At 40.9% G+C, this 142,010-nt stretch overlaps 11 protein-coding genes across 18 annotated transcripts; 2 read left to right on the forward strand and 9 right to left on the reverse strand.

Annotated features, from left to right (window-relative positions):
- Window positions 1-1,673: 1,673 nt before the first annotated feature.
- Window positions 1,674-10,497, reverse strand: gata2b (GATA binding protein 2b). 2 transcript variants are annotated; one of them, XM_027278769.1, is made up of 6 exons: window positions 10,317-10,497; window positions 9,655-10,066; window positions 8,498-9,064; window positions 6,758-6,903; window positions 4,446-4,571; window positions 1,674-3,722 (listed from the first exon to the last, which is right to left on the reverse strand). In XM_027278769.1, exons 2-6 carry the CDS (start codon window positions 9,878-9,880, stop codon window positions 3,438-3,440), a joined length of 1,350 nt encoding a protein of 449 aa, XP_027134570.1. In that variant the 5' UTR covers window positions 9,881-10,066; window positions 10,317-10,497; the 3' UTR covers window positions 1,674-3,437. The 2 variants fall into 2 exon arrangements, with proteins under 2 accessions (XP_027134570.1, XP_027134569.1); XM_027278768.1 differs by having other exon boundaries at window positions 1,675-3,722; window positions 8,477-9,064.
- Window positions 10,498-24,016: 13,519 nt separating this feature from the next.
- On the reverse strand, window positions 24,017-27,770 carry si:ch211-157b11.8 (fibroleukin). Its single transcript, XM_010748485.3, has 6 exons — window positions 27,115-27,770; window positions 26,301-26,496; window positions 25,895-25,972; window positions 25,699-25,811; window positions 25,306-25,568; window positions 24,017-24,720 (listed from the first exon to the last, which is right to left on the reverse strand). Exons 1-6 carry the CDS (start codon window positions 27,391-27,393, stop codon window positions 24,378-24,380), a joined length of 1,272 nt encoding a protein of 423 aa, XP_010746787.2. The 5' UTR covers window positions 27,394-27,770; the 3' UTR covers window positions 24,017-24,377.
- A 5,150-nt stretch (window positions 27,771-32,920) lies between these two features.
- LOC104933106 (ras-related protein rab7) lies at window positions 32,921-40,667 on the forward strand. Of its 2 annotated transcripts, none has more exons than XM_010748476.3 (6): window positions 32,921-33,305; window positions 37,083-37,145; window positions 38,067-38,193; window positions 38,355-38,573; window positions 39,001-39,129; window positions 39,223-40,667. In XM_010748476.3, the coding sequence occupies exons 2-6, from the start codon at window positions 37,093-37,095 to the stop codon at window positions 39,316-39,318; spliced, it is 624 nt and encodes a 207-aa protein (XP_010746778.1). In that variant the 5' UTR covers window positions 32,921-33,305; window positions 37,083-37,092; the 3' UTR covers window positions 39,319-40,667. The 2 variants fall into 2 exon arrangements, with proteins under 2 accessions (XP_010746778.1, XP_010746779.1); XM_010748477.3 differs by having other exon boundaries at window positions 32,921-33,044.
- A 3,058-nt stretch (window positions 40,668-43,725) lies between these two features.
- On the forward strand, window positions 43,726-46,794 carry arpc4 (actin related protein 2/3 complex, subunit 4). Its single transcript, XM_027279361.1, has 6 exons — window positions 43,726-43,832; window positions 45,167-45,285; window positions 45,380-45,491; window positions 45,632-45,727; window positions 45,963-46,133; window positions 46,300-46,794. The coding sequence occupies exons 1-6, from the start codon at window positions 43,830-43,832 to the stop codon at window positions 46,303-46,305; spliced, it is 507 nt and encodes a 168-aa protein (XP_027135162.1). The 5' UTR covers window positions 43,726-43,829; the 3' UTR covers window positions 46,306-46,794.
- A 569-nt stretch (window positions 46,795-47,363) lies between these two features.
- pfkfb4b (6-phosphofructo-2-kinase/fructose-2,6-biphosphatase 4b) lies at window positions 47,364-63,492 on the reverse strand. Of its 6 annotated transcripts, none has more exons than XM_027279355.1 (14): window positions 54,022-54,230; window positions 52,598-52,714; window positions 52,407-52,503; window positions 51,852-51,918; window positions 51,687-51,761; window positions 51,542-51,598; window positions 51,096-51,217; window positions 50,805-51,012; window positions 50,574-50,720; window positions 50,383-50,487; window positions 50,158-50,287; window positions 49,984-50,046; window positions 49,792-49,856; window positions 47,364-47,968 (listed from the first exon to the last, which is right to left on the reverse strand). In XM_027279355.1, exons 1-14 carry the CDS (start codon window positions 54,131-54,133, stop codon window positions 47,909-47,911), a joined length of 1,425 nt encoding a protein of 474 aa, XP_027135156.1. In that variant the 5' UTR covers window positions 54,134-54,230; the 3' UTR covers window positions 47,364-47,908. The 6 variants fall into 6 exon arrangements, with proteins under 6 accessions (XP_027135156.1, XP_027135160.1, XP_027135161.1 ...); XM_027279359.1 differs by lacking the exon at window positions 54,022-54,230 and adding an exon at window positions 63,355-63,492 and having other exon boundaries at window positions 47,909-47,968; XM_027279360.1 differs by lacking the exon at window positions 54,022-54,230 and adding an exon at window positions 53,629-53,681 and having other exon boundaries at window positions 47,909-47,968.
- Window positions 63,493-65,003: 1,511 nt separating this feature from the next.
- LOC113745919 (wiskott-Aldrich syndrome protein) lies at window positions 65,004-68,517 on the reverse strand. Its single transcript, XM_027279654.1, has 9 exons — window positions 68,023-68,517; window positions 66,702-66,848; window positions 66,323-66,409; window positions 66,155-66,239; window positions 65,983-66,058; window positions 65,818-65,890; window positions 65,569-65,719; window positions 65,260-65,477; window positions 65,004-65,166 (listed from the first exon to the last, which is right to left on the reverse strand). The coding sequence occupies exons 1-9, from the start codon at window positions 68,119-68,121 to the stop codon at window positions 65,065-65,067; spliced, it is 1,038 nt and encodes a 345-aa protein (XP_027135455.1). The 5' UTR covers window positions 68,122-68,517; the 3' UTR covers window positions 65,004-65,064.
- Window positions 68,518-69,414: 897 nt separating this feature from the next.
- LOC113745928 (MAP kinase-activated protein kinase 2-like) lies at window positions 69,415-76,883 on the reverse strand. Its single transcript, XM_027279728.1, has 10 exons — window positions 76,131-76,883; window positions 74,929-75,068; window positions 73,741-73,805; window positions 73,578-73,657; window positions 73,351-73,477; window positions 71,269-71,344; window positions 71,010-71,134; window positions 70,141-70,226; window positions 69,895-69,975; window positions 69,415-69,793 (listed from the first exon to the last, which is right to left on the reverse strand). The coding sequence occupies exons 1-10, from the start codon at window positions 76,392-76,394 to the stop codon at window positions 69,671-69,673; spliced, it is 1,167 nt and encodes a 388-aa protein (XP_027135529.1). The 5' UTR covers window positions 76,395-76,883; the 3' UTR covers window positions 69,415-69,670.
- Window positions 76,884-78,169: 1,286 nt separating this feature from the next.
- uroc1 (urocanate hydratase 1) lies at window positions 78,170-85,599 on the reverse strand. The gene is made up of 19 exons (XM_027279726.1): window positions 85,360-85,599; window positions 82,919-83,049; window positions 82,684-82,777; window positions 82,531-82,590; window positions 82,316-82,444; window positions 82,157-82,218; window positions 81,985-82,051; window positions 81,494-81,637; window positions 81,301-81,389; window positions 80,783-80,845; window positions 80,497-80,676; window positions 80,304-80,401; window positions 80,136-80,208; window positions 79,847-80,036; window positions 79,626-79,724; window positions 79,433-79,532; window positions 78,977-79,058; window positions 78,798-78,897; window positions 78,170-78,708 (listed from the first exon to the last, which is right to left on the reverse strand). Exons 1-19 carry the CDS (start codon window positions 85,483-85,485, stop codon window positions 78,568-78,570), a joined length of 2,028 nt encoding a protein of 675 aa, XP_027135527.1. The 5' UTR covers window positions 85,486-85,599; the 3' UTR covers window positions 78,170-78,567.
- A 1,739-nt stretch (window positions 85,600-87,338) lies between these two features.
- Window positions 87,339-90,727, reverse strand: chchd4b (coiled-coil-helix-coiled-coil-helix domain containing 4b). The gene is made up of 3 exons (XM_027278793.1): window positions 90,546-90,727; window positions 88,997-89,095; window positions 87,339-88,916 (listed from the first exon to the last, which is right to left on the reverse strand). Exons 1-3 carry the CDS (start codon window positions 90,580-90,582, stop codon window positions 88,555-88,557), a joined length of 498 nt encoding a protein of 165 aa, XP_027134594.1. The 5' UTR covers window positions 90,583-90,727; the 3' UTR covers window positions 87,339-88,554.
- Window positions 90,728-92,649: 1,922 nt separating this feature from the next.
- On the reverse strand, window positions 92,650-98,578 carry sec61a1a (SEC61 translocon subunit alpha 1a). Its single transcript, XM_019266017.2, has 12 exons — window positions 98,429-98,578; window positions 97,783-97,850; window positions 97,616-97,681; window positions 96,500-96,578; window positions 96,281-96,412; window positions 96,088-96,197; window positions 95,661-95,814; window positions 95,402-95,562; window positions 95,111-95,308; window positions 94,813-95,004; window positions 94,649-94,725; window positions 92,650-93,884 (listed from the first exon to the last, which is right to left on the reverse strand). The coding sequence occupies exons 1-12, from the start codon at window positions 98,433-98,435 to the stop codon at window positions 93,698-93,700; spliced, it is 1,431 nt and encodes a 476-aa protein (XP_019121562.1). The 5' UTR covers window positions 98,436-98,578; the 3' UTR covers window positions 92,650-93,697.
- Window positions 98,579-110,988: 12,410 nt separating this feature from the next.
- Window positions 110,989-116,408, reverse strand: ip6k2b (inositol hexakisphosphate kinase 2b). The gene is made up of 5 exons (XM_010745293.3): window positions 115,794-116,408; window positions 113,438-113,669; window positions 113,168-113,334; window positions 112,853-113,028; window positions 110,989-112,765 (listed from the first exon to the last, which is right to left on the reverse strand). The coding sequence occupies exons 1-5, from the start codon at window positions 116,005-116,007 to the stop codon at window positions 112,163-112,165; spliced, it is 1,392 nt and encodes a 463-aa protein (XP_010743595.1). The 5' UTR covers window positions 116,008-116,408; the 3' UTR covers window positions 110,989-112,162.
- Between the last annotated feature and the right edge of the window lie 25,602 nt (window positions 116,409-142,010).

Consider the following 142,010-nt stretch of genomic DNA (forward strand, 5'->3'; position numbering starts at 1 on the left):
GACAGCTGATAATGATCAGACAGCTATTTAATAATCATTTCTCTAGACAGCGCTGCAGAGTTTGTAACAATAGTCTTATAAATATTGTTTGTATATTTTGGTGTTGCATGCTTTGACTTCAGTTTGTATACAGCTAAAATGTTTCCTAACTTGCGTTCAATCTTGTTTTCACCACTTCCTGTCTTTTAGTTTAGCAGAACGTCTTTTGGCGTTCGTGACCTTAACTTTGACCTCCTAGGATCAGGACGTAATGTGGATGAGTTGTTTTCTCCCGCTTTAAGTAGGCACCCCATCCCGTCTGCATTATTAGAGCTTTAAACTGGATAAAACTCTGCTCCTTCCTCCTTTCATCTCCTTTATCACTATTTCTCTGCTTCACGTGCTCCTCTGAAGTCACTTCTGCCCTTGTTTTTGAATCCATTAATTGAGTTTGTTGGAAAAACAAATGCTCTAAGAAGGTGGGATCTATAAATCTCACTAGATGAACTGATTTAGGATGCCCACCCAGTCTCCAAACTCCTCCTCCACAAAGATCCTCAGAGAGGTTTACCACGAAAAGACTTGGCTGCTTTTTATCTCCTCTTTACGGGGGAAAGCCTCGTTCTTTTGCTCATATTTTCGGTGAAGACGTGGCATTTTAAAAGGGCTCTTGGAATAAGTCTAAGTGCAGTGTAGGAGGGCCTGGAGGAATGACAGAGTAAGTGCTTCCAGGGTGAGAGGTCAGGGTAATCCTGAGAGTAGGCTGCATGCCGCACTTGAGTTGACCTTTAACTGTGTGTCATCTCAAGGCTTACTGCTGTAGCCTCGGGCCACGAACAGCACACTGCCTTCTGAGGAGCTCAAATGTGCATCACGAGACAAATCCGTCACTCTCTGAGATTGTTTCTGTATCTTTTTATTACTTATTTACTGTATGATTTACATTACTGCTGCTTTATAATATGCGTTTCAACCCAACATTGACAGGCTTTAATGAACCCGAATGTAGGACTGAGTGCAGTTGCTGATGGCAACCCCCTCGCCTCTACCTCTCTTTTCTAGCATGAAGAAGAAACTATGGGTTACTGTAGAAACATGGTGGACTGCTGTCAATAGAGAGCCTTAAATCTTACACATTGCACCTTTAAACCAGCATTTCACAGTGAATGAGTCGGATCAGATGAGACGTTAACTGTGATTTATTACTTATTTCATTTAGTTTCTAGGCTTATATTTATAATATGGAACAATTTAAAGTCTAAAACATATAAAACATGGATAGCGGTTATGTAAAAATCTACATCATTCGTAGTAAAAGGGTTCATGTGTAAAAGGAAATGTCTTATGTCACCCTAATAATAGTGTCATGTAACACACTGATAGCACGAAGGCCAATTTCATAAGAGTATTATCCAATGAGCAGATGCAACTGGTTAAGTAAGTGTGGGGACATATGGCTGAGCCTGCTCAGTTTCTGTCATCAACACTAATCTCCACTGCTCGGTGAAGTAACCTGTTTATTAGAAAGTGGAGGTCCGTGTCAACAAGGGTTAGAGGGGTGACTTGAATGATTGATACTTTACTACGGAGAATTAGTGCAAAGATTGTCCTGAAAGCTCCCTGGCAAGACAACAAACACGATTATCTGATAGCTTGATAAATACTAATTACTATGATTAGGGGTTCGGGCTATTATTGTTCTTCGAGTTTGTAGATTTCAAAAGGGAAATAATCTTTCTGAGTCATCACTGCTAGGTTTATATAGTTTCTTTATTATCAACAGGTTTTCATCTTTTTGTGACAGGTAAGCTCTCTGACGCTTGGCAGGATGTTAGACGTGCTGATCAAAAGTTACAATGTAGAGGCTAATAAAAAAAAGATGTACAGTACATAGTGTTTATCCTGCTCGTACAGCTGTAAAGATGTTCCTCACTGTGGAGCAGGTTTGTGACACCCCCCGAAAAACTGTTAAAGGACTAGTCCAATATTTTGAAAAACACACTTTGATTCTTTCTTTGCTGAGATTTCGATGAAACGACTGGTACCACTCTCATGTACGTATGGTCAGCATGAAACTTAGTCAGCTTAGCACAATGAATATCTGCTGTTCCACACAAATAAGGTGTAAAAATGACACATTGTTGTTTTACAGTGGTTTATGTGTCAGGTTATTTCTTGGCCTGGTGCAGTAACTTCTAGGACTCCAGGAAAATAGTGCAAGGAAGTTATCGGTTAGATTTTCTAACCTTCGGACAGAGCCAGTCTAAGCTTTCACTGTCTTCATGCGAAGCTAAGTTACCCATCTGCTGGTTGTAGCTTCAGATTTATCGTACAGATGTGGGAGTGGTATCAAAGTATTTTCATTTAACTCTCTGCAAGAATAAGCGTATTTCTAAAAAAAGGTTGAACTATTCCTTTAATCTGTCACTCCAAAACATTCAATGCTCAGAAGATAAACTTAAGATAGTGACTGTAATGATACAAAGAAACAAGTAGGTGTTACTGATACCGTAGCTTTTAATCGTATTAATCAAACGTCTAATAGTGCGTTCATGAAACGGGACATTTGTGTCTGTGATGTACACTCTGAAGTTTCAACGTGGTACCTTGTCCCTGTATGGCCTCATTGGACAGCACAGTTAGCCATATGAATTCATGTATCTGTTCTTATAATGAAGGCTTAAATATTGAATATTGAATAGAAGGAGCAGATGGGATAATGAACTTGATCTCTTTATTTCTTACGAGTATAAATGTTGACCAGCTCAAAGAAAGCGCTTCAGCTAAAAATATATTCATAACTGGGATAACAGTATCCATATTATGATTCAGGTGATATAGTAAAAGAAAAACAAGGCAGTGAAAATAAATTATCTGAATAACAATAATAATTATAATAACAATAATTATAATAAACAGTGTCAAATTAGGATTCATAAAACCTTTTCTTGTTGTTGTTTCGCTTGTTTCTTTTGTGAAAAATTTCTTTAAAATTGTCCACGAGCAAAAAAAAAAAAAAATCCAGCATATTTTCATTTAATGTTTGTGAAGAGGATTGCTCTGTCTGGGACGTCCCCTTCAGTCTCACACATTTACAATATTCACAGTTACTACAAACCTGCACATACTGAACCACACTGCAGTCAGCCAGGCTGTCAGTGGGGATAAAACTATGAGGTGCAATGACATTTTTGTGTTTACGTGTGTGTGCCTGGCAGACGGGAAGCTAAATATCTTCCCTCAACAAAATAGGTACCTATAGATAAGGAGTAAAAAAAAAAAAAAAAAGTCCTTTACCTCCCATGATACATCTGTTCTCCAACATACCGTTGGAATAATCAATCAAGAGACAATCAAAGACGAAGACACACTGCGTGTCTGTAACATTGTACACACTGTCCTCTAGTGGGACCCTCATCCCCGCTCATACAACCATCTCAGGTTTCCTCACAGTGTTCCTAGCCCATGGCCGTCACCATGTTGGAGTGGTGCGGGTGCCCAAATGAAGGGTGTATCGGGGTGGGCGTGGGAAGCATGTGTCCAGCGTGGCTGAAAGGCGGCAAGTGGCCCATGGACACGTGTCCGGCCAGAGAGGCGGCGCAGAATGGGGAGCTCTTGTCGTGCAGGTTTTTGGAAAACTCCTCGTAGCTATCGCTGCACCGCTTGCTCTTTTTGGACTTGTTGGACATTTTTCGGTTGCGTGTCTGTATTCCCTCCTTTTTCATGGTCAGGGGTCGGTTCACCTGTGTAGAGGGAGAAACAAGGAGGTGAGTGAAGGTCCTCAAAGGAAAGAAAGACCAAAATCAGGTGTGCATTAGTCTGTCTGTCCCCTTTCTCTTGTGGCACTCAGACCCAACCCAACAAGTGGAAGCACACTTTAGACATTTGTTGGTGACTATCCAGTTTAATATTTGGTGCTCCAGTGAGGAACAGTATATGTGTGCCTCAGTGATGTGTTTTTAATAGTTTTTGGACAACAATGGAGCTCTGTGGCACAGAGTAATAATCTGTGTCAGGCTTTGGCTGCACAGACGATACTTGTTAGGGCTAAATACATTGCTGAGTTTCATCTTTTCACAGGATTTGTTGACAATACGACAAACATAGAATATCATCTGATTCATCCTTTAAAAATATACATCTCTGTGTTAGAGCCTCCAGTTAATTCTATTCAGAAGGAGAATGACCTTATGGCAGTCCCACTCAACAACAGTCCCACCATTGTGACTCTCAAGGGGATTACGCCTACCATGGAAACAATAAAGCACAAAGAAAGAAAACACCAACGAGCCCAACAGTGTCTGAGAGTAAAATAACTTTCTCTCTCTCTCTCTCTCTCTCCCTCTCTCTTTCTGCCTCTCTTATCCCTCAACAATCAGTGTAACCTGCCTGCCTACTTCCCGTCTACTTGACCCTGCCGGCTTTGTACGCGGCCCAACCGGGCGATCAAGCAGTCAAAGACTTACGTTATGCAGTTTATAGTAGAGGCCGCAGGCGTTGCACACTGGGTCTCCATTTGCATTGCGCCGCCAGAGTGTGGTGGTGGTCGTCTGACAGTTAGCACAACAGGTGCCTGCTCGTCTGGCAGCAGACTGTGGAAAAATATGAAGCTTTGATTAGAGCTCAGCAGACAGACAGACACAGCACAGGACACAGTTAAGCATATATTTCTGTGTATGTATTTAAACAGTTTCATGACATTAAAAAAAATACAGATTGTTTTCTCAATTAATAGATTAATATATGGATCATAAATTGCACGTCATGTGTTTCCAGGAGCCTTTGTGACATTTTGAAATGTCTTTTTTTTTTTTTTTGCACCCCAAAATATTCAGACAAACAGAATATTTATATTAGAGATGCTGGAACCAGTAAACCTTTATCATTTTTTGATAGAAATATATAATATATTGTTTCTGTGCCATATTTGGAGACATTCAATTAATGTGAGTTACCTCCTCAAAGATAATTTATGTCAAATAAATATTTGTAGACATGCTTTCTTCAGACCTGAAGAGTTCATGCTTTTTATCTGCTGCTTTACTTCCACCACAGGAAATTCATATTTTGATCTGCATCCTCCAACAAAGTGTTTTATCTAACTACACATATTTAGTTTAGTCATTTTTTTTTCCTATTAATTCTCAGCTGCCTCCATCCTCCAACATCACAACTTTTTTTTTTTTAAATCTTGACTAAGAGCTTGACCACTCTGAAATGAGGTCCTATAGTTAGAAGGCCGCTGGAGGAAACAGGCGCTGGTCTCGCTGCTTTATCTGGACCGGTCAGATATCCGGATAGGAAACAACTGGAAAGCTGCTGCTGCCTCTTGAACACAAGGCGCTCTGGAGCGCAGCGAGCTCCGGCCGAGCCCCGCGGAAACCAGGCCTGATATACGGCTGTATATGCAGAAATAAATATTCGTGTATATTGTGTGAGGCAGACAGGTGTTTGCATGCGTGGTCAGCACCGGATAGATGTAGAGATATTTGTCGCAATATTTTCTGAAACTCATCACGATATGCGCAAAGTAATGTCTTCTAGGATGAAGTGTTATAGTGAGCTCAGCGTTAGCCTTTTTCTAAATTGACGTTTTATTCCTTCACTGAGTGTGAATGTTGTTGCTGGTTTGCATATTAGATTGACTAATGATGCTTTCATTAAAGCAATCCTTCAAAATAAAACAATTTAAAATAATTCCCATCAGTCAGTGGTTTAAAAGTCTGATGGCCCACTGTTTCACACTGTGAATTAGGCTGCTGCTGATTTAATGAGTCTGTTGACTCTGCAAATACTGTCTTCATTCAGCCGCATCACATAGTGCATGGACTGACTGATGTTATTTGAAACTAGTGAGACAATTATCAAATTCACAGGGATAATTGTTTAATTTCACTCATAATTTAGGCCGTGCAGTTCACTTTTTAAAGGAGTTTATAGCAAATTTAATGCTTTAATTAAGAGTTCATAATTTAAAGTTGTGACTCACCTAACCTGGTGTTGCACTGACTTTTGGCTGATGTGTTTATGTGTTTTAAAACTTCTTTGTAGGATGTGTGTGACATGACCTACTCCCAGCAGCACTGATGTTTAAAGCAGGTCATTTCTACACTTACACAGACTCTCACTGTCCTTTGAAAAAAACATGTTATCCCCCCTGTAAATGTCAGCTTTTCATGAGAATACAGCCCTGTTTCCATCTTTGTGACAAGTTATAGTCCAATTGCTTTTTTTTTTCTTTTTTTTTTACTTGGATTATTTTAGTTTAAGAAGAAGGAGACTATTCTCAACTCAAAAAGGAACACTCAATCCTTCAGTTTATTTGAAAAATTTAGATTGAGTCAGCTTGGAGACACATGGTTCTCGCTTGAAGAAACAAACCTACAGTTTCTTCTTTCTTTCTTTTTTTTTTAAATAGCATCATGAGCTGTAAACTGTGGGTAAGCGAGGCTCGGTGTTGTTATGAGGGATGAGGTTGTGGTCCTGCTATCAATGACAGTATCAGAAGTAGCAGTAATAATGATAACAGAAACAACACGGATAGTCCCACTCTGCTAACAGCCCGAGCTGAAGGAGCAAGAGGTGAGCGAGAAACACAATTCCTGGAAACTGATTGAGAAAATATAACTTTCCTGGAATTGTGCCTCCTCCTCCTCCTCCTCTCTCTCCACCTTACAATCATTTTATTTACTGCCACCTCCACACTCACACTCATTCACCACCACCATCCCCCTCTCTCTCTCTCTCCCTCTGTTATATATACACTGATGGGACTCACCAGTCTGCGTTTGGGTTTGATAAGTGGTCTGTTCTGGCCGTTCATCTTGTGGTAGAGCCCGCAGGCGTTGCACAGGTAGTGTCCGGTGCTGTCACGTCTCCACAGAGGCGTTGAGGTGGCTCCACAGTTTACACACTCACGGCCCTCTGATGAAAAACACACAGTGACATTCATCAAACGTCATATCCAGTACAAATCTCCCGGTAAAAGCTTGTGTGTATGATCACCAAAATGCTAAATTTGATGTTTTCTGAATTTGTTTGTGCATTGCTGTGGACAAATCTGATAAAAGGAATACATTTCCACAAACAACACTTTAAATTGCAGATTTAAATATTAAGTTTTTACCTGCTGACTCTTTATTTGTGAGAGTAAAGAGACAGAAACAGTGTCTGCATGTATACTAGAATATAAAGTGTTTTTTTGTTTGTTTGTTTTTTGCAGTTGTGCATGAGCAGAAACACAATCGGGTAAAAGCTGGAGAAGTTTTTGCTGTAAAATCAGTGAATTTTTAAAAAATAAAATTTTACTTCATAAAAAACAGTGTAATTTAATCACAGTTTGCAAAATAAATTAGTAGATTTGCATTGAACCTTTCAAACTTGTGAGCAGCAACCATGAAAGAACATTTAGGTCAACATTATATTTAAAAATATATTTTTTTTTATTTATTTTTTTACTTAATAACAACAGCCAGTGTCATACAGGCCTAACCTAGATTATAGTTAATTCATAAGAATATATTTGCCAGCTCTTATTTCATAAAAACAACCGTATCCCTGTTAATAAACGGGTTGAACACAATCAGGCTTAAGATGGGAGTCTCCTGCTCTGTAATCAAATAACAATCAGGACAATGTATTAATGTCTTATGTAACAGAGAAGCGACTCCTAGCCTAAATACTGAGGTTTTTGGCTCCGTGCGCCTGCGGATCTTCCTTTCACACCTCTGGGCTGGATCCAGTTCACTGTGCTGCTGCAGCCAGATCAGGCGTAATTACAGAGTCACGGTTAACAAAAGAGGATTATCAAAGTCGGTCTGTTGTTGGAGGACTGACGAGGATGCATGCTCAGGCCTCTAAAAGCATTCATTGAAAAAAAAAGGAAATATCATTCTGAATTATTAAAAGGAGGTTGATGCTCAAATCACAGCAGCGTTTAAAAATCATACAGAGGAAATTAAAAGGCTTTATAAAAGGCGTTACAATTAATGGATTTTATAGGTTGTTATCATTTTTGTTAATTTGTTAATACTGCATTTGTCAAAAAAATGTTTTATCAGTAAATGTTTGTCCCTTTAATTCATTAAAATGATATTTGCTTGAATTATTTTAGCCTCATTTAGAGGTGTGTGATAATAATCTTAATCATCTCCGGATAAGATGACTTCGATCTTCATAATGTGCATGTTTATTTAGTTTTAATAATCCTCTTATATGAATATTAACAGGAGTTATAAACGTGGCATTTAAAAATGCGATGCAAATACGATGCAAATCTGCACTATAAGCTGAATAAACTACTGTTTGCACCGCAGGTACACAAATATGATCTGCAGCAGAGTGTAAAAAGGTCACTTTGTAATTTCCTGAGACTCACAGTCTTTAGTTTTAGTTTTAAGATAAGATTAACTCACACACAGTCCACGTAAGTCTAAATACCGTCTGAATATTTATTTCATTATATCTATGGTCTCTGGTGCGTTTCCAAGAGACTCACCGGTGCAGGACCGTGTCTTGCCTTTGTTCTTGTGGGTGAAGCTGGATGATGCTCCCAGCAGGCTGCCTGGGTGAAACAGACTGCTGCCGTACTCGTGCGCCGCTGGGAGAGAGTAGGTGGGATACGTCGGTATGGGATGGTGTGTGGATGGGGTCTGCGCGCTCATGGAGGCCAGGCTGCTCCTCAGCGGACTGCAGCCCTCCATCTTCATCCCCTCCGGTAACGACACTTGGTATTTGGTAGATTCCTTCTCGTCCATTCTGGTGGCGGAGGGAGACGCGGCCCCCGGGTCCGGCGATACGTCCTTTGGTGGCGTTGGTGGGAAAGTGTACAGATGAGGGCTGGAGTGGGACGGCGGTGTTAACGAGGATGCGGAGACCGTGTTTGAGTTGCTGCTGCACGGGTAGACTGCGGAGAGGCCGCCGGGGGACGCGGAGCCGTGGTGGTGCAGGCTGGACTTGCTGAAGGGGCTGACGGCCCAGGCGTTGTGGTGGTGAGCCGACAGGGCTGCTTTCCCCCCGTCCAGCCATGATATCCCCGGGCTGTGCAAGAGATGAGGCCGGCAGACCTGACTCCCAGTCAGACGAGCTATGAAACAACATAAATGCAAATTATTTATAGAGAGCTGTTGACAGGCATTTATTCAAACTGTGGTGTTTTCTATGGCACGTAAGTTTGGAGACAAAAATAAACCTGACTTGTTGATTCATTGGACACACTGGCCTGATTTAAACGTGTAAACAAAGCAGCATGAATTTACAAAAATAGACAAATTAAAAACAGTATTTCCTGAACTGAAATATGTGTGTAAAACATCCACTTCCTGCGTTATCATTATTTTAATCTCCATATTTATTTATTTATTTTTACTTGCATTTCCTCACATTTAAAATCACACATATGTAATGTGGCAGGGTAACAGAAATGTTTATTACACTCATATGGCAGCACTGCATTTCTGCATGAAGCCGGAAAATAATTCACATTTTTAATTAACATTTGAAACAGCAGGAAAAAAAATGCACATTTGGTGTTAACATATGAAATGACCTGATATGTTCTCAGGAGAAAAACAACATCTAAACCATGTGAGCATTTATATATCCCACTTTACTTCAACTATAAAGTCAGTGATGAGTTTCTGTCCTGTGTGCTTTTTGTTAGTAGCTCCATCTTACCGTGCGCTTGGCTGTAGGACACTCTGGCCCTGGCTGAGTTGTGGTAGTACGGGTTTCCCTGTGAGTCCAGGTGATTAAAGAAAACATCCACCTCATCTGGGGGCAGGAGCTGCGCCGTAGGCTCCATGTAGTTGTGCCCCAGGCCGGGATGGTGTGAGTCCGGGTGTTGTCCGTTGAGCATGGCGTGGTGATGCATCCAGCGGGGCTGATCAGCAGCCACATCCATCTCTGTGTCTCCTCTGTAGCGCGCTTTATAGAGTCAATCCAAGGAAGAGGGACACGGTCTGAAAAGTACTTGTCCTTTACGAGATATTCACTGTGTCCATTTACAGTAGAGGACTAATTTGTTTTTGCTCCTCTGACTTAAATCCCCTCTCCTCTTCTCCTCGAGATCGAGTTTGACACAGGAAACCTGCAACAAACAAACAGATATTAATATTTTAGAGCTGTTGTGGTGTTTGTAAACACGTCTCCAAAACGCAGAAGCTTGCGTAGTACATGATGCAACTATTTAAAAAAAAAAGAAATCATCTCCTCCCACCATATTTACTACCACATCACTCTGCTTACTACTCATCCAAAGCCCAGTACGCATTTTCACTCATATCACTCAATAAAATGCTCCACTCAACGTGACAGTAAGAGAGAAAAACACGTCGTACCTCTGCAAATATTATTTCATCCACAGCGTCCGATCAGCTCGAGTCTCTTTGGAAAACTGTCCCCCCCTTGTCACCCTGTTTTTTTTTTTTTTTTTAAAGCTGCTTGCAGGTCCTCTCCAGTTTTCGGCTGCTGTTTGTCAGAGTAAACTCCGTCCACCGGGACTTAAAGCAACACGTATGTGGCTGACAGCGCGGGGCCAGGCTTGACAAGCTCATAGGCGGAGTCTCCAAATAAAGCTTTGACTCAGCCAATTGCACAGCACCTCCACAAGACCTCAGAGGCGGTTCTCCATACCAGAAATTCACTGAGATCTTTCTATAATATTCACATGGAGAGGTTTATATTATGACTTTGTTGTGCTTTGGAGAATTTAATGTTTCCTTCCCTGTAACATGTTTACAGCTTGTTTTCCTGTTTCCTGTGACTATTAGACTATTTTTCATCAGGGCACAACATGCAAGAATAATATTCATATCAGGTACCATTTGATTTTAGATGCTTACTGACACACCAGCTAGATCTACATGTCAGTGTCAGTGTGCATCTTTTTTTTTTTAGTCTGTATGGAGACATGATCACAGTTATATACTCACTGTTCACCTCATGCTCACAGGGAACTTTGAGCAGTGAGATAAGAAGATGAATAAAATAAAACACTCAGGTTTAAGAGATGAAGAGAATAAGGATTGAATACATATTGTGTTCAGGCACATGCACCAATGATTACTGACTAATTTTTGTATATTAATTTAACAAAGCAGATCTTTTTTTGTGGTCATTTGTTTTTGGCCTGTTATTGGTCGTTTAATGGATGAAAGTTCAGGCTACTCTCTCTCTCTCTCTCTCTCTCTCTCTCTTCCTCGCGCGCATGATTGACAGACAATAATTCGAGAGGGAGCGCGTGCAGCCCCGGCCGCCTGCTTGACGCCGTTTCCTGACGTCACTGCATCTTAGTGAAGGACCAGGACATGAACTTTTTCTAACACACACACACACACAGAGAGGGAGGTGGAGGAGGTGGAGGGGGGTGTAGTGATGGGGGTTGCCCGGAGTCTGCTGCAGTCCCAGCGGATGAACTCGAGGAAGGACACTGCAACTGATATTTACACTGTGGCAGCATTAATAATAAATCAAGTACATCCTCCTGACCCTGCCGTGATTTCGAAGAACAGGCCAACAAGCAAGCGAGCTCTGCATGGCTAAACTATCGAGCCAAGGTGGACTGGACAGATTAGATTATATGTTTTGATTGGGTTCAATTAGATGACGTCATATCTCCAATAAGGAGATTCTTTGCGCAGAAACAAAAACAGCGGCAGAAATTTTCGTTTGCTCAACCGTCGAGAAAAAAAAAAGTGTAATCTCGGTTATAGTCTGCAGTCAATGCAGTAGATGTAAGAGCAATGCGAGGAAACAAGGAGCTTGCTGTGCACGTTGTGCGCTGGATTTTGTGTGAGTATGGAAATCAAACAGGTGCAGGAATTTTTATGAACTTTGCATTGATTTAGTTTATTTAAACGTCTTTCTTTCTCTCGTTAATGTTGCCATCTTCATACAAATTATGATTAACAATGATGCCCAAAATCTTAAAAATGTGTCTGTGTGTAATGTGTAATCTCCCAACATCTTAATATGAACGGTGTTCATTTATTATATAATAATTATGATAATGAACTTTATTTATACAGCAAACCACAGTCACAAAGTGTCTTACAGTGAGGCAGAACACAATGCAACAATACACAATAAAGCATTAAATCAATACAATTTTTATTTATTTTTTATCTATCTATCTATCTATCTATCTATCTATCTATCTATCTATCTATCTATCTATCTATCTATCTATCTACACTCATAAACAGGTTTATTGTCTTAACATAACAAACATTAAGTAGAAAAAATAAGGAAGATACAAAATCATCACTAGAAGATATAAATATAAATAAAATATATGTATAATATGATTTTAAAATGGAAAGAGCTGTAGAGTTGTATGCAGATCTATCTATCTATCTATCTATCTATCTATCTATCTATCTATCTATCTATCTATCTATCTATCTATCTATCTATCTATCTATCTATCTCTTATATTTATATTTTTATTTCATAACTCTACTTTAAGTCCACGATGAAGAGCAACTTTAAATTTAAAATAAATAAATAAATAAAAAAAATCATTCTGCAGCATGAAGTCCTGAATGTGATTATTTATCCAGAGACAACGATTCTTTTGAGGCAGCATTAAGAGGAAATCCAGCGTATAGACTGAAGAAAGCAGAAACATACCGGAGGGACAAGTGTGGCAGTATTAGAGCTCATCAGCATGATAATGTGGAAATACACATGCTTTGAGTGTGAGCCCTTTTGATCTGGCGTGGCGATAAAACCTTATCGGCGGCGAACATCCACTTCCATTTTAGGATTTGACATTAATTCAATCCGCCTTTTTTTTTTTTTTTTTTTTTTTTACTGCTCTTTTTCTCACACGAGCTCAGGAGAAAGAGGTCGCAGCTCTGAGAATCTCATTAGAGGACTAACCGAGTGGGTTTTTACCTCATAATAAAGATAAACAACAATGAGATGTCACTGCAGCGCAAACATAAATAATATAGATGTTTGTGATTTGGTGTTAACGTTAATTAAAAGTCCAATTAATTTGACGTATGATTTGTTATTATTTGTCGTTGTAATACTTATTTATTTTTTGCAGCTGAATTTTAACACATTCAAACAATTATTTCTCCTTATATTGACGTGTGTGTGTGTGTGTGTGTGTGTGTGTGTGTGTGTGTGTGTGTGTGTGTGTGTGTTTAGATTGAAAGAGACAGAAAGAGAAATCCAATGCTGCTCGGATCCTTGGGTCCCACTGATTATAACCCATCCCGGGGTAATTTTTCATCGGTGCTGGCTAATCTTTGTTCTTTGTGAAGATAATAAATAGCCTAATCGTTATCAGCGAGCTGCTGGAGGTGTCTGGGAGAATGGGGGGCTGATCGGCCCGGGAAATAGGCTCCAAAGTGCCGCGGAATAAATGGCATTTCTTATCTCTCTCTCCCAGATTATCGCCGCCTTTTCAAACTCGCACAACAAATACATCTAATGCAGGGAATGCATCATTTACTGGACCAGATCTGTGTAAATGATAGATAGATAGATAGAAGGAGGAGGAGGAGGGAGGGGGGCTGCATGGGGTGCAAAGCGTGGTGTTGGCTATTATTTACAAGTTTAATGTTGTGCATGTGCAAAGTCTTTATTCGCTATAAATACAGCTCGATTTTCCATTATTTTTAGGTTATCTGCAGGAGCCATCTGAGGTTCCGGTTCTTTGTTGTGGTATCTTATTTCTTTCATGTTGGATTTTACTGGATAAGAGTTAAACAGACGCAGTCAGGAAAATATATTGAAATAATGTTTTCATGCGTTTTGCAAAAAGAAAAAAAAACAAAAAAGTGGTATTAAGCCAGCACGGGTATAAAACCGTCTCCTCACAAACAGCCCATGTTATTTTTTCTTGATATTTGAAACTCATCATAGGCCAGAAGTTTTTATTTTGTTTTATTTTATTATCATAGCTTAAATCTTACAGTACTTTATGTGGCTGTTTAGTTGGTATCCTGAAGCATTGTGTTCCTTTAAATCCTAATAAAAACAGTGAGGATGATTTGATTAGGCCATTGTCCAGAGACAAATTAAACTCAAATCTTATCATAACCACATAAACTATCTTTTATTTTGACAAACTATTTAATAATTTCCTCAAAAAACATCTATAAACCAAATTTAAAACGGGAAAGATAACAGTTTATTCCCAATTTCCGATTTGTCTTGAATGAAGATGACATAAATTAAAAAGTGAACCATTGCATGCCTCACACAAAGATTTAAAAACATGCATGACACAGAGAATAAAGAGGAGCCTATTTATTGTAGTGTTAAAGCATTGTGCATGAGTGTGTGGCGAGTGACCAGTTATGGCAGAAAAGGTATTTTTCCATTATATACAAACTGGATGCTTAATAACTTGGCAGCTGCAGCAGCCCTGGGTGCTGCTGATGGTCTCCAGGGTAACACAGATAACAGTGCAGTCATTTTCCATATCTTACAGTCTATTATATTCAAGGATTAGTTCTCCTTCCCGAAAAGGTCAAACATAAAGTCAAGCCAACCAGGAGTGCTCCTCCTCCTCCTCCTCCTCTTCTTCCTCCTCCACCTTCTCCTCTTCCTCCTCTTCCCCCTACAGTGACAGAGCATTTCCCATTTTTCATAGTTAAACCAGTGTGGTGACCTTTGCTGACATGCTTTGATAGATGCACACCTCCCACAGCAGACAACAAACTTCCCTGAATTTCCCATTAATATTCTCTTAAGGTCCTGTGTGTTTGTGGGCAGCAGTGATTTTCTGTGGTTAACCTTCACTACACACTAATATTATATTTTTCTCGTACACTTGTGTCCATCTAAACTCACTTTATTCGGTGTGAGTCAGACATTATTGTCCTGACTTAATGGGGGAACAAACTACCATTCTGGGTTCGGGAGGCAGACATGGTCAACGCCTTTAAGAGTAGACTTAAGACTTTCCTTTTTGATAGAGCTTATAGTTAGAGCTGGCTCAGGTCATCCCTTAGTTATGCTGCCATAGGACTAGACTGCTGGGGGACACCCCCCCTCTGTCTCTGTCTCTGTCTGTCTCTGTCTCTTTCAGGGTTATGCCTAGTCAGGCACGGTATTGGTTAAAGATGCAGTCACATCTCCCTCTCTCTCTCTCTCTCTCCCTCCATCACCATTACCACCACCATCTGTAAACATACATGCATACATACAATGCATGTTACTAACTAAACTTCTTCCCTGGAGTTTCTGTGCTCTCTTGTCCAGCAGGTTCTCATGGATCGTACGACATCCACTACATATATTATTATTACTGTCATTATTGCTACCGTATCTCCATTACTGTTTATAGTTAGTTGATGATTTGCTGCTGCTGTGCATCTGTGTCTCTCTATCTCTATCACAGGTTCCACTGCTACTGTAATCATTTTATCAGTCATTGTCATTTTATCATTCATTGTCATTGTACAATATGTTTGTGTTGATTTGTCCTGTACACATGACATCCATTGCACGTCTGTCCGTCCTGGGAGAGGGATCCCTCCTCTGTGGCTCTTCCTGAGGTTTCTTCCACCTTTTTTCCCTGTTAAAGTTTTTTGTAGGCAAGTTTTTCCTCACTCGAACCGAGGGTCTAAGGACAGATGGTGTCACTTCCTTTACAGATTGTAAAGCCCTCCGAGGCAAATGTACTGTTCTTTGATTTGATTTGATTTGACTTAAGAGACAAAAACAACGATAAAATGATATAACACCTCATCTATGGTATGCAGGAATGTGCAGTGATCCTTCCTGTATAATGTTTGAGAATATCTGAGGTAGCAGTCTATGCAGCCATGCACAAAACATCCAAACACTAAAAGGAGCTCCTAACTTGCTGGAGAAGTCTCGAGTCTGGAGAAAGTGTATAAAAATGTGATTCCTACTGTAGGTGCTTTGGTCCAAGAGTAATTTAGTATCTTAGCTGTAAAAGTAGCTCCTACATCTGAGAGAAGACTGTAATGTGCCATGTCGTGTCAGTGTTGAAGAAAAATACAACAAAAAACATATTTTTAATGACTGGTGAGTTAATAATAATCAAATCACCAGAGATTCGCAAAACTCTCCACTGTTTAGACATTTTAAAAATGTAGTTTTCAGTGCTCACGATCTTGAAACTCCGATATTTATATTTATTTATTCCTTAAACCAAAAACTTGCACCTCAGATCCACGTTTGTCTGACATTTCATTGCAGAGTCAATATAATCACAGAATGAGTTGAATAAATAAAGTTGATGACCTGCAGAACAAGTGTTTAAACTTGGTTTAATTCAATTTGAAATTCTGTTTGATAAAAAATGTTATTTAATTGGATTTAAAAAAAAAATCTAATTACATATTTTAGCTTTTGAAATACTGAAGTTTGATTTAATTAATACTTTTAATATAATGTATTATTTATTGAGTAAATTCATGCAGAAACATGATATCAACAGATTTATGAAAATCTCACAAAAGGAAGCTCTTTGCTGGGAACTTCAAGCACCATTCAGAAGGAGGACTCTCATGGTCAGATCCCTTTGTGACTGCTGCATGTTGGAATAATCAGGCGGACAGTGACACCTAGAGGAGAGGAGCTGGTCTCTTCATCCTCACTCACTAATGTGGAAGAAGCAGCTGCCTCCTCACTTTATTTATCCTGAAATGTCTCATCTAAAACAACATAAGTGTTTTGCCTACCTGTGCCTACATTTTTTGCTCCAGAATACAGACAGATAGCTGAACAGGTGACAGATGAACATTAAAATGCAGATTCTTTTAGGATACAAACGTAAACTGAAGAGGATGATGATGAATATATATTTAGGAACTGATCAGTTTATTTGGTCTGCTTCCTATCCATGTGGTTAGGGTTTCCATATCTGCTTTTTAATACGTCTACTCCACTATATCACTTGACGTATTAGATACTACTGTTACTTTGCAGATTCTGATTAATATTAAAAACTATACTCACTATAATTTATTTATTTTAAAGGAACAGCCTCTTAGCTGTACCATAGTCAGCTACAAGCTCAGTTACATCTGTCTGCCTTACACAAGTTATTATTGGTTACGATAAGACTGATATTCACAAGCTAAATAAGTATAAAGGTATATAAAGTAAGTTAAAATTAATGCTCCACGTTCTCTAGTTGCGATTTGAGTATAGTGGCGTACACATTAATGCATAAGTGATTACAATCCAGTAATATAATAGAAATTGTTCTAAAATGATTAAGCTGATGTGATTCTGCATGGTGAGTGCTTTACTTTTGGTAATTTAATTATGTTTTGATGCTAATACTGTTGTACTTTTACATAAGTATGATATTGAATGCAGGATTTTTACTTTACTTTGTGTTTCTACACTTTGGTGTTCCCACTTTTACTTGAGTAAAATATCTGAGAGCTTCTTGGGATTCATTTTAAATCCAGTCACAGAGAGAGAGAAGTTGGTCCACACTGTGTTACAAATACCATGTTTACTCTTTATATAGCATGATTACTAAAGGTTACATTCAATGACACAGTATTTATAAATTCTTCTAAACTGTATATCACTCAGCACACCCTGTTACAGTTCGTTTACACGCAACTCGATGAAAGTTTAAAAGACCGCCTCCGCTTTCTCAAATGTCCCTGCTTGATCTGCCACTTCACCGTGTGTAGTCCTGAGAAGGGTCTTTACCAAGTCATTAGAGGTCAGAGGTTCACTACTTCACTTCCTGCCCGGAGAGCAGCAGGAAGTGAAAGTTTACAACACCTTGTCACTGACAACCTGTCAATCAATCTCTGATTCACTGGAGCTGTCCGGGGAGTTGTAGAATTCAAAACACCGTCTCAACCTGTGAGCGTTCGTCCATTTCAGACATGATGCCTTTATTTTGTCTTTACGTGGATCCAGTTCCTGTGGGAATGTGTGTGTGTGTGTGTGTGTGTGTGTGTGTGTGTGTGTGTGTGCTGGTGAGCATATTCATGTGTGTGTAAGAGAGAGAGAGAGAGTTTTCAGTAAAGGGAGATGTGACTGCATCTTCAACCAATACCGTGCCTGACTAGGCATAACCCTGAAAACATGCTGATGTTAAACAAGTATGAAGTTTACTTTGTTTACGCTCTTAGTTTAGTACGGTGCAGGTATTTGGTCATAAACCAACGTTTTGGAGGTGGTGGTGTCAGGGGGTGATGAAAGTTATTGAATGTCTGGGAGGCTGTGGCTCAGGAGAAAGAGCAGCTCGTCCACTAATCAAATGACTGTGGTTTGATCTTCTGCTCCTCGAGTCTGCCTGTCGCAGTTTCTCTAAATTTGTCTTAAAGGCTGCACTGTGTATAAATGTTTAGCTCCCAAAAACTGATGAGCAGCTGGCACCTTGCAACGCTATCAGTGTGTGAATGAGATATGTGACATAAAAGTGCCTTGAATGGACGGACAGATTGAAAGGTGCTATATAAGTACAGTCCGTTTGCATTTGTACCAAATGGCAATCCATCCATAAGTTGTTGAGACATTTTACTTAAGACCATAAATGTCACCTCATGGTTGAGCTAGAGGAAATGTCAGGGGATCACTGAAGTCAATAGGATTCATCCTCTGGAGACCATGACCATGACCACTGAGTAATTCAGTATAGATGAATGTGGTTGATCGACCAACCGACTGACTGACTGACTGACATAGAGTCATTTAGTTAGCACGGCTAGAAGAGAAAGCAGACTCAGACAGACCAGTAATGACTCCTTTGACGCTTTTCACCATGTTTTCTCTCAGCCTGACAATTTTAGTCCCAAACTGTGTGACCAGCTTTGACCTCCAGCTGATGGAAAGTGACGTGTCCACACCTTCAGAGACTTCACATCAGTATATAAGAGCATCCGTGTGCTTCATGTGGTCTAAAGGTTGAGTTCCCGTGCACAAACATACTTAGATACACACTTTTGTTTCATGTTATTGTGTGAATCTCTCCGTTCGTTCTGTGTCTGATCCTCGATGATTGTGAGTCTATAAATCTCCTGACTTTCCTCCTCCCCCTTTTGAAGAAGAATTTCTATTGCTTTGCTTAAGCTGATTCTACCGAGCTATAACCCATACTGTCTGTCTCACACACGCCACACACAAACAGACACACATACGCGTATTACACACCCATTACTTCAGTGTTCTACCTTTGAACAGCAGTAAAGGGCACAGTGAATTTCTCTAAATGTGAAGAGATGTGTGTGTTGCATGTGCCTGTGCCTGTGCCTGTGCCTGTGTGTGTGTGTGTGTGTGTGTGTGTGTGTGTGTGTGTGTGTGTGTGTGTGTGTGTGTGTGTGTGTGTGTGTGTGTGTGTGCGCGTGGACGGTAGTAAAGGTTAACTGAAGTTACATTAGGGACAGGGGAACACAGAGCAATGGAAGAGATGGATCATATCTTGTTTCTTTGCTGTGTGTGTGTGTGTGTGTGTGCGCCTGTGTGTGCGTTTGCGTGTCTGTGTGTGTTGTCATTCTGCCACAACTCTCTGCAGGTGCAAGAGAGAACGCAACAGAGAGAAGAAGAGAAACACAGCTGACCATTAACCATTATGCTGCTTTACCACATCCTTTATACTGTACATCACTTCTTCCCACAACACACACACACACACACACAAACACACACACCCATTCGCACACACACACACACACGCTGTTCATGCTTCATAATTTTATGACAAACACAGCGTGCATCTTTGTTGGTTTATTAATTGTCAGACGTTTTCCTGGTATATTTGATGTGGATTATGTTGAGCTGCTTCTGACGTCCTGGTGGTTTCGTTTCATGTGTGTTTGTGTCAGTCTGCATTATCAGATTAGATAATCCTTTGATTTCAGAAATACAGTCTGCCTGATCAGCATCTCTTCACCTTTCCTCTCGCTATAGTGTTTTTGGATTATTGTGGAAGCGCCAGAAAAACTGTGACTAAAGAGGGAAACTGATGTGAAGCATATTTTCTTGGCTATGAAGATTTTAATCAGCGTTTCTAGAAACAAGCATATATGTTTATTTCTTTTGCTTTATGTGATCTGTCTTTAATATAAAAATATTTATCATAGCAGCTTTAAGGAATCATGAGAGTGAAGCCCTCTTGTTATTCCTACACTCACTAGGAGACAAAATTAATCAACTCCACCATGCTTTTTAGTAAAGCTATGAGAATTATGTGATTACATAAAATCTAAATGACATAATTAGATAATCTGAATGTGTGATTGTGCAAATGGAGTTGTGCCATGAAGTGCTCAAAGCCTTGTGAGGTCTCTTTACTCCTGAGACATTTATCACAAAATAGTTTCAAACTCTTCACTATTCAAATGTTGTCATCTTTATACAATTCTTTAGACACGCAGTCATGTGTGAGGACTCACAACACGCTGCTGTAATCTTATTATTATTTTTTTTTACTGATTTCTCATCACTCACAGCACAGATCATTTGTGTAATCCAACTTTGCCACATGTTCTTCTATTTACGACCTAAGTCAGCATATGAGCATAAACGACAAGCATGTGCTGAAGTGTTAATGACATAAATATTTTAATTCATTAAAGTGTGACTCAATGTTACAAATCTACACACAACACAGCCTCTGGTGTCTAGTTCCCCTCTCTGAAAAAAAAACAACAAAAAAAAACTTTTTCACCTTGTGTGCACATCAAGAAAAGACAAGAGATGGAGTGAGGCCTGCCACATGGCGCCCTGTGTGTCCTCCCCTCCCTCCTCTCCCCTCCTCACCCCCAGCTCCTCACCACATCAGGATACACTTGTTCTGGTGAATTCCGGTTTCAAACGGAACGCTGCCTTACTCTGGTTTTCTGCAGGACCAGTATTAAAAGCAGGCACATACTGTCTCTCAGTAGCCCTGTGGTCAGGGAGGGGTAAGCCTCTAACGGCCTGTTATACTCACACACCTTTGAAACCTCACCCGCTCCTGCTTCCTCCCCCTGAGCCTTCCTCCCCTCGCAGCCCACATGCACACTCTTATCACCATGAGACCAGATTAAAGAATGAAAAGTTGCTTCCACTGCAGGCCCCGCTGCAGTTCATCACGTCCTCCTCATTCATGCTGTCACATCACTGATTCCTTCTCTACTGCAGACACAGTGACGTTGAGCCTGTGTGGTAAATAATCAGCATATTCCACATATAAAAACTATATTTTAGACTCATAACAAAGTTTTTAGATTACAACTCTAATTGTTGGTTTTGTCCTTTGACCTCCAGGTCTTAGTTATGGTGCCTCTAGTGTTAAAAAGATGCAATGCAAAGACTTTGTTTGTTTGAAAAACCGAGTTTTAACATTTTGCATGTCAAATCTCTTGTAGTTATGCAGCTATTCTGTGACATGACATCAATCTGAGACATCAGAACCACTGATTTATATCTAAAATGTGTAGCTTTAAAACATATATGACATCATTTACATTCTCACCCAGCAGCTTTTCCCATGAACACATTGTGTTTGACGCAGTCATTGTTTTTGACTGTTTATTTTCCATATACGGCACAATATGTATTGTTCTGTATTTTCTATTCACAGAATGCCTCTTTGTGTTTAGGACGGTGTTGCAGGTTCCCATGTGAGAGCACCAACGAAACAAGAGGGAAAATCATTTTCCAGATTTCCTTTGTGCTAAGCAATATTGCCACCTGGTGTTAAACAGAGACAGACTGGCATGCCTTTACGGGCTCAGTCAACAAGGAGCCAAGATGAGAGCTGATGGGCTTCAAACAGTTGATCTATACAAGTATGTAGGATGTGTTCTTGCTCTGTATGTAATACCTGACTATCCTTTTGGTCAGTTTTTGGTCTTTGCAGGTCATTTCAGTGACGGGACAACATTTGAGAAAGGACCAGAACTTCTTCTTCTTCTTCTTCTTCTTCTTCTTCTTCTTCTTTAAGTGTTTATTGAAGTCAAACATGATATGGTCACTATTTTCCCACAATGAGACTGATTATTGGTTGATCGGTAAAGCTGATCATCATTAAAGTTGTTTGGATGGATATCGTTTGTATGATTTGATGATTTGACCCACAAACTAAAACTAAATTTCTTGCAGTGTCTTATCCAACGTATCTTTTACGTTTCTGTGACTGTCATGACTCTTCAAACACGTTCATCCATCAAGTGATGAGACATCTTGTCAACTTCTGCCCATAGTGTGCGTTTTCAGAATATTCTTTAAGGGTCAACAACACGGTATAAAGATGAGTTAGTCTTCTTGTTTTCTATCTGACGCCTTCCTGTGGCACACAGTTATGAATGACATCGGTCACAGAGGAACTTCCCTCAGAGGAGCACAGTGTTTCTCAGAGGGATGTGCTAGCTAACCGCTGCCCAGGCTGGGCTTCCGGCCCTGGGGCAGCAGAGCCTGCCGGTAACCCTCATACCCTGCATGCACCACCCCTATCACCAAACCCCAGACACTGTGCCAGGATACTGTGGTGACACAACCCTGGGCCTCTGTTCCTCCCTTGTCAACAAGACTGATGGATGCAGAGAGGAGGAGAGGAGGGAAGAGGACAGAGGACAAGATGACTCATTTATATTTAAAAGCTAGTGCAGTGTGAGGAGTGAATCGTGTGTGTGATTATTATCTAACGCCTTTTAAGAGTTTTTCCTCAAAGACAGAAACCTTTTAGACCAGCAGGAGAAACTATTTAGACCCACGGGACTGAGTGCGTTAAACATTTTTCACCTCTAACGTGACCCTGTGCAGATTTTACCAACCACCTTCAGCGAAAATGAAGCTTTTCTCTGGCCCGCCAATTTGATGAGAGGCCACCAGGGGGCAGAACATGGAGCCTTTCACCTTTCAACCTTGCATTGTTTTCTCCAGTAATTCAAGAGAAACACAGAGAAAACCAAATGAGAAAGCTGATATGTATAATAGCTTATATGGATGATTGATCTTGATTACTGATGGTTAACTGTCTGCTGTGTGTGTGTCTGTCTCTGTGTGTGTGTGTGTGTGTGTGTGTGTGTCTGTGTGTGTGTGTGTGTGTGTCTGTGTGTAAGCATATCCGTAAGACAACTGGTGGCTACATAACAATAATTAAGGCGGCATGATCAAACTGTCGTCAGTGGAAGCTATTTTATTTCTTATGTGCACTTGTTTTAATGAAGTCAAGCACATCATGCACCTCTTTGTCTGCTGAGAGAACCACTGAGTCTCCAGTGTGTGTGTGTGTGTGTGTGTGTGTGTGTGAGAGAGAGATACAAGCATGTTCCAGTGTGCAAGTGTGTGTAAGTGGTGTATGTGAAATACCGAGTCTGCCCGCGGTGTATCTGTGTGTTTTCACCCCCCTCTCTGGTTAATATTAGACACTCTGCTTGTTGGAGAGACTGACAGCTCATCGTGAACGCTGCTAAAATAGATTTAGCCAGTTACACAAACAGTGACACACACACACACACACACTCATTGACCACACACACACACACAGAGGCAAGCATCACACGTGCACGACCAAACTCACCGCTCACACATCAACTCTAAACTCCCAGAAAAGCCTTTGTGAAGCACAGCCAGAGAGGGTGCCGCCCGCCTGACGCCAACTACAAAAAGCAGGTGAGGCTGAGTGTGTGTGTTTGACTTGAAAGCAGTGGGCAGAGGGACGTTTGGTGGTATGACGACAGGGTAAAGCTCCTAATGGTCAGCATCAGTGTGTCAGGCTTAGACCTGGGAAAGTATGAGCAAGGTAAGGTGAGAAAAATGACTTCTCCAAAACTGGGCTTTTGTCTGTTTGGTGTCAAACCATGAGTTTTGGGCCTGTATTAATACAGTTAAAGGCCCCGTGGTTACAGAAATGGGTTTTAACATCTCAAGTTTGAATTTGAGTATCTGTGTAGCCCCCTGCAGAGTCAGGATGACCTCTCAGCTTCAGTAAATTAGACATTTTCTGACCTAAAATACGAGTGAGCTGTTTCAGACAGCTTACATTGTGATAGGTGGCAGAGCCTGGACAAGTGTGGGCACATAAAAACTCTGAGGGTTAATCCAGGCATTCTTGTACGATCACTTTTATGAACAGTTTGGGTTGCAATAAAACCATCCATTATGTGTAAACGATGACTGCATGCAGAGACGTGCCGCACCAAACCAACCCCAGTGATTAATCAAAGTATTTTTTCCAATGTGTCTTTGTTTCACTGTTGTGGAGTAACAGTATACATGTGTTTTAAAGAGAGAAGCCCCTTAAATAAACAAAACAATATTGTAATATGGAGTGCTAGTGAATTTGTATATTTATTTCTATTAGCTGCCATCTGCATTTAAGTGATAAGTGACATGAAAGCTGCTCTAAGTAGAGTGACGTCCACACAGAAAGCCAATGCAAAACTGTGGCTGACATGATTATCATTGTACTATAGCACATGTTCCCATGAGAGTTGTCGTCATTATCTTTAGGATGTTCCGAGGAAATTCCTGGGTCTTGTCTTCATCTCCACCCTCTTGAAGGAGTAGCGTTCTCCAGTTTGTCCATCTGTCAGGATGTACCACGTACCCCAGTAGATACCGTTGGTCACCCCACTGTACCGCCCACGGTAATACCGTCCATTCAGGTTTGCTGCCAGGCAGGCATCAAACCACCAGCCTGCACCGTAGTACTGACCACAGTTCCCAGCTGCATAGCGGTCGTGGTCTCGGTCAGTGGTGCTGAAGGATCTGCCATCGTGGTTGTAACGTTTACTGTAGCTCAGTGCGTTGCCTGCATCGCCAGAGTATTCCCGTGCTGTTAGACGGTATCTGGAAGAAAACGTGGCACATTTGTTGTCTTTAGGAGTGTAATACAGTGTACTAGTATAATACTGCAACCAACCCAGTTAGGGCTAAAGTTCCTGTGTGATTTTTGGTTGCTCAATGGATCCTAACAATGCAGAAGCTAGTGTTCTTATTGCTAAATGAATACAGCAGAAAAGCTTGAGGGTAGAAGAGTGCATCTTCATTTTGTTAAGTGAAGCTTCAAACTGTTTTTCCAATTTCCTGTCTGCTTTCATTTAATGCCACAGAAAACATGTTTTTTCAATCCATTTCTCAGCGATGGGCTCCTGCAACAACACGGTATTTTCTGCCAAAGTCACAAAAGTTTGTTGGGTTTTTTCTGCTTGAAGTTGGCGATATTCAGTTAAAATGGACAAATATACATACTTCTATGCAGCAATGAGAGTTTAGTAACATTTAAATCAAAATGTAACGATGGTGTTGGTGTATGATCAAACTTTGAGTGTTTGTAGTCATGACTGTTCTAGAGAAAGACACTTAAAGTTTCCAGGGGATAGATATTAATAGCTGTTGCAGAGTGAATGTGTTTGTGCCTCTACAGTTTTTCACCTCTGTGCCTCTGAGGCCACTTTGAAGTTGTTGTAGGTAGCATGACGCTTCTGCTGGTGCCAGTCCTCCAGCTCAATGCGGAGTTGGTGTTGGCCAGTGGCGGTGAGAGCATGCAGCGCGGCGTTCCCAAGCCAGTGCTCTCCCTGCGGACTGCCAAAGCCCTCCCGGTATTCCTGCCATGTCCCGTTGAAGTCAAGTGAGCCATCCTGCCGATTCTGGATCACTGTCCACCCACCACCCGCCGTCTCCATGTCACATTTAGCCTGAGCCAAAACAAAGACTTTGATATCATAATGCCTAGATTTTAAGTGATCCGCAGCTTCTCTAAAAGAAGAAGAGAATGGCGGGGGGGGTCCGCCTGTGTGTTTTACGAGTGTGGTGAATGTGAAATACCTCCAATGCCGGCCTGTGCGGGTCAGGCTGGATGGTGTAGATGCCGTTCTCTTTGATCCCGATCTTGTAAATCTCTGCACAGTCCTGAGGATGTAACCTCTCCAAGGGGGAAACTGTGAACCACACACAATGCGTTTTCATTCAATTTATTATTAATCGACAACTGTATCATGTGATCACCCCCTATGCCCCTCACCTGTGGGTGGGTATTGTGTGATGCTCTTGAGGAAAAGCAGCAGGTCTTTTTCCCCCTCTCTTCCCACGGCTGCACTTTCTGTCAAGATTAGGTTATCAGTAAGACACATCGCGCTGTCATGAGGGGTTGAAAATAGAAGCTTTGTCTTTACTTCACAGAGAGTTTGTATGACGACGCTTTGGAGCTTCTTCACATCAGGGGCTGTACAGTGTCTGTGTGTGCATGTGCACACTGGGTTTTTCTCATCCTTCTCTGTGCAGTTAAATTCCTATGCACTCACCTATGACCGACACTTAGCAGACCTCATTGAGGTTCTGTTTACTATGTGTGGGGGAGTGACTGCGCTGGCATTTGTATGTGTGTGTGTGTGTTGTAGAAGTGGGGGATATATATGTGTACTACTCACCCAGTCGTTTGGCCATCGCCCCAAGGGCCTGGCTGTGACAGTGGAGGTCACACTCTGTCAGTACAGCTGCCATTAGTGCCAGGATGGCCCCTAGAGAGTTGCTCTCCTGGCCCCCTTGACTTAAAGGGCCCCCTGTTTCCTGGAGAGAGCGCATGCAGCGCTGCAGCTGAACAAGACGCTCTTTAACGCCTCCAGTCTGCAAAGACAGTGCTCATGGGTGCATCTTGATAAGACATTGTATCACACATTAAAGTCAGCAATCAACCAATCGTGAGTCAACGCTGCCGAATCCTCACAGAAATGTCATATCTATAAATGTTGGTGGGTGGAAATGGTGCCAAAGAAAATGAAGCTGTGCATCCTTCGGTTTCGAGGATGCTAATCCACACACACAACTCACAGCTCGGTGGTATGTTTGATGTTTTGTGTCACGCTCAATCAGTCTCTTACACTTACATCAGCCATTGTAATCACGTCCCTCACACACCTGTTGCCGCATGAGCTCATCACAACCATATGATGAGGACATTTTTAAAGTAGATCTAATTTTATCCCTTCTTTGATTGCTGACTGTCATTGCTCCATGGCTGTTAGGTGGTGCCAAGTTTAGTGTGCCCACTGTCCCATGAGAAAGGACCTGCTGGCCTGCACACAGCTCAGCCTCCGTGGCACGGACCCTCAGTCAGTACAGCTGAGAAATATCTGATTATACATGTAATATCTGACTTTTCTTAGCACAACATTTTAGATGTGTAAGTTCAATTTAAGTCTCATTCGTGTGACTTCCCGTGACACTATAAGCAATGTCACTTACCTTAGCCTGAACCTGGGGGAAATCGTGCCTGTGCTCCACCTTTCGAGGAACTTCTGAGATCACTGGGAGTGAGACCCCCTTCCTGCAGGCTGTTGTCCCGGTTTGACCCTCACAGGCCACTTTGCCCACTCCTGCTCCCATGCCAGACTGCATGGGTGAAGCCACCAGGTTGTCCCTGCAGGGAGGGTGTGAGCAGGCTGGAGATGCATCTGAGGACAGCAGCGCTCCCACATACAGTGACAGCAGAGGGAGCAAACCGAGAGAACCGAATAGAATCATGGGAAAATGCAGAAATGCAAGCTTGTCCTGACCTTTGCCTGAAACTCTTGAGCAGTGGTACGAAATCCTCCTTCCTCCGAGCTCTGAGTTGTTGTTTTTACGTAATTTCCCTTTATACCTCAATAACTGCCTCTTCAGGTGGAAAGTGTTTGCTAACCTGTCTGTTTTCTGTTTAGATATTTCTACTCTTGTCCTTGTTTGTCTTGTTTTCTAACTCTTTGTTCTTCTTTCATCCTCCTCTTCTTCTTCTTCTTCTTTCTTTTTTACCCTCCTCAGTTCATCTCAATCCTGGTGTTCCTCTTTCTCCTGCTCTCTGTCTGTTAGTGAGGTTGCTTTGGCTCAGATTCCTAGATAACTGCGGCACTCTTTGCTGTCTGACACGGACTAATGCACCCACCCCCTGATGCACACACACACACACACACACACACACACACACACACACACACACACACACACACACACACACACACAATCTGTCCATCTCCTTAACTCATCTCATTCTCTCTCTCTTAGACTCCCACAGAGCCACACACAGAGGTGCATGTTTACACACACCAGAACATGAACAGAAATGCTGCTCTGTCTTGAACACATGTGCAGTGTGTCATCATGCACATATAAACCAGCCCTGCACTGATTAATTCTCTTTTTTTAATGTTGTGGATGAACCTCACACCTGCCTCTGTGGTTATCACACTCCCACCAAGTTTTTATTTATTCCAGACTTTGACCTCCTCTTACTTTTATGCATCGACGTGGCAATGTTTGCAGGGATGGAAATGCAGCAGATGCTTAAAGTATGCGGCTCCTTCCCCTCCTGTGTGTGCCATTTTGTCACTCGCGTCTTTTTGTGTCCGAGTGTTTGTGTTTACAAACTGAGTTCCAAAGAAGCCATAAAGACTCTTCATTCAATAGGAGCGAGAAGGCAGGAATTCCTCTATAAACACCAGTCATCAGGAGGCTGCAGAGGCACACTCCCGCTAACAAGGAGCACAAACACACACACAATGAATGAAATGAAAATTAAGATCTCTGTGAGGCTCATCCAGGAAAAATAATGCCAATGACAGATCTGTGTTCTTTATGTTAAAGGAGACATAAAAGAGATTCTAGATTTGGGATCCTAATTTTATGTTTATATTAAAATTAACATACTCTTCTCTTGGTACGTGGATATTTAAAGATTCTGTCGGTGATCAGTCGGATCAAATGATCAATGAAACGCTGAGAATATGGTAACAACCAATACCACAGGTCAACATTTCTTCAATAACAGTTTCAGATTTTATTTAAATATTTTAATTACTGGTCAAGATATTCAAAAAATACCCTGAAAAAAGAATAAAACAGAATATGCAGTACACATCCACAGATAAATGATGCCGCAGTGAGGCAAATACAAATCTATATGTGAGCTATGTAAGATCATTCAGATCTGTTTGATTTAATGTCATATAGTTATATGTTATATCAATACAACACACAAGCTTTATCAATATAAAGTTAATTTTAAAATCTTAAAATCTTTATCTGCCACATGCAAGCCAGTATTCTGGGCATGCAAAATCTGAGCATGCAGCATGGGAGTCATATTGGGAATAATGGGAATACATATTCAAAGATTTTGGGGAGATTCGTGTCTGTAATGGTCCGGGAACAAATCTTTCACATATCAAACTAAATAAATCTACATCTACAATCAGCAAACATCTTCCATAAAGGAAAAACAGCCTCAGTCTTCACCACAGCAGCCCAGGTGTGAATCTACATGCCATGTCATCCCCGCTCTTTCCTGCCTCTCTCTACTGTCACTACCCAAAATAAAAATTATATATATTCTGTACATATGTCTGATATATCTATATAATCTGTCGGGGCTCCACCAACTTGAGTGGGCATAATGTGCCCCCCACACACATGCACATACAGAGCAGAGATCTGTCATGGGCTAACAGTCTGCAGACAGGCTGTTAAGGTTGACCTGCATTTTCATCTTAGCATGACTCTGCAACACTGTGTTTTTGTGTTCGGGGGACAAAGACAGTCTTTGAAGTGTCACAGGAGCAGATCACTCACCTATCTTTGACCTTTCTCAGCACATTGTCAGCACCACAGAGTGCTACATCGCTCTACAGAGGTCCAAAATATAAATGTGGGCTTAAGACGAGGGGGGACGCCAGTTCACTTGGTTCATTCATTCAAAGTGAAATGACACTGTCCTCTAGTGGTGGATCATCACAGCTCTCCACACTGAACCATTATATCTCTAACATGATTTATTGATTATATGAGAGTGAGGGAGTGATTAAAGTAAGAGGATGAAGCTGTATCCACATCCCAAGGATCAGGAGTAGTAGAGTAATCATAACACTGCTGACGTATGAATGCTGAAAGCTCCAGAAAGGTTACTAAATGGACCTTGGGACTGTTTTCCCAACTGGCAAACAATCTCAGACACCCCTGATCAAATGTTGAGGTGGCGTTTTGGTGACATGATGTGGCAAAGTTTGTATACACGTCTTCTGTTCACAGGTTGCATGAGAGAAATATCCTGTATCTTGTTGCCAGGCAGACTTGTCCCTTTGTTTTTTTGTCCTAACTAGTTTTTGTTTCAGTTGTGACTCACAGGTCACGCAGGCTTACCTCAGGCTTGGCAGCTTGGGCTAAAGACATAAAATTGATCAGAAATAATGTGTTTTAATGTGGAACCATCTGGAACAGTCTGCATGTTGACCTGAAGGACTGCACCTCTGTAGACATTTAAAAAGAGACAACTCTTTCTATCCTGGCTTTTATTTAAGGTGTCTCACCATTCACTACCAAACTTTTCCTATTTCTTTTAAGTCCTGATCACCTTTTCTTTTACTTTTTAATCCCCTGTGCTTATTTACCGTATAGGTTTTATTAATTGTTGTCTATTTCAGTTTTTTATTTGCTCCGTGAAGCACTATGTTTATATACATATGCAATTCTATACCAATATGTAATATTAAGAACATATAGATCTCTTGACATGGGCTCCTCTTTCACATTGCATTGATGACAAACCCCTGAAAACTGCAGCTTTTAACCATTGTTATTATTTGTAATATTTCTTCTGTATATATACATGTGTGTGTGTTTTATTTATTTATATAGCACCTTTCATGCAAACATTCAGGTCAAAGTGCTTCACAGAGCAAATAAAAGACAGAAATAAACAGCAATGAGTTGAAACTAGCAAAATATAAAATATATAAATCAAATTAGGCCATGCAATTGCAAACATGCATCTTAACATGGGCCATTTTTTGTCTCTCTCTCCCCCAGTTGTCAGTGATGCAGAAAGACTGTGCCTTCACCAGACAAGGCTCACTTGTCCCAGGAATGGGTGGATCGAAGAACAAGTTCCCAGCTCCATTATTTTTTTTGTTAGGAAATTTCTCATTAAGGATTACCAAATTTTAAAATAATTTTGCTGACTTTTTAAAGGGTCCCCCATGGTACCTTTTTTAAAATTTTATTTTATGTGATATTGTATATTTGGAAATTAAAGAAGAGTAATACAGTTTGGCATACAGTGTTGTACTCAGGGGCGCCACCAGGAATTTTGGGCCCCATTACAAAAAAATCAAATCGGGCCCCCTCCTCTGCACAGCTGTTGTCCCCACATCTCCAGGACCTAACTATCCTATCAAAAGCTTTACATAACTCTCATCAAAGGCTTGCAACTGTTTTGTTCAATACTAGTACTAGCACAATATTTACTGCTGGTGATTTGTACATGCATGCAAGTCTGCATACAGTATGCAGTGCAGTTCACTATTTGATGCGAGATTAAAAGCCACCATAAAAATGTGCTAAAGGACATTTTTTATTTAACTTTTACTGCCCAAAACACGTAAAAACAAATAGATAATTAATTTCATTATTATATTTGATATATATATGTAACGGTGTAGATATATGCCTGTTAAATTATGGCAGAAAAAGGTGCAACACCGCCTTTTACTGGCGCAGTGGTTTGGTGTAGGTAGTGCACAGGAAAGAGGACTCCACTGTGGTGTTATTATCCTGAGACTGTGATGCTTTTCCTCACCACTGTGGTGCTGTATGCTGTGTTGCAGGAAAGAGCTGTAATAAAACACCCCATAATCCACCTGGTCGTCGTCTGTAGCGTGGAGCTGCATCTCACAGATAGCTGTGGCCCGTCACATATATATATTATATATATATAATATATATCTATATATATATATTATATATATATATATATATATATATATATATATATATTATACTAATTTAGCTCAAAAGGCACATAATTTCACTTAGAACAAGTGCAGTTAGTTGACATTCGTTCAAGTGGTGGAAAAAAAACAGTAAAGCAAGTCCTCGGCTGTGTGTAGTTTCTGTACAGTTCAGAGTGACAAGCGTACTTTCTTTGTTCAGTCAACAATAAATACCTTTAGTATCACAGCTTTCCGGCAGACTGAAAAGGAAGTGGATGTTAATGTTATATTCATTACTTATTTGATATATTAGAGACATTCAGATACTTTTTCTCATGGCACGGTGATTTTAAGTACAAGAGTATTAGTTTAAAGATTTCAAACAAATTTTTGTTGTGTTGTTCGTCTATAGCCCGATAATATATTGTGAGGCCTACACGTATATATGTATACATATTATTATTAATTATATATATAATATTATATATATATATATATATATATATAATTATTATATTATATATATCAGTGGTTCTTAACCAATCGAACCCTAGGGGTTCGGTGAGTCGGTCTCAGGGGTTCGGTGGAATTTTTTATACCATTTGTTACAACATTCTTTGTGAGCATCGTTTTCGAGGATGCTGGACATAAAAACTAAGAAAAGGAAACAGACTTTGCTGTGAAAATGACATGAGACTGGCACTTGCCAAGGTGAAGCCACGCCAATCTGAACTGGTCTCTCAAAGGCCACAGCAGAAGTCACACTGGTAAGTTGTTGAGTTCATGCACTGTGTTGGTTTTGTTTTTGAACAAGGTGATGTAATGCACGGTTCATTTTGTGCACCAGTAAAAAAAATCATATTTTATTTTTTATAAAGAAGGGTTCGGTGAGAGCGATATGAAACTGGTGGGGTTCGGTACCTCCAACAAGGTTAAGAACCACTGATATATATTATATAATATATATATATATATATATATATATATATATACTCAATGATGATGGTTTAATAATTTTATATTGGTGTTTACCTATTTTTTGGGGCCCCTGTCAGTCGTGGGCCCTTGGAATTGTCCTAACTTTATTATTCATAACCATACGGCGCCTCTGGTTGTACTTTTACATAAATTAATGAAAACTGTATTTTATTATATCGGGTAAAATATACCTGACGTTAGTGATGGTTAATGTTAGTGTTCCTGGGTTAAATGAAAATATAATAAAATGCTGACCATTAAATTAATCACGAGCGGGCAGGGCTCATTAGTCATGCGTTGTGACGCGGCGTGTGACGTAGCACGCAGGCGTCGTCTCGGAGGAGGAAGTGAAAGGGGAACAGAGGAGCAGTAGCAGTCAGTTAGCCGCTGTCAGGCGAAGCGTTTCAGAGCAAAGTGCCAAATTTACGGAGCGAAGCTGCGGGAAATCCGCCTCGGCAGGTCAGGACACGGGTTTATAAGTGTTTACGGAAAAGGGCTGGCGTGTTTTTTATTTAAAAAAACAAAGCAAAGAGCTGTTGCCAAATTAAAAACTCGAAAACCGACGACTAACGTAACGCCTTTACCGTTAGCCACCGAGGCTAACCGTCCTGAACAATAACAGCTCGGCTCGGCTCGGCTCGGTTCCCCCCGCCAAGAAGAAGAAGAAGAAGAAGCAGCCTCCTCTCCGGTGTGCGTGTGTGTGTGTGTTACAAGTTGAAAGTAAGTACTGAGTGTCACTGTTCGTCTGTAAGAGGCTAAACGCTGCTGCTGCTGCTGGTGGTGCAATGTTTTTTTGTTTTTTTCTCGAGAGGCTGGGTTGGCAAAAACAAGGCCGGCCTGTGGCTCCTCTGGGTCCGCTCCAAAGGGGAAGGGGAACCGGGGAGAGAGAGAGAGGGAGAGGACAAAGCATCGTAAAAATATATATATTGATTTCTTTATAATATATACTCAGATTTTTTTTTTGTGTGTGTGTGAGACATATCCCTGCATGTCTGTCCTTGTGTTGCCAGGCAGACTTCTTGTCCCCCTTTTTTCTTTCTTTCTTTCTTTTTTTTAAGTTTGTTTTTCCATCTTGACTAGTTTTTGTTTCGGTTGTGACTCACAGGTCAAGTGCTTTGTTTAATAATCTTGATGTGGGTACAACAACAACAACGCCCTGCGATCACCTGTGCCAGAAGAGAAACCTGAAACCAGTTTGGTACAATCCAAACTTAACAGCCTTTTCTTTGATTATTTTTTAAGTGCAAAGTTTGACATCTTAAACTTTTGAAGACGTGTGATTTTGTGTTTCCAGCAGCAGCAGCAGCTCGTCTCAGGTTACTCGATACCTGCCTTGTAGTTGGGATCAGCTTTAATTTGAACTTCTCCCATGAGTTGGCACGAATCGCTCGCTTCTTGGTTTAAACAAACCTGTCTCCGTGTGGCTTTGTCGTGGTTAAAATGCCTGGAGTTTTTCTTCTTCTTCCTAACACAGCTGCATCTAATTTTACGCTGCACAGTCTGTGCTGGAGTAGTGTGTTTAGATTTGCCTGCAGGCTCCTGTGGATAACAATATTGTGTCTTCCTAACATTTGTTTTTGAAGGATAAAGGTTAAAAAACATATCGCTGTGCAAGTGTTGGGAACATATTCCATTATTTCTAATGTTGTGCCGTCGTGATTTAATTAAACATTTAGAAAAAATGGTTGATTTTTAACCATACCGACCCACTGGGTCATCTGTTTATGAACCATGACAGTGCTAACCAGGAAACATGGGAGGCGTGTCGCCGGGGTTTGAGCATTGAGAAACATCTGAACTCCCGTCTTCTAAATTTATATTTAGTCCTCAGACTGTTTGTGTCTGTGGGCGTGCATGCATAATCCATATCGGACGTGATCTGTGAATTCCAGCTGCTTGTGCCTGTGACTTAGCAGCAGACAGGAAAATGTGACGAGACTTGTGAGTTCAGTCCAACACACGACGGTTTTGAACGTTTCTCCGAGTCATTATACACGGATATCAGCTTGTTGTAGTGATGGTCTGTTGTAATTCTTGGTGTTTTCATGATGTTAATGAACGGTACCTGTCCAGTCAGACTCCTTAAAATAGTGTAAATAAAAAGAAACAAAAAGTCAGGTCAGCTTTGGACATACAGAGAATTTAAATGTAGTTTTCCTGGTGCAAAATGAAGCAACAAACATGAAAATATTAAATATATGAAAGTAAATGAATCTAAAAAATATAGCAAATATAACAGTAATTCAGCAGTTTGACTGTATAGTGCAACAGACAAAAGACTTTTAAGTTGTATACTATCAAATGTAAAAAAAAAAATCTAAACCAAGAAAGAAAACAATATATTTGAGCTCTGTATCAGACTCATAATAGTAAACAGGATATGAAATATTACCTGACAGAGCCAGATCAAATTTACTTTAATGCAGGAGAGGGAAAAAAACAAACTACATTTTAGTGCCGGTACTCCGTCCAACACTGCTCGTGACTTTAAAACAGCAGCACTCTATTATTTTAAACATCAATCCAAACACAGCTAATTATTTCATATGCATAAATCATTCATAATTACACTTACACCTGTGTGTTTTCATTTCACTCTCTTCGTGCTGTTAATCCCTTTCGTGCTCCACACTGTTATTTATATATCCATATACATCTGCACTTTACTGCTTTTTGCACTCCCGGTCAGTACTTGTACTTTGTGCAGTGACAGTAAAGTTGAATCTAAAACGGTGTGAGTGCTGTATCATCACGTATTTCCACAGACACTTTATTTCCATATCAAGATTCATGCAGTTTGTCACAAAATGCTCAAACTTTTGTAAAATCTGTCAGGTAACGTTGGTGTATTTGTGCATTTCTTGCATTGTGTTTAAATACTGACAGACCGTTGGAGGTGTTCACCTGATTTTTTTATTTATTTTTAAATCCAGACCTTTCCGTCAGAGGTGATCTTCAGCATTTAGCAATCAGTGTCTAACGCTGTGCTGCTTGTCAGAGGTTAAAGATCTGGGTGTAATCATGTGACTGTGGTCTGACCATGCCTGCACTTCAGTGATGAGCTGTCGCTCATGCTTCTGTCAGCTACGCCGCGCTTCCCGGTACGGCAGTCACTCGAGTGCCGCGCTCCATTGAGAAAGAACCTAAGAGTACTTTACGGCTGCCGACGGGAACTCGAGTGTTTGTGTTTTAAATTTATTTGAATCTTCAGTGTGTAAAAATTTGAAGTGGTGCTCATGTTCTGTTATTGTTACAGCAGAAACCTGTGTGGGTTGATGGATCGGCATGTCTAAAATGTCTTTTGTGCTTTGTGCATGAAGTATGTTGACTTACATGAAGACCTAACGGAAAATATTATTTGTTTTCTGTGGAAGTGTTGCCTAAAATATGAAAGATCATTCACCGTGACAAGGAAACACTATCAGACAGCGACTAACGCTATCATTCTGTGTGTGCACCTACAGTAGACTTTTTAAGTTGCATTGTCCTACGCTGTTTACTCGGCTCGGATAAGACAAACGTGTTCAAAGAAGATAAAGCAGCCTCTTACGAAATCAAGGTTTATTTTCATCTGTTCTGCCTGTTTGCGCATGGATGTGGTTTAAAGATAAACTCTGTGCGTCTGGAACGTAGCCATTTCCCTCTGATCATTTTTGTGATTCAAGTTCCTTCCAAGAAAAGTTAACTCATTATGAAATCCTGGAAAGTAGACAGGAAGGACTAAAAGATGAGCCTCTATCGCGTCTCATCGTAAACGGTCAGGATCGTACGTTTCGGTAAAGAATCGATTGATTCCAGCTTTGTGTGGATCGCCGTGCTTGACCTGATGTCATGATATCTTAAACAGCTGATTGGTTTTATAATGCATCTCGTTAAATGATGTGCGAAATGACGCGTATCCCCTAGCTACAACTTTGAAAATAAATAAATAATGTGCGTACTCACTCACGTGTTGGGTAATATCTCGGACCTTCTTCTTTACACACATTGCTTAATAGTGCGTCGTGCCTGACGCACAGGGGCCGGGTTTATTGTTGCTTTGCTGGGGACACCAGAATTTCTGCGAATGCGTGTGCCTCGCTCTTGAAATTACATTTAAAGAGTACTGAGGACAGCTTAGTGACAGCGATATCAGCAAAAAAAAAAAAAAGAAGTGCTGTGTCACTTAGTTTGGACTTATGGAGAAGGAGTCACTCCTCACGGAGGTACCTTCCTGTGGTGCGTAAGAGAGAGAGAGTGATGTGTTCCTCGTGACTTGCCCAACAGCTTAGAAAGCACATGACTGGAATGAATGGTATTCAAACCTGATTGGTCCAGAGCCGAGAACCTCTACACATAAATTTGTAGACTAATGTTGTCCAAAGGGCCCGTCTGCATACAAACAGATCTGTATTGATCGTTGGTCTAATAGAATATTGGTGATTGGGGTCATGAAGGCATTGTTGAGATTTCTCGCTGTATTGTTAAACTTCTTTCTTTCTGTTTGTCTCTCTGCAGCTGTGGCAAAATGACATCCAGGAAGAAAGTGCTCTTGAAAGTCATCATCCTGGGAGATTCTGGGTGAGTCATATCATGGAATATTTCCGATCAGCATGACAAAACCAGTAACGCAGGGCTGGAAATCATCACCAGGTCCGTTCTGAAAATAATCTGATGGGGGGGAAAAAACCTAAATACCAAGGGTGGTATCTTTGGTTTGCACCGAAGAGGGAAGATGTTTGTGTTATTTCCTTGTTGTTACGCAGCTGTCTCCGGGCAGAGCTCTGGGTCTCTTCTTTCCATCCATGCTTTTCATCTGACTTAATAAGACTTAGTTGTTAATTTCATGCTAAGGGCTGTCTGTGAGATTAATTGCATCATGCGCTGTTTTAAGGGCTTGAAGTGTCACAGCCTTTCTTAAAAAGTCTAAGATTAAACATTGTGTTAATACAGGCCAGAGCTGGGTAATCTTGGACAATTAATGACATATAAAATTTGAAAGTATGTGGTCATTCCTCACACTATCAACCCCCCTTTTACACTTGTGTCTCACATGTAGATAAAAGTCCGATACGATTATCCACATATGTGGGTCTCTGTTGACCTCATCATTAGTCTTTGTTTGCAAATCAGAGTCCACAGTGTGTGTAGTAACTACGATTTAAAAAGTCTGAATGAAAATACAGTATGCACTTTGAGTATACACAAACACGTGGATGATTTACATGAGTTCACGACCGCTGAGACAAATGGTCTCCGTGTCTCCCTTGCCCATACAGATCAATACTCTCTCACAGTGCTTGCACTGATTAGACATCACATTGGGTTAGCTATGGGTTCGTATGAAGTGGTATAAAGTCTAATTGCGCCCAACTCTAGATGAATGTAATTACATATTTCATACATGCCATCAGTCAACCTGTACCACCTTTTTTTTATTTTTGCTCTCGGCCTCCCGTCACCGTATCTGTTCTCCTGCTTTCTGTTGTTTTCTGCTCTCAGTGTTGGAAAGACCTCCCTAATGAACCAGTATGTGAACAAGAAGTTTAGTAACCAGTACAAAGCTACAATAGGAGCAGACTTCCTGACCAAGGAGGTGATGGTGGACGACCGGCTTGTTACAATGCAGGTACAGCACAAGTACAACTGGAACAACTACATCTTAAGGGACTCGGCTGTAAATTTTAAAGCATGCTGTTATTTGAAACTAGATCCATACGAGCGCTGTGCATCATCTCCACGGTAATGTTGTGCGTTCACTAAACGTTTCATGTCCTTGTGATTGTCTAGATCTGGGACACAGCTGGCCAGGAGAGGTTCCAGTCTTTGGGTGTTGCATTCTACCGTGGAGCAGACTGCTGCGTGCTGGTGTTTGACGTGACTGCGCCCAATACCTTCAAGACACTCGACAGCTGGAGGGATGAGTTCCTGATCCAGGCCAGCCCTCGAGATCCTGAGAACTTCCCCTTCGTGGTGCTAGGCAACAAGATTGACTTGGAGAATAGACAGGTCGGCATAAATGGATAATACCTCTATGATTAAGGACTATTTCTAGCGTCCGCCCCCAGCAGACTGTCTAGACTGGACGTGTTTCAGCTGCATTTATCTGTCAAGTATACGTGAGCTCAAAAACATGTCACTTTACCTGAGCAAAGTCAAAGGTATGTAGGTTAATAAAGCTTAGTGTTAGTCTAACTCTCTGTGGCTTTATAACATATTATTAGTGTTTGATCGAAGCCGTGCATACAGATGTTTTTATTTTAGAGTGACAGCAGAGACACAGAAAGAAAATAGAGACACAATAAAAGTCACTGACCAAAAAAACGAAACGATGGTTTGCATCTTAACCACTAGATGCCACATCACCATGTTTGAGAGTTCATAAGGATTGACACTGGAACATGTTGACCTTGTGTCTGATGAATCTCTTCCACAGGTAACCACCAAAAGGGCCCAGGCTTGGTGTCAGAGTAAGAACAACATCCCCTACTTTGAGACCAGCGCCAAAGAAGCCATAAACGTAGAACAGGCATTCCAGACAATTGCACGTAACGCCCTCAAACAAGTGAGTTACAGTTGACAGCCTTCATGTCTTTGAGTTTGTCCGTTGTCTTTTTTTTCTCTGATGCTGATTGTTTTTCCCTCTTGATATCTCCAGGAGACAGAGGTGGAGTTGTATAATGAATTCCCAGAGCCCATAAAACTGGATAGGAATGACAGAGCTAAACCTTCAGCAGAAAGCTGCAGCTGCTAAGGGACAACAACTTGGACCATCTTCTCTCTTGGCTTTCTGAAACACCCTGTCACCAGATACATCACCCGCACCTCGCTCCCAGGGATTGGACGTCCCTACTGGTCTTCCTCCTTCATGCCACCGTTTCATTCCATCAACACGACCCCCTCCCCATCACGCAGTACGCTGCACACGGATGTACCCACCCCCGCACGTACACACAAATTAATACAGTAAGCGTACTGTTAGAAAAAGAAATACGCCGACAAATCAAGTGCCCAAAGATCGCACAAGAGAAGAACGACACCCCGTCTTAACCTCACAATCCCCCCTGACTCCTCGATAGCGAGTGACCTCTGCCCCCCTGCCCACACATTTTTCTGACTGGCCCTCACTCTCACACTGAGGGGGCAAGATGGAGCCATGTTCAAAGAGTGCTATTAGGAACTCTAGATGGACTGGCTGATGCTCTGTAATGTGAGATAATGTTGGCTAACGTCAGCATCCCAAGTATCTTATTCTCTTTCTGTTTTGTGTTTGCTTTCTTTTGCATATATATATTATATATATACTTTAATATATATGCTAATCTTATTTGTTAAGCCAATCTGAAACACTTGTTTTTGTTTTTGTTTTGTTTTTTGCACTTTGTTATGTTTTTGCCTTTAAATGTTTTAGAGGGATGACTGATTTTGGGCAACATCTGCCCCCCCCTCTCCCACCCCACCACCCGCACGCCTTTTGGGTGAGCTTCAAATTAACACCTCGTCACTTGTCAGTCACCCGCCCTCTGAGAATCTGTCGAACACTTTGGTGATTGTACTGCCTTTTCCCTGAAGGATTCTGTGTAAATTGGTTTCTAACTGCGTCACACTGCAGAAGAAATGTTCCTAAGTAGTCATTAAGAAAAAGCTGATAACAGTCACAGTGTAAAACATTGATTAATTCCTTTACATATTAATATTTGCCTTTTATGTAACATTACTTGTACTGCTACTATTACTGCTGTATGTGTTACGTCCTCCATCAGACATCTTTCAACGCTATGGAATTACAATATGTGTCACTTACACGGCATACACCTGTCTTCTGTCACGTCTTTGTTATTGCTGTTCTCTATCTGCTTGTAGCTCAGGTTGGCAAGTACTTAATATTTTTAACGGATTGTGCATTACGGTGTATAGATGGTAAAGGTAAATGGCTGATGGGTTGAACTGAAATGGATGGTCTGTCTTTCCATTTGAGAAAAGATCCAACTTGTTGCCCTGGTATTACTCTTTCTCCTTATAGAAAAAAAAAATCACTGCGATGCCAATGATGTTGTCAAAGAAAATTGGAACGTCAAATAATAAAACTCTTGAATATATTAATGGTCTACCGTTATGTGTCTCAGTTCCTGTTTTATTGGTTTGGCTTATTGTTGTTACAGTGTCTTAAGGAAGTGTTTCTCAATCTTTTTTTGCACCACGTACCACGTCATCACAAATACAGCAGTGTAGACCGACCCTGTTCAACTATCACGTCACACAGGAGGCAGGTTTATACGATTATTTGTTGACCGTTGTTGAAACCTCGATGAAACCGGTTCAAGAACCAAAGAAGGGTCCTCCTGATCTGCACTTCTCATAATTGTTTCCTGTTTGGAGTCTTTTGTAACATTTTATCTCCTCTGACTATCTGTCACATTTTAACTGATCACAGATGTATGTTAGCACTATGTGCAAGAACACGACGACATATCGGGCTGATATTGCAACAGGAAATGCAAAACTTATTTTTAATTACATTCGTGGCACCTGATTGTTTTAATTTCATTCAAACTACAGGAAGGTCATGTATCACCCATAGTACTCATGCCACAGTTTGAGAATCAGTGTTTTAAGGCCTCACTTGTATTATTTTTTCTTTCCAATGAATGTAGTTGCACCTTCAGCTGTCCTTTCAATTGTATTGAATCACCTCAGCTAACACGCTCCTTATTCATTTATTAAATATATTGTCATAGAAAAAGCATGTCGAATGACATTAACAAGAGAGTATACCCTGAAACTAAAGCAGCTAAATGGGATTAATCCATCACTGATACAGTTTACAACTGTGCTGTTCATACTGTAAGATATCTGCTGTGGCAAAGGCGTGTGGGTCTTTTTCATTGCTGACTTTCTGGATTATCTTAGCAGTAAAATGACTGCATTCCTAGGTGAGCTAGTTCCAGGTCACTGGGTTTGTGTATGCGGTTGCTCTGGAACACTGAGGCAACATTAATGTTACACCTGTGAGTTCCCCGTTATGACAAATCAAAAATGTCTACCATGAAAAAAGTTTGTTCAAGCTAATAAAGTTCAGTAGCCATGATCCAGTGTAGAGCCTTTTCCTGTTGTCGTTTCTTAGCTATAGAAAGAAGTAAGCTATAATATTATAATTGCAATACTGAGGCAATGTTGTCATTAGTCTACTTGAAAATGATCCGACAAGCCACTTACAAAACTTAGTTATACTTTGTGTAAGTTTGATCTCTTTCCATTATGGCCTTAAAAAAACCCTGCACAGTCATGTATGCCTCAGTGGAGATGGAAGATAAAGAATCCATTTTTATTTAGTTTATATTAGTGGCATCTTTAAAATAAAGAAAAATTACAAAGGAGACCTCTGTGTCCCCCAATGGTGTAATAAATAATTTCTGTGGGCCCAAACACATAAATTGCATTTGCGGCACGTTCACACACACACAGAAAATAAATGAAAACTCGAGACTAAAACTCACACAGACAAATAAAATAAGCTGTTCAACAAATATTTGATTAAGCAGATAGACTGGGAGAACATGTTTTGTCCATAATGAGCTTGTTATTCTGTGGTAAGAGGACAAAAACAGCTTTTTTCTTTAATTATAGTATTACTGAAATACACACGGTGTAAGTAAGTGTATAGTACTTTTTTAATATTTACTCTAATAACTGTACGCAACTTTGTTTAAGGTGTTCTATAGTGATGTGTTACTTTTTGGCTTTTTTTAGTTTTTGTTTTCTTCACTCCTGCCCTCTCTAACAAGGTTGTTTTTAGAGTTTTTGTGCTTTTGTCGTGTTTTAGTGCATTCATTGGGCGGTTTCAGAGAGTTACAAGGGCCTGTAAATGCAAAGAAAACAATTGGCTACAGTAATTTATTGATATTAGAAAATGTATTTTTTTAAACTTTTGAATACATCAGTACAAATGATGTATTGAATATATACATGATATATGTGTACACATACAAATAAGTCATGAAGAATGAATGCACTGGCTTGCATGTAGAACCACTCTGCTACACAAAGCAGATAGAAACACCTATAAAAGCTTTTTAAAAAGGACAGCTATTGACTGTTGGATGCACAGTTCTCATGTGTCTGTAAAGGTTGTTTGTAGACCCTGCTCAATGCGACAGCTTGGCTTTTCAAAATTCTGCATTGTGCATATAGTAGTATATTTCTTTTTCTACTATCACTCAATAGCTCACTTGACGGAGCCAGCTCCCGTTGTTTACTTGAAAGAGCCAGCTCTTTGAACCAGCTCGATCACGACCAACACATCACTATAGAACACCGTAAAGCAACCACAGGTTTGAACCAGAAGGAGAAATAAAGCAAAAAATAAAACAAAGTTGCGTACAGTTATTACAGTAAATATTATAAAAGTACTATACACTTACTTACATTGTGTGTATTTCAGTAATACTATAATTAAAGAAAAAAGCTGTTTTTGTCCTCTTACCACAGAATAACAAGCTCATTATGGACAAAACATGCTCCACCAGTCAAAACAGCGCTAAATTTGGCTGAATTATGAAAGCTATAAGTTTGGGAGCTGAAATTCTGAGTCAAATGATCCAACTCCCTAAAAAGAACCGAACTTCCCATCACTAGCGCACAGGCTCAGAAGCAGAACATTGATTTCCGGCATGTGCATGCATGTACACATACAAATCATGAGTCAAAACAGCGCTAAATTTGGCTGAATTATGAAAGGTATAAGTTTGGGAGCTGAAATTCTGAGTCAAATGATCCGACCCCCTAAAAAATAAACAACTTCCCATCACTAACACACTAGCTAGGAAGCAGAGCGTTGACTTCTGGTATGTGCATTCATGTACACATACAAATCATGAGTCAAAACAGCGCTAAATTTGGCTGAATTATGAAAGGTATAAGTTTGGGAGCTGAAATTCGGAGTCAAATAATCCGACTCCCTAAAAAAACGAACTTCCCACCGCTAGCCACAGGCTCGGAAGCAGAGCGTTGATTTCCGGTATATGCATTCATGTACACATACAAATCATGAGTCAAAACAGCGCTAAATCTGGCTGAATTATGAAAGGTATAAATTTGGGAGCTGAAATTCTGAGTCAAATGATCCGACTCCCTAAAAAAAACGAACTTCCCACCACTAGCGCACAGGCTCGGAAGCAGAGCGTTGACTTCCGGTGTGTGCATGCGGAAAAGCCCTGTCAGGTGTAGCTGCTTCCGCCTCTTAGCCGCCTCTCATCACTCAGAGAAATGGTAAGACCAACATTTAAGAGCCGCATATATCAGACCCGGTGGATTATAAGTCGTTGCAGCTGTTACTGCATGCAGAAAGCAAGGCGGAAGTCCCGTTTGTAGTTTTTGTAGTCCTACTGTTTAGGGGCTTGGCTAACAAGCTAACAGGCTAACGTTAGCTGGTCGGTCAACATCAGGTTTCACCGACTGCAGCTGCTTTGTCTCTCTGATAGAAAGAAACTCGTGTTGTTTAATTAATATCTGTGTTTATGGGTCATGACAATGTGCGTCAGTGTCTCCTGCCACCTGAGGAGTTAGCAGCTGTTCAGATGATGATGATGAGTTTGTTTATATGTGGCTCATCCTCTTTTTTATTTTATTTCCATTGGTATTAAAAAACAAAAATGAGAAAGACTTTAATGAAGTCATGCTGGTTGTTAAAGGGTCTGACAGCTGTTGGTAGATCTCCTTCTTTACATGGTGGGAGTAGCAGTCTGTTGGCTGAAGGAGGTGTTACAAGGCCTCCACAGTCTGATGAAGGAGGTGAGAGTCTGTAAGTCTTGTGGGCGGTTCAGGACCGAGCTGGCCCTCTTGACCTGTCTCCATGTCTCCGTGCATCTCTGTCCCCGGCAGACAGCTGCATAGAATATAGTAAATGCCACCACAGGGTCATAGAGTTGCATTTTTGACAGCTGTGATGGTCAAATAACATTTGAGTGTGAGAACAATATTAATAATTTAGTTTCTGTGCCCAAAAATTAAGAAAAAAATGTGTGTATTTTTGTATTTGTGTGGCTTTGCTTGCAGCCAATCACTGCATTTGATTTGTAGTGCGACGTTGTGTGCCATCAATCATGTTGTGGCTATACTTACACACCTGTGGTGTCTGATTAAAAATAAATGCATAAAATGCATTTCCTGGGGAAAAAAACAAACTGTGGACAGCTGCACCACAAGGCAAAAGGAGAAGAAGAAAAGCCTTCAAATGAAGTGCTCTGTCAGTATTATTTAGTTTTATTAAGGGTACTGGTAACTGGTGTTAGTACTGGTATCATAATTCTTTTTCAAATTTTCTAAAATGTGGCAAAGAGTGAAAGATACAAAGAATTTTATAAGATATTTAATGTAGTAGAGAATGATGTTGATGTGTTATGTATTTCTAGATTGGCTGTTGATTTACCAGTCTAGCTCAGGACATACTGCTCATTGTGTACTGTTCTCTGTGTATACTGTGTTTGGGAGTGTCTGAAACGTGTTGATCTTTCACAACTCAGTCTCAGTTGCACCTCCCTTGAGATTCATATTCATATGGCAATCATCTAATCATCTTTCTTTCTTGCTCTTCTCTCTCTCAGACGGCAACCTTACGCCCATATCTCAATGCGGTGCGTGCTACTCTGCAGGCCGCCCTCTGCCTGGAGAATTTCTCCTCGCAAGTTGTGGAGAGACACAACAAACCAGAGGTGGAAGTACGGTGAGTCTGTCGCCACGACTTTTGAGCGTGACTTCGGAGCGGTGCATGCGTGCTCACGAGAAATGAACGGTGTGTGTTTCTCCCACTTTTTTAGGAGTAGTAAAGAGTTGCTCCTGCAACCTGTGATCATCAGCCGTAACGACAAGGAGAAAGTTCTCATTGAGGGATCCATCAACTCTGTCAGAGTCAGCATCGCTGTCAAGCAGGTCAGTCCGGCTGCTGTTAACCAGCTGATACGAAAAACAGATGGTTGCTTGGCAATTAGAGATTAAATATGACTAATGTAAAGATCAGAACTGCATCTTCTAATCCTGACTCTTCCTTTTTAAATAACGTGCTGCTGCAGGCGGATGAGATCGAGAAGATTCTGTGCCATAAATTCATGCGTTTCATGATGATGAGAGCAGAGAATTTCTTCATCCTGAGGAGGAAACCGGTGGAGGTGGGTGGCCGTTTGGAAAATGTGTCAGTTACATGGTTCACTGAGAAGCAGTGAATTGTCCTGTTTAACCTTGATGTGGAACAAAAAGTGAAAATGTTGTCAAGGACATGAACTCCGGTTGTGTTTGACCAACAAATAATCAGGAAGTTCTGCAAATACAGTGTCGGTTGACTGTTTACCGTGCGACTTCTGGATTGTTAACTCTTATCTGTTGTCATCCATCCTCATTTCGCAGGGCTATGACATCAGTTTCCTCATCACCAACTTCCACACAGAGCAGATGTACAAACATAAACTGGTGGACTTTGTCATTCATTTCATGGAGGAAATTGACAAAGAGATCAGTGAAATGAAGCTGTCTGTCAACGCCCGGGCTCGTATCGTCGCAGAGGAGTTCCTCAAAAATGTGAGTTGTGTTTTTTGTTTTGTTTTTTCTATAATTTTGTCGATTCTCACATTGATGAGGCAAAAGTTTTGCATTATTTGTACAATGCCTGAGTTTTCTATGTTTGATGTACTTATAGTAATACAACTCTCCGTAGCTTAGACTTGTTTTTGTTTTATTCTTACAGTTCTGAGAGAGAAAGAGCTCAGGAGTACATTCCTTTTGCAATCTTGGCCGTCACTGTGGAGCGCTGACGTCACAAAGCAGAGAGAGGAGACGAAACATAAGATGTACGGACCAGAGGGGATTTACCCTTTAACCTTAAAATGACCCTTTGCTCAAGAATATTGACGTTTGTACATTAAGACATTCATTTCTGCCATTAGAACATCAGAAAAAGTCATTTAAAAAAAAAAAGATATTTGTTATCAATATTAATGAGCACAGGGTATTATGGATTTTTAAAAAAATATTTAAATGTTTGTTTTTTTAATATATATATTATATGCACATGAATTTAATTTTTCCGTTTTTTGTCATGACAGACTTAAAAACCACGAGGGCAATCAATTGGCGTATATTTCTTGTCACAAGTACACAGAGTGAACCCTATTGTAAATGGAAATAATGAAAATAAATATACTTGCTGTCAGTGAAGATGAATTAAAAACATTATCCTTTGTATTTTAGTGATTTCTTTTTTTCTTCTGTGAAGTTTATGAAGCACAAAACAGCGGCTCTGTTTTTTTTTTTTACCCCAAACATCGAAGGTTTACTTTAAAATGACAGCTGAAAACAAAACAAGGCATTTGGAATCATCTTTTCAGTACAGTAATGATATCAAACGTATATTATTACAGAAAGAAAATGACCGTATGATCTTTATAATACATGTTGATTTATACACACAAAGCTCACATCAAACAAACATGCGTGTAGAGTTTGCACGGTACCTTTTTTTTTATACTCGTATGACCGGGCATAAAAGTCGAACACTGACAGACGTACAGCTGAAGATTTGTCATAGCGTTTCATTTTACGTCTTTAAAAACTGAAAAAGCCCATCGAGTGAATGACTGTCATAATAAATATAGAGGAACGGCATCATATGATGATGTTTGATGACACACATCTTTGCATTTGTAATGCTATTTTCATTCTTTGTGGTGTAAGAATTTGATCTTCACCGCTGGAATGTGTAAGATAAGATTTGAATTAATCTTTGAGTACACACCGAGCACAATGGCTGCCTTTTTTTTTTTTTAAATACAATTCAGCAGCTAGCAAAGAAAAACAGCATAAAAAAGTTCAGATTAAGGATTTGATCAACAGAAATGGTTACAGTCTTCTCACATTTTTTTCTTTTTTGGGGGGTGGTGGCTTATGTTACTGGTTATTTATACAATAAAAACATCTTCAGAAACACCGGAAGCATATGGCAGTATACACAGTACACACTGTAATGTACAGTAATCATGGAAAAAGATGTTGAAAGTTAAGGGAATATTACGATTTCAACAACAACAACAGTAGATTCACATATCAAAAATATTGGCATTTTCTTCCATTAGTTTTTTCTCACTGGGAGTGGAGCTACAGTAGCGGTAAAGTATAGTTCACAACAGAACGGATGTATAAAAATGGATAACATTTAGTGAAAGTGCTTTACAGTCCCGAGTCTTGGAAAATGTATCTGTTATCAGTGAAGAAGCTCTGCCCACGACGGGCAGTTGAGCAGCACCGTTTCTGACAGGACGTCGGACGAGGTCTCGGCTGGAGCAGGAAGTGCAGGACATTTAGAAGTGAAGTGGGACTGTTTGCAGAGCGTCGTCTGTGGTGCGCTGCACGTTCACATTCTGCAACAGTGATGAGAAGAAAGGATTGAGTTATAATCCTTCATTACTTATCTAATAAACTGACTTATAGTTCGTTGAATAAATCGCTTCATATTCTTGATTAACACTGAAATGACTGAGTTTAATGAAAGCAGAATTCATGTTTTCATCTGAGAGTCTATCAGTGGTTGCTCTAATGGTTATGGTGGATTTCAGAAGACGTTGAAACATGCTCATGATCCAGATTCTGTCTGGATCAGAATCTGGAGCTGTCTGATTTTCAGTCAGCGTTATTTAATGTCCCGACCTACACCACCATGTGACCTTTGACCTTAACTGAACACTAAACCAGACACATGATCGCTGATGTTTACACCAGAAAAAAGTAACAGGAGAAAGAGAATGAGGTTTTTTTTTTCAATTCAGATTTTTATATTGACAAACACACAAAAATATTATAAAGAAAAAGGTTACATTTGATGAAATCATTTAAAAACGAGCGTCATCCATCCAACAGCTGGTTAATATTATTAGTGATGCTTTTATAGTGTACATTTTGATTTGAGTGGAAATCTACTGATCAAGACAGGATTGTTTTGTTCTGGTGGGCACTACAGATGAACCCTTCACATTTCAACAGTCAGCATGGAGACAAAGTTTATTTTAGAAAGAAAAATAATACTGTAGTTATTTGATGTGCAGCACAAATATATGTTGAGGTGAAATGTTTTTGTCATGTGTCATTTGTATACAATGCGCATATTAAAAAAAAAAAAGGTTTATAATGTAAATAGCTTTATGTTCATACAAAACAATCAGAGTAACATTCATTAATAAAAAATGCCCAATGTGCAATTCTACATATTTAAACACAATTATGAAATGTGCCTGCTATATTCACACACACACACACACACACACACACACACACACACACACACACACACACACACACACACACACACACACACACACACACACACACACACACACACACACACACACACACACAGCTGAATGATCTGTCCTGAAACTGGATTCCAGTCTTGTATTAATACAAAGATGTAAAACTGAGGAGAATCCGGCGACCCTAAAAGTTCAACACACTGCAAACATCTTTACCAATCTGACTGAACGTGTGTGCGACACTGAGGAGGAAAAGTGAGAAAACGAAATGCTGCAAGTCGTACAGAACACAACAGAAAATATTGTTTCCAGGGTACGCATCGAAAATAAACGTTCTGTTGGGATGATTCAGATATTTGCCGTTAATCTCGTGCTTACCAATTCAATTCTGAATCATGCAATCAGAATGTTTACATACATCAGTGTACCAGTAACTATTTTTTGTTGTTTTCTGTGAGACTTGCAACTGTTCTGCACTCGCTTCCTGTATCGCACTCTTAGGGCCGCCATAAGAACAGAACTGAGAGAAAATCACAGCATGATTCTGCTCGACAGAGACAAAAATAAAATGAGAAACGTCATTAAAAAAAAAAAAGATTGCTGATAGGACGGAGGTAGGCTCGGGTGTCAGTGCTATATGATGTCACAGTTGTCTTGGTTGCTGTCAGGGATCACTGGTGGACGGAGACTGAACACGGCTTCGTGTGAAAGATTTACTTTCTCTGTGCAATAAGAAGAGAGGGAAGGATCAGCACCGACTGCTAGACCTGCTGAGAGGAGATGCAGACTAAAAAAAACGCTGGAAGAATCACACACAGCAGGTAAAGTGTTCACTGCGAGACATCCTCCAAAATGAGGCCCGGTCACAGATGAGTAAGTGAAGTGGAAGCTCAAGTTGTCTGCTCAGAGACATTTTGTGTACTGCCTCAGATACCTACCTCTGGTCTCTCTCTGTGTGTGTTCACAGAGTCCACGCCTAAGTAGATAGATTCAACTTTACATCCTGAGTGAGAGCAAACAGAACAAGAACAGGGATCATTAATGGACTGAGTACAAGTAAGCTGTCAAGTCATCTTTGGTTGTCTGGACAACAAATAAGACTAAAAACACGCCTAAATGACTAAACTCACCATAAGCCATGGGGGTTAACTTCAACACTGTGTGCAAAGGGCACTTAAGATAAGGCAACTCATCTGTGGAGGCAGAGACAAAAATGTGTTAAATATGTTGCAATTCAGCCCCAAAAAAGGGGAAAAATAGACGGATTAATATCAGAAATCAGCGTTTCATTTCATCCTACACACCTGCTGTCTTGTCCAGGAAATATGCGAGAAGACAGCGCATGACGGCCTGGTGACAGACGACCAGAATGTTCTCCTGTCTCTCCAGCTCCATGATCACGGGCTCCAGGCGCTGCACCAAGTCTTCATAAGACTGATGGAGAATCACAGAGCCGTCAAAAAAACACTTTTCATAACACACACAAGTCCATCCAATCTCTAAAAAAAAATAAAAGAAGCAGCACTCACCTCTCCTTTAGGGTAGCGGTAGCGGTACTTGTCTTGATCTCTCAGTGCAAACTCCAGAGGGTAATGCTCCTGGATCTCCTCGTACATCATTTCCTCACACACACCCTTTGTAAGAAAAGAAAAAGTGTTTAGTTTCAATACACAACAGCTTGTAAGAGCGTTCTTTCAGATGAATGCAGGACTCGACTTACAGCATCTATTTCGTTGAGAGATTTCCACTGTTCGTACGGCACTCCCAGGCACTCGGCTGTCTGGATCGTTCTCTTCATCTGGCTGGTCCACACTTTAAGATCTTTAATGTTCTGCTCCTGGATGAACTTCCTCAGACTTTTGGCAAACTACAAAGTAAGAGAAGAAATAATGATTTCTCCGACTGATGCATCGTTTTAAAACTATATTTAAACCCGTTGAAAAACACGCACCTCTTTTCCTCTGCCAGACAAGCCAGAGTCTCCTCCAATCCGACCCTTGATGTTGAGGTCGCTCTCACCGTGACGACACAGGTAGATGGAGCGTGGTGTGATGTGGATGTTCATCAAGTAGTAGACGATTCGGCTCTGGATGTGGTCGAGGACGCGGTTGACCAGGTAACGGCGGCCTACGTCCATGATCTTAATGTAGGACAGATCCCTGAAGCAAGAGAGTCAAGTCAACTGCCTGCGATGTCGAGGAGGTGGTTTAGTCTGACGTAAGTCGTTCTGTGTATCCCTCACCTGTCCAGAACTTCATCCAGAGGCTGGTAGGAGGACTCGTAACACTTGATCCTCTCCATGAAGTCCTCAACGGCCTCCTCTGTGTTGCAGTGGATGTAGTCTGGGCTGTCCAGCTTAACTCGCTGCAAAGAAAGGAAACACGAAGAGAGGATGTGAGCAGAGATAAGAGGAAGTCGGCTGCTTGAGTCTGCATAAGACACGGCAGGTTTGTTGTTTAAACTTGAACCAAAGCCTAAGAAGTCTTCTGGATCAACAATTTAGGTCTAACAAAGCCTTCATATTACCAGAATTTAAAAGTAAAATATACAAACACACTTAAAAAATAAAAATAAACATTGCAATGTCGCTGTATCATGTGAGAAAGAATGATTTGTCTGCACCAATTATCACTTGTGTCAATTTATTTATAACAGATATAATAAAAAGGAGACAGGAGGAGAGCTTACCACTATATTTTGTGCAATGACATCTGGGTCTTCACACACAGACTCCACAAAAAACACCTGGATTGACAAAACAATATAGGAAACTTGAACTATAGGAGGCCATCACATGGTGTCATGGTGACTGACTGAATTTGTTTTGACATACCTTGAATCCATTTTGCTCAGCGAACTTGACGATCGTCCCTCTTCGTTCTCTTGTTGTATTTGTGGCATCAAAGACCTGAAACGGAAAAAAGCACTTTTTATAGAATATGTAATGATATTATGATCATTTCACATGGACACCCTAGGGACAGCATCAAAGACTCACCGCCACCTGTCCTCCTTCGACACTCAGGTACTGCCGAACGTCATTAAGAGCTGCCATCGCACACTGGCTGTGGAAAGGCAGCAGATGCACAGTGTCAGTGTGCTGCAAAAGGTTTGTGACGCAGTGTTTGTTAACAAAGCAGCTACACTGACTGCTGGGTTTTCATTTTGGAGGAAGAAATTTGTTGCATCATATTTGAGAAAACCTGAATTAACGATTAACATAAATTATAACACCGAAAAATGAAACGGTTAGTTTGTTTTAAAGATAAAGACATCTTGCACCAATTGGCTTTCACTGACAGAAAATGACAAATAACGTTCCGATAATAATTTATTTAAAAATCTGGCAGAACAAGAAGTTAAACCAGAAAGTAACTCTGATCTCTCAGAAGCCTCGTTCATTAATGTTTTCATTTCCAGTAGTAGAAGTCGCTTTAATCAGTGGGTGGAGTATTTGCAGACTAGTCTAGTCTAGCTGCATGATATAGACTGACAGCTACTGAACTTACCGTCTGATTTTTAAACCCTATAGACTGACAGCTACTGAACTTACCGTCTGATTTTTAAACCCTCTTCATTATCTGGACGGAAAAACTCGAAGGACTTGTAGATCTTCAGACACTCTCTCCTGTACTGGCCAACATTGAACTCTGTAACAGATGAACAATTTGTATTTTTATTAAAGATAAACCAGTGTGGCAGCTTTTTACAGTAAAGTCCTATGTAAATATATGTGGCTGGTACCTTTCGTTGGCACGCCTATCCAGTTCAAGTAGCGTGTGAGCTTCTTTGAAATGTAAGTCTTCCCTCTGGCTGGAAGTCCGACTGTCACAATAAGCGTTGGGCAGTTTGTCATACAGACTGTGAGAGAAAGAGACAAACACAGACTTTTAATGGGTTTAACTTACACATTTGATTTGCTGAGCAATGCTTGTTCCACACAGCAAGAGGTTAACCGGTCTTGAAGGACGCTCATAATTACTGTACACAAGATGTTGGAAAGATTTCAGCTCACGCTGTGTGACAGTGACACAGATTACTACAGAGAATCCCCACCAGAGAGCAGGGATAGCATTACAACAACAACTGAAAGTGTGAACTGACTGAGAAACAAGCTGAAACTAGTCCTGTCGGCATTTTGGATTTCTTGGATTTACACCAGCTTTAAAGAAGGAGGAATGACAAATGAACAAACTACTGAAAGTCAGCATGTGCATGTTGACAGCAGAAGGTCAAATCTTCATTTTCACATATTCTGAGAGAGCTGGATGGAGACACATGCTCGTAAATTTACGACACCGAGTTGTGGAACAGGAAGGGTCAGGTTTGATCTCTGCAGTCTGATGCAATACACTATAGTTCAGTAAATTTTCTTCTGTCGTCTCTGTCATTTTTTAAAATATTCTTACCAAAATCACGAGGCTCTTTCTGGATTTACAACATTTTAGATTCTGTAGCCTCAAATTATTTGACCTAATTCTGTTTTTATTGTTAATGTTCACATTGTTTTATAATAAAACTATTATTTTTAATAAACTAGTTGAAAAGTATTGGCTCAGCATCAAGACACTCCCTCATGTCATGGACTAGATGGGACAAAGGGTTGTGGACTCTACAGAGACTCTCACAGTTTGAGTTATTGTATACTAAGCACAAAATATTGAGGAGACTGCAGCCTGTCCAAAAAACAAAGAAAAAAAACAGCAGCTTGACTCAGCAAAAACAAGCCAACCTGCAGAGAGCAAACCAGACTGAAAGAAACTGTCTAACATCACCAGACATGTTGGCTTCAGAGCTGTGGTCCTTGGCGAATTGATGCAATTTGTGTCATGCGTTGGTCATATGCTCAAATTCACCTGAAGCCAATTTGCAATTATCCTCACAGGCGCGATTCAAATCTACCTCCGTGCAACGTGAAGGAGTAAAAAAGCTGAGCATGATGCAACACTGCCAGGAGGCACAAAAAGACGAGGACGGCCACACTTTATTAGTGCGAAACATCTCAAACAGCCGCGCGCAAATGTCAAATAATGAAACATCTACATGAGCAAGACGAAGAAAAAATGTGTCTATGATAAAAAAAATAATCTGACAGATTTCGATAGATGCCCCGCATCACCTCCCAGTCATCATCCTTTGCGGCGCTTGCCGGTCCAGCTGCATCTTACCACGTCTCTGCGCAATGTGCCCGTTTCTGCACGGCATCCAGATCTTCCTGAGCGGGTTCTGGGTGAGCTCCCGCGGGGAAGTCTCCAGCATGAACTCTTCGTTGTCTAACATCCTGGATGTTGGATCGGTTAGCCTCCTACGGACAAACTGAGGCGGTGGGCTCTAGCCCTGGTAGTCTGATCCAGCAGCAGGAGGAGGAGGAGGTGGAGGGAGGAGGTGGAGGGGTTCACTTATCAGCTGAGAAACAGCAGTTTCTCATTACCGTAACGACTGGAGACGGAGCGCAAACACATTGAAGGAGCAAAACAAAAGAAGGTACAGGATGTAACTTTGCTTAACCAGCATTTCAGTCCTGTTATTTGCATAGGTTACTGTGCTATTCCAGTAACTTATCAAAGACATGGTACCAATTTAATTTATCAGCACAAAATGTGCGAATATTTAAAGAGATATTTAAGACTAAAAACACCTGTGATATCAGTAATCACATGTTTATTCACATAAATATGACTAAAATAAACCTAACTCAAGGTATATTTAGTAGCTTTTCCAGACATATAATATATAAATATAATGCAAATTACTAAATCTAACCGAGACACAAAGATTGCCCTATTATAAATAAATGATTCCTCACTTTTATGAATTTTAAGTTTATCTATCTAAAAAAATAAAATAAAAACAATCACTTGTCACTTTGTGTAATGCTGCTGGTGCACTATAATTTCCCAGCTTGGGATAAATAAAGTATATCTACGACTGGAGACGGAGCGCAAACACATTGAAGGAGCAAAACAAAAGAAGGTACAGGATGTAACTTTGCTTAACCAGCATTTCAGTCCTGTTATTTGCATAGGTTACTGTGCTATTCCAGTAACTTATCAAAGACATGGTACCAATTTAATTTATCAGCACAAAATATACGAATATTTAAAGAGATATTTAAGACTAAAAACACCTGTGATATCAGTAATCACATGTTTATTTACAAGATAAATATGACTAAAATAAACCTAACTTAAGGTATATTTAGTAGCTTTTCCAGACATAATATATAAATATAATGCAAGTTACTAAATCTAACCGAGACACAAAGATTGCCCTATCATAAATAAATGATTCCTCACTTTTATGAATTTTTATATAACCTAATTATTCACAGAAAGATGCTTATTCTCTAAAGGAGGTTTGTTTCTAATGCACATTTTGTGTTTGTTGTTTGTTTAGTTAGTCTTGTCACAGGTAAACACAGTGACCACAGCTCCTAAAATCCTCTTCACAAATATTTACACAAATATTTCCAGATCATAAAAAAAACACAGCCAACAACACTTCTGTAACCGTAATAACATGAGTACTGCGCAGGGGGAAGAGCAGATGGACGGTACAGAAAGAGAAAAACAAGCTGCTCGCATGCAGCACACATGGGCAGTGAATGCAACTGCGACCTCAGCCAATCAGAGAAGAGGCCAAGAGGCGCAGCAGCCAATAGGAGAGGCGCAGCGGGGATGGAGGAGGGCGTGCTGTCATCAACATCAGCACGAAAAACACAGTATCTGTATTTTTACACGAGCCTGTCACGGGCCCCGCACGGACTGCGTGATCAACAAGTGAAACACTGTTTACACAATGCAGGATATCCTTAACGTGACATGTGGATATTTTATGATTCTGTTACACACAGTCAAACTGTTAAATCTATTGAAAAATGTAAAATAATAATCAATTTAGTGCAGAAACTAATGATTATTTATAATTAATTCATCTGCGTACTATTTTTCGGTTTTAATGATTCATCTAAACAGGATAAACAGTTTATCTCCATACTCTATATACATATACATACGTGATGGACATAAAATTGCTGCATAAACCATATTAAGTCTTGCAGCCTTTGCACTCTATCATCATATTCTTATGTATTTATTTATTTATATACATCTGTACACAGTAGTTTAATGTTTATGTCCTTGCTTTCAGCTGTATTTATGTCTATAGCTGTGCATGCAAAGGTATGTATGTGTGCACATACCTCTGATAATGAATACAATGTATCTAAAGGATTAGTTGACTACCAAGCTCTCAACAGAATATTAATTGACAATTACATGTATAAAATATTTTTCAAATGTGACATTTTCTACCTTTCTCTGTTGAATATTGGAAATTTGAATATTTTTGTGTATTTGGGGGAAAATGTGGATTAATCCATAGTCGTTAGTCGCCACATTTGTCAGCTCAAAACCCAAATTACAGAATTATGGACTACTTTAGTTGAATAAATTACTCAAACAATGAATCTATTATTAAGATTAACTTGACTTATCGTTTTAGTATTAGACTAATTTGTTCTGCAGTAAGTCATGAGGTCTCCAGTTCAGCTACAGTATAAATGCCACAGTCTGAGTTCATGTTTTTAACACTTGGACGACCAAAATAAACACACGTGAACGTGAGAAAAGACTGCTGACACTACAGCAGGTGCAGTTTAGGTTTTATTTTCAAGTAATGAATCATGCCTCAAGTCTACAAACACTCTGACTTGTAATGAATCTGAATTGTGAGGTTATCTAAATGTTTGTAATTTAAATGTAGTATTAACCTGGTGACACCAGGTGGCGCTGTGTGCTCACTTTTAAAAAGGGCCACAGTGAGGTAAACAATGTTGAGACAAAGCTGTATCTTTACTGGCGACAGGAAACACATGCAGGGGTCAGAGGGCACTGCTGTCAGGGATGGTCAGCATGTTAGCAGGACTAATCCCATCAGCAACACACCACACACCTCAGAGCTAATAATAATCCCACACAAAACAAACACACAAATCCTCAACTTTCACTACCCCTTAATATGCCTCTTTTAAGCCTAAAACAACATTAATATTAACATAAACTTATATAACTGAGGTAACTGGGGCTGTTAACATGTGTAAAACAGAGTATCTAGTTTATAGTGTATAATATTTTTGAGTTCTTGTCGCCTGTGTTGAATGTTATTAAAAGGGTTGACATTACTGAGAGTAAGCCACTTCCTGTCTCCCTGCCTGCGCTGCTTGCCACAATATGTTATTTTATTCTCCATGACCCTGAAAAATATTCACACGACCCCCACGGTTGACGAACCACTGCACTACAGCGCACTTGAGTACAGGACAGGATGGAGAGAGGCTGTCAGCACAATGCACAGCACAATGTAAATAGACAATAAAACATCCAGTAATAAGCACACAAACACAAGTCTTTTAGCTTTAACTATTCAAATCTATAAAAATGCATACTAAAAACTAACGAACAAATTCCTTCAGCCGTGATTAAAATATATCTCCGTCTAATGTGGGCCAGAGGTCAACAACAAAATTACACAAACAAACAAATGACTAATGACTTATATATATATATATATATAATCGTCGCTGCTTTAAAAACATGCAGCAGGTGTAGCAAGAGGTGTCACATTAGGCAGAGTGCCAAATTGCAGCATTTATCAACCTCCTGCTTCTGACCTAAAAGCTGCATTGCAGTATGTACAGTATTAGGTCACGTTATGTTGTGCATGTAACAGAGGAAACATGATGTTGAGTCTATAATCTACACTACTAAGTCAACATTGCACCAATGTGTGATTAATATTTGCATAACTAGTATGAATAATATTTGCCTTTAGTAGCTCCTCGCTGTTTTTGTTGCTATAAACAGACTCTTGAGAAGGAATGAGACAAAAATGTTAAAATCTGACTGCAGGGATCTGGCAGATACTGATGTCTCTGGCACACTAAGGTTTTGGCTGGCACTCAACCTAAAGTTCATGGATCGGGTTGAGAACTCTGCGTGCAGACCAGTCAAGTTCCTCTAAATCAAAACTTAGCAAAACATTTTTATGGACTTTGTTTTGGTAACGGTTTAGGGAAGAAGTAGTGATCACGAGATGAGAACGGCCCTCTACACAAAGACAGAAGCACACTGTGTGTCTAAAATACACACTGGATGCTGCACCATTAAAATGTTTCATTATAATTAAGGGGTCCAAAAAAAAGATCAGGACTCGGATCAGGGCAGGAGTGTTCACGTACTTATACCATCAGTTTCTGTGCTCTGCTTCAGCCTATTGATTTGTATTACATAATACAGTGGTGGTCAAAAGTTTACATACACTTGTAAAGAACATAATGTCATGGCTGTCTTGAGTTTCCAGTTATTTCTACAACTCTGATTTTTCTCTGATATAGTGATTGGAACAGATCCTTCTTTGTCACAAAAAACATTCATGAAGCTTGGTTCTTTTATGACTTTATTATGGGTAAACTGAAAATGTGACAAAATCAGCTGGGTCAAAAATATACATACAGCAACATGAATGAGCAATTTCGGAGACTTAGAAAGTTGTGTCAATGACATGAGCTTCATAGCATGACCTCTTAACTTCCTGTGAGTGATCATGAGTGACTACAGCTGGTGACTTCTCTGAGGCCATTTAAAAAGGGCTCATTGGATAAAAACACCCACAAACGCTACAATGGGAAAGTCAAAGGAGCTCAGCACAGATCTGAAAAAGAGAATCATTGACTTGAACAAGTCAGGAAAGTCACTTGGAGCCATTTCAAAGCAGCTGCAGGTTCCAAGAGCAACAGTGCAAACAATTGTTTGTAAGTATAAAGTGCATCGCACTGTTTTGTCACTGCCACGATCAGGAAGAAAACGCAAGCTGTCACCTGCTGCTGAGAGAAAACTGGTCAGGAGGGTGAAGAGTCAACCCAGGAGCACCAAAAAGCAGATCTGCCAAGAATTAGACGCTGCTGGAACACAGGTGTCAGTGTCCACAGTCAAGCGTGTTTTGCATCGCCATGGACTGAGAGGCTGCCGTGCAAGAAGGAAGCCCTTGCTCCAAAAGCGGCACCTTAAGGCTCGACTAAAGTTTGCTGCTGATCACATGGACAAAGATAAGACCTTCTGGAGGAAAGTTATGTGGTCAGATGAAACAAAAATGGAGCTGTTTGGCCACAATGCTCAGCAATATGTTCGGAGGAGAAAAGGTGAGGCCTTTAACCCCAAGAACACCATGCCTACCATCAAGCACGGTGGTGGTAGTATTATGCTGTGGGCCTGTTTTGCTGCCAATGGAACTGGTGCTTTACAGAGAGTCAATGGGACAATGAAGAAGGAGGATTACCTTCAAATTCTTCAAGAAAACCTAAAGTCATCAGCCCGAAGGTTGGGTCTTGGGCGCAGTTGGGTGTTCCAACAGGACAATGACCCCAAACACACATCAAAAGTGGTAATGGAATGGCTAAATCAGGCTAGAATTAAGGTTTTAGAATGGCCTTCCCAAAGTCCTGACTTAAACCCCATTGAGAACATGTGGATAATGCTGAAGAAACAAGTCCATGCCAGAAAGCCAACAAATTTAACTGAACTGCACCAATTCTGTCAAGAGGAGTGGTCAAAGATTCAACCAGAAACTTGCCAGAAGCTTGTGGATGGCTACCAAAAGCGCCTAATTGAAATAAAAATGGCCAAGGGACATGTAACCAAATATTAGCATTGCTGTATGTATATTTTTGACCCAGCTGATTTTGTCACATTTTCAGTTTACCCATAATAAAGTCATAAAAGAACCAAGCTTCATGAATGTTTTTTGTGACAAAGAAGGATCTGTTCCAATCACTATATCAGAGAAAAATCAGAGTTGTAGAAAAAACTGGAAACTCAAGACAGCCATGACATTATGTTCTTTACAAGTGTATGTAAACTTTTGACCACCACTGTATATACGTTATTTTTTTCCAATACTTTATCCCCACATACCTGCAAACACATATCAGTGAACAGAGCTCCATGTGCACAGCCAGTAGTAGCAGCAGCCAGGAGCTGGTAAGCTGCATATACATACATATAAAAAGGTGAGGATCAAAACAAACCATTGCACACTTGACTTTACTAAGAGCGAACAATGCGTTTCGCCTGACGCTTCTTCAGGTGTTCTTTGCCAAATTACCTGAGCACTCACATCTGTGTCACATGACTAATCATCAGAGCAACTGAGATGAGAATGTCTTAAACAGTTACCTGATTATCAAACATGCTGTGAATGAATTTAGTGTCGATCAACAAGGATTAATAGACTAATCCTTTCAGCGCTAATTTGTATCAAGTGTAATCCAGAACTGGTCCATAGACTCCTATTGTGTTGGGTGTGCCAGTTTTCCTCTGAGCCTGAACAACCAAGAGTACTGTTGTACACAAACGCTGCTACATTCACAAGCACAAACACACAAAAATAACACTAACAATCCTGAATGCAGCCCAGATGCAAAACATCTGCTAGATGAGTACCCTGAGCAGGCAATACAAGGACCGCATAGGCGGTACACACATAGACATGTAGGCTACAGCTCTGCTGCCTGAAGCCTATAATGAGATTCTGAGTGAGCGGGTGAACTTTCCCCCAGATAGAGAGCAGACACGGGGAGGGAGGGAGCTGCAGAGAGCGAGGGAGCGAGTCAGTGAACAAGGAGGAGAGGGACTGATATATTGTGATTGTTCAGTGCAGGGAGATAAAACCAGAAAAGGTGGAAACAGAGGGCAAGAGAAGGCAGATCTACTGCAGCATGTGAGGCATGTAAATAAATATCCTGTGTGTTATATAACCAGCATGAGTGGAGTGCACGTAGGGATATAATCGGGGTTGGGTCTGCTGCACCCGGTGAACAATATTTCTATCTGGCTGCAGCTCTAAACGTATATAGGGCATGTGGGCACTCTTGAGATGAAGCTAACTCGATCAGCCTCATGTTTATATCACCACAAGGGCAGCTCAGTATGCACAACAAAAGGTTAACGCCGTGCTGGTCATTCCAAGTCGATGTTATTGTTTTTAATAAACAGACCAAAGTATGCCACTTTCCATGCTTTGTACCATGTTTTTCCTGTTTTTCTGCTTAACCCCACCTCTTTCTCTGCGTTGGCAGACCGCCAGCCAGCGCAGCACATCTCCTACTCACCAGTTTCAGCCAGAGCTCTGTTCATCCCTTGTATATCTGACACAACAGCTCGGCCTGCACGTATTTAAAACCACAGTGACCATAACTGTGTAAAAAGAGAGAGACTTTTGACAACCACGGGGCCAAAATTAGCACCATTCACCAGCCGAATGCTGATGAAACATGCGAGAAGCTGCTAGATTTGCTTCAGTAACCCTGTTGTCAACACAAGAGCACGGTAACATACATTCACAACAGATGACCAACAGATTAACAGTCTATATTTATAAAAAATGAGTATAAGTGAGTCACTGGATTATATAGGCCGATGTATTAGATGCTATTTGTGTGCATATACTCATCAAGCAACCTCAACAAGAGGACAAATATAGTAGGGAGGGTTTGATGGCATGCAAAAGTAAACACAGAGAGAGAGAAGTGAAATATTTAAAGTATTATTCACACTGAAACCTCTTTCCCTTCCGTCTCCACTGCTAGACACGCTGTGATGAGAGGAAGCAAACTTAATAACCCAAATAATAAAACCCAGACAATAAAAGACGACCGTTTAAACGTCCACATCAGAAAACAAAACTGTTGTGAACTCTGAAGGTTCTCAGTCATCCAGGTCATCTTAAAAAGGTTAAGTCTGGACAACTGGACTGGTTTTTAGTTTTTTGTTTTTAGATCTAAAGACGTTTCGCTTCTCATCCAAGAAGCTTCTTCAGAATTTTTCAGAATTTTTTAAGGCTGGGTTAAGTCAAATGAGCCTGTTTTACTCGTTTCCTAAGTATCATCTTTATAGGAGCAGTCCCGTGTCAATAATAATAATATTTACACAGATTGGTGGACACAACACTCAAGCTTCTTCAGAATGTTTTAAGCCTGGGTTAAGTCAAACAAGGTCACAAGTTTTACTCTGGTGTTTCCTCTGTATCATCTTTATAGGAGCAGTCCCATGTCAATAAGTAACTATAAAGACAGTCAGACAGTCCAAACTTTGACAGATTGGTGGACACAACATTCAAACTTCTCCAGAATTTAAAAACAGATCTAAAAACCAGTCCAGTTGCCCCAGACGTAACCTTTTGGATGCTCTGGGATGTGTTTGCAGACCTGAAGGGAGACCAAATGAGCCTGGAGGTAATCTGATTACAAGTTTTACTACTGGTGTTTCCTAATTATCATGTTTATATGAGCAATAAGTAACAATAAAATCCTCAAACAGTCCAAACTTGCACAGATTGGTGGACACAACATTCAAGCTTCTCCAGAATTTTTCAAGCATGGGTTAAGTCAAATGAGGTCACAAGTTTTACTCTGGTGTTTCCTCTGTATCATCTTTATAGGAGCAGTCCTGTGTCAATAAGTAACTATGAAGACAGTCAGACAGTCCAAACTTAGACAGATTGGTGGACACAACATTCAAACTTCTCCAGAATTGAAGAACGGATCTAAAAACCAGTCCAGTTCCAGACTTAACCTTTTGGATGCTCTGGGATGTGTTTGCAGACCTGAAGGGAGACCAAATGAGCCTGGAGGTAATCTGATTACAAGTTTTACTACTGGTGTTTCCTAATTATCATGTTTATATGAGCAATAAGTAACAATAAAATCCTCAAACAGTCCAAACTTGCACAGATTGGTGGACACAACATTCAAGCGTCTCCAGAATTTTTTAAGCCTGGGTTAAGTCAAATGAGGTCAATGAGGTATTCCTCTGTATCATCTTTATAGGAGCAGTCCTGTGTCAATAAGTAACTATAAAGACAGTCAGACAGTCCAAACTTTGACAGATTGGTGGACACAACATTCAAGCTTCTCCAGAATTGATAAACCGATCCAAAAACCAGTCCAGTTCCAGACTTAACCTTTTGGATGCTCTGGGATGTGTCTGCAGACCTGAAGGGAGACCAAATGAGCCTGGAGGTAATCTGATTACAAGTTTTACTACTGGTGTTTCCTAATTATCATGTTTTATATGAGCAATAAGTAACTATAAAGAAGATTGGTGGACACAGCATTCAAACAGTCAGTGTTTACTTCTCAGCCATAGCTTCCTGGATAGCTGGCCATTGCCTTTGCAGCTTATCAGCAGAAAGTAACGCACAGTCTCTCTGCTGCGTGAAACCTTAAACACCAAAGCGTTGTTCGCATTTTTTTTTTTTTTTTTAAAAACTGTGTGTCGCAGTCTTGACCCGCCTCTGAAGCGTGCCTACGTGACAGAGGCTTGTTTACCTCATCCGCTCGCGAGCACAGCTGCTCACACACACACACACACTGTCGACTGACAAAACAGTGTAAAAACACACAACAAACACACACAGTGAGCAGTCAGCTGCAGTCTGCACCCTACCTGCTCTGTCCCGCATGTTTCTCGGGCGGCAGGAGACCCTCATGGTCCCGGTTTAAAGCCTCTGTTTTTCCCAGCGTGCTGAGGAGGAGTGCGAGTCCCTCCAGCAGCACGAGCGCCAATGAATGAAGCGAGCGAGCCCGCCCGCTTGCGCGCGCGCTCATTGTCGCGTCCACAACACACCACACGCACGTGCACACGTCCCGCTTATTGTTGTTGTTGTTTAGCTGTACTCATGTGGTGACCCCCCATACACACCTCTGCACCTGTTTTTGTTTGACACCTACCTGCCCCTGCACCATAAAGGACCATGTGTCATATCAAGGTGAATCCTGCCTTAACATATATTTTTTAAAATGTTCACAGATAAGTTCAATGCAAATATATTAAATAACATTTTAAAGGTCCAGTGTGTAACATTTAATGGTGTCCACTGACAGAAATGCAACATAATATTCAAAACTATGTGTATTTATCACCTGAAAATAAGAATTTGTTACGTTTAAAGGTCCAGTGTGTAACATTTAATGGTGTCCACTGACAGAAATGCAACATAGTATTCAAAACTATGTGTATTTATCACCTGAAAATAAGAATTTGTTACGTTTAAAGGTCCAGTGTGTAACTTTTTATGGTGTCCACTGACAGAAATGCAACATAATATTCAAAACTATCTGTATTTATCACCTGAAAATAAGAATTTGTTGCGTTTAAAGGTCCAGTGTGTAACATTTAATGGTGTCCACTGACAGATTTAAAGGTCCAGTGTGTAACATTTAATGGTGTCCACTGACAGAAATTCAACATAATATTCAAAACTATATGTATTTATCACCTGAAAATAAAAATGTGTTATGTTTAAAGGTCCAGTGTGTAACATTTAATGATGTCCACTGACAGAAATGAACCATAATATTCAAAACTATGTGTATTTATCACCTGAAAATAAGAAATTGTTACGTTTAAAGGTCCAGTGTGTAACATTTAATGGTGTCCACTGACAGAAATGCAACATAATATTCAAAACTATGTGTATTTATCACCTGAAAATAAAAAATTGTTACGTTTAAAGGTCCAGTGTGTAGAATTTAGTGGCATCTAATGGTGAAGTTTCAAATTGCAACCCGACTGAAAACCCGTCACCTCACACGTTTGTCCCTTCTGGGCTGCTGTAGAAAACATAGTGGTTCAACGCGGCCCCCTCTGTAGATATAAGAGTCTGATTCTAAGAGAACATAATTCTTATTTTCAGGTGATTTTACACAGATGAAAACACAGTTATGAATATGATATTTCTGTCAATAGATCCCCTTAAATGTTACACACTGGACCCTTAAGTCCAGTGTGTCCTCTACATAGGACCTTTCACATTTTTCACGAGTTTCCAGCTGAAACTTTTGACCAAGGGCTTCATTGCAGATTAATCCGTTGCTTTTGACATTTCTCTATGGTATTTAGAGTTCTAATGTTAGTTTTTCCACCTTCAGTCAGTTGGGGTTTTGAGGAAAAGGGGAGTTTTAAGAGTTATCGCTGCAGGAGTCTGAGACAACGCTGCTTTCACATGCTCACCTAAGCTGGAAGTCATTGCAGATTAATCTGTCCACGGCCGTCTGGGGCAATCAGAGACAAAAAGCAGCATCTCAGATGCATCATATATTTTTTAATGAAGGTATCAAACAGCACAGATAAAACCAAAGTTTGTTTACACGCACATCACTGCATGTCACTGTCCCTGTTGGCTCTCATCTGCAGCTGCTTTTTTCTGAATACTTCTTCCAGCGCAGTCAGGGTAAGATCACCTTTTGGGGAGCCCACCTAACACCGCAAAGAAAAGTTAAGATGATTCATCCCACACAGATTTTACATATTTAAATGGACATTATTATATAGACCTCTTAGTCCTCTTACATAATTGAAACTTGCACTTCTTCTGATCCCATCTGGGACAACTGGAGCAGGAGTTGTTGGAGGAGGAGGAATACAAAGGACGTCTGGTGTCTTGTCAGCTGTGTATGTGTCTGTGGTGGCGTGGACTTTAACGGAGGGAACTGGAGGTAAAGGCCCTTTCTTCAGAACAAGAGAAATCGACGCCCCTGTAGTTCTCGGCAGTGTCTGGGACACGGAGCCTGTCAAATATGTTGCAGCGCTTAAAAGAGGATGAATCACTTTTAAATATTTACTTTCAAAACACAAGATAAACGACATATAATGACATACCTCTGCTCCTTAGCTCTTTCTGCACAGTCTTTAGCCCTAACCTGTCGATGATACAGTCGACAGCTTCAGAAACGTCTTTGTTCTTCAGGTCTTCCTCTGTGATTTTCGCCTGCATCAACAGCCTCCTCATCGTGGGGTCCAGATCTTTAAACTTCATCGAGCAGATACAGCAGCGATTGAGCTGATTTCCAAACAGACATGGTGTCATGGTGTTTATTTGGCTCATGTCGGCTGTATGATCTGACTTACTAAACTGGTGGTTGGCGATGGTGCTCCCATGGATAAATGTTGCTCCTCGTAGGGATTGTCTGTTGGATTAATTCTATAGAGAGCAAAGACAAAGTGTAAACCATCACTTTAATTCTCTGCAGTCTTTTCCTCTTTATGTCCATAAAGTCATAACATGTTTGTCACCCTGAATCAGGTGGATCACTCGTTGAGCTGTCCTCTCTTTCAGCATTTGTAATTTCAGCCTTGCCAATTGTCTTTTCTGCAAAAACAGAAGATGTAATATGAGAGACTGATCTGAATAGAGCAAACACATCTTTGAAAGGTGTTGATACATCGGATTAATTATTATTCTAACCTTGGATTCTTTGGACAGCCATCACTGAAAGATGAAATTCCTCTGCCTCAGTCTGATCTGCAAAGTTGAGGCCTACCTGGTGGTCCTGTGCAAACACAATAAATCCACCTTAAACCAACTGCAAACTAATACTCAGATGAGGATGCAGACACCAACAGGATCACTTACATCTGCAGGGAAAGTGTGGAAGAACGGGCGAGTTGCAGTGTACTTGAACGGGATGTACAGCTCTTGCTTCCACAGTAACTTTGCACGCTGTGTTTAAGGAAAGATAAAGGAAGGCAAAAGGGAACTGAAGAAAGGCAAAGAGGTATGAACAGCCATTACAGTAGTTATGAAGAAAAGTACAGACATACCCATTAAGATAAATATCCCTATTGATTCTAAAGGAAGTTGCAAATTAGAGGAAACACTACAAGCTGTCCTCTGTGTGCAACTGTACTCATACACACAAAAGGAAGCTGAAATATCACTTTATTGAGGGAAGTGATGTGATGGTGACATGAGTGGGTGGAGTATCTATAACCATTTCTGCAGTTCCTCTTACCTTGACACAGTACAGCTGCAGGAAGTAGGACTGAATTAATTCATCCTCAATGAGACAAATTGCGCCACAACCCAAACAACTCCAACCCGGACTCCCACTGTGGGTCTCTTTGGCGACAAGCAGTTGTGCTACTGTAGTTTTGATCAGCTGAAATACACCAGAGTCATACAAATTACAACAATGGATAAACTTTGTGTATAAATCAAGAAAACTACTCGAGTTAGCAACCCCAGATGTTTAAATATAGGACAAAAATGTGAGAAAAACTTACTGTGATTCTACTGTGTGTGTCAGTGTTTCACATTTTTTCATTAGTACAGTTTTTTCCCCTTTCGTTTGAACGTTCTTCTTCTGTGACTTTGAGTAACCTTTGAGACATTCTGGTTTAGTTTAGCAGAGAGGCAGCTCCTCTGAGAGACACTGACCTCTTTTTAGAGGATGATGATGCCGGGAAATGATCCATTTAACTTCTTTTATATCTTGGGTGAGCTTCTGGAGATCAAACCACTTTATTACATCCTGCCCTGACACAATGTGTAGGTGTATCACTACTCTTTAGGTAGGTACTGACAGCAGCTACCTATTTTGTCTTGATCCAGGGTCCAGACCATCCGTTAATAACATTTATTCATTTACATGGTTTGAGCCAAGATAAAGTTATTTTGATAAAGTAACTTTTTTGCCACCAATAAAAGAATATGCAGCAAGTAAGCTGTACTCTTTTCCATCATCATGTATTATTATAACATAATACAGTGGGTCTAAATGTAAATTAAAATCTCATCCCAGTATGATTTCAATTTTGGACAAAGCCAAAACTCTGTGTGTGATCTCCCGTCTGTTTATTTAATTTGACCTATGTCATATTTTAATATAATAATAATAATAATAATATAATTTTAAATACTTCAATCTTACAGTTGAAGTCTTTCAGTAGTCGACTGTCAGTTAATTCCTTTCATTCATTCATTTTTGTTGTTGTTGTTCTTCTATTTTTAAATGTGTGTCACACAGAAAAAGATTATTATTGTACATGTTCAACATGTTGGAGCACCTGCTCTGGTGTGCCAGCTTACACAAACAGCAGATAATGTAAACAAAGCAACCCTCATAAAAAAGTCCATTTATCCACCAGGCCTCCTCTGATAACATGAAAACAAGCCCAGAGCATAAAACGTTCAATTCAGCCAGTGGAAATAAAAAGTAATTTTGCACCCTTGTTTTGAAATATTGTACCTTCATAACACACGTTCACTTCCATTAGTTTCACTACACTGTTTCACATGTTTATAGATAAACTAGTTCAATGAACTGTACTGACCTTACAATGAGGTTCGAGCAGAGTGAAGAGGACACCTTTTTCACGGATAGTCAAGAGATCACTCATTACAAGACATCCAGGAATCAGACTCGAAGCCATCGCAGGACTCTTGTTTTCGCCTCCTGCCACTGTCACTAACTTATTCTTTCATTCTTTCTGATCCATTAAACACACTCAGCCTGCATACAGTCAGTCCTGACCCTTAGCGTAACTGCTTTGAATGGCATACCGTGGCACATTTCCATTGCGGCTGGAACCCATGCAAATATATTTGACTTGGTGTACTCTATATTCACACTGTGGCTTTTCTTTCCCAACTGAATCTTTATTCAGAAGCAAATATAAAAGGTAAATGTCATGGAGTGTTTAGTTTCTCTGGCATCCCTCAAGAGATGTAAATAAAGTAGTTGTGTTTTAATCCGATAGTCACCAGTCACTGTTTGGTCCCAGTGTGAATCTCTTATACAACCAATAGTGGGAAGTACATTTACTCAAGTATTGTACTCAGCTTTAACATGTACTTACTGTATTTCTATTTTATAATATTTATACTTATATTTCAGAGGGAGTTGTTTAGATTGTTTATGTCTAACAAACAAATAATATAATGACTTCATAAAAGATAATACAATGTTGTAAATTAATTACTTAACAGCAAGTAAAAATTTGAATTTTATTCATGTAATAGATGACTATTGATGGAGACTGTGTCAGAAGAGTAACTTTTATTAGAGATTTACGCATACTATTTAAATGATTTATAGTCACTGCACACAAATCTAAAAACACAAAGTAAAATTTAATCTACAAGTATAGCGTGTGTTTGAATCCTTTGGACAGACAGGAATCCCGCGATTTTCAGCAAATCAACACAAACGAAAACAGAAAAACCACAGGACGGATCTTGCCCACCAGGCTTTGTCAACTTGCTCAAAATTTGTCGGTTTCCTTGGTTTAGCTGCTGTAAAAAATATAACTTGCAATGTAAATATAATTATCCTCACAGAAGTTCAGTAGTAAGTACTTGCAACTGGCAACTTGATATGTACTTATATGTACATATTGCAGCAGTAATATTTACTAATATTTACTTAAAAAATGATTTGAGGATTAGGTTAATCTTACAAGTTGTTTTTTTCAGTAGATATATTTTTTTATAATGATTTTTATGCCTAATAAATGTGTTTTATGATTTCCCCATACAGTCTCTCTTTGTTTACGGTAAGAAGAACCACTTTCTCGCACTGCCACAACATCTTTGGTTTCAACTCACTCTCTAATTTTCACCCGACAGCATCAATGATATCAGTCGCCAGGTTTTTGTGATTCTCTCAGGATCATACAAACCGTGTAAAATTAGGTCTCCTGTAAAAAAGGGACACGACACACTTGTAAAACATAAAAAACAAAACTTTATTTCACATATTAAGTAGTAGTAACGATTGAAATAAATGACATTTATTAGACTTTCGAGTGCAGTGATATAAAAAGTGAGTAAAATAGAAGAAGTGACATTAAGATGGGAAAATATTGCTCACCCTGACTTTCATAGATTAATACTACTTTTTTTTGTCAAATAATAATTTCCCCATGCTCTTCAGAAAATGTTTCTTCTCTGTCACTATTACACACCTCCTCCTGTGTCGGGTCATTCAGGCATGGGCCTCTTTCGCCTCTTGTTGAGCAGAGGGTTGCTGGACATGTCCAAGTCTTTGATCTTCACCTGGTCATAGTCAACGCGCATGGTGGCCAGGGCACTGGTCATCTCCTCCTGTTGGAGGAAGACAGAAACAATTTGTGCTGTAAATCTGTTCCTTCACTGCCACCTTGTGGTCTTATTCTGGAAATAAATAGATCTGGACAGAGCCCCACCTTCACATCATCCCACAGCTCCTTGTCCTCTGTCAAAACACGAGAGGTGTGGAGCGGTGTTGGAGGCACCACCATTGACTGCTGCAGTATTTTAAAAAAATTTAAAAATCATATAAATTCCCATTTCTATTCAGTGTAAAAATGTTTTATCCTTGTCAATACAATTGATTCTGATTCTGATTCTGGAATAACAAGGAGAATAACATACAGACATATGGGCACAGGGCTTAGAAAGTGATGACTTACACTAATCCAAGGATGGTTCACAAACTGTCCGATGGTCATCCTCTCATTGGGCTCTGTCTTCAGTAACTGAATGATGAGCTGTTTGGCTACAGATGACATAAAGGTTAAACAACATTAAGCATTCAATTCAAAAGTATTTAGTGCAATAGGGACCTATAATGGTGTTTACAATTTTGTGTTAACTGGAGATATTGTGCAGGTTATTCAGATATTTTTAATAACGTTTGGATCAGCCCTTCTTGCCACAAAACTTTCCACATTCTGGACTAATATTTTTGACACTTTCATAAAGATCTTAAAATAGTTTGTCTCAAACCTCTATGTGTGTATTTTTTTTGGCATTATACCATGCTGGAACAGTCTCCACCTAGCTTTACAAGTAAGAAATTAAATACACATTCAGAGGAAATACACAATGATTCATGAAGATCTGGACCTTTTTAAAATATTATGACTGCTGACATTTTGTAATGTAAAAAATCAACAAAGAACTTGTAAAACTAAACAAAATGTTACTGTTGTAGCATGCTACATTTAAGTCTACATGATTTTTATACATTTTTTTGCCACTCATGGGCAGCAGAAACAAGCTGGAAACCAGAAAAACCAAAACAATGAGCTCAAAGTCACTAAAACACTCTGTAAGCCTGGGGAAACTGCAGTCAAGTGACAATTTGTGGGACTGTCACCACGATCAACACTGTTCACATTACACATACAGCCATTTGCTGCATTGTTACTGTCATTACTATAGCAACATTAACTGTGAATATTATTTATTCCTTCATCACACATCGTTGTGCTGAGTTTCATACAAAGCAAGGAGGTGTTATAGTTTAAATTTATGATTTTTACGTCCAAAGCCTGACCTTCCTCAGACACATCAGCCCACTCAGGATTAGGAAACTCATACTGGCCCAATCTGATCCTCTGCTTCATGCCCGGAGAGATGGCCTGACCTGTGTTTGAGTAGAAAGGAGGAAAACCACACAGACTAGAAACAAAAGAGAGAGAGAGAGAGGAGAACAGACTAGTTCACTTTGCTGTCTTCTTTGAACGTTAACACACCAGAATGGCTATAAATGCGTCTATAAATTTGAATCGGTTGCAGACACACATGATACTCACAGAATGTACATGATTACGCCTAAAGACCACATGTCACATGACTTGTCATATTTCTCTGGCCCAAGCACCTCTGGGGCTGAACAGACAAATAGATACAGGAAAAAAACCAAACACATTTGGAGTGAACAATGACAGACACACTGGCATAAAAGCAGATCAATATACAGAGACACATGAACAACATGAGAACGAATGACAGCAAACGTATCGAAAAACTTATAGCATAACTAATAGCATTTTTATAACTAGAGACAACTCTTAATGTCAGTTGACAGTTTTTTTGTTGTTATATAATACAGATAAATAATATATTGGAGTCACAACAAAGTTTATCCAGCAGAGTGCGCTGCGATGTACAATACTGTGGCAAGCAGGAGAAAGTAAGAGAGAAGAAGTGGCTCAGCAATGTCAACTTGAATTAGTTGATGTTTAATTATTTAACAAGTTAATAAAGTTATTTGTTTAAGAAATACGTCTGTGCACAGTCCACATAGAGAAGCTTGATTTTCATTCCAGCTCATAAATCTGCAACCTAATCAGTTAATCCGTTATCAGGTTTGCACGGGCTGGAGTCTATCCCAGCTGGCATTGGTTCGAGAAGTCGCCACTTCATCACACAGACAGCTCACATTCACACCTACGGGCATTTACAGTCACCAGTTAACCTATTAAGTTGGACTGTGGGAGAAAGCAGTGGCGGCTAGTGAAAAATATTCTAGGTGGAGCTGTGCCATATTCCTATCCCGATACAATTTAACACAGTATCCTGCTATTCTGTGAAATAATAACAGGGTTTATGCAGGAATCCTGAGGTTTTATCATTTAATACCTTCTAAAACCTCAGTGTAACTTGCCTCTAGTCCTGTAGCAAAAACAGGTTGATAAATGGGAGGGCACGCTCACTGTTACTGCCAATCCCTTAGTTATTTACATTTAGTTATTTTCCAAAGCGACTTTCAGAGAAGATGCGATGTCTGCAGTGGAAGTTTGACTGGTGGTGGGAGCAGTGTACTGGGCATACAAGCAGCACAGAAATTTTATATTTGATATTAAGTCAACTGAACACTGTAGATAGATCCAACTACATGAGCGGTGTCCAAACTTTTCTTTAAAGAGGGCCGGATTTGACAATGTGAAAATGCCCGGGGGGCCAAACTAATGTTACCAACAAAGGTTACATACAAATGTTTGGTAACAATTGTATTTGTCACAATTACAGTTGTTATGGTAACCATGATGCCCACTGCAAAGTGACTAAGCAGTCGGATGAATTATCGCTCGAGGACTAATAAAACACAATTTGCTTTCATTCGACATAGATTGAGAAAGTAAAACGCACATTTCTCGCCTAGAAATGTCCTCAAACAATGCCAGATATATCTTGAAATGTTGTTTTTACGGCCAGAAAGCTGAATAAATATAACATTCAATACAACATTGCCACCTAGTGGTGAAGAGGGCGGGCCATTTGTGGATCACGAATATTTGTTTGTGGATCTGTTGGATCTCGACTAGAACGTCTCAGAAATACGTCACTGAGGAAAGAGATGTGTGTGTGTGAATGGTGATCCACAAATGCTGAATCAGGCTTCACAAGCAGAATTTTCAGTTTTACAAATGGCTTTTTTTGTTTTTACAAATGGAAAATGATATATTTACAAATACCCAATATATTTACAAATACACGTGTATTTGTAAAAACCAAAAAACAAGTTACAAATTAGAAATTTGTATTTGTGGATAGCAAAACACGTGTGCAAATCAAGGAACATTTGTAGATCACTCTCTGTGCGTTTACAGATATATTTGAGACAAAAATAACTCCATATCTATTGGCCAGCCACCACTGGGAGAGGGACAGGGTACCTGGAGGGAGCTGCCTGTGTCTGCAGGGAGAACATGCAAACTCCAGCCGGTGTTTGAACCAGGAGCTTCTTGCTGTGAGGTGACAGTGCTAACCACTGCACCACCATGATCAGATCAACTTTTCAACTTTTAATGAAATCCCATGTTAGTCTGGCTCTATTCATAATACTGGTTAAAAAGTGTACCTGCTGATTTCAGTGTACAGCAAACACTTACCAACATAGTATGGAGTGTAACAGGGAGTTTGGAGGGAGTTGTGCAGCGTCGTCTCCTTAGCAAAGCCAAAGTCAGTCAGTTTGAGCGTGGCGTTACTCTCCTTGGTGGTATAGAGCAGGTTTTCAGGCTGTAGTGTGCACAACAATGAGAGATTCAGAACAAATGTTTTATAGCTAGAAACTCTTTCTTACATTCTCTGGGAATAATAGTTTGGACAGCAGCAGTACCTTTACATCCCTATGAGCAATGTCCATGAGGTGGAGGTACTCTATGGCCGTGCCGATGTCATGCATGATCTCTGACGCCTCTAAAGGACAGACATGACATAGCTGTAATGTGTGGGACACGATATATATGAATTTAAAGTGCTTAACGTGAACTCTGACCCACCTCTCTCCGTGAAGGCCTGGTCTCCTCTGGCCTGAATGCGACTGAACAGCTCTCCTCCCTTCATACTGAGACAAGTTTAACAAAGAGATCAGAACTGGGGCAGCGAGGGGACTCTTGGCAAACAGTTCTCCACCGCAATCATGGTTTGACAACAAAGCGAGTCATTGTGCCACACAATTTACTGTTCAGATGAGTCCAGTCTTCTGAGCCACGGCAGACTCAGATGACTCGAGCCGTAAGGACGCATTAAAGGGAAAAGCCACCCAGTAAACAAACATTAATTTGACATTATAAGATGTTAATTATAATAACATGTAACACTTGATTCAAAGTTTGTTTTTGTAAGACATCACATATCCACATGAGCAGCTTATAATGTATCCGTGCATCGGAAAGTGTTTCCATATTCCAGTAAAGCTCACGTCTGTCAAAGGTTAACTCACTAAGCGTTACAGTATGGGAATGAAATTCAAGGCACATCAACATGCGGCCAGTGACTCAGATAAATCCCGTCAAGTCTATTCTGTGGTGAACAAAGAGGAAAACAACATTCACAAGCAGTGCGTATTGGATCATCACCATCCATGTCTCACTTTTGTTTTTCACCGTGAGCCGGAGTTTAATTATTTGCACAGGTTCAATTTGAACACAGGACAAAATTCAGACTGCCATATACGGACAGGAAGGAATATAAAATATAAAAATCTTTAAAAGAGGTCTGTCTCTCTTTTTTGTTAATAACGTGGGGTACGTACTGTAGGGAGGTGTCATTTTGAAAAGAGCTGAACAATGTTAAGTTCTAAGGTGACTTATCCAGGATGCAAACAAGAGCAGAAACAGAAAGTCTAGCAGAGCACAGATTTGTAATCCTTTTCTGTTTAACAGTGTAGATTTCCCAGAACGATGAAATGCAAGCCAGGTGTGAGCTGGAATCAAGCTCAGCCGGATCCAGATGCCATGCAGACATTCCTAAATACAAGATACTAGTTTTGAAGTGGGCATCATAGGAGTTGGTACATTATTCACATATGAAGCTTCTTTAGTGTGTATGGCTTCGGTTTAAAGAGAGAACGCATAACTGTGCTGCATTATACACAAAACACAAATCTACTTTAGCCTTCATTTCTACTCAAAGGCCTAAAATAAATATATATACTGTATATATAAGGAAGAGCTGGAAATGCTCACCACTCCATTATGATGAGGAGACATTTCTTCCCCTGGTGCATGTTCTCATACAGGCTGAGTATTGGCACAATGTGGGGACCTCCGGAAACTCTCCAATGCAGCTCAACCTCCCGTCTGGCTTTAGGTGTATCATACAGGATCTGCTCCGCATCACACACACACAATGAAATGTTTATGTGCACAAAAATACATTTATGTTTGCAGATCCAATAATAAAAGCTTGATTTTTTTTTAATATTAGTCTCTTGACAAGAAATCAATGAACACACACACACACACACAGACAAACATGTGACCTACTGCGAAGACACTCACGGTTTTAATGGCCATTAATAAAACCATTCATCTGTAGCCGTTTGCTTGAGAGAACATTAAGAGCGAATACTTTTAAGAGTACATTTAGACACAGTGTTCAAGCTGTGGTATCAGACAGAGGAAGAAGAGGAGGATATCCTAGGTTCCCTAGACATGCAGACCACAGCCCAAATCTCTGTGGGCTCTGATATGAATGTTTATGAACGCCTCTCTGCACAAATCACAGCACCATTCTTCACAGAACACATGAGTATTATCACAATCTGTGCTGGCTCTTCACATTTCATCATATCTTTCCGGGTACCAAAGGTATTCCAAAGAAAACATGTGGAGGAACTCATGGGGACGTATATCCTGTTTGTATTTTCTTTGCTGCAAACCTACAGCTGTTTATTGACTTACCAGCTCTGAATAACTCATATTTCCCCAGGTGGCTTAAAAAAAAATCACTGGAAATGTTTAATAAGCGGAACACTTTATGTTGAGAGGAGTAAAAGACAAATCTGCCTTTTTACTTTTGTTAAATGTCAGTGGCTCAGATGACGAGGTTAATATCGACAGAGCAGATCATTGTCCACACAACAATCATGGAAACTGTGTCAAAGCATCCCAGACAGCACATCACTGTCTGACAGACACATGCACTGTCTGGGTGGCTCGGTGGCTGAATTTGCTTTCAGATTACTGCTACATACACCAATTATTGAATTAATATTTCATCTGCGTCACATAAAAACCTACCCAACAACACAAAGCGTCACAAGAATCACACATCTGGACACATTTCCAGTATCATTAAATGATGGGGATCATAGAGGAGATGTGAATTATTGATGTGAGCATCACACAGGGTTTTTTTATTTTTAAAAAAGCAGACAAACACAAACCTTGAGGGCACATTTCTCTCCTGTTTTCTTGCAATAACATTCCAGTACTTTGCCATTGATTCCCAAACCCAGAACCTGAGCTGTGACTTTATAATCATCTGTCACTGCATTTTTCTTGAACTCCAATTTAGAGTAAGCAGGTGGTTGGAGGTCATTGAGGCCACAGACTAAGCTGGTCCCCAGGCTGTTGGAGTCACTGTGGTGCGCCGTCCCGTGCTGCGCAGTAATTGGATTTACCGACTGCTCCTCCTGGTTATGGTGCATTTTTTTTTTCCTTTCCAACCAAACAGTGATGCTGAGAAAATCACATCAGTCTCAAGCCACAGAAAATATCCGGGGTCATTCTAGTTCATCCGCGTACGTCCAGACTTTCGTACTTCCCGACAGAACATCTCGACCCTCTTTAGGAGCAAAAGAAATGAGGGATGAAATCCGTGAGAGTTCAGGAAAAAAGGGCGGAGGTCTGAAATCGGCACCGCTGTGCTGGCGCAAAAACTCAAAGGAATCCAGCTTATCTCTGGATTTGTGGGTTACAAAAAAAAAAAGGTGAAACTACGTCAAATGGCTGAGAGGACAGAAATCCGGTACCCCTGCCTGGTCCTCATCACGGTTATCTGCCTCTTCCTGCAGGGTACAGCCTCTCCAATTCCCTTACGTCAGCGCGGAGGGGCTCAAATTCATTTTCTTCTTAAAGACGCACGGCAGGGTACCAGTGCACACTGGACAGAGAGCATCAGACCAAGAGCCATGATCAGAAATCAGTGTAATAAGGGCATAGTTCAGAATGAGGGTTAGGAATGGAAAATGAACATAGCTGTGTCCTTCCAGCTGTGGGGAGGGAGTATCATCACCACATCTGCCCATTATCAAAGTTATTAACCAACATGAGGACGCATCTTAGTTAACTAAATGTGTATTAAAATAACTACATTAAAATACATTAAATAAACAGGGAACCTCTTTAATTTAAAATGTGTCTACATGATATTTGTCCATCATTAGTTTATTACCTTTGTCTTCACAAAGTGTTTGTAGTGTCACACCTATTCTGAATCTTCCTGCCCCTGACTAATAGCCATATATAATAATAAAAACACAAACAAACTGATACTGAAACTTAACATTACAAACAATAAGAACTAAACTGAAAGGAGACGCTCAGTCTGGAAACTAATGAAACTGAAATGAAAATACACAAACTATAATAACTCTGCTTATTATTAATGTAAAGTGTGCCCTAGAATATCAATAAAGATAATAACTGAGCAATCAAGATGATATTTAGAGGTTGGAAGTGTGAGAATTCACAAAGCGTGCCAAGAAATCATTCAAATCTGATATACATTTTTGTCTTGTATGGCTGTGCTTTTCTCTTTCTCTATGGGACTTAATATTAGAGAGAGAGACTGAGCAAAAGGCTGCCGGACAAGAATAAATCTCAGGCTGACTTTTAGTTGTTGGCGAGAGCTTCCTGAAATAAAAGGCTGAGCTGGGGTTCTCACTGTTGGACTAATAAATAACATTAGCTGGCTGCTATGTCTTGTGTTGTTGCACTTGCTTGATGTACAGCTGGCAGCTCTCTGAAACTGGCGGGGCGCTAAATCACAAAAAGACTATGTATGGTCTTTCACAAGTTAGAAAGAGGTCGTGAAAACAGACACCCAGTTTTGTGTGATTGTGTCAGTAATCCGTCTGTGACTACCTGCCAAGGTGCTTAATGACAAGCTTCATTTATCAGCATCAGAACCTGTTTGCGCAGGCTTTAACATGGAAAATATGCGCAGGAGGAGACAGAAACAGACATGTTGCTGTGTGACAAAAATACGCCTTCGGGGGCCACAGAAGTTCACTCCTTGTCTAAAGGTTTTATGTGTAGTTTCACATTTTTCTGCCTTTTTTCACAATACAAAACAAACAGAACACTTTATAATAAGGATAGAAATCATACACTTTAAGTTTATGATTGTATTATAAAGTGTTGTCAAATAAATAACTACATTCCCCTGCCATTGACATAAAAATGACTCACATTGGCTTCATTTTTTTTTTTATACAGACTTGTAATTTAATTTTTTAGCACAGAAAAACAAGCGTGAATGTAACCACCTACATGCCTGCATCCATGCGTTAAAGCATTCACACACAACCTTACAAAACGAATACCATGGCTGTCAATGGGTGGCCGTCAGAGCAGGCTATAGAGATCAAGGTTGCAGAATATATTCCTTCCAGATCAAACGATTAAACCAGCATCAGCATGTGTAACATTGCCACTGATTCATGACCTAATTCTGACTAAACGTTTTAAAGCTTTTGACTGAGAAGCTTTAAAAAGTAGAATTTCAGCAGCTCGATAAAACCTGATTTAGAAATACTGAAGTTGTTACAGCAGCAGGTTTCCTTCGCAGGGTGGCTGTATGTACGCTTTAGGTGTTAGTTAGCCCTGCAGGGCCCGGTCCAGCACACACTCATCCTGCACAGGAAAAGGCATGGTGACACGCAGCTGCCTGTTCTCCTCCATGGTGCGTTGGATTGTCTCATAAGCGTTGGAGTTTCCAGACCAGCAGCGACGAGCCACCTGTGTCACGCAGAAACAGATTAAAGCCACCCAGAAATGATCTTGGGCACATTGTAGTTGGGTCTGGAAGCTATCATGCACACTCTCACCCCATTGGAGACGTCCCAGTTGAGCATCGTACTGGCGCGCTTTGCTGCTTCGTCTGAGCCGTCCAACATCAAACCGAACCCTCCATTCATTACCTCGCCCCTGTGTAATAAACTATTCATTAAATCGATGTCTTATAATAATGCCTCACACAGATTTCTTGATGATGAACCAGGCTTACCAGCCAACGCCACCGCCGTTATGCAGGGATACCCACGTGGCTCCCCTGAATGCATCACCAACAAAGTTTTGGACCGCCATGTCTGTAAGGAGGAGACATTGTGAGCTGTTATTTTGTGTTTTTTAAAGTTATTCCTGCAGTGTTACTTGTTTGTATGAATGAATAAGAGACGAGAAAAGCTGAGCAAAGAGACAGAGCCACTCGCACAGCTACCGCTTTTGTACGTCAGAGGTAAACGATGCTGTGATCATCGGTCACAATGTCTCCACTTTCACTGCCATTCAGTCATTGTCCACACAACAAAGCATGAAACTGAGAACACATAATGAATGTTACGGTGTCTTTGTCCTGCGTATCACCTGAACCATTGTTGCAGCATTATATGAGTATAGACGAAAACTAGACCTTAATGAGGATATGTAACACAACCTGTCATAGAAGGTTCAACAAACATACCTGCACAGAAAGCAGATCCATCATAAACATTCGAGGTTTCTCTGAAGGGGCTGTCTGTGCCACTGACGTCGTGATGGTCTCTGCTGATAACTACGGGAGCCTGAACAACAGAAGTAACACAAGACACACTGTTAAGAGTGCAGACCGCAGTAAACACAAAATAATCTCCTTGGCAGACACTTTATAGTCTTACTGAGACTCTTCCATCAGCGATGGCCTGGTTGATAGCCAAAGCGATGGAGATCCTTCCTTTCTGGTCAGAGTAGAGGATTCTGGCTTGAGATCCCACAACCTGAAGAAAGGCATCACACAGAGGTAATCAGCTTACTGCAGTTAAGTGTCTCTTCATCAGATTTGCATTGGGATAGCAAATCCGCTAAAATGCAGGTTTTGATTTCCCAGGAAGTTACAGACCATTTTGTGCTTTCCAGCCTCTTTGATCCAGCGGATGTTGTCGTTGTACTGCTGTCTGATAAGATCAGACGCGTCGGCACAAATTTCCTCCAAGACGGATGCGGCAATGTCGTCGGTTACGGTAAGATCTTGAGGGTTGCCAGATGTGCACACCCAGCGAAAAGGGCCAAAGCCCAAAGAGAAAATGTCCCTGTGGCAGAGACAGAAGTAGGAGAGCTCACAAACAATCACAGTTTATAAAACCAGTACAGGATTAATGATTGATTAAATAATTAAGAAAACCTCTCACCCCATAATGTGCTGGACATAAGAAGGATAGCGAAATTCAGTCGCTCCTCCACCGACCTTCTCTACTTCTGCTCCTATAAAACAAGAAACAAAAGCCTCTTTATTGGTCTGACACGGACTGAATAATAATTATGATATATCTTGATATGGTGAGTGTTAAATTACTGACCAGCTCTCTGGGCCTCCAGGAGAAATGCATTGCCATAGTCCCAGAAAAACATACCAGCCTCAGACAGCTTGTTGATGGCCTTAATTTGTCTTCGAAGGCTGTGATCAAACAGATTTTATTCACTCTTAAAAAACTCATATATATATTGCAAGAAATATACCTCAGCAAAGCCCTTCTGTGTGATTCATGTTACCTTTCTTGTACCAGGGTTCGGAAACGATTAGGATCAGTCGACATGAGCTGATTGGCCTGGCGGAAGCTGAGCTGGACCGGGTAGTAGCCTCCATTAAACGGATTGTGAAGGGAGGTCTGATCTGAGCCCAAATCCACCAAGAGCTCCCCTGTCCTCTCGAACTCCAGCAGCAGCCGCTCCCTGATTAGAAAGTTAGAAAACGAGGACAAAGATTTTAAGAGTATGTAGCTGCGGGCCTGTGTTGGCGTTGTGTCGGGGTAGAAGAAAGTTTTCACCTCTCACTTACCACAAGTCTACAACATTGCCATGGTAACCAAGACTGAGGGGGGACTTGGAGCGCTTGGCCTCTCTGAAAAAAAAAATAAGATTTTACGTCTTACAGTGTTTTTCGTGGTTTCATGCTGAACATATAATACATAATAATGCAGCAGTGCTGATACGTAAAGTACATTCACTCAAGTATTTAACATTTATTTGACATACTGTAAATTTGAATCTACAGCCAGAAGCTGGTTAGCTTAGCTTAGCATAAAGACTGGAAATAGGGGGAAACAGCTAGCCTGGCTCTGTCAGAGGATAACAAACACCTCCTGGAGCTCAGAAAGTTAAAGGCTTGGCTCCCATAAAACTGCACGATGTTATTTTTTACACTTTTTGTATGGATCAAACATTTGAAAACAGGGTTACTAATTAATACTGCACATGAATGATGGATGAAAAATACACACACACACACATTGTGACCATTAGTAACACTAACAAGTGTGTAACACTGATTGATTAATTGATTTTTCTCTTTGTTACCTGATGCATTTAATGCAGTGCTCTATGCTGCTGGTGACCTCCATCAGCCAGCCCTGCTCATGTCTCTTTCTGAGAGGAGCCTCATCCACCTACACAGAGATCAAAGTCACACATTGACATACAGTATGTACTTTATTCCCGCTCAGTCAGCAGGAAGTATTGACGGGGGGGAAATGATGGGATACCAGCTGACCTCAGCAATCACGCCAATACAACCGGCAATGACGGCAGCTTTAGCCTGAGCTCCACTCATGCCTCCCAGGCCAGATGTCACTAAGACACGGCCCCTCAAGTCACTGGAGCCCAGGTACCTCCGGCCGGCGTTCAGCACAGTCAACTTCACATAAAAACACAAGGACACTGTTTAAAAACTGGAACTTCATCATACACTGTACACTAAATTATATGATTTAAAGCAGTGGCTCCCAAACTTTTTGACATGTGACCATATAAAAAAAATGTCTTCATGTGACACATCTTATCAAAATCACTGATGAGTGACTTTGCCTCCTCAGATGGTTTTATTTAAATAATCTTTAGAAGTGTAAAGACATGAAACTATTCAGTATTTATATAATTTTATATGAAAATTTAGTTTGGGGGATTCTGGCCCTCAGTTTGGGAACCGCTGATTAAAAGTAATCCATGTTTTGCATGACAACATGCTTTTAAAACTTAACAAACCATAGTGCCATGAACAATCCCTTGAGGTCCAATGTAGCAGTAGCTGCCTGCTGTCATTTGACCGTACCTGAACACGGACAAACAAAGTAACTCATTACAATAAGACATATAAGATACAATTCTTACTGATGAAAATGTAATGAAAAACACTAATGACACATGAAAAACTTACATTGACACACCAAGGGCAAACATCTTTTCATACTGATCTCTGGAGGAGTAATTTGGAATAACCTGAGTGGTGCAGAAAGAGTGAGTATGTCAGCACACAGGGATTCAATGTGGACACAAAGTGTTGGCTCATTAAATCAGATGCGTGTTGAGCGGTTACCATGCCGTTGGTGATGATGGCGCGAGGTGAGGAAGGCAGGCTGGGGAACAGGCCCATGGGATGACCGCTGTACATGACCAGAGTTTGTTCCTCTGTCATCTCGCTCAGGTAATGCATCACCAGGCGAAACTGAACCCAGACACACATAAATCACTGATATTCATTTATTCAAACACTATCAATACTTAAGAACCAGAAGCTTACTCAGGGCTTACCTGAGCCCAGTTACTAAACACCTGCCCGTTCCCTCCGTAGGTGACGAGCTCCTGGGGGAACTGAAGTGTAAAGAAGAATGAAGCCGTCATCGAGACTTTAAATCAAACTGAATATAGTGAGCTTTGTTTATACAGTCTGTGTTAGGGACTCACCTGAGCGACTGCTGGGTCCAGGTTGTTCATGATCATTAGCATTATGGAGGCCGCTTGACGTGTGCGGCATGGGTACTGATCGATGGGGTAAGCTCTGAGGAAACAGGGAAACTCACATCAGCATTATGGTGAAATGTAGAGTATTATCTGAACATAGGACTATAAAAACTACTTGTTGATGGTTCTGAAAAATCCTGCATCATTTGGGCTCTCATCAGGTGTCAGGTCGCCTCACCTCATGCGTAACGTGGGGCAGAAGCGGTACATGTAGATGTGCCCGTGCTGCCACAGCTCTTGAGCAAATTCAGGTGCGAGCGTTACATGGTGGGAGGGGGGGAAATAACGCAACGCATTCCTCAGTGCCAACTAGAGGGAGGACACATATTTACAGCAGATTAGTGAGCACACACAGACACAGCACAGTGCAAATCAATCTTTTGAAAAAGTCAGATATGAGTAGATTTGGCTCCTATAATATGACAGGTGTATACTTTAAAGGTGCAATATGTATATAAGATATTTACTGTATTAAATCTTAAAAGGAATATGCTGTGTCATCAGAGATTAAGGAACCATGTTCTTCTTCTCACTTTGTTTGCCATGGAAGCAAAAAAAGTGGATTAACGGAGTGAACGTTAGATTCAGTGGCTCTTACTGCCCGAGAAGGAGACTGCTTTCCCCCGGGATAAGTGAGCCGTAGAGTCCGTTGGGAGGACTGATCGGGTCACCGTGACTTTTGGCTCAATATTTGCTAAAATAATAGTTGTGTGGGATGTTTCTGTTACCAAGGTATACTGCTGTCGCTCTCTCTCTACCAATCCATAATTAAACCAAATTAAACTTCTTGTTGTCATTATTTTGCAGCACAGACTGAAGCCAGACGCAAACAAAGAAGCTACTTCATTAAGTAAACCACGTTGCGCCCAGTGGTTAAATTGGCTTTTGTAAGGAGGGAGAGCCCTTCATACAATAATATATCTAAATGTCTATAAAAATAGACATTTAGTCAAGTCAAGTCAACTTTATTGTCAATGCTGTTATATGTACAGGACATACAGACAGGGGCGCCGCATAGGGGGAAAAAGTTAGGACAATTCCAAGAAAATAAATGTGGTGACAACAGCTGCGCAGAGGGGGCCCAATTTGATTTTTTTGTCATGGGGCCCAAAATTCCTGGCGGCGCCCCTGCATACAGAGTATTGAAATTTCGTTTCCCTCTTATCTCAAACAGTATAAACATGAAATATAAAATATAAGTCTGCTTCTTTTCCTTTCGGCTTTTCCCTTCAGGGGTCGCCACAGCGAATCAGTTGCCTCCATCTAACCCTGTCTTCTGTGTCCTCTTCTCTCACACCAACTACCTTTATGTCCTCTTTCACTGCATCCATAAACCTCCTCTTTGGTCCTTTCCTCTAGGCCTCCTGTCTGGCAGTTCAAAACTCAGCATCCTTCTACCAATACATTCACTATCTCTCCTCTGGAGATGTCCGAACCATCTCAGTCTGGCCTCTCTGACTTTATCTCCAAAACCTCTAACATGTGCTGTCCCTCTGATGTACTCATCCCGAAGTAAAAGATGTAAAAAATATAAAATAAAAATATACAAATCTAAAAATATACACAAGCTAAAAGACATCCGTGTGGCAATATGGCACAGTGTAGACAGAGTTATTAGTACAAATATAAATATAAGTATGGGAGTATGGACAGGATCTACAGGATTTACAGTATACATGTACAATCAAAAATAAAATATGTAAACAGTTGGCTGTTTTTGAGTCTGTAAAGTAGCAGTTTAGTTTAGTTTCAGTAAGTTAACGATGACCTAAACATTTTGTTGTGACAGTAGCAGCACCGTGTGTGTTTGTACGCGCGGTATGCGAGAAGGTGCGCGTATGAGTGAAAGTATGAACTAGAGTTTCATTAATCAGGTTTTATATCAATAAACAAGCGGAACGGATTCAATAATGAGCGATTTTTGACATGGTCAGAGTGGAGGTCCAAACTAATGATTTTAAAAAGTCATGTAACAGTAGCTACGCCCATGATTATGATAAACACCTCGGCAGAGGGAGCTCAGAAGTTTAATCTCTGCCAGTTTTGCCGGTTCAGTGTCTTCAACTGAGTTTCAGTCTGTGTTGGGTTGGGGTGGGGACGACTCTCTCAGTGTTTTGAATTTGTCAATTTTTAACCACCAGAGATCACTGTTACAAACAAAGTCGCATATTGTACCTTTAATTATTGACTGAAGCCTTTGCTCTGGCTTTGGGCAATCAGTTTAAGGACCTTAGAAAATAATCTGTTTTTTTTTTTTTAAGGTGGAGCAACGAGCCAGCGGTGGTGATGCAATAAGGCAGAGAACACAGCATGGCAAAACTGACACATTCCTAGTAATGAATGTAACCTCCTAGAAGTAGCTCATTTTCTCCTTTTAATAGTCGTTATAATAGGTGGTAGTTGGTAGTATAATAATAGTATCATTTATTCAGCGCTTACAGAAATTATTTTAACTTATTATAAGCGGAAAGGCACAGGGGTATGACATTAATGCTCTTATTAATTAATTTAAGGAGTCGAAATCTCCATTGTGAGGTTCTGTGCTTAAAATAAAGTACACATGTGCTGTCGTGCGCAGAAACATTATAATACATTTAAACTGTCTGCATGTGTACTCACCCGCTCCTCCTCTGATGTAAGGTTGGGGGTCCGCGTAGGTGCATGTGGCACATTGGGATCTCTACCCCGGTTAGGGGGCAGTGGATCCAGGGGTAAACCGCTGCATATGTCCTTTAAAGAAGACATCCTGTCACACACACACTTGGTGATAGTCCTCAGCGGAGAGAAAGCGTTGAAGATTCACTCTTCACTTTATTGTCTCACCGGTCGTCTTTGCCCCTTCACAATCCACCAATGGTGTAACACGGATGGGAAAAAGAAAAAAAGTGTTTGGTAATTATTGATCACCAAACAAGTGTCACATGCTCCAGTGGACAAACACTGCCACAGATCTCTGACCCCTGTTACCCAAGCACAGGAGCCCTGTTCAGCCCTCACTACACTAACAAAGATCAGCCTGACTGCTGCATCCTGAAATCAGGATTTCTAATCCTAAATGTATGCTGTGAACTTGGCAAGGTGACTTGTCTAACTGGTTTTTATCCTAAAGACCTCCCCTCTACCTATAGCACCTACAGTGACCTCATTTTAAGGATACTCTATGGAAATACTTTCGTTAAGTACATACACACCTTTTATAGAGCTAGAATTGCTAGAAGGTATTTGAGCTGCTGATGTGCTGCTTTAATATGTGAACCTGACTTAACCTGATGTGTATGCGTATCATAAAAGTTATGCAATTATAATTCACCATCTAAAAAGGAGAAAACAAGACAGCCTGGGGTTGCTGTAACATGTCATTAGAGGATTATATAATTGCATAATACCTATCCTGTGTGTTTCAGTTTAACCAAAACAATGTGGATGATTTCTTCAGGGGCAGACAGTGATAGGGAGAGAGAGAGAGAACTGCAGGATGTTTTATTACTGTTTTATTACTATTTCTGTTTTTTTTTACTTTAGGTCTATTTTAATACTCTTTATTGCTGATGAGTGGAAGTGTGGTTGTTGTTTTTGTGAGCTAAGTTGAATCTATCTGTCTATCAACCAAATAGGAATTAATAGACAAGTAGCCTATAGCATAAGAAGGTTAAATGACCTGAACAGGATATGTCCACAATGTCAAGAAAGGCAGCAGGATGTCTTTAAAATTGATCACATTTAAATAAGTATTAAAAAGTTCAGTTGATGTTGTATCGACATTTTGAGTAACTAATACAACATTTCCCAGGAACTTTGCACAATGATGAGGTTGAGGGCCCATCATCTGCAATTCAGCATTCTGCAGGCAGGCATTAAATATTTAAGTCATAATAGATAACCCTAAGCAATTAAATAAAAATAGTGTGTTTAAAAAACTTCTTGATGTAATAACTGAATATTTATTTGTGTGATCAGACACTTCCCCTAGTGATCAGTTGGATCACGAAGATGCAAGGCAACAGGAGTCTCATAGTCGAAGTTGCAGGCCATGCTTGATACCCCACACCATCCCACCAACTGGGTATTTGAACGCTTCGTCCATCAACACCAAAACAGGCGTGTTCAGCTGTCATAATCCTGTAAATAATATACACAAACTGTCTCACATTAATGGCACATGTACAGGCAGACTAGTGCTTTGGTGTATAGTGAGACAGATTTGTTTAAGTGTATTTGTATTATTTGTGTTTAAGATCAAGACCAAAGGATCAGATAATCTATAGTTTTTATGTTGTTAGAGTTGCAATAAAGTCATTCATAACTACACACAACTGGTGGTTTCTGTCTCTGTGAGTTAACAAAGAGGTAGGCTTAGATAGCAATGAAACACATACCTCAGCCTACTGTTTATTATGATCTAAGACTGTGGGGCATTCAAGGAAACATTTCTTATGACAATTTTTCATGTTATAATTTATTGTTCTAATAAATTAAGTTTAAAAGCCAGGATGTGTGGTGCTGTTTTATTGTGTGAGGCACTGTTACACTTCATACACATAAATCGATAAGGGTTCACAACAAGAATATCTAGAAGAACCAAAGGTGTATTTTTATTATTTTTTATTATAAAACTTTTTAACAACATTCACTTCAAGTCACTTCATTCAGTCATGTGCGTCACACAAATTGTTCTGTTGAATTCAGCTGAGGTAAAAAGTTTGAAGTCTAGTTATAAATTAGCAGAAGAAACACTTAAAAAGTCCCACAGGCCAAACTTTATCAGTAACATGACTTCTAAAAACTTTGAGTCAATGTTTAATATGAATATAAACTTTATGTATAACATGTCTGTAAAATAAAATACCGTGAACACTATAAGAAAATAGCAGCTGTGACAGCTATAATAGAACGTAGGAGAATAAAACGTGTTTTTACTGTAATCTTAGAGTTTCAGCATTTATGTTAAATCACAGCATGTCGAGCTATCTATGTCTTTAATCTTGATTTGCATGAACCCAAAAGTGAGATTAAACAACCTGAATTTAAACACAGTACAGTCATCTTATTATTGGTCATATTATATTAGTTTTATACAAGCATAGAAGCCCATCGTATCTGATATAAAACTGGAATTAAATGTCATCTTTTGCCTGATACAGCGTACATACCTACTCTGTACATGCCGTGTCAGAAACTAAAATTATATTTTATTTTTTTGTTTTATGATGACGCCTCCTTCATTTGGATTAGTTCACTGGAAAATCTTTAGTGCTCTGTTTCACGTAGATGGAGAACTTGTTTCCATACAGCCAAACCAAATTGCATCATGGAAGTAGCCACAGACGCAGGAAAAACAACCCACATTAGCTTTCCTGCGAAGTCTACTTCTAAACCGACACGAGCACGCAGCTTGTTGTTGAACGAGCAAACACACAAACATTTCCCCCGAGGAACAAAAGTGCACTGCTGATGTCGGTATGGAGGATAGAGCTGCAGCAGAATAAACAGCATGTAAACATATCTGCAAATTGCAGTTCGGTTAGTTTAGATGCTGTTGTGGTCCACATTCGTCGATACCACTGCAAACGACACACTGTACGCATATGACTTGTAAGATGTGAGTTTGTTTACTTTGTTTCTGGTATTTCTGCTCGCTGCTGCCGATCAAACACAGACACACGCCTTCGGCAACTGAGAGCAAAGTGAGCATTTGATATTTCTTCCAAATCCCTTTTTCTTCTTTTTAAACAATGAAAAATGTAACAGCAAATTTTTAGCAACATGTTGACGTTATTTTTGACTGCACAATGGACTAAATGTGATTTTAGCTCATCAATAGCTTTCCACTGAGCCCTCTGTGTTGGGTTGTGCAGTGTTGGAGTCTTGCTCAGGGGCAGGTGTTGAGTTTGCACCTGACATTTCTGCAGATTCAGAGTCTTGTGAGGTCTGGTCTGTTTCTGAGGATTGTCCTTGTGGGGGCTTCTCATCATCTTCTTGAGGATAGAGCTCTGGGTAACGCTGCATACACTCCTGCATGGCCCTGAACTGCTCCAGGCACTCAGAGCCCTTCACCTCCTCCTTACTATAGTGGAAACAGGAGAAGGCTTCCTTAAATTCAGTCCCACAGGGACCACTGGCCATCCCGCCCAGGCAGGGGCAGTTCCAGTTGATCTCTCCACTAGGGAGAATCAGACCTAGGAAGAGAGAGGTGGTTGAAGTTAACATGCAGGTAATAAACTTGTGTTTTCCTCTTAGTTGTATTATGTCTCCTCACCTCGCTCCTCATACGGGTCATTAGGATCTTCCTCTAGGAGCTCCGCACTGCTGGGCGCTTCATGATCCTCTTTGGTGACAAAGATGATTCGGTCTTTACCTGAGGTGCAAAAAAATGCAAATAAACCGTGATAAGCACCTAACCCACCCAAAGGCTTGAGATTAACAGTAAGTAAGTAACAACACCAGTTCAACAGCTGCATTTTGGGCATACTGAAGATGAAGTTCACCATTTTATCAGTGTCCAAACCAATATTTTTGGCTGATATCAGATTGTGACATTTATGTCAGCTGATAAGAAACAAAAAACAAACAAACTCAAGTTTAAGTTGATTCAGAAACAGAAACAACATGAAGTTAGCAATCTGTTGAAACTTTTGCTTCTGTAACACGACAGACTGATCCATCAATCATGGAAATTATTTTGGCTTAAGAAAATATTTTTCCTGTGATTGTGAACATGTGAGCAGTATTCAGATGCTTTACTTAACTATATATGTTTTCACTGTAATTAGTAGTCTCATCAAAATGTACTTAAAAGTATCAAACCATAACCAGCTCTGCAGAAAAATTACCCTGTGAATGCTATTAGTACGACAGTGATATTGTGGATGGTTAATCGGCGAGCATTTTACTGCCTTAGCTGATCAACATGGTGACAGGTTTATTTACTTCACATAAAGTTTGGTATTTTGTCTAATAGTGACAAACAAACCAGCCAAAAAAGACGAGAAACACTGGTTTATTATCTAACAATTCAGTTATATACTGTATATAAGATAAGATGGGATATGATCCCACACTGAGGAAACTCACACGTCACGGCAGCTCGTATACACAAGTTGGATAATAAATTACTCATAAATAAAGAAATATCGTATACACAAGTTGGATAATAAATTACTCATAAATAAAGAAATATATGGACAAAAGTCATAAAGTCATGCTGGTTGTTTAAGAGTCTGACAGCTGTTCCCTCACTTTCTAGGAGACAGTATTTCCATGAAATATAGTACATATATACATATACATATATATACACACACACACACACACACATATATACATATACATACATATATACATATACATATATATACATACATACATATACCATCTACATTAAACATCACAAACACACACACACACACACACACACACACCACACACACTCAACCTACACTACATACATTACATATCATCCCCATACATCTATACATACATACCTATATATATATATATACACATACATACATACACACACACACAAAAAGCAGGACATGTTATCATGATGTCAGCACTGACATAAATAATAAACCATTCAGTGTCTGGACTCCAAGGTGACTTTGAGTACAAACACCTTTAGAGTCTTTGAGTCTTTGAACGCACCACTGTTGTTGCTGGTCAAGGTTAAACACTGTGGTGAGTTCACGGGCCTGACAGAGGTTTGTTTCTGCACTTTTAGGAAACAGGCTACGACATGCACGTCTCATTCAACATCTGATGAAGTAACGTGAGTAAGTTACAGCCGGCATGCTCAGCATGGTTACCTTCCTCTCTGACCGAGCTCATTTCTTGTTGGTTCATTCAACAGCTCCGACACTTAAACGCCACAGCGCACAGACACATGGAGCAGTCCGAGGTCCCAGCTCAGCATCAGATGGTTTGTTTGAGGACAAGCATGCAGCCTTCTTCCTCTTCCTCCTCCTCCTCTGTCTTCTTCTTCTCACAGCAGTTCACATCCTTTTAGTTGCATTACTGCCCTCTTCTGGACTTTACTTCTTTCCTACTTCCTTTTTTTTATATTTATATTCTTTTTATTAACACAGTTAAAACAAGATATCTCATAATGATTTCCCTCCCTTCTCTAGATTTCACATTATACTCTTGAAACTATTCTCCACTGTTCAATCATCTCTTCCCTTTCATATCCATGACAAGCAACAATCACACGCTCCACTGTCTCTCTCTCCACATCTACACCGACCAGTTGGATGTTTTCCTAATATACTGAGTGTGTTATTCAGTTTACTGTGTCCTGTTCTTAATCTGCTCGTGATCACCTGCTCTGCTCTGCTACCTCTCCTACTACACCTTGTAATTTATATAAATGTCTCCCCTTTTTCCTGCTTCTTCCAATTTTGTTTCCATTGATTGATTATTTCCTTCCATATTAAATGTTTTCCTTCTGATTTTGATAATTTTACTTTCATTTCCACCTCATCTTTCTTTACTGCCTCCTTAACAATTTTAACAATCTGCTTTTGAAGTGAGCTGGTACCCACATGAACATTATTTCCCTCCCCTGTTTTCACTGTCCTGTTTTTAATGCTTAAGAGTGATGAAACTGAATCACTACATATGACTGTCTTCCTGTCCACCCTGCCCTCCGCCCATTCTATCGCCAATACTTTTGCACATAGCTCCACCGCATGTATACTGAAATGATCTGATGTTCTTTTTGATATTGTGATTTGATGGCTGGGAACCACCACTGCTGCGCCTGTTGCTCCTGTCCTCCTCCTCCTCCTCAGCTCACATCCTTTCAGATGAATTGCTGCCTCCTTCTGGTCTTCACTGTTTCCTACTCTTTTAACTGTCTTGCAGTTATTCCAGTTGCTTTCATAAACATCTCCTAAATATTTCCTCTCCCTGGAGCTCCCACATTCAGTCACATCTTTGAAACCATCTTCCACTCCTCCTGACCTCTGCAGACCTGACATCAAGGACATCCTTCTCTGCCTCCTTTCCCCCTATGAGAAAAAGTGTACTGTTCAAGCTGCTGTGACCTACAGCCACGACGTAATGCAGCACTGTTTCACTATTATAATGTCAGCTTATGCATGCAAACCCTTATTAGTCAGAATCAGAATCGCTTTATTGGACAGGTGCGGTTCATTTTGCTCTCAGTTGTACATACAGGTATAGACATAAGTACAGTTCAAAAGACAAAGGACATGACAGGTAGGCACACACATAAAAAACATAAATATAGATATATACATGAATATCTGTCTATAGACATTTGTAGACTGTAATATTACACTTTAATTATACTACACTGTGCAGTTACTGTTATATATAGATATAGAGGTGCATCTTAGTACAATGCTACACATCATGTGTGCACAGCACAAATTTAAATTATCCAACATCTGTATACTTGAAATGTGTATATAGTGTATAGAACTTTTATTTTATTTCCTATTTTATGAGTGTTTTTCTTATCCACGTTGTGTATTGTGAGCTTCTATGGCAAACAACTCTTTGGTTTTACTCACATACAAATCTGCAGTTGTCAAAAAAAAAAGGTTAGAAAAAATATTGTCCATTAATAATGCTTTGAACTGTTACGTTATAACCCAATGATCAAATGTTTATATAATAATGCGGTGCTTAGATAATGATTACAATAATAATATAATTAAAAAAATATAGAGCAAGTAAATGTATCATGTCTGACGTCATTTGACTGAAGCTTTAAGATGAAGAATCACTCAGTCTTTATGCGTTAGCCGACATGTTTGATTGTTTTGATGTCAGTACCACAGACTGCGTCTTATCACCAGAGTAAAAGCAAAAGTAAAACACGAGGTCATGAAATGGAGACACAGTCCTTTCACTTCACGTGAAAATTCAGAAGAATCGACAAGATTTTTCCACAAAAGGTTTTTATTGAGAACGTTTTTCTATAAGTTTGTTCTGAAATGCATTATTTTTACATATTCAAAAGACTTTTATCTTACACTCAGGACAAATTCAAAAAAGGTATTCAATGCACGGCCTATGTACAGAAAATCATAATTTGTCAGTTGTGGAAAATCGATTAATGTAAATATGCTCAGAGCAGACAATTAAAAGAACAAAAACAAAGTGGTAACAACAAAAAAAAACAAAAAAACAATTGTGAGTTAATACTGCAGCCAGCTCCCTGGGAATGCCATACAGTAAAATAGCGAGGACCTTTTTTTTTCCTTTTGTATTTTTTTTTGTTTGAATGGTTCATCAAATGACTGTTCACAAAAATAGGCTGAACAAATTTCGTTTAAACAGGTGGACCCCAATGTGAGCTCCACATCCACGAGACCCCGTCCGAACAAAAAGCCATAACACGGGGTCACAAGCGAGGAAAATAACAGTACTTGATTTAGCGTTTGACAGTTCAGCTCCTGGTCCACACCTTCACATAATTGGCAGGTTGAAGAAAAAAAAATATATAATAAAACAGCTGAAAATAAAAAGTATGAACTAAGATAACACCAAGCAGAACATCGAGTGCTTTAATGCACACAGCAGGCAGTTGACCTCCGTCGTCCGTGTCGAGTATGCCTGCATACTGAAGCGCTCTATTGTCAGTCTGAGAAAAGTCCCGCAGGCCTTCATCGCATACGCAACGGAAGCCGGGGGGGGGGGGCTATAGTCTCGTGTCCGTCAGAAAATCTGATGAAGTACAACTGAAACGTTGATCTTTTTGTGTTTTACTTGGGAAGATACGTGGAGGGAGCAACAAGCCGTGTAGACCCACCACCACCGCACAAGGTCCCATATTCAGCCGAGATTCCTGAAGATTCCTCAAACACCCTGAAACTCAACAGCTGACGACGCAGGGGCTTCACAGAGATGGAAAAATAAATGCAAAGTTGGTGATCCTAATAAAAAGTTGATTGAAGGTGGGAAGATATTGGATTTTTTTTTTCGTTTTTTAGAAGAGCAGGGCCCCCATGCTGCCTACTTCGCTCTGTTCTTTTACAAAGATCTCAAAGTACTGATAGATGATGGTGACGGCCAGCAGGATACCGGTGCCGGAGCCGATGGCTCCGAGGAAGTCAGCCATTACTGATAGGCCGCCGATACACAGCCCACCAAAGGCAGCGGCTGTAGGAATGTACCTGTAACACAAAGCAGGGAGATTGAGGTGAATATTAATACACAGAACTTCAGCCTACAGTCTTTCAACAGCAAGAACGGTAGATACTCAAATACAATCGTGATTGTGGAGTAGTGATTAACAAATAGTCTGAGAAAACATCAACACCTCCACTTGTGACATTCTTTCACTGCTGCCCTACGTTTTATAAGTTATTGTAGCTCAATAATTGACAATTTTGCACTTTGTACCTTCAGCAAAGGACTAAACTTTTCTTTGTTTGGGTGGAATAACATTTCCAAAGGACACAAAGAAGTCTAGAAATGAATTACTCTCATTGAAGGTCTTCCTCCTGTTGCTTGAAACAGTAGATCAACTAAGTCACTTGGACCTGTCTTGGCAAGTAGCTTCAGCGATGGATTTGTTCAACTCAAGTGTCCCAGTAAGCCGTAATAGTGTGCCACAAAAAACACCAAAATCTAGAAACTGAATAACTAATTTAGCAATTCTCATCAGTGCTGAACATTTAAAAAATGGTCTATTGTTTCCCAAGACAGAACGAGACATACATGGAGGTGTGAGGCTGAATTTATTTACATATATCTCACACTTATTAATAACTTATGCCAACAGCTTTGACTTACGATCCCGGCAGCAAGAATTTAGTTTGAAAAACATTTTACAGCGAAAATAAGATGTAAATTCACCATGAAATCTTCTAACCGTTCTTACTGATGAACTTGTTCAGTGTATGAAAAGTAAGAAATATCTGTACATGATTTTTACCTGTTAAGCTCATGAACCATTGAGGTTTCTCTGTGTCCCCTCATCACCATCTGCTGCTCCTTCAGCTGTTTCGCCACCTGGATCAGAGTGAAGAACGGAGTTTTAAAAAACACGCACATCTATTTGAAATAAACCCCATAAAACCACCAACTGCTTCAACGTACGTCTTTGGCGGAGGAGCCTGACACTTCAATCCAGGTTTTGGAGAAAAAGGCACATGATCCGAGCATGAAGACGATGTAGATGATTGCATGGACCGGGTCGTCCAGAACAGAGCCGAATGACTCAGGGGGAGAGAGGTAGTAACAGAGTCCACCTACAGGGTAGGCACGGGCTGGACCGCCTGTCGATGTGTCCTACAAACATGAGAAAACAACAAAGAATAAATACCAATAATTTGTCGAGATTCTTAGAATAAATCTCATCCTACTGAACGGAAAGCGTGATCAATCGTATACTTACAGACCAAGTACCGAGTAGATTGACCAGGAAATTGCCACTGAATCGCGTGGAAAGCATCTGGGAGATGACGTACAAGTTGGAGACCAAGGCAGACTGCAGGATGATGGGAATGTTGGAGGTGTAGAAGAGCTTGATGGGGTAGGTGTTGTACTGGCCGCGGTAGCGAGCAGACTTGATGGGCAGATCGACCCTGAATCCCTACGAGAAGAGGTGAACGTGTGAGCGAGCAATCCACTTTTTTTCCCCCCCGGAAAAAAACGCAACGTTCATTCAGAAAGGCCCGCGACTCACCTGAAAGTATATCACTACAGCAAAGACAAACACTGTGGCGATGAGATTCATGAGGTTGGGCAGGTTCTGTCTGTAGAAGGCCTCTCTCAGAGCGCGCACTTTGTCTGTGCGAGTAGCCAGCAGGTGGAAAAGAGCGATGATCGCTCCCTCAAACTCTGTGCCTAGAAACACAAGAAGCCACAAGAATGAGATTACTGCTCTGTAGAGTGCAAGAGAAGCTACAGGATGTATTCATAAAACCACTTTGTTGTTTTCTTACCTCTTCCTGTGTTCACAGTCGTGGGGCTGAAGGCCTTCCAGACAATCGTCTCACAGATGTTGGTGGCAATGAACAGTGAGATTCCTGAGCCGAGACCGTAGCCTTTTTGGAGCAACTCGTCCAGCAGCAGCACGATCATCCCAGCCACAAACAGCTGTAGAAGAACACAGGAGATACAGTCAGCTGCTGCTTGAGTAAACTACCCTTAGATACTCTGAAACAACCTTGCACATGCACAGGACTTAGGATAATAAATCACCAACATCTGGTGGAGCAAAGAAGCTGATACTACCCCAAGGTAACACAGGGCTTCATTTAAAAGAACATATAAAAGAAAAATAAAGTCGTAGGCGAGAAAATGGGCAACACCCCGGACAAGTCACCCGTTCAATTACACAATTAGTTTTAAGAGAATTCCTGTTCTTACCTGAATGATGATAAGCAGACAGATTCCTGCACCCATCTCTGAGGGATCTCCATACATGCCGGTCATCACGTACACAATGGCCTGGCCGATGGTGATGATCATTCCAAACACTGAACAACATGAACACGTGTTTAGAATACGGACATAATAATAATAAATACTCTTAATCACTGCATGATGAGAGTTTGCTTACATTTCTGAGCTCCGTTGAAGAGCGCTCTGTCCTTTGGTGTGTCTCCAACTTCGATGATCTTAGCTCCAGCAAGCAGCTGCATGATCAGGCCTGAGGTGACGATCGGTGAGATACCCAGCTCCATCAGGGTACCTGGAGGGAGATGTTCGAGTTAGGACATACGAGGAGGAGAGCAGGCATGCGTTCAATCATTAACTTAATAATTAGCTAGACAAATACCTCTGTTTGAGGCCAGGATTACTCTCATCCAGTAGAACGGATCTGCCGAGTCTGAGGACATGATGCCAAAGAGCGGGATCTGAAAACAGTGTGAGATAATGACTTACTTTGTGTTGATAAATAAACATTACTTCAAGTCTTTCATTCACAAAATATCATCCAATAATTGATTGATAATTGTCAGGACACACATAGCTAATTTGACTACAGGTGGTTCAGGACTCCATCATTTTTATTTTATCGAATCGACAGCAGAAATTGAATCAATTCAATCTTTTAATTTTAATAAGCATCTTTTAAAAAGCATCAAGCCTGTGCTTGTTGCAGCTTCCTGAACTTCCTTTTCTATATTTCCTGATTTTCTCTCTTTGACTTGTTGGACAACAGAAGTAGTACACGATATGCAAATATAATTTTGAGCCATTATTTCTTGCCATATTTCTTGAATTTGTCATCTTGTTAAAACAACGTATTGTTACATTATTAAGTTATTTATTTGTTTACACTGCACTCCGGATTACTATCATCATCATCATCGGCACGGGAGGTGTGGTTATGTGGTTTCACCTTATTTACCTTTACGGTTTACGTCACGCCACATTAAGCTCAACACTATAAAAACACATCCGACTTTACTGTGGATTTTTTTGGTTTCAAAGAGTCACGGCAAAGAGTCTGCTTAAGGGGCGGTCGGTGGCGTAGTGGGTTAAGCGGCCGCCCCGTGTGTGGAGGCTATAGTCCTCGCTGCAGCTTGCCCTGGTTCGAATCCCGCATCGGACGGCTAATTTACTGCATGTCACTCCCTCTGCTTCCTGTCTATCTTCAGCTGTACTATCAATAAAGGCATAAAAGGCCAAAAAAATGCTGCTTAACCTCTTTTTTCTTTTATTTTTAATTGATTAATTGGTCGCCACATGCCACACAGTTCATTAAGAGGTTATACATAGTTTTTTTTCTCTTACTGACAGATGTGTTGGATCAAAAAATGTGTGTGTGACTCGTACTGACTTCTTTCTCTCGTGAAGGTCACTCAGGATCAACTTGTCATTGATAAAAAACGAGTAGTAGTAGCTGATAATATGAAAACACTGATTAGTAACTAATCGGGATGCTTACCTGGCAGCACACCAGGAAGATGAAGAGAGTGATGGCGGTCCATAACACCTTCTCTCTGAACTGGATCTGTTGGGACACATCACATTTTTTAATTTTAACATACAGCCAGAATGCAAAGCAATAAAAAAAAAGCATTTACGAGCATTGTAAATAAATAAAACACACACCTTTCTTTCAGGTTTCTGGATCTCTGGCAGCACTGCACAGAATGGCTTGATCACCTCCAGGAATTTGACTGGAAACAAGCAAAACATGAAGTGAGCCGAGCTGGGAAACATTAGCCGGTCGTCGGGGGGGGACGTGGCAGTGAACGGTGGGCGGACTCAAAGGCGGATTAACCGACATAAAAACACATTTAAATATCAAATGATTGGGTTTTATATGGCGGCCTTTAATAATACACCTTCACACCATCACTACCACATGTTTACTGTCAGTGTTGGGCATGATTTAGGAGCAGCAGGCTCGGGGTAACACCGGCTGTGTTATGCGTCGTCATCACTAGAGACTGACAGTCTTTGAATGAGTGGCTAACCAGTTAGCTTCGGCTAACAGGAGGCGGCCGCTGTGTTTCGACTCTCTCACCGCAAAGCGACGTTTATAGCTCACAACAAACACAGCATAACCCTTTAACTGAGCCCCACGAATACTCCAAATATAAATAATGATCACCAAATCCTTCACAAGAGGACAAAATCAGCCAGCTAAGATGGCTAGCAGGCGTGAGCTAGCCTGCTAGCAGCTAGCGCCGTTAGCTCGCTGAGTTTGTCTGAAGGTTCAAAATGTTTTTTAAACTGCTTCAGTCATACTCACTGCCCATGATGTCCCAGCTGTCCACCTCTGTGGTCCTTCACTGTGTAAATCTGACCAGGATCAATCTCACCGCTGACTGACTGACTGACTGACTGAGCCGCCGGGAGGAGGAGGAGGAGGAGGAGGAGGAGCAGGAGGAGAAACTTTAGAGACACGTCACCACTACACTGACACGAACACCAACGATTTAAAGGACCCGCCTCCTGATATACGTATACACACACACACATATACACACACACACACACACACTGTACATGACCAGCCTCCATATAAATACTCGTGTACATGTACACGAGTATTTATACATATATATGTGAATGTGTGTCTATGTGTATATATGTGTGTGCGTGTGTGTCTACGTGTATGTGTATGTGTGTATGTGTGTGTCTATGTGTATGTTTGTGTGTGTGTCTGTGTAATGTGTACGTGTACGTGTATGTGTATGTATGTGTTTGTCTCTGTGTATGTGTATGCGTGTGTGTATTTGTGTGTCTATGTGTATGTGTGTGTGTGTATGAGTTTGTCTATGTGTATATGCATGTGTATGCTATGTGTATGTGTGTGCCTATGTGTATGTGTATGTGTGTGTGTGTGTCTATGTGTATGTGTATGTGTACGTGTGTGTGTGTGCGTGTGTGTGTATGTGTATGTGTTTGTGTACGTGTGTGTGTGTGTGTGTGTCTATGTGTATGTGTTACAGCAACAAAAGGCCTTTCTACAGTTAACCAAATTTAGGATTTGTTTTCCTTTTTATACATATTCAAGCCTATCTCAGTTAGTAATACTACTACTACTACTACTACTAATAATAATAATAATAATAATAATAATAATAACCGTAATAACAAGAGCATTACTACCACTACTACTAAAACTTAAATGATAAGGTTTATGAGGTGGCCTCTGCGTTTTTACCTCCTGATGCCATGGCAGCACAGTGGTGCAGTGGTTAGCATGAAGGTTTGAACCCTGTGTCTGCACGGGTTCCCTCTGGGTACTCCGGCTTCCTCCCACAGTCCAAAGACATGCTCTTAACAGGTTAAGTGGTGACTCTAAATTGCCCGTAGGTGTGAATGAGTGTGAACGGTTGTTTGTCTCTCTGTGTCAGCCCTGAGATGAACTGGTGATTTGTCCAGCGTGCACCAGGCTGCAGATAGAGTAGATATCCTCCGGGAGATTGGCTCCAGCCCCCATGACCTTGATAAAGATAAGCGATATAGAGAATGTATGGATGGATGCCATATCTCATTCTGTCTTTCGTCCTGTGTGTCAAAATCTGGATTTAACACCTTTCTTCAGCTGATACTAAGAAGCATATCCAGACGTTCTCTTTTGTTTAATCAAATACTGGATGGCTGGAGAGGTTGGGGGACATGATACAGTACATGGTGGGCTTCAACATGAATTCGAAGCTTGTCTTTTCCCTGCTTCTGGGCTCCAAGCAGGTCAATCTGGCTCTATATTTAATGCAACTGTACACTTCTTCTCCATTACATTTATATCATTAAAATGAACATCTTTTACTGCTGCTGAAATATTAATGATGGGAAAGGTAGCTGCCAGATTATTTCAATATTTTCCACAGTAACTAACCATCACAAGCTTCTACTTTGCAATCTTGCCGCTCCACTATTATTACCATGTCTCCACCAGAGAGCAGCAATGTCCTGAAAATGACGAGCAGTTCAGGAAATGCCGGGCCAGCTGGTGGTGTCAAACCAGCCAACATGTCAAGAAAGGCCCATGAAGGAGTCGACAAAATAACCGAAAACACTTAACAATGAGATGCCCTGCAATAAATCAATTTGTAAAGATTATCATGTTAAGTGTTTGTGCTTAAGAAATTATTAAATTATTGTTTCAAATAATTGTAAGAGTAATAGAAGCATCATCAAGTATCTTAATATGATACTTTGATTTGAAGTCCCTACTAAAAGAAGTTGAAATGCATTCAGTTGACTTTTTTTGGCCTTTGTACTGTTATTGTTCATGTCCAGAGAAACGAGAACTATGAACTAGAAGTTGTGAACAACAACAGAGGAATTCATCCAGAAAACTGAGAAATTCTGGTCGATCAGGTGAGATTCAAATAAGGAACCAAAGATTGCAAAAAAAAACGCTGATGGTTTGCAGTTTTGTCAAGGCCACAAAGTTTTAGTAGTTGTAGTAGGCCGTGTATTTCTTCTCCTTCTTCTTTCTTTCGTTCTTTCTTTCTTGGAAAATGCAGTAAGAATGACAGAGAATCAGTCAACAGGAAGTTGCAAAGAGTTGGAGAAGCATTTATCACATAGTTGTCAAATGCAGAGGAGCTCAGTCTTTCAGGACACTTTCTGATAACTGAGTGCCCACAGTGTTGGGCCACAAGGGGAAAGATAACTGAGAGGCCACTTCAACAGAGTAAGGCCTTATCTAGGGTTTAGTCTGTTGACAGGGAGGCTCTTCATTTGGTGCTTTCACTGAAGGACGAAGGTGTGTTGAGGGCAATGTACACGTCTCTGCTTCCTCTCCAGAAACTCACCGTGCCTTTTTCTGAAGAACTTAAAACCGCGTCCAGTTCTATAGGTTTATGTATTCAGCCTCCAGTATTTTGAAGACATCAACTGTAAAAACACAAAAATACTTTAAAGGTCAACATCCCCCCGGCTATATGGATGGTAAATACATGATGGTACACAGACAAACAGGAGTTTCTGTTTGTCACTGCATGAGAAAAGTGAAAATATGGTGCATGAAATTAAAGCAAGACTCAAGACAAAAGTCTAAATGTAACCAAACAAGATAACATATAGATAGTTTGGTAGATAAAGATGTCACATGCTTTTTTATAGAATATCATTTCAAAAAGAGAATTATGAGAACATCAATACGTTCCTTCAACAGTTTATTTCAATTTTTCAACGTAAACAAATAGCATCATGAGAGAGCTTTAGGAGTTGTTTGTAGCTGCCGGCTCTGGTTTCATCTGTCTGAGCAGACTGACATGAAAGACACGACATGTCTTCTCATCTAACTCTCAGGATAATCTCCATAAATGTGAAACCTTTCCTTTAAAGAGTTGAACACTGTGTAACTTTAATATTTTAAATGATCATACATTGGCGTGTAATCAGGTGAATGGTGTCTCTTTCATTCATGTAGTAGTGCGTAACACTTTACAGCACTAAGTCACACATCATCAACTATTTCACTGATTATAAAACTGGATCATATTTTATGAAGAAAATATTTTCTGCTTTCCCTGTGATGTCCTACAGCTGGTAGGGGTGGAGTTGGTGTTGTGCCAGAACCGGAGCTGGGCAAGTGGACAATGTAACCAGTGTTATAAAAAAAATTAGGAGTATACTGGGGTTCAGATGTTTTAACTCTTATAGGGAGTGTGTGTGTTTTTCGTTCTTTGCATATTTCGTCCGCTCCCCTCAGGTGTTCACTGAGGCTGGCACGGAGAGATGATTAAAGAAACTAGTCCAAGGACAAGAGAGACAGCCCATCCTGAAAAAAATGTATAAGAACCAACTGTTAGAGCTCCTCAGGGAGCCTTTTCTCTGTTGCACTGTTAAATGCTCCTTCTTGTACAAGAATAATAAATTCAACTTAAACTTTGATACTTTAAATCCAGTCCTCATTATTCAAGGGTTCTTCCTTAAAGATTCTCGTAACAACCAGGCTCAGCAGCCTCTAAAGATTACGAGTTTTTACATTTACAGTATCAGCTGGTAATATTCCATTAGGCAGCGGATATTGAACTGAATTGACTTCAGACTTTCAGATACAGTTTTCATTCAAATCAAATCAATAGACATAGCATATTCTTCCACAATCTCTGAGCTTTAAGTAATGTCACCATTAATAATAGCTTCATCTGTGTGTATCTCAAGCTTACACACTCTTAAAAAATGACTCACACTCCTCCAAGGGTATGAAAATCTTACTCAGCAGCAGGCATTACATAAGAGTCTTTCACTTTGCATGGAACATGAAGGAATGTTGACAATTCCTGTAAATGTCACTATTCTTCTTTTTGTCATTCGTCGCATTCTTTGTTTCCACCAGCATTCGCCATCCTCTGAGTGTGTTTCTCTCTCTTGTTAACATTCTCCGTCTAAATCAGGTCAAGCACCACACACAATCATTCGCTGTCTCCACAACAAGACATCAAAAGGCCCATGTTCGTGTTGTCTAATTTGCATTTGTTTTGTTTGTGCTTCGTAGCACATCTATGTGTGCGCAAAGCAGATCATCACAGTAGTCATTAGTAGGAATCCTAAAGCAAGGAGGTAAAATCCGGTATTTGGGGATTTGGAAAGACCACAGTCTGATGGTAACAGGATCATAATACAGTCTACAGCGATACCCCACTTCCCTGAATTGTCCTTGAGGCTCTTGGAGGGGTGAGAGGAACGTTGCACGCATCCATAGAAAGCGGGTGGGAGTAAAGAGTCACAAGATCACCATGAGACCGAGCAGCGTGAGTCACTCCATGCTCAGCTGTCTTATCCCTCTTCTCCTGATTTCTATCTGCTGCCACTCTGGAAAAAACACAACAGTACAACAACCCTTGTCTGTGTCTGTCACTCAGTTTCCTTGCTTTTAAATTTTTCGTATCCTCTTATGGATCTTCTAATGACTGATCGTCATTATAGGTTGGATTATTTGTGTTACTGCTGACCAGGGCTACGCTCTGATGATCTGAGAAGCCTTCAGTGCTCTGATCCAGCAGGTCACAGCTGCTCTGATCTCTTGGCGACCCACAGGCTGCTGATATAGTCCACCACGACAGCCATACACTATATCTGCTGGACTAGAGGTCAGGGGTTAAGGTTGGTGGTTTTAACTGGTGGATTTGATTGTCGCCGTAATCCACTATGGTGATCCAGCAGACAGAAGAACACTGTGTCCTCGACCTCATGCGTTAGGTTACATAAACATCTACATATCATAGACTCCTAACTCCTCCCCACAGACATTTCTTTCACATGGTTTAGGGGGTTAAAGAAGAACAGCTTAGCTTTAAATAAACATGACAGGTTTGTTCCAATAACTGCATCAAATATGGTGGAAAAATCTCTCAAAGTAAAGTTTACACTCTTAACGGTTTATAATTGTGTCATGTATATCCAAACTAATAACACAACAAAACTAATAGCCTACAGCCATGCCAGCAGCTCAGTGAAGCTGTATTTAGGCACAGCGGCGCTTCGAGCTAAAAGCAAATGTCAGCATGCTCATTTGCATATTTAGATATATTGTTTACCATCTTAGTTTAGCGCGATGGCATGTCAACACTAAAAAATGAAGCACAGAGTTGATTTACAGTAAGACCTATTTAGTCATAGCCCAAAATATTTTGACCTGATTATGGCAAAAGTCAATCAGTGTTTCAGCCTGGACTGTTTTATAGACCGACAGATGTTGTCATCCCAGAGCCATGCAGCTCTCTTTACTAAAACAGGTCACTGTCTGTACACCTTTAATCCTGCTCAGTTTACAGAAAAAGATGTTGTTACATAAAGAAAAGTGACGTCTGGGATGTCGTAATTGGAGATAAGGCTTGGTAAATAATAGCACCTTCAAGTCCCGGTGGCGTAGAGTGAGATGGCGTTTGCTGTTTTTGCTTTTGTCGTCCCTCTAATCTACTCTAACGGCTGTGTACAGTACGGCTTCAATAACTGCCTTATGTAACCTGTTTAAAGGTCCCCTGACCTGATCTATGCTCTTGACATAAACACAGCCGACAGCACTGACATAAGACCGTGTTGACTCTAACAAAAGGAATGGAAAGGTGTCCTAAAAGACTGGTTGTTTATTGATGATAAGACTATGAGACTACATCTTAACCTTAAATGAATACAGTCAACAGAGGTGTACAACTTTATCTAAACAGAATAAATCAGATGTTGCTAAAATACACTTCAAACAATACAACTCACAGTGAACAAGACCGGCTTACTTTTACTGGAAAAGCAAGGCCACCTGCTTGAATCCTTCAAGACTAATGAACGAGCCAACGTGACAGTAGACCTTTGTGAATGTGCACTGCTATGATCTTTATTATAGTAATTAAAAGGTAATAAAGACATCATTGTGACCTCATTGTGCCGCTGACAAATGAGAGTGTTACACAGCTACTGAGGGCTTTCTTTGAAATACACCTCCTCCACCCACATACAAGACAGACTCACTCATTACAATCCATCTACAGGCGCTGCACTTTCTCAAGGCAGGCCGAGTCACGGCATGAATGAAGAGTAAGATGTATGCGAGGGGGGATTAATGCAGCGAGAACCAAAACAATCCCACTGACATGAGAATATGGTGTGAGTGACAAACCACAACGCAACCCTGCAGGAGTTAACCGGCCTTAACTGGACTGTAGTCATCCAGCTTAATCCAGATTATTCCAGACTACGAACTGTACACTCATAGCTGTCTCTGCCTGTCTTGTCCTGTCTGGGTTATTTTAAGCACACATACTCATACACTTCACTGTGGTTGCTTCAGGGAGAATGAGTTTGCGTGCGCTGTAATGTGGATAAATATCTCCAGATAATTTTGGGTGGTTTGACTGACTGAGGAAGGATTCACTCAGTCACGCCTGCATGTTCTCACACGGCCTGCTCTATTGTGCTGTGTCCTTACAGGGAACGGTCACTGCGAGTCATTATAATATCATTGTGCTTTCATACTATGATTAAATGTTTCCATACTGATGACGTCTTCCAGGATGAATATGCCTCCATCCGCAGGACCAGAGGGGTGACTGATCGATAACTCTTGAGAACTTGATCTCAATCCATTTGTCACTGTTTTATGGCATTTTATAGACCAAACAATCAATAGAATCATCAATAATCAACAATATGTGTGGAAATTAATGAAATTAATTGATTTCTGTTCAACATTACACTCCTATAAATCAGCTCGCCAGTACCATCATCAAAGCACCAAATGAGGAGATATCCTTTGGACAAATGGTGATCAGTTCAAGAGGCTTGGCGAATCTCTGCCAAGGAGCAATGAAGCTGTTTGGATGAGCCACTTTATGATTTTGTTTCTTTAGTTTAACATCCAGCTGTAAAAAAAAATAAATAAAAATAAACTTGACACAACCCCTGATGGCAGCTGCTGAGAAATAAGACAAAACACCAGAGGGGTTATATAATCCAGGCCCTCACTGGACTACTGTCGAAAAGAAAACTGACAGACTATCTATCTATCTATCTATCTATCTATCTATCTATCTATCTATCTGTCTGTCTGTCTGTCTGTCTATCTGTCTGTCCCCTTGCAATCTTTCTAGTAAGGTTACTAAAATTCAGCCTTCAGGGACGAAGGTTAATGAGGTGATAAGACTCCACATTAAGACAAGTTACTACTGTAATAGAGGTAAAACTGTCGGACAAATGGCGTGATATCAAAATGGGCCAACCGTTGTAAGGGCAGAGCACAGTGCGTGCAGGTTATATTGTACCATAAATTCTCTCTCTGATCAACTGTCAGTTATTTCTTCCAAGTGGCGGTGCACTTTTATCTGATCAATCTGTCAACCAGAGTTCAAGGAAAGTTGCATAATAGGCTGTGACATCACAGCCTTTAAACCTATGACACGCCGTGTGCGGTCCTTTTAGGTACATCACAGCACAGTTGTTTGGAGTGGCGTAACCTATAATATCCTTTAGGGTGCAGTCACACTGTCCCACTGTAGTGTGGTTAGTACAGCTGGCCACCAGGTGACCACAGAGCCTCCAGCATGGTTGTTGAGTCAAACTTGTAGTACACTGTGTACCATTTTTTGTCTAAAATTTTAATATTTAGCGCTGATTCCCACTTCTTGTTTTTTTTTAGGTATAGTGTTGTGCTTCCCCTCTTTCCCCTAAGGCTTGGCAAGATGCTGAGATGACACAAGGTCTACCCTGTTTGTATTTATATTCATGTTGGGATCAGCCATAACCTCTTTCATAAAATGGCACTGTAAGCATCTGAAGAAATTCCAGACCACATTTCATCTTCGGGTCACTTAGGTCCAACACTTGCTAACTCATATACTGTACCCCTGGTCATAACATTTTTCACACTCAAGCTCATGTTCATGACTGAGTTATTTTAAACCCACATATACTTATGTGTTGTTGTTGCTGGGAGGATGAGAGTTGCATGTGGTGTTCTGCAGATTCTCACATCCTATTTCACTGCTCGGTTTCACAGAGAAGTGGTTTCTCTTTTTGCTGTATGAGATCATGTCTGCAGAACGAACAGAACGCCTTTTTCACGCCGAGATCAGGCCCGAGACGCTCAGGTAGCCAGAATGACAAACAATCAGATAAGAATTGAAATAACCTTGGGACTGTGACGTCTGTCATAGCATGTGCTCAGACATCACCTTGTGTTGCGCACTGCAGGCCTCCTTGTAGTAAGGACAAACAGCTGTGTGTTTACCTCCACGTAAGACCTGTGCATTCATGCGTTATCATCAGAGTAAGATTTATAACACTGGCTCTTGCATCATAACTCATCATAACAATTTCCTGCGTGCCACAGGGGTCGGACTTTATTATCTCTTTCAGCACATTGCAAAACCATTACGCTCATCCAACAACATCAATGCTTACAGTATGTGACTTATGTTTCCTTGCAAGATTTTGAAATGTAAGCAAACGTCCTGATCCAGTCAAAACAAAAAGACGCTATTTAGGTCGACATGACAAATTAATTCTGTGCTTGGTGTCATTTATCCGGGTCATGTCAACATACTTGTATGAGGGATGAGGCCAAGCTAAACCTGTCTTTTGTGGTGCAGGAGTTCTAAAAATACTGGTGCTGTTGCCATAGTGATTTATCACTGTTAAAAAAGTCAGTTCAGTCACCAAGGCAACTGTCTGTCCCACAGCAGCACACCCACATACATGCAACACAGACACAACACAAACCAACCTTCAAAGCAGACAAGCAGACAGAGCACAGTCTTGTTTCGGTGAATTAAACATATTTTGGGGGCATCAACAATAAAACCAAACGAACCAGCGTATTTCTATTCTATGCAATAGTGGAGCAAAAACATACTCCCCCTGAATTTGTTTTGCAGCAGGCAGCAGATGAGCAGGAGGTGTTATTTTCAGATCTGAAAAGAGGAAACGATAATCCCTCTCATCTCATGCCTCGTGCTGTCATCTCTCCTAAACTGTCTCTCACCCTTTGCTTTGCTTTGATGATATTCACTGCACTAAACTGCACCAAATCCCACACAGGCCGACAGAAATGAGAGAAATCTTCACAAATATCATAAGAACGTCTTCTTGTTATGAGACCTGTGTGAACATAAACAGTTTTGATGATCTGCCGAAGCATAAAAACAGAGATCCACCCATGTGTACGTGTTCCGTGACACACTTTTTTTGTTCAGTTATACGCATGAATAATCTTGTAATTGAATACTGCACGTAAAGTGTGAGTATGTGGGCCACCTGAAGGCTCTGAGTCAGTCTCCAGTCAATTGAATTGCTGATGTGGCAGGAAAGTCAAGTATATTGCCTGGAGGCTTGAAGTTTGTTTACTGGGCGTCGTTTGTTAGTGTGTCCTGTATGTAAATGTGGTGAAATTCGTGTCATTGCACCTGAAAGACTAGAAAGCCTGCTATTGCACCTCGATTTCTAAAGAAAAAAAATTGATAATTAAATCCATTATTACTAATCCTGCTATGCAAAGGTAATTTCTTTAGCTACTCCACGTCATGCAATTGTCCATCAACAAATGCACTCTTCTGTCACCTGTGACCGCACCCTTCGTGTGAAACAGGTATGCCAGGTTGCTGAAAAAGTGACGCAGCATTCTAGTCATACTTTCCACACCGCCAATGTTTCCATGGAATTACCATCCTTAACTCAAGAGTGTTTTCCAATACTGGTAAGCCGATTAGACTGACTACAAAGCTGCTGGTCTTGACAGGCAGCAACTTCCACTATGGAGTTCAGGGCACACACGGTGTGTTGAACAAACAGTCATCTGAGGTTACATGATTTGGAGCTGTTGGTGCGTGTGGCTGCTTACCAACACCTTGTAATACTTCCTGCTTAGCACTAAACCTCTGATGGAAGTTTTTCCTTCACTTGTTTAGTGTATAATCTGAACCCAATGGTGGCATACTGCAGATCAGTCACCGACGTCGCAGCTGAATGGCAACCAGGCAACTAAACTGCTTAATAATGAACTCTGTAACTATGATGACGCATGTCAAAGTGCTGTTTGCAATCTTTGAAAAAAACCCAGAATGAGGAAAGACTGTTCTCCTGGACGAGACTTTACTGTTGATTAGTTTGGTCTAAAATAAATATATGCAGAAAAGAAGTAAACGGTGTATAATGATCACTCTGTACCTCCTTGTTACTGCATACAAACTCACATTATAACGTTTTTTTTATTTATTTCCCATCTCTTGAAACTGTTCTCAAAGCTCTGGGTGCATTTTCAAATCAGCTTATATGGTTCAAGTGCAACACCGTAGCTCACAGCTCAAAAGTCAGAACTAACCCAAAACACTGAACTAATGATTCAAAACAGAGTTATTGTTGCATATAAAAACTCAGCTCTGCTCTAAAAATGAGGGCACTTTGGCATTGTGTAAACAACGGTTGTGAAAGTGGGAAATGTTCCTCATATCTCAGTCACGTCCTATTTTTTTCATTAACTGCGCAAATGTTGTCGAGGTAACTGAATGACGTGCTATTAGATGCTGATTTCCTCAATGGGATTCAGGAATGGAGTCGGGGGGAAGGAAGCCATCAGCATCTTTTGGTGGACAGATAACCATTCCCTGATGACATTTGCACGGTTGGGGCTAACGTTATCCCGCATTATTACTAAACTTGGCAACTCATGTCCTACCTCATTGTCAGGATAAGATTCTCATCAGGATAAGATTTCCGTAGAGAGGATATCCAAGAACGTCAGGAATTTCGGCATGTTTCCTGGGCCAATTTTGGGAGTATGCATACTCGTTGCCACTACATTGGCCTGACCATGTCCACTGTGGCTCAGCCTAGAACATTTCAGCTACATCTTCTGCTTTCGATTGAAACCAGCCTCATGCGCAAACACAAGGGTGTGAGGGATTTCACTTCCTTCCAGCTACATTATTGTGCACACCACTGCCGTACATAACGGTACCACAGCTCCTTCGCAGATCTCTTGCTCTTGTGGAAGTGTAAATATTGCTCTCTTCTGCCACCAGCACAAAGGAAGTTATGTGATGGAATGCTGTAACGTCAATACTTCTAGTACAGAGTTGTTTTCCGCCGTAGGACAGTTTACATTAGGCTGCGCTCTGCAACCACTCTCTACCATTGTAATTACATGGTCCACAATTGTAGCCCACATTTCATCTGGGACAGTTATATACAGTATGTCTCTGTACTCGTCTGTCTCTTTCTCAGTTGTTTTCCTCTCACAGCCATGGAACCTTACTCCTCCGGCTCGGGTAGGCAGTTTGTATCGGGTATTCCTTCAGGCTTTATATTGTAAATATATTTGGCAAAAATCGAAGAATACTCATGTTTAGCACGTGTCAACTTGAAAGAATTTGTAATGCAGGATGTAAAATTATTCCCATCTGATTCAAGTTTCACCATTTTACCAATTTAGAGGACCTTACAGAAAATATCCACATAACTGTGATGATATTCATATTCCTTACAGAAAATATCCACATAACTGTGATGATATTCATATTCCTGACAGATTTGAATGGACTATTGTGCACATGACGACTTACACAAATCAAGAATTCCTAAATGTTTCGGAGAGTACGACTATTCAACAGAGACGCAACATATTTAGTTTTGATGTATTCATTTGGTAATTGTACAAATGTAGGCAAATTGCACTCATTTGCATTGATGTGCTGAAACACTTGTAATTTGTGAATGGTGAATCGAAATCTGTTGTGAGGTGCTGAGAGGTTTGAAAAGGAATTGTAATACTAGCAACCTCGCAGAACCAAAATGGTTTTACGCTTCAGTCGTTTGAGAAACACAAACACGACTGCGCCAGTTGTCACGAGACATCCGTCAACGTCACATTTCTCAGCCGAGACAACAGCGTGGTTTTGTCAGTCTCTTCTTTTTTGGTTGTTAAAGCTCTCAGCAACTTAACCCAGTCAGTTGACACATTACAACAGACTGATCTTAAGATGATTCGCAGGTGGCCTAAAAAAAAATGAATCTGTTCTAATTTGGTGCTCCCTAACACATTAACTCAAAGAAATTAGCTCACTAGTCTCAAGAGTTTCTCCTGGTCTGGTTGAGTTAACAATTTAAAGAGCCAGTTTATTGTATTGGTGCCATTGCAGATTGACAAGGCCCTGCATTTGTATTTGTCGTGGTAAAACCTCAGTATTTTCTAGTGTATTCAACACAATGGGTGACTCATGTTTTCCATTAGTATTGCCTCCTTTTGTCGCAGCAGATCTGGTGTCAGCATGCTGCTCGCATTTCATTTCCCTTTTCACACTTTGTCACTTTCAATGCATATTATTCATAAACTCTACATGAACACAAGATAGACGGCAGTTGTTGTTGTTTTTTTACCACAAATGAATGCCTTTATTTTCCAAGACACTGTTAACACACAGGTATACAAGAGAGTTATCAGCTCTTGCAATAATAAAATAAAGTCGGTATCAGAACAGAACATTTAAAGTGGTAACATGGAATGTAGCTGTTTCCATTTTCTTTTCTTTTTTTTAGACTTTTCAAACGACCCTTTCAAATAAATAGTCTCTATATAGTCTTTGTAGCTAGTGTTTTTTTTTTTAAATCAATATATTCTCTTTGTTTAGTCAAAGTTCAGGAATGAAGGAGGAGAAAAATCAGACAAAAACAAAGACAGTGACAAAACAAGGATATCATCATCCCCTTTAGCAAAAAGTCTTTTGTTTTATAGGCAAAAAGGTTATAGGGGAGAACAACTGTTGAAAAAAAAGGCAAATCCCTTCTTCTACACCTAAATAATCTTGTTCTTGCACCGAAAAGTGTAAATCCAAGTGCCCGTAGAGCAAACACATGTTTGTTACAAGGGTCTTAAGAGACACCGATAGAAACACAAAATGTCCTTCTCAGGAGCTTAAGTTGTCGATTGCTACAAAGCTGTTGACCTAGCCAGCCAAGGTCAGCTTGTACAGTCAACATCCCCACTAATAATATGCTGTGCTGTTGGGGTCCGGCAGTCCAAACTTCATCCCATTAATAAAAAAAAAAGTCTTATCACAGGTAAAGCACCATGTCAGGCTCCTACAACTACGCTTGAGCTTCAGTTATCTCCGCCAGCCACGCTCTTTCTCTCTCAGAGAGAACTTAATAAAGAAACTCGTCTGTACCAGAGGAGGAGATGGGGGGAAGGAGGGTCCTAAGGATGCTACAGGAATCCCTGTGTCTGTTGAGAGACGGTCGTCTCGTACAACATCTCTCCTACCACGTATAACAAAGAAAAAAGGAGCAGTCTCAGAAAGAGAAAAAGTGCAAGTAAGGGCACAGACCGCCCTGTCCTCTGGCAGGTAAGGGAGAGCGCAGGAACGACCACACAGACTCTCCCCCCGACCCCGAGGTGTCTGAGGTTCCCTCCAAGCAGAGGAGGGTCAGACCCCCGTGTAGGCATAAGGACGATGCACCTTGGAGTAGCAGGGTTTCAGCTCAGTGAGCTCTTTCCCATGCTTAAAATTTAAACCATGTTGGCACCAGAGCAGCCTCAATCAGTACTGTGATCCTCCAGCTGGGAGATGATGGTGATCAGGTTCTGCAGGCCGAAGATGAAACCACTGTCCTGGCCTTCGTGCACCACACTGTCTTCTCCATAGTGCCGACAGGTGGTGTGAGCAAAGTCAATCATGCGCACGTCCACCGCAGGGCTGCTGGCCTCTCCTGTGCTGTGGGAGGAGCGGCTGCTGCCACCGTTGCTGCTCCCTCCGGCCACGCTGGCGCTGCCGCCTGCCGAGGAGGAGCGAGGGAAACCGAAGGCTCCTTCCTCCTCCTCCTCTTCTTCTTCTTCGTCGGATGGCTCGTCCTCATCGCCCTCTTCTCCACCGCGATGCCTGGGCCTACTGGGAGTCCTAGGTGGGTCTCCGTCATAGATAATAAGCAGGGAGCTGGAGTAGAAGCGGTAGGACTCGCAGGCCTCCAGGGCAGCTTGCATTTCCCGGAGTCTGCGCAGCACCGGTGATAGCAACTCCCGACGCAGGCGGCGCCCGTTGTGGAAGAACTGGTAGAGGGCCTCCTTGAAGCCTGCGAGGTTCAGCTTACGGCCGTGATACTTGTTCATGAACATCAGCTGGCCTGAGTCTGACTGGTACACCTGCGGGTCACACAGAAACATTAAGTTCCACATGTAACCGACACAAGAGAGCATCAACGCAGGAGCGGCGTTTGCGTGACTACGTACCTGCATGCCACAAAGTCGCACTCCAATGGAGGCCGATGTGCTCTGCTGACACTTGCGAATCTGATTGGCTTTCTTCTCCTCTGATGCATCGTCTCCGTGTTGGCGAGTTCCCATCTTCAAGTCTAGGACACATGGTACTGTGTAGCGCCATGTTAGGTTCTCCAGAAGGATAAATTCTTTGAAAGGGGGTCAAGGATCACACGGCAACAAAAGACCTAGAAACTAACACATGGTGTATACGTGCTCATATTAACATTTAAGGCCCGTCCCTCTTCACCACACACTGTGACTGCTGTTTCATTCATGAAAGGATACTGTATTGGTTGCGGTGCTTCGCGTTTTCCTTCATCCTCTGTAGGTGCTGCTGGTGACATTTCAGACTCCACGGGTTGTGTTTGATCTGCGGCACCACGTTACCCTTCTCCAGGCTGAAGTAGAGAACCTCCGCCTGCTGCTGCTGCTGCATCTCATCGCGATTATAACTGAAAAAAAGGTGACAACAACAAGGGAGAAGGTGTCAGCCTCGGTGTTACAGAACGTGTTCTTTACGAAAGCATCACGTTGCCATGGCGAGCGCCCCCTCACCTCATGATCTTGTCTTCTTTGCGGCTGTGTCGGGCTCTCTCTTTGCTGTAGTTGTCGTTGTCCAGGAGCAGCGGGGACTGCTTCTTGTTGCTCCACTTCAGCATCTTGCTCTTGGGCTCGCAGTCTGATGAGGGATCTTTGTTTTCAAGGTCCCCTGATTCGCTGTGGAGGGGGTAGGCGATGAGGCACAGGTTCCCTTCCTCATCCTCTTCGAAACTGACTGACACCACACCTGAGAAAGGGCAAAGAGAGAGAGAGGGGGCGCTTATGAGTAATGAACTTTACAGTCGTTTTCTAGTGTGATAATCATTTATTAAAAAAAACACATTTTCCAAAAGATGTTGACTCAATCAAACAGCCGTTTGCACAAGCACGCACGGTGACATTTTGGTGTGACAGAAAGAGTTGAGAAAGCACGACGTTAACAAGGAGAACATGCGTCAGAGCAGAACAACGGGACGACTCATTAACGAGGAAACAGGTCATAAAACACCACTCAAGGCCATGATGTGTCAAAACTTAACATTTATTAAGCAAATGCTGAACATCCTCATAAAAAACACACGCAATGAGATACACAATACAGAGTTTGAAGCAGTTTGCAGTGACGTGACAAAATAAAAAAGAACAGCTACATTCAGAGGACGACAGCTGAAACAAGCTGCAGTTACAATGCCAACTATGACATGATTCATAAAGAGGCACTCCAGTGGACCCCCCCTCTACGGCCCCTACCAAAAGTCCCTAGAAGGGCTTGTGTGTTTCACGTCTCTGTGCGGGGTGGGGGGAGGTGTCGCACTGAGAATAAACACCACAGCTGCAGCGGCTGATACAGATAACCCACGCACAGGAAGGAAACTGATCGAGAGAGAGAAAGTCACAGAGATACGGACACAGCATCCGAGGTCCATGCACGATATGTTTCGCATCCGACATCCAGGGTGGCAGCGGTCGACGTATTACAAAACATCCACTGTTTAACAGAGAATACATTTAATTTACACACACGACCAAACACAGGTTTAAAAAAACATGCCTTTGGTGTGGTCTTTGCATGTTAAATGACGGGCCTGAGGACCCAGCGTCCACGCTTCTTCCGCAGCCTGAGGCCTTGCTGATGTCATGTGAACTGACATCACCATCCTGCAGGAAGGCAGAGCCTCAGGAGCCTTGTCCTTATGGACTGCGCTGTCATCGCAGCACCTCAGCCAGTGTGGGAACTTGTGAGTCACGCTTGGCTTAATTCACAAGAAAGACTCATAAATTAATATTTGTACAGGCCCGATAAGCAGAAACTGACCCTGATTTATTAGCAGGTGTTTGATAGGGGTTGCTGATCACTATCGATGACTGTTGTTTTATCAGTTCTGGTGAGTTCTTGGAATTCAAGTGATCTACACCATCCTAATCTACGGCTACACCTTTGTGATAAATAATATATTCATGAATTCCTGAACTGTGACTACAGGCCAGTGCAATGTGTCCCTGTGCCTGTTTGTCTTTAAGCAAAGTCCCAAGAAATGACTCTATAGTAAAAGCACAGCAGCACCTCTTCCTCTTATTATTGTGTTCAATGCAAGAGACAGACCGAGCCTTCAGAGGCCCCCCTCAGACGTTCTCTAATATCTTATCTCCAAATCCCACTCATATGGGTCTTTTTATAGTCCCACACGGCATTACTGAGAAGTCAGATACCATCCGTGCGTCTTACCTCCGTCATATGGATGCCAAAAGACGCCTGTAAGACCAGTATGTACTGGGATTATCTGCGTCGGAGAGACTGTGACACTGGAAAAACGATATGCCAATTAAAAGCTTGCGCGCAAAGAAGGAAAACGTGTATTTGTGTCACTTGTTTCTGTGATGCAGCCGTGAAACCAGACCTGGAAAACCTCCTGGACTAGGCTGATTTTTACTCCCCCTTGGTGATGTGGCTCATTTATTTTTGATCCCCTGTGGAGGGAAGTCTATCTCAACCCTGAAACCGTAGCTGCCTTCAAAAAAAGGTAGACACGACACTTTAAAAGTCCTGACAGGTAGCCAGGCCATCAAGCTGGTTGGATGCCACTTGAAACCCCTCACTCTCCATGTGAACCCTGTGGTGGCTGCCAAATGCACCAGTAGTCACTTATGCACATTATCTATAGACATATGCACATGTTATTTGAGCTTTTTGCACCAATCAAATACAAACCACGCTGCACCCAAAGCAACATCTCATGAGATGAACATTTCTGCAGCATTGCATGCATGCATGAATGAATGGATGAAAGCCAGGTACCAAAACATCATCGCACATGCGCAGACATCCTGACACCTGAGATCCAGGATGCAGAGGAGGAAGTGTGTGTCTTACCTTTATACTGCGGGGTGAACTTCCTCATCTCTGGGGGGAGGCTCTTGTAAAACTGGTGCTCCCTGGGGATGAGCGGCTTGCATATTGTCTGTTCCCCAAATCGCAGCACGCAGGAGTGTCCTCCCACCTGGTGCACGAAGGGTTCAAGCATCACCCCTTTCCCGGGATATGGAGTCCCGTCCGCCTGCATGAGGGCTTCCAGAGCGGGACTCATCCTCACTCCGCATCGGACAACTGAGCTGGGGGGACCCACCACGTCGCTCGGGAGGCAAGAGGCTCGTCCGCTCGTTTGGCTCCCTATCCTCGTGCTCTTCTCTGTTTGGCTCGCGCGGGGGCGCTACTAAGTCGCCTTTGCTCGAGCGCACCAAAAAAACAAAAAAACACAAAGGGCTCGGACAGGAAGGACAGAGGCAGCGACAAAATCCCCGTATTCCCTCTCCTTTTCTCTCCGAAGATGGATTATAAAATTCCCGACAACCTCCCGTGTGTGTGTACGTGTCTTAAAACGCCACTTGTGTCGCTTTAAAGCTGATTTAAAACGTTGTCCTGTCGTCCTCCTCCTGCTCCTCCTCCTCTTCTTCTCGGCTGTTATCGAAACTGACGACGGAGCTGCTCCTCCAGCTGAAAAACAGCCAATAAGCACCGCCCCCTATCCGAGGGCGTCAGCCAATCAGAGAGCCGCAGCTGTCGCCGGGAGGAGTCAGGGCACCTAGGAGAGGATGAAGCAGATCTGACAAACAAAGAGGAAGGAGAGAAAACAGGGGGGAGGGGAGAGCAGGAAAAATACTAGACACACAAAAACAAAACACTGACAGCATGTTTTTTTAAAAAAACACAATGTAAGCCCCTACTTTGCAGATCTTTCCTCTTCTATTTATTATTATTATTATTCTGGAGACAGGCTTGTTTCACAGCTTGCAAAGATCAAAAATATCCATGAAACGTCCATGAAACTGTGGCCGAGAAATGAAAATGAAAACAAGAAGAAGCAGGGAAACGAAATTGCACATTTCATTTTTACAATTTCGACTTTTCATCTCATTTAGTAGGCGTGGGTATGATGCCAAAACAAATACATCCTTTTAAAAAAAGGGGGGTTATTTACTTAGTGAAGTTCACTGTTACTTGGTTTTTATTTTACTGTTATTTATACATGTGTATATAGTGTTAAAATAGGATATAGTATAGGGGTATAGCGTCCCCAAATGGTGGAATGACCTACCAACGGCTACAAGAACAGCAACATCCCTTTCTACCTTTAAAAAACTTGTAAAAACCTTTCTGTTTCGAGAATGCTTCCCTGCCTAACAAAACTAACAAAACTAACAACTACTCTGTGCTCCTTTACACCTTTCTCAGCTTATGTCCTCCTCTGAAAGTCGCTTTGGATAAAAGCGTCTGCTAAATGCAATGTAATGCAATGTAATAATGTAATGTTAAAGTTTTGTTTTCCTGCTATCTAACTTATCGTTTGGGAGCTGCTGTAACTAAAACAATTTCCCTGCAGGGATTAATAAAGTATTTCTGACTCTGATTCGGATGTACTGTCTTTACAAATGGGACACTTCCATCATTCCAGTAAATGGACATGACTCTGTGTCCAGACCAATAATAGGGTCGGCATTTTAAAAAAGAACAAGGTGTTGCTTTGAGTAAATAGCATAAAGGCACAGGAAGTCCTACAGTACTGTGTTACCACTGGAGGGGGATCTACAGGAAGAGTGAAAGCACACCCGAAGACTTCTGCCAAACGCATTTCCTGTCCATTACACACGTGCATTACTGTCTCTTTCGTCCACCCCACCCTGAGACTTTACATTGGAGATAACATCACACACATAAAAATAGATTTTACAAACTTTTTTTATTAACAATTCACAGTGTTTTACCCGCTTGAGGTGTCCCAGCAACAATCGTCTAACAGATGTTTCTTCCACAATAGTGGTTTGTTTGTGTGTTTTGGCCCGCAGGGAATTTTGTGTTGCAGCATTGCTGCTGGCCACTCAGAAAAATGTGCACTTGAACATATTTGACTGAACAACTCAATGTTGCAATAGTTCAGCCGGGTTAAACATTTTTACTGGCCAGTGAAAGGATTAAGATCTGAACATGATCAAATGTACTCATATAATTACGCTGTGCTTAACACTAAATAACACATAACATGCATTCCAGGCAAATTACTGAATTCCTAGTTGTTGATATGAATTTTTGTGGGTATCTGTTAGTACAGACTACATGCAAACTCTGCATACCGCAACATTTTTTTCACTGAACTGCAAGTCAAAAATGCAGTTAGTGGGCAAGGTAACTGAAAGCTCCGCATTCTGGTGGGCTCATTGTAAAGTAAAAGATTATTTCTCACTAAACAGGCTTCACAGACCAAACTGGGTATTTCTTGGTGAGTGGCAGTTGACCTAATGAGTCGGACTGGTGTGCCAGGCCAGACAAAGTTGAGGTACTGTAGTCGAGTTCAGGTCACTGGATGGCTACGGCCTAATCACACACTAATCTCTGATGTTCCAGTTCTGCACTGGGATTACAAATGGGAAGAAAAGATCCCAGAGCCAGGCAAGGAGGGGATTAAATGATCAGCTTATGAACAGGGCACCCACTCTTCTCTTTCCACTGGTCTCACAGGTAGGGGCTCCCTGGTGGTCTGGTGTGAATTGTTGGACAAAAGAAGAGATAGAGTGTGTGAGCGTTCTGTGTGAGGTAGACTCTGGGCTTCCCAGACGTCCTGATCCCAGGATCAACAGAACAATACTGACTTAATCATGCCAGTCTATCTTTCGGGAAAGAAAACCGTGGCCGCGTCATGTTACCGTGTGAAGGATTCACTTGTGTGATTGCAAAGGTGTGGAGTTGGCCTTAACACTGTGGTTAGGGATGAATGTGTGTGTTTCTGTGTACTGTAAACTTTGTAACTTCAAGGACCCTTAGTCCCAGAAAATTACATGCATGTCTATAATACTGTTGGGAGTCAGTAGAGAAAAGGAAACCACCACAGAAGAGGTGTATTTACACTAAACACAGTGTGACTGACATTGAAACTGAGAACATTAAACAACTCAACCATGTTTTTTTTGGATAAACTGTTACTCTGCAATTCTCACCAAAATTCATGAACCAAGAAAATGTGTGTGGGAGTTTCAGCCTAGTCACCCTGGCCTTGCTGATGCACCAGTGTTAGGTCAGCTTAGCACGGATTCCCCTATCCTGTCATGGGTCCGTGACCCAGGACAATAGGTCCAGGCTGTGCCACAGGGCCCTCAAGCCAGCTATGAAACAGAGCAGTGACGCAACGTCCAACAAACTCCTCCATGCACACTGGCCTTCTACAAACACAGCAGGCATTGTAAACTCCACCCACCCAGAGATGCTGTAGAAGTCTATAGAAATCCAGTCTTGTACAAACACTTCAGTAGTAAAGAAATAAAATACAGAAATGATTTTTCTTTTACAGAAATGGTACCTACGACCTTGTTGGTTGGAACCACAGTTGTAGCGGAGCAATTTTGCCACAGTGAGCCCTACACTGACACAAAGGTGACATTTATGGTTTATTGGACGTGTTGTATGAGAGAAGACTTATATTATAAAGATTAACTGTTTGGTCCCAAAGGCAGCTACTGTTTACCATGCCATGTACTGCCATGTATTGTAGGCCCGGGCTAATCATAGACCTCTAGTGGACTACTTTTTCACTGAGTTAATGAGTGACTATGCAGTCACAGCCCAGCTGAAATTGGGGGTGAAATGTGTGCTGCGAAGCAAGGAATGCCTGAAATTCCCGTGCAGGGGAAATCACAACAGTGTTCCAACTTGACATCCCATTTTCCAGTGTGTCCATAAGCCCCTCCCCCTCATTCCCAGACACGTGAGGGAGTGAAACATGGAGGCTTGCTGCAGAGACGAGACAGGGCCCTATGTTTTTAGGCTACGTGCCACTATTGCACGTATGAGTGTGTTGATAGTTATGACTGTGTGTTGGCACTCTGTCACCCATAGCTAAGTCAAGGACAGCATTGTTTACTTCTGCATTCTCAGCGATCACCCACGCTGCTCACATCATTGCTTCTCCTCGTGCCTTTGTTTACAATGGAAAAAAAAAAGGCTCATCTGATCACAAGACAATGACTGCTTGATGAGAACACGATCAAACCACCTGTTCGTGTTATGCATGTCAACTGGTGTACATCTGCCAAAATCATAAAAACACAGCCACCGTAAAGTTGTTAATCTTATAGATTTGAGACTTTTTTATTTGATTTTAAAAATCACACTGAATTCCACAAATAATTTGCTTATCAGCAAGTACGTCATTTCACATCAGCCAGTGGCAAAACACAAATGATTCCTGGATAGCAATGCAAATGTTTGGCTGAATAGTAAATGCTATCATAAAACATGAGTCAGGGCAATATACCGTAAGTGAATAATCCACTACGGGGATAAGACTTCCCCTCTACTGATGTTGCACATTTCCTCGCAAATACCATAACATGAGGCTTGGCAATAAATTCTGGCCTTTTACAGTACGTAATGTTTACACAGGGAACGGTTATCAAAAGCGCATGTGAAGAGAAAAGGGCGAAAAAATAGACAAATAGGTCTTCGAGGCACTGGAATATGCAACAATCCAAAATGCCAGTTATGCTAACTTAACTAATGGGAACTTAAATTTCATAGACGTGTCAACCTGGTGATAATTTTACCTTCCCAAACCATGGCCTTTGAGATCCCTGAGGCAAGCACACAGGTCTAACATTCCTACATTCCTCAAGCCCATTAAATTGTAACACGTGTGTGTGCACAAGCAGGTAATGCAGTGGTCTGTGGCTGGAGGGGAAAAAGCTATTGGCCTGGATGATCCTTGTAAACCAACTTCCTCCAGGTTACAGGCGGTGTGAGAATTAGGGTTGAATTTATGTCACCTAACGTAAGCAAACTCACCTTCACTTGCAAACGCTGAGACTGCAGAAATGAGCCGTGAAATCTACTGAATCATGCATCTGAGTCAAGACTCAGGGCACATATATCCTTATGACATTGTGCCAACACAAGCTATACATACTGCATACTCTGAACTACTGAACAGTGGCAGGAAAGAGATAAAAGCATGCAGTCATGATTGCAGTGTTTAAAATCGCCGCAGCCTCCATCGGATGTTGGCGATAATACCATGCTATCAGCCTGACAGCATGACCCACTTTGAAAGGAAGCAGCTGACTATTTCTTCTTAAGTCTGCACGGGGGGTGGGCGTTGTTCAAGGTGGGGTAACCTCAGGGTATATGTTTGTAAACAAACATGTCACACTGCACCGTGAGGCATGAAGAATATTTAAGGAGAAATATTTAAAGGTGACTGTGTGGACAAACAAAACACCGCGGGTGTCACAAGGTCATGTTCCTGTCTATTGTGCGTCACTCACGTGCTTGTGCAGAAAATAAAGAAACACGTTCAAATCTCACTGTTATGGCCCAGTTCTTCACTAGCACATCACCATGGGAACAGTCTTGAGAGGAAAGCATGCATGTGTACAGGGTGGAAAGAGATATAAGATAGAAATGTAACTATATAATATTAAACAAAATGTGTGACGATGGATAAGCCGGTCTTCTCTGTCCTTTATTTATTTCTCCATGTAAACACGGACAGGACACATATTGGACGTCTGCCTCAGGTTATATTTAGCGCCTGTGGCTCCTGTCAGGTGGCCTGTTAAAACTCTGCTGACACAATTTCTCACACACCTACACCCTGCCAAATTAACCACCCCCTCCCTAACCTTACCCTTGATTCATGACCTTCAAAAAGTGCGGGATGCTGTGCATTGATACCAGCTCCCTGTGCTTTGATTTCAGATTCTGCATCCATTGTCCACGACGATCTGGGTGGCCAGGTTCTGTCTGCATGTAGCCTTTGGTTTCTTTCCAAGCTGCCACACCAAGTCTGTTCCACGTGCTCGGCCTCAGGGCAGGCTCCAACAGCCCCCGCCTCCTGCCCCACATCCTGTCTAGCCTGTTGTCACGTCTACCCTTCAAAGTCATAGGATAGTAGTAGGTGCCATTGGACAAGTGGATCAGCACGGGGCAAAGAATTACTGAGCATATCTATAGCCAGCGTTCACACATTTGAGACATCCTGTCCACTGCTGTTTATCCTGCTAATCCGCCCAGCAGCTCACTGATTACAGTGTCCATCTTTCACTTGAACTTCACATCACTGACTGCTTCGTCACATGTTGATAGTTCTTTTGATGGATATGTAACAGTAGAAGATAGAACGTATGTCCATGTCCGTGTTACTTCACATATTTTGTTTTATTCAAAGTTCCCTTACGCAACAGTAATCCTCGTTCTGTGACTCCTCACTGAACCCCACGGTCCACCTCGCTGTCAGCACCTTCACTATTTAGTAGCAGACTGCACTCATATAGTTTCCTGAGAGTAACGGATATGCATGCACGCACAAATAGCAGGACGATTCGAAACGAGATGTAAGCTCAAAGTGACCAATGCAAAAAAAAAAAACGAGGCTAAATTTAAACACTTCATTCACAGAGTGTGCTCTTATTAATCTTACTACAGGTGAATGAACATTCAGTATGGAGCACTGTTGTCACATGTCTAAAGCCAAGCAGTCACCGTGCTGTGCTTCTTAGTCAACACTGCAAAACTACAAAAACAGGCGTACTACGGAGCAAATCAGCACAACCCAAACTAAATTTTGTTTTGCGGTAGTGAAGTAAGCACTCATTCAGCTTATTAACAGAGTAATGGGTCTAAATTTGTTTTCACAGGATGCAACTTAGCGGTGAGTTGAAATTTGGATCCTGTCCAGCACTGACTGAGAGTGTACAGTGAGAGTGCTGCACGCCTGAAAACCACAGTGGGTGGAGACTATTGGGAAAAAGAAAACAAACTTTCTAAGCTCATGGCTTACATCAGTTTCTTTTTTTTTTTAAAATCAGGATGAAACATGAGCGACTTTATCTCTGGTATTTTCCCTGCAGCTTTTCTCGAAACCTGGACAGCAACAGAGGCTTGTAAACATCAACGGCTGTCAGCTTTGAACTAAAGCTCACAAATCTAGTTTCATGAATGCAATCTGTGGAACCAAGCAAGGCTCGGCAGTGGAATAAATTAGCCGAAATGACGATGATGTGAGTTGTTAACTATGAGTGTGTCTGCACGTCTTGCAGTCCACTGTACATTAACCACTTCCATATGACCAAAACATGCAGAGAGAGAGAGAAAAAAAGAGTCAGATTTATATAAACAGAACTCCTCCTCCCGTTCTCCACGTGTTACAGGGGGACGTCACGTGGCACCTACGACTGCCAAAATCTAGAACCATAATATTTGGATTTTCATGCACGCACACACACAAAGTATATATTCTGCAGGAGCCCAGACTCGTGCACGCTAAAGATTCAGCCCAAAACAAACAGAGCAGGAAGACATTTACCATTCAAGGACTTCCATGAAACCGAAGTTCATCGGGTCACAAGAAAGTGGTTAAAACAAAAAGTTAGTTTATAATTTACAACATGCATCACTGACCTATTCCTTTCTTTCTTTCTTTCTTTCTTTCTTTCTTTCTTTCTTTCTTTCTTCAGTGTTGCTCAACTCTTTAAGATTAATACTCGTTTAAAGTTTTAGCAATGGAGTAGAAAGTTAAGTCAGGGGGTTTGGTCTTGCATCTGGGTCAAAGACTACACCTGCATGTCCCTGAAATTCAGATTAATGAGTACAGATAAAATTGCTGGCTTTGTTTGTTTTGTTTTTTCTTTTGTTCTGACACAGAACTTGCTGACGGCTGGTGAATAGTGCAAGTGTGATCCTTTTTTTAGGTGCAAAGGTCATGTACATAAATGTCTTTGCTGCAGTGTGCTGCGGTGTCATTGTCAAGTGCACTTTGTTGTACACCACTTTTCCTTTTTCCAGGAAAACTGGGATAAACATCATCTGTTACAAGTCAGACTCAAGACTCCTCCCCGTTTGGCTGTACACGGAGAGCGTGTTTTTGTTTTCAGTCTGCAGATGTAAGGGCTTTTGGAGTTCCCTCACATGTGTGTGTGTGTGTGTGTGTGTGTGTGTGTGTGTGTGTGTGTGTTTTTGTGGCCTGGGCGAGTAAGTGCATGCCTGTGCCTATGTGCAGATGTATGTGTTTGAAAGAGGAAGGAGGGAATATGGGCCCTGTGTTACGTAACAGTCCACTGAATCCAATCTAAACCCCATGACATTATACTGACACGGAGTACAGGTTGTTCAGAGGTGACGGCCCCGCGAAAAACACAAACAAACAGCCATGCTTTCACAACCGATTTGTCACTGGCCATCAAATTAAGCAGGCTCTCTGGTTTAGGAATGCAGTTCACTTCATTTTGTGAGTCTGTTGCAAAAACAACTTATTTTTGGTAAACATGAAAGCTGTGAAAAAGGAAAGTATAACTTTATTAGCTTCTCGCATTAAAAACATTGATGTTCTGTGGATGGCAAAGTCTTCCACCAGTGATCATTTTTCCTCTTATGGAATAGTGATTAGTAAAGAGTTAAGAGAAAAAATACATGAGAGAGACATGCAAGAAAGATTTCCAACCCAATTCAACATTGGGTTGTTGCTATTACACCAGAACACAATCACAATGTAACTTTGACATAAATTACTAAAATATAAAAACACGAAAAACAAACTTTTTCCAACTTTCAAGTATCTGTTAGTGTTTTCATACCTTTCTGTAATAAAACCAACTGCCAATATGTCATACTGACATAAATGATCTGCAGTAATACAGCATAAACAGGAATGTATTAGATTTACTTGTGACATGCAGCGCTGTGCATGCTCAGGGTTGTGTCCAGGAATCACAGAGGTTATAAGTGTAGAGTGTAAGCTACCTTCAGACCTTCCTTATCATGGTCGCGGGGGGCCAGAGACGTTCCTAGCTGACATTAAGCAAGAGGTATAGTACAACTCTGGTTGTCAGTTGTCAGTTTATCACATGGCTGACACTTAAAGACAAAAGACAAATAACCACTCACTATCACATCAACACCTATGGGCAATTTAGAGTCTTCAATTAACCTGCATGTATTTGGACTGAAACTAGAGAGAACCCATGCAGACACGAGGACCTCCAAACTCCAACCTTCTTGTTGTCTCCAAATTTATACTTACAGTACTTGTAAGTTTCTGTCTGGAGATCTGTGTTGGATCGTATTTGTTACCAAGTGAAGAGTGAGCAGATTGCCCTGCTGCAACAGACAGAAATGGGGCTTTGCTGTGGCTGAGCTTTACTTTGGTTTAACTAATAATGACTAATATGCTGCTGATAAACAGCTAATAAGCTGTTATGTTAAAGGTAAGTGTTTGACTTTTGAGATACTGATTAGGACATACAACCGTCTCTCTGCAGTCACGGCTGACTCACTATTCATGGGACATCATGTTACCTACCTCCCACTCCCGTGCAGATACTGCAGCATTGATTTGTGCAGGAAGGCAGGGTCTGGAATACGTCCAGCTTTCGATAAAACTCACAAATCATTGAACTTTACTTAGGCTGCTTTGCCATGTGAATCCATTAATGTGAACCACAACTGCCACTACGGTACCAACTTGGACAAGATCAAACTGACCACCACACCCGTTCCATTTGTTTTTAATTAGCGCCCTTGCCAGCCAGCACCTCAATAACACTAATTAGTGCTATCACGGGGAGAAACCGTCAATATCACATGCAGTCAGAGGCACTTTAGACTAGGCTGCTATTGACTCTGCTGTTTTCACTTTTTGTCCTGAGAAAATGGCAGCAGTGGGACGGGTCAGTGTAACAGCTCAGGCTCAAGCCCGAGGTTTGTTCTGAACTTGCAGAGGATAAACCTGCAGCCATGTGCGGCCACTCTTGTCTTGTTGTTGTTGTTCTTAATGTGTGGACTAATACATTGACCAGATGGTTTTGTTGACTCGGAGTGGTTCTTTGCCAATATCACACGCACATCGGCTATCTATTTGAGAATACCGTTCCAGAGTTGTCTGGTGCGAGTTAGAAGGAAGAGAGAGAGGTCTCATGTTCCCAGGACCGCTGACAGAAAAGAGTTATAGTGGAGCATTCCCCAGACTACACTTATGATCCAAAAAAACACAAGCAGAGTTCCTGGTATTACATTACTTAGAATTGCTATTGAGATAGAGCATGTGGGTGTGATCCAGAGCTGCTTTCACATCCCAATCCCAGAGTTTATGGGATGAGGGTAACAAGTTAAAGCACGTGATTGGTTAGCCTGCACCTCACACAACCTTTCTTAGACTTCCCTGTGCTTATAATAGGAGAAAATGTGAGAGACCTGAAGTGTTGCCCAGTTTAGACTCCAGACATGGCTGTAATCAGAGGCCATGCAGAAACGCACAATGACATCAGTCTCTATGCAAACATTTCCCTTTCTCAATAGACTGAGAATCGCAGAAATATATGCACAGACTGACTCATGAAATAAGATTTGTTTGTGAATGTTAACTGTAACAAGAGCTTTGCTGTTTAAGCTTCAGAGCCGACTGATCTGAATAATTTACGGCTGTAAACTATAGGATGAGCAGCATTTCCATGAAGTAGATAAGGATTGGATTACAACAGCTAGTTTAACTAGTTTTACATACAGCTAGTAACTTTCTAAAATTAGATCAGAGTCTGAAAATCTCTCATCTTTGATCTCCTTCTTCATTTAGATAAATATCAAATATGTATTTGGCATAACCTTTTAATTAACTCGAATATTAAAGTTTTATTTTGTTGTAGGTGTTAATATAAAAGGTGCACTTTAACAAACTGAAAATGATAGTAAACCTGAAAATATCACATAACCTGAGATCATAAACCTGTAGGTGTCCTACTTTATATTTTTGGGATGTATCTGAGTCATAGATGCTGTTCTGTTCCTGCAGACACATCAGAAAAAGTTTAATTTCCCGTAACACACACCATTAAAGTGCTGACTCAAAAAAAAAAGCACAACTTCCCAGCAGCACAAGTCACTCTCAAAGCAAATGAAATCAGGCATAATCTGGCACTCAGGACTCGTGTCTACAAATATGGGCTGAATACAATGACCGCTAGTGGCACACGCGTCTGTGAGTCACATGTCGCTAAACTTTCCAACCGCTTGTCAGTCCATCTGTGTGATGTTGATCAATAATGCATTAGGCTAGTTGATTTGAATCAGTCTATATGGAACAGGTCCCCAAGGGAGGATGATTTATTTGTAACATTATGACATCTGTTTCAATGTTATACTATTGTGTAGTTTGTTTGAGTTTGTGCGAGTTATGCATTATGTATTACTTTGAATACAGGTAAAGAAGTTGCTCTTATTAATATTCTAAAAATAACATATGATCATAAGAATATAAAGCTCCCCTCACTTTGTCTAGCAACAACTTTTCCATTTTGGTTCACTCCACATTGATAGCATTGTTTTCAGATAGAGCATGCAGCTATATTCATCATGATCAGACTAGCTGGTGAACAGCAGTGGAGCATTTGGAAGTCCCTCAGGACTTGGAAGAGATCAAAAACAGAGCTGAAGACTTGCTGTGAAGGCCCTATCTAGAGCCAGTGTTTAGTTTGTCCATTCCAGGCTACTGAGACATGTTGGTTTAACATGGCAAACCCCGACAACATCTGAGGATATAAAAGACTTATTCTGAGGTAACAAATGCACAATCAGGTGATTATAAACTAATAAAAACATAGTAAAGCATATTCCATTTCTGACTTATTGTGTTGTTTCTGCTGTTCCCATGTTACTAGAATTGACAATTTAAGATTCTGTATTTTGTAAATCCATAAATAGATCCACTGCATTGAGAAACATCCTGTTCCAGGTGTAGGTCATGATATAATAACATTTGTGCAACACATAAACCATTCCTGTTCATTTTGTGTAGCTGGTTATATATTTACACTGCCAATGTATACATGCATAATTATCAAATTTGTGTTTGAATAGACGTCATAAAGTAAAATGTCATTATATCTGAGTGAGTAATGGAAGTAGTAGTAGCATGATTTGTGGGTGGGTGTGGATTAAAGCTGCAGCTCCGAGCTGTAGTAATTTGGGCACTGCAGTGCTTTTCCTGCTTATTCCCAGTGCACGTGATGATGGATGCACGTTTCTGCAGAGGATATTTTGACCAAAGAGCTGCATCTCGCCATCACTCACTCCCTTTAGATAAATATCGCTCTCCCTCATTCCTCTTTAAATGTATTTAAATAGCTTATGATATTAAATAGCACGTCATTATTAATATGTCCTTGCTATATTCATACATATTACGCTGCAAAATTAAGGAGAATGCATTGATTAAGATCTCATATTTACAGCATTAGGAACTGTTTCCCCCTCATCATCTGCATATGCGCTTATTCATAACTGCAGATGCACACGCTTCCTCTGTCTCCTTTATCTCGCATATCTGACTTGTGTATGCATCATGAAAAGTGTAAATGTTTCCTCCTCCCACAACATCATCACGAAAACTCACATCATCGATTACTTCTCTCAGGCATATTCTCATCCCTTCCCTCCCGCATCCCACCTGCGTCCTCTCTCTCCTCCCTCCCTCTCTCTCTCTCTCTGCCGTCCTTCTCTTTGCTGCAGTGTGGAAATTTCCGAGCACAGCGAGCGCTGCAGTGCTCAGCGTGATGGCGTAAAAGGAAGATGAGAAAGGAGGAGGCAGGACGAAAGGTGAATACTACTTAATACACACAGGAAGGAAAAAAACCTGAACTATTGGGAAGAAGGATTCACAACCTTGTCTCCCTCCACAATATTCAGTGGAAAAATACCAGACAGACACAAAAATACAAAGACAGCTGAGACAGAGATCATCCGAAACACACCTGAATAACACTGGATGATACTGGATGATAGATATAGCATTCTATACATTTAACATTAGTGCTACTTTGTTGCCTAAGCCCTGAAATAACTTTTGGCTTACTGAATGTAGTATGATAAAACAATATAAAAGGCAAGCTAATTAACACAGTGTCAGTATAATTAAGGGAGTGAATGAATGAAAGAATGAGGAGTCGCACAGTGACACACAGCTACTTGCAGCAATTATGACACATTGTTCATTTATTATCTTCACATGGGGATTTTATTGCTCCTCTATGTTTTTCTGACCTTTAATCTGACTTTTTATCTTTTTATTTTTTTGCTCATTTGCTTACGCACATCATATCATTTCCTAAATTCCAAGAAACATCTCAGAGGCAGACGGAAATAATTTCCAGTAAAATGGGTGTAATTTTGTAAAAGAAGAGTCTCTGAAGGGCCAGTATACAAAGAAAGACTTGGCTCTCTCCCCAAAATTCCTCGTGTTTGTACATATTTGAATGTGATCATTTAGAGATTTTTGTAATAAGATCAAATACAGCATGAGTGCAACTGGAAGATGTGCGTCAGTTCTTAGCAGTAGATTGTAGATTGGTTGTTAAGGACGAATGGTCCTCTGCAGTCATGCCACAGTCACACACTGCAGCATTTTTTTTTGGTGTGAAAGTGGAGGAGGTGATTGGAAATGTGTTAATGACATTCTGTGACGACTGTGCGGCAACGGGCTCCTGTGGTAATGTGGTAATGGCTGTAGTTCAGGTCATTTAGTGGTTAAATGGCTGGGGCACCCTGGATCACAATTGATCCTGCGTCACTGGTGACGTATGGGACATGACATAATTTAGCTGCTACTGGGATTGTTCAAGGCCACTTATCTCCAGCTGAACTACAAATGACACTTTTCTTCATTTGGGTTATTGAATTAGAAAATGTTTTTTAATATAATTTGTATTGGAAACCAATGAAAGAACCAACTGGCTGATTTCTTTTACTTATTTTAGGCATAAAAAGGACTCAATGATGGACTTTTTAGGGATTTGCAAGTTTAATTCAGAGTGAAATTTGCAACTTAAAGTTGAGAAAAGTGGATTTAAATTAATAACCCACTGAAAATTGGATTGGAAATGTTAGTGTAATGACTTGGCAACCAGCCCAATTCTTGTTATATCACCGAATGTGGCTAGATGTGTGGGCCAACGATACAGATGAGTGCAACATTGGCAGCAGGTCAACATAACCTTAATTAATGTTTGACATATATGAGATTCATCCCGGATAACGAGCAGCATCCAGTAGTGGATGTGCGTGAGAGAAAGCTCAGCCACTGGATCCCCCTATCATTTGTCTGCTCTCTTTCTGTCACAATCTGGTGCCAAGGGAAACCAGACCCAGTGAAGCTTGGTGACAGGGACAGGGGGGTGTCTGCGGGAGTCCCGAGCTTCCTGGGACTTTGGCCAAAATACGCCACTGCCACAGATGCCACTAATCTGTCCTCGTATACATCAGCTGAGAGACTTTATCAAAGCAAAGCAAAGGAAGGAGGGTCCAGAGAGGAAGTTACCAGTTTAAAATGCAATTCTTAGGCAAAAATGATCCCCCCTAACTCCTCTAACTCTAGAGGAATGTATGTTCAGCATGTCTGACTCAATTTGTCCCTTAGAATAATCCCGGGGGGTTGCATAACCCCACCATCATGACTACCAGTGGTAAATCCCAGAGATCAAGAAAGGGATCAGATAAAAGGAGGACAGAGAGGACAATGAAGGGACAGGATGAAATAGAAGGGGCCGTTGGATGTAAAGCTGTTTGACTGGCAGACAGCAAAGGGCATTTGGCCTCCCCGACTGAGAACACAGACTGGGTGAGAACACTGGCAGCAGACGGAGGGCACTGCCAGGAAAGATAGTGGCTTAGGCTGTGAAAGCAAATGTCAACGCAGACTCGCAGACCAAAGCAAATGGACATGGTGTTCGCTGGGTACATGAAGGTGGCAGGGCTTAAGCAAATGAGTCAAGTGAAGAGTTAATTGAGATGAATGAGATAATGAAAGAGCGCAGGAGATTTCCTAACCTAATCCTTATTTCCTACCTATTCTCCCTGATGGGACGTGCAGTCTTTAAAAAGAAGTTCTGCCAAAAAAGGAGCTGGGAACTAGGGCAGGCTTCCCTTGGCGAAAGGTAAAGTATCTGCGAACGTTTGAAGAAGGGGGGGAAAAAAATGAAAAGGAGCAACCCAGAAATCTTCTTAGGTCTTGCAGCATGCTGGGAGGAATGGCGGAAGTAACCTTCAGAGAGGAAGCTAAAAACAGCCCAGCCTTTTAGTGAGAGAGAAAGAAAGGTAAATTATAGCCTGTGCCAGAGGATAAGAGGACACATTTGCACTTAACGAGAACAGCTTAAATATAGCCAGAGGAAGGGGGAGTTTGTGATCACTTTGCTCCATACATGTCGGACACGTACACTAGGGGAAACACTGTGAAACACAAAGTCCTCCACAAGGATATTATATAATCTACACAAGTACATTACGATTGCGAGTTATAGATTTGTAGAACTAATAAAAAAACAGCCCATGGACCACGTTATGACCTTGGATAGTCGAACAACATCTAGAACCTTCTCCGTCAACACCTTTCCGACGGCGATGAAGTCATCTTTAACGCTGTAACCCTTCGTTCTTTCCATGCCACACACTCCCACCAAAAAGCACCCTCGGACCCCCAGAGGCCCACAGAGAATTCCCCGAAGTCTCTCATGGAGGAGGTGAAAAGTGAGATGTCAGATATCCTGTAATTCAACTTCGCCTAGCTTTCGAGGACGCTAAATAAACTTTGTGTGTTGGGATTTATTCAGTTGATCTTATTTAATGGAGCATAAAAAAAGGACTGTACGAGTACGAATAAAAGGTGTTGATGCCTTTACGTTTGTGCTTGTGCGTCCGTGTACGAACAGTTCTTCGTCGGCCGTTTGTCTTGTGTGGCGAGCCGGAGTGTCAGCAGAGCTTAGCTGACCTGGAAACCCTGCAAGCATCACCACAAGGAGCGTACGTCAGCACAAGCGAAGGGTCAGCGACTCTGTTGACACGCGGTGAACAGAGACCTTTTGCTTACATAAGATTTAGGGAAACTGATCTCTGCCTGCACGGTAGAGCTGCTCAACTTCCAGCGAACACCCTGAGGGAGGCCATTGATTCTTTACAGACTTACAGGCTGAAGAAAGAAGAATAAAGACAGAGCTTTTGCAGAGTAATATTCTTTCAACAGTGGACATTTAGAGCTTCTTTGAATGTGATAATTACGTATACGATATGTACATAACACTGTCTAATGGTGAAATGCTTGAACATAATGATTATGAACTGGGATGAGAGTTATAATATTACATAAGTGGCATGCACAGGCAGGCAGGAGCTTTTTAGGAGTACATCACTTTATATTCCTGTTTGAATTCAGCCTGGGGGCCCCTGTCACCTGACATCTACCTCCTCCTCTTCACTGTGAGCTCTTGAACAAAAGGTAGGTGGGTTCATTGTCTTGCTGCCACAGGAAGGATTCCCCCCCGCCCCCCATTATCTGAACTTTATTTCTTCTTTGGCGGCATATTCTTCAAAGGACATCACAGCCTTGATTGTGCTTCTGAGTGAGACATTATAATGTAAAACTTAAACGAGCATGCAATTTATGTAAGGCAGTTTATACACTATAGTTCAACAGTTTTTATTTCCTTAACTCTGTTTGGGGTTTGCAGGCAAAGTTACTTAATTCAGACTAAACGAAAAACTGATCACTGTAGATGCTTCAATGCAGTCTGGGATTTGTATAATGTTAGTATTTCCTATAATAAGGAGCCAAACAGTATGACACATGAAAAGAAGGGAGGTGAGAGTCTTATAATTTGATTTATATTGTGGAAACATTACAGTTGCCTTTAACACCGTGGCCCTGGATACACACACAGTGCAAAGGCTTTTACACTGGTACAGTAGTAGTGCTGTAGGTGTTACACGATAGCGGGTGTCTCTGTTCGTGTTAGGACTCCTTGGTGTCTTCACTTATTCATCCTAACCCCTTCACCTTGTGTTCTGGGACGCACGGAGGTAGTAATCTAACACCGGGCAACCTCTGGTGCGTGATGGCTCAATGGATCCAGAAGGCCACTTAACACCGCAGAGCACCTTACAAGATCAATAGGCCGTGTAGCACTATGCGTCTGTCAGTGAGTAGAAGATAGAATGAGTTCAGAGGGATAATAATACCGACCCAATAGAATAGTTTTTGAGGCACCCGAGGGAAACGGTAAGAATAGAGCGAAATGATCTCATCTCACACTGACCTCAGCTATATTTCAACATGTGCGACAGACGAGAGGAGCTCGAGGGTGCGACAGTTACCCTGATAATTATGGTGTCAATTAGTGATCTTAGCAGTGGATACTAATTTCAAATAAGATGGATCAAGATCTAGTCCACAGTCAAAGTGTTAATAGACGAAACTCTTGCACTGTTGTCTGCAAGTTTGCAATAGTTTGCAGACTGTCTGTTTCCTGTTTCAATAGACCATGTGTTAATGTCTGCTGCAGCAGTGTAGTCAAGTCCTTCTTGGCAAACTTGACAAACATAGCAAGCTCTCGGCCAACTCTCGCCGCCTTTCTCCAGCTCAAGAAACTGTCTGATCTGTGTAAACACAAACTGCGGCAGGGCCGGTGAATATATGACATTAGGTCTACATAAACACACACGGGGCGGCGGATGATTGGTAGGCTTGCAAAGATGTGGTTGTTTCACCTGGTGTTTATAAAACCTCATATCTGCTGAGCTGACAGTCCTAACACACTTAATGTCACAAAGACGATGCCGGTGACTCCCTGCTGGCCACAGGTGTTTAACAGATGACACCCCTGTCTCTGTGAATCTCTGAAACATCAGAGCTTAGGTATCATTCAGGATTTGGCTGGACTAGACTCCCTATCATCAGAGGACTTACAGGAATCATAAACTGTTTATCTATGTTCTGTAAAACGATATGCAGCACTGTGAGGGCTTTGAAAATCGTTTTCTTTTTGCTGGAGTCAGTGCTGAGTAAGACCCGGCCAACACCCTTGTTGTGTGCCCTCCTGATTTGAGCAACAGGACACAAGAAGAACATGTTGGTCCAGAGGTCACAGCAATGGTAACCCCCTGACACATTACAGCATCCCCCTAATGCCAGCACTCTTTTAGGGTTCATTCCTCGGCTATAAATACTTTCCACGCTGGTCAATGGGAAATTCTTAAGGCCTGGTCCTTCTCAGTAGAGTCTGTACCACTGTGGCATTTGTCTCACCGGATTGCATTACACTGCTGTCCATCAACAACTGGAAAGAGACGGGAGGTGGATAGGCAACCTGTTAAATACTTTCAACCAAAGGATACCTCTTGTACGGTCATATATGACGTGGAAATCAAGTGCGTGTCAGAAGCTGTCAGCAGGTCAGCTGCAAGAACAGAAGATTCAGTCCAAGATGTCCTGCCATTTTCCCCAGCGTTGTTTCAGCTCACTGCTATGCGTTTTGCAGGTTTGTACATTATATTCCTAAAAGCATATTGATCATTCTCAAAATTAATCATTGTCTAGACTACAAAAATCCAATAATTCTGGACACAAAAGCTCCAAGCTGTTTTGATTTAAATGGCCTTCTGTCAGTCTGTTAATTTAGAATATTAGCCTGAAATTAAGCTAAACAAACAACACTGCCTTCTGTGATCGTAGGAGAAAAGATTCCCCTTTTCTCTGTGATATTTAAACTTGTTGAGATGACTATAGAAGCAGAGTAGAGTGGCACCACTTCACCTACTTCCAAGGTGCATGAAGAAGTGAAAAAAAAAAAATCATCAAATTGAGGTCATCTGGTGACTCAGATGAAGACCACTAGCCGAAGCAATAAAGTTGTTCTAAATACTCGAAGAGTTTTGACCTCTTATGTTGACAAAAGGGGAATAGGAGCTGCAGCTTTACTGTAAACAGAACCTAACTACACCTTTCACTTCATTGTCTGCTGCTGAAAGGAAACGTTTGAGCTAATCTGTTGTCCTGAATGGACTAAATTTCCTGCCTGTTTTCCACATCAATTGAACCCTAAGAAATTGTGGGCATGTTTCCAACAGACACATTTCTAATCTAACTGCACTCAAAACTAAACTGAAACTAGGTCCTTCAATCCAAATGAAAGAGAAACTTAATTAGTGCCAGGTGCCCACGACACGAGGCAACTATTAATCTTCTGCATGTTTATTCTTAGTTTTATTATTCATTTTCCGCCCTTTTTCGCCGAGGCCCACAGCGGTGAGAGGACCCCAACAAATTATATATCAAAATGTGCGTCTTGATCCCGAATCCCATGCTATTATTTTTATAAAATTTTCAACAATTAACTGCTCTGGCATACTTTCACCGAGAGACTTTATTTAAACTTTAAAATGTAGGTACTCTTGCCTTCTCTTCAGTGATTCACTTCACTTATCGACACCTTTTACCGTTTTTAAACCATCAAGGCTTAAAGTTGAGCAGGTTTAACTCAAATTTCTGGGTTCATAATGGATGTGTATTGCGTGGAATGTTTGAGCTAGAGTGGATGACATCATCAGCTAGAGTGAGGAGCAGAGAGAAAAATCAGTGAAAAAAAAAACATATTCCACTACCGTGTCCTCAAATGCCCCACTACAGACATGATTTATACATAGAAACGTAGGAAAATTTGTCTTCTCACTCACATTCGTCTGCTGAAGCTGTCAGCCTTATAGTTTTGGCGTAAAACACAAAGATGCGCGAGCAACACCCATCCACAGCCTCATAGACTGCCATGTTAAAAAGGCGGGAACATTTCTGGAGGAAAGCAGAAGTAACGCTTCTTTGAATCGCTCTAAAGGTCATGTTTCTTCAGTTATCGACACAAAATAACTATGTAGACGTTCAGGAAGGGCTCAGGATGCTCAAAGTTAAGCCGGTTCAATGATTGGAAATACGGTTTGGCCAGAAATCCTTCCTGTTCGAGGGGTGGTCTCAGCATTTTCTCTCTGTCAGCATTTCCAACTGACATTCTAACAGGTGCAGTAACTGCTCTGCTGATTAGGGCCGGCAGGCAGAAGCCCAGCGGCGGCCATTTTAGCAGTTATTGGCACTTAATTTGAACTCGTCTGTCTAAAATGACAGAGACAGCAGTGAAGCTAGCATGTTAGCTAATTGCTAACATTAGCAGCCAATGCTAAAATTAAATAAGAATTAAATACATGCTAATGCTAACATGCTAAGACCCCCGGCAACAGCCCACTCATCACTCTCAAAATTTCTGCAGGAATTTGAGATTGTTTTGCCCTGATATACCTGAAGGGAAACACAGTTTTGCACACATACAATAGATTTTTTTTGTTATTGTGTCTGTCTGGGATGAGAATACAACAGACAAGAAGGGTTGGAAGGACACCAAGACCTCCTACACCACCCCCTGCCTTCTTATTTACCACATGTGAGAAAGGAACAAAACTTCTAACAATGGACCGACTGTACCCACTGTTAAATTCCACAGACTTGATGATATTGCCCAAAGTGCTTTGGTTTGTAAAATAAGACAATTGGACTTTTTTTTCATTGTCATGTCAGACAAGATTTCAATCAAATAGTCAAATAACACTGAACTCACTTTGCAGCATGATATCACACAGGACAAGTCAAATCAAGAATATTTGCAACAAAAACATTAAATGTTTAACATTCATTTTAGATAATTAAATCAATTGACATAACCAGTTAATAAATAAAATGAACCAGCTTTTTGTTGGGCATAAGAAAAACTTTCTGATATAACTTGCCTTTCTCAGGCAGTATCAGTATGTTGATGCTCCCCTCTTATGTTTTGTCTCTAATATCATACACAACTCATACTGGCCCGAGAGAATATAATGATTGTTCATGATTGTGATTTTGCATTTGTGGCAACACAGTAGCTGGCTGTAAGCTCTCTGAGACAGGTGGGCCTGGAACAGGTAGAGAGGCCTTATACTCTCCTGACATCAGGGTATCAGACTGATCTTTGTGTATTTGGCCACCCGGCCTGTAACTAACAGAGACCGCAGTCTTTATTTGATGACAGCACATTTGAAAGCAACAATATCTGTCTCTAACTTTCAGACTTCAGTTCATGAGTTGCTCAGGGTGACACCACTCATCCTGTTTCCTACCCGAGCTTAATGGACACGTGACTGAAGGCTACAGAAGTGCAAGCTGAGGTCTGAAAAGAGGAAGTGCACAGGGGAGTGGGCTTGTTAAATACAGGAAGTGGGCCAATTTCGAGTATCTGTAGGCTGCAGCAAAACAAAGTGTTCATCCTGTTCTCTGTCTGCAGCCAGCGCTGACGTACAAACTTAGGATAACTGCTGAGTCTACGACATCGTCGAGTCGTCTCATGTCTTAATTGCAACGCTGGACTAAAAGAAGCCTGAAACAAGAGAACCGTCGGGCCCTTTGCACAGCAGAGATTCTGACTTTTCTTTTTTTTTGTCACACACAGGAAAGCACAGGTGCAATTAATAACATTAACCAACAATCGACTCATTGAATGTAGACGTCCCAGTTTCAGAGCGTGACATTCTGCATGCTGGCTCATGCTTACTGGCACTGCTTACTGGGGCACTTAAATAGAGCCGAGGCATCGTTAATATAATTAACTGCACCATTGCAAGTCTGTACCCCCTCCATAATAAACACTCCATAGTGAGAAGTTCACGCTTATCAATCATCAGCATTTTGCAGGCTGCAATTTTGACGTGTATACGATGCAGAACGTTGCGTTGCATTGTGGGATTGTTTGTAGGAAGTTGTGTTCATGCATGGAATGTGTTGCGGGAATTTTAAAGAAAAACCCTTAAATAAAGAGGATTGGATTCAAAACATCAAAGTTTAAGTTGAATTTTTTGTTCTTGTACAAGGGGAGCGTTTCACAGTGCAACACACCAAAGGGGTTACAGAGAAAAGGTTCCCTGAGGAGCGTTGACAGTTGGTTCTTGTACATTTTCCTGAAGATGAGCTGTCTCAACCCCTGTAAATTGTAAACAGACAATTTGCATATAATGCATCTAAACAGTTTTCTTCAACATATCCCCCTAATGAGTAGCCAGTATGTCCCCAATCTAGATGTCACCTCTCTGACCTGTCCCTAGGCCTCATTCTGTTCTGAAATCCCTTTATTCATAGATAACCAAACTTTACCTTACCCTGCCAGTCTCAGTAAAACAGCAATAAAGGAAAGTGCCTTCGAGGCATGTAATAAATAGGAACAAACATCATATAAGTTAAAACATCTAACTAGCTGTGTAACTCTGATTTATGTACTTTTTCTAGTTTTTTTTTGCAGATAGGTAATGATTTAGGACTTGTTTCTGTGTCCAGATACAGTACATAAAACATCAATTGCAGGTTAGTTGTACGAATGAATATCCGCCATCCAATCATGTGAAAAGCTGCCGTTTGCAACTGAACTAAAACTTCAGCTTTTTAAGACAAGAGAATTCCAGGCCAATAAACTACATTTTTGTACTACCTCCATTTGTCACTCTCTCATCAAATATGCTGCACATTTTCTTTTCTCAGAATTGCCAGAACTATATTACATTCAATCCAATTATGATGTATTGTATATGAATAAATAAATAACTAAATAAATATGTTTGCCTCAAAGAATATACAAAATCCAGAACAGTAATCAATAGCATTGCTAGATTTGATGCTGAAACTAACAGGAACTAATTTGATATATTCATTAAATTATCTTTTACTTAGCAGCTTTTATTCAAATCATACCATGTCACTAACCTTTCTGATTAATAGTGGTCAGGAGTTACTTAAATGTGAATTACTTACAAAAGCATCATAGTCAATAAACAGAGGCAACTACTCAGCGAGATCAAGTAGAATAGGACGCAAACTGTGATGCTCACATCATTTGGATTAGTGTAACACATAAGGAGGGTTTATAAGCAAGCATAATATTTCTTAAGAACCGGAACTATTATTATGTTCATATCAAATAAATATGTACAGTGCGCTTTGCTTAAAGAGTGACGCCTGCATTCCTGTGGGACTGACGGGGTAAACACTCAAAAACTGCAGCCTGTTCCTGAAACCTCTGCCTGACCACAAAGTGTCAAAATGATGTGAAAGACGTGAGTTGTATCTGAATCACAAATCCTGCTGCTGTGTCATTAAACTCTCAAAAGGATTTGTAAGACAACTGTACAGCTTTAAATCCAGGTGATGCAATTACCAGATTGAATGACTTAATCCTCAACTGTCAATGCAGCAATCAAATAATTATGGGTTACTACAAAATATGCAGGTTTTGCTGGACTGTGAAAGAGTCCTGGTTTGGGATACATGCCAGACTTTTGCAACCACTGCCTTGTACCATGGTCACGGTCTGTTATGTAATAACACTAGTCATGTTCAAGTCAGGTTACACTTTGACTCTTATACAGAAACTCTGGTGATGTGTTTTTTTTTCCTACAGTGTTTTCTGATACATAATAATTGTATTCACTTATAAAATAAACAGTTATCAGGGGGAAAAAACATACAAACACAAAGAAACAAAATCCTGTTTATGAATGTTACTTTTCATGTTGTCGAGGACCCTGTAAATAGTGTTAAATATAGAAGAATCAAAGACAAGTCCAAACAAACCCTGTTCTATCTGCTCCCAAGCCAAATAAACACGTCACGTGTCGCGTTCAGGGTGCACTGGGTTCATTCTACAATGCGAAAGGTGTGTATTAATAAACTAAGGAGTGGCATCTTAACTGGAGGACTGTCACGGGAAAAGAAGCAGTAGTGAAACACCAGAAGAGACGTGAAGGTGAAGGCAGAGATGGATAAAATTCACTGTGTACAAAGGTCGAAATAGGCACACGCACGTGGTAGATGGACAGCAGGCAGTGAGTGAATGAGTGGGGAGATCTTGGAAGAGCGTTTGTGATTAAAGATAGGTAGACAAATGACTTTGCAAGGTTAATGAGACCTCTTATAAAACTACGAAGTCATGGTGTGAAACTAACACACATGAGCAGAGAGAGAGAAGTACTGAGTGTAGGAAGAGTGTTGGGTTGCTGCTGATGAGGAATGTGTAATACAAAAAACGTGTGAATTGAGGGATGTGATGGCAACATAGAGTTTAACCATGGATTATTGCTGCCTTAGCCTTCATTTGAGCTCTGTATACAGTTACACGCAAACAGTTTCACACACCAGTGGAGGACCACAGCCATTTTTTATATAAATCCATTTTGTAAAACACAGAAAAGGTCCAAACAATTAACACAATCTAGTGAACTTATCTCCTAAGATTGGAAAAACACGTTACTACTTGTCCGGAAGATTTCCTCAGTAGAAGCGAGCGGTGGTGAATTCCCTGTATTTACCCTGTGTGCGTATATGAAAGATAATAAGGGTTCACATGGCAGACGTGCAAACCTTTGGACATGCATAGAAACTGTTAGGTGCCTCTGAACCAGAAAGATGGTGGCACAACAAAGCAAGGGGCTGCACTGTCTAGTCGACACAAAGTAGAGGGCAAAATATAAAACTACAAACACGACACCATTTAAAAAAAGACCTAAGACTACGCACACGGAGGATTCATTCCTTTCAAATATTGTTTTGAAGAATAAATCAGTGTCAGTGAGCGCTCATACTCTGCCAAGATAATCCATCCATCTGACGGGTGTGACATAACAAGATACAAATTAAACGGCATGATTATTGCATAGGTGTGCCTTGGATTGATGACCATAAAAGGCCACTCTAAAATGTAGTTTATCACACAGCACAATGCCACAGGTTTTAATGGAGTGTGAAATCGGCACAAACCATGCCAAGAAAGGGCTGTCCTCGCCGGAGTCTTGACTTGACTGCAATTTGTCATCGAGGCCAACTTGAGTGGGCAAATGGTCGAATCCTGGCTGACCCTGTACTGGGCAGACCCAGAACAAGTGAGTGCCCAATGGCATGGTGACAGTTGTGTTATGGAATAGGCAGACATTTTCTATTGACAACAAATGCAGGTGCATTTAATTTATGTCGATTTGAATGCACAGAGACACTGTGATGCTGCCGTCCACTCATACTGCAGCACGATAATGCACGCCCCCATGATGCAAGGATCTGGACACTGGTGCCTGGAAGCTAAAGAATCTTGCATACTCACCACACACGTCACCCACTGAGCATGTTTAAGATGGTCTCGACATGTACAACAGCGACAGCCATTGAAGAGGAGTGGGCCTTCCACTGGCCACAATCAACAACTGTATGCAAAGCGGCTGTGTCACACTGCATCAGGCAAATGGAGGTCATACTTACTGACTAGCATACAAAATGTGGATCTATAAGCCGAGGTGAAATGGCCAGCATAGCTCTGTGCCTATTAAATGCTCCAGATGAAACAACACGTTTCAGAGTGGCCTTTTTATTGTGACCAGTCCAAGGTGCACCTGTGCAATAGTTATGCTCTTTAATCACCATCTTGATATGCTACACCTGACAGGGAGATTCTTTTGGCAAAGGTGGCGTTCGCTGACATGAATTTTAACACGTGTGTGAACAACGTTTGAAAGAAATAAAACTTTTGTATGAATATAAGAAGTCTTAAACCTTTTACTTCAATGCATGAAAAATGGGAACAAATACAAAAAATGCATTTATATTTTTGTTGAGTGTACATGCTACAAGATATTCTTTTGTTCCAATATTAATCATGTGGATCAGTTTGAGTGGCTTTATATACTACTCCAAGACACCTTCCCATATGTGGTTGTGCAGTGCAGGGGCATATGAGCAACTGTCTTGTTGCAATATTCTGCTTTTTCTTTTTTTTTTTTTCGCCAGAGATTGATCAGCATTGGTCTCAATAACGCTAACCTAACATAGGATAAAAAAACAACCTACTCCAACCCTCTAGAAAAATGTCTTACTGAAACTCCAGTGATGTCACACTTGCCTCTCAGTGTTAATGGAAGCAAGCTGAGAGAAGCTGGTCAAGTATTTTTGATTGTTTAGAGTCTATCACATTAAAATTTACAAGGTAGAAAAAAAAATGAAATGTATAATTATACAACATTAACTTTTAACCTTTTTTATATTTCTCAATATCTGGGCTATTACTTAGTTAACACAGTTAACAGCCCTAAGATAAACTGGATTGTTTTTCATCTTGAAGTGTCAGGCCAGTGATATATTGGATAACATCGCCCCCTGGTGAAAAGCCATGTCAACTGAGCACACTAATG

The sequence above is a fragment of the Larimichthys crocea genome, chromosome VI (genome assembly GCF_000972845.2).
Source record: "Larimichthys crocea isolate SSNF chromosome VI, L_crocea_2.0, whole genome shotgun sequence".
Classification (NCBI taxonomy): Eukaryota; Metazoa; Chordata; class Actinopteri; family Sciaenidae; genus Larimichthys; species Larimichthys crocea.

Coding starts and splice junctions, on each gene's coding strand:
- gata2b (XM_027278768.1), bottom strand. CDS start 9,880: ATGGATGTGGCTGCTGATCAGCCCCGCTGGATGCATCACCACGCCATG. Junction 9,065..9,654: donor GTCCTACAGCCAAGCGCACG/GTAAGATGGAGC, acceptor GTTGTTTCATAG/CTCGTCTGACTGGGAGTCAG. Junction 6,904..8,476: donor CAAGACACGGTCCTGCACCG/GTGAGTCTCTTG, acceptor GTTTTTCATCAG/AGGGCCGTGAGTGTGTAAAC.
- si:ch211-157b11.8 (XM_010748485.3), bottom strand. CDS start 27,393: ATGATTCTATTCGGTTCTCTCGGTTTGCTCCCTCTGCTGTCACTGTAT. Junction 25,812..25,894: donor CACACAATACCCACCCACAG/GTGAGGGGCATA, acceptor TGTGGTTCACAG/TTTCCCCCTTGGAGAGGTTA. Junction 24,721..25,305: donor GTGGCCTCAGAGGCACAGAG/GTGAAAAACTGT, acceptor GTTTTCTTCCAG/ATACCGTCTAACAGCACGGG.
- LOC104933106 (XM_010748476.3), top strand. CDS start 37,093: ATGACATCCAGGAAGAAAGTGCTCTTGAAAGTCATCATCCTGGGAGAT. Junction 37,146..38,066: donor ATCATCCTGGGAGATTCTGG/GTGAGTCATATC, acceptor TTCTGCTCTCAG/TGTTGGAAAGACCTCCCTAA. Junction 39,130..39,222: donor CACGTAACGCCCTCAAACAA/GTGAGTTACAGT, acceptor TGATATCTCCAG/GAGACAGAGGTGGAGTTGTA.
- arpc4 (XM_027279361.1), top strand. Junction 45,286..45,379: donor AAACCAGAGGTGGAAGTACG/GTGAGTCTGTCG, acceptor CCACTTTTTTAG/GAGTAGTAAAGAGTTGCTCC. Junction 45,492..45,631: donor TCAGCATCGCTGTCAAGCAG/GTCAGTCCGGCT, acceptor GTGCTGCTGCAG/GCGGATGAGATCGAGAAGAT.
- pfkfb4b (XM_027279355.1), bottom strand. CDS start 54,133: ATGTTAGACAACGAAGAGTTCATGCTGGAGACTTCCCCGCGGGAGCTC. Junction 52,504..52,597: donor GATAGGCGTGCCAACGAAAG/GTACCAGCCACA, acceptor CATCTGTTACAG/AGTTCAATGTTGGCCAGTAC. Junction 51,218..51,541: donor TCATTGCACAAAATATAGTG/GTAAGCTCTCCT, acceptor CTTTCTTTGCAG/CGAGTTAAGCTGGACAGCCC.
- LOC113745919 (XM_027279654.1), bottom strand. CDS start 68,121: ATGGCTTCGAGTCTGATTCCTGGATGTCTTGTAATGAGTGATCTCTTG. Junction 65,891..65,982: donor AGTGATCCACCTGATTCAGG/GTGACAAACATG, acceptor TGCTCTCTATAG/AATTAATCCAACAGACAATC. Junction 65,478..65,568: donor GAAAGAGCTAAGGAGCAGAG/GTATGTCATTAT, acceptor CATATTTGACAG/GCTCCGTGTCCCAGACACTG.
- LOC113745928 (XM_027279728.1), bottom strand. CDS start 76,394: ATGCACCATAACCAGGAGGAGCAGTCGGTAAATCCAATTACTGCGCAG. Junction 75,069..76,130: donor GAGAGAAATGTGCCCTCAAG/GTTTGTGTTTGT, acceptor GATGCGGAGCAG/ATCCTGTATGATACACCTAA. Junction 69,976..70,140: donor TGAACCATCCTTGGATTAGT/GTAAGTCATCAC, acceptor AAAATACTGCAG/CAGTCAATGGTGGTGCCTCC.
- uroc1 (XM_027279726.1), bottom strand. CDS start 85,485: ATGTCTTCTTTAAAGGACATATGCAGCGGTTTACCCCTGGATCCACTG. Junction 81,390..81,493: donor GTATTGGCGTGATTGCTGAG/GTCAGCTGGTAT, acceptor ATCTCTGTGTAG/GTGGATGAGGCTCCTCTCAG. Junction 80,209..80,303: donor CCTGGAGGCCCAGAGAGCTG/GTCAGTAATTTA, acceptor CTTGTTTTATAG/GAGCAGAAGTAGAGAAGGTC.
- chchd4b (XM_027278793.1), bottom strand. CDS start 90,582: ATGAACCAACAAGAAATGAGCTCGGTCAGAGAGGAAG. Junction 89,096..90,545: donor GAGCTCGGTCAGAGAGGAAG/GTAACCATGCTG, acceptor TTTGCACCTCAG/GTAAAGACCGAATCATCTTT. Junction 88,917..88,996: donor TGACCCGTATGAGGAGCGAG/GTGAGGAGACAT, acceptor CTCTCTTCCTAG/GTCTGATTCTCCCTAGTGGA.
- sec61a1a (XM_019266017.2), bottom strand. Junction 95,563..95,660: donor GACTGTGAACACAGGAAGAG/GTAAGAAAACAA, acceptor TTGTGTTTCTAG/GCACAGAGTTTGAGGGAGCG. Junction 95,005..95,110: donor ATCTACTCGGTACTTGGTCT/GTAAGTATACGA, acceptor TCATGTTTGTAG/GACACATCGACAGGCGGTCC.
- ip6k2b (XM_010745293.3), bottom strand. CDS start 116,007: ATGAGTCCCGCTCTGGAAGCCCTCATGCAGGCGGACGGGACTCCATAT. Junction 113,670..115,793: donor GTTCACCCCGCAGTATAAAG/GTAAGACACACA, acceptor GCCCTTTCTCAG/GTGTGGTGTCAGTCAGTTTC. Junction 113,335..113,437: donor AAAGAAGACAAGATCATGAG/GTGAGGGGGCGC, acceptor CCTTTTTTTCAG/TTATAATCGCGATGAGATGC.